At 45.9% G+C, this 144179-nt stretch overlaps 1 protein-coding gene across 1 annotated transcript; it reads right to left on the bottom strand.

Moving 5' to 3' along the window:
• Positions 1 to 48032: 48032 nt before the first annotated feature.
• On the bottom strand, positions 48033 to 127003 carry LOC149342243 (oxytocin receptor-like). The gene is made up of 2 exons (XM_089542128.1): positions 125774 to 127003; positions 48033 to 48453 (listed from the first exon to the last, which is right to left on the bottom strand). The coding sequence occupies exons 1-2, from the start codon at positions 126795 to 126797 to the stop codon at positions 48185 to 48187; spliced, it is 1293 nt and encodes a 430-aa protein (XP_089398254.1). The 5' UTR covers positions 126798 to 127003; the 3' UTR covers positions 48033 to 48184.
• Positions 127004 to 144179: the final 17176 nt, after the last annotated feature.

Below are 144179 nucleotides of genomic sequence, written 5' to 3'. Positions count from 1 at the left end.
ATCGTCATATTTTCATTTTTTTTTTTTGTTGCAGCGGGCGTTTTATATCCTTGTCACAACTGATTATTTTGAAGCAATCATTACTTTGGTTTCTTTTTCTGTATTCCGAATTCTGTATGGTTCCTAAAGTTCCAACGACGTCCTTCTTCTAATAGCAGCATTTGTTCCGTTTTTTATCAACCAAAATTAACTTGAAACATTAAAGGTTCCCTTTCTTTTTTTATTCATGCACTCGACAGGTTTAAGATAGTTCGGTTCCTTCTAGCCCTTCCGGTGAGTGTGAGTCCTCATCACCAGTGCGCATAAAATTAAAATTTAAGAAATGCTGCAGGCATGCCGCTACTTGCAAAAACTTGAGGTTTCGTTAAAAATCTTTCTTCCATAATGACCAAACATTTCCCGGTTTGAATGGTTCTTAAAAAATAACAGAGAAAAACAAAGAAATCTAGACGGGCCACGAAGCAAAATCTTGTTCCGGTATGTTACTCCTGCGTTACAGGAAAGAGATAAGGGGACAGAAAGGTTAACTGCACAGAAGTATTTAACTACTCAAACGAGCTACCTCCAGCGCCACAAAGCGTTCGCGATGTGAACACGTGCGAACGTATCGACAATTCAAACTCTTTGGTGCAGCTTTACTCTGCGCAGGAATGGCGCGTTGCACCATGGGAGTTTGTGGACTGCCGCTTAAAAAACAAGAAAAGAGAGAAAAAGAGAGAAAGAGAGGGTTTTCGGCACCTAAAACGATATCTTTTCTACGGCCTTCCTTCCCACTCTCTCGGGAGATAACGAATGTCACTCTTATAGAGATGGTCGCCCTGCAGGATATGTGCTGCTTTAAAATTGGCAGTAAGGGAAAGCAAAAATGGCAGAGCCGCAGCACGTGGCGAAAGAGTTGGCGCACTGAATAGTGAATGGCGGAAATAGAAGTAACGGTGCACGTCTTGGCGCTTTTTCCACGATGTTAGGCACAGCTCTACTTTGAATTGACGCCTTAGACAGTCTTGTCGACAGTAGTCAGGAAGAGGCATTCGTCTAAGGCTAACGCCATTGACTGAAGGAGCATGAGATGCAGCGGAAGCGACGACAGGAGCGAACCTGAAAGGTACTAGTGCATACTAAAGGGATTCTGCTTGAACTGAGGCTGAAGCCACGTGTAAGGCGGCGCTCGTTATATGACGGTTTAACACTGTTCATGCGTGGCAGAAGCGTTTCGCGCTCCAAGAATCTGAATGAACTCGGCATCTTGGGGTCTACGGACTTCTTCTATTGGCACGCTGGGTGGCCAAGGTTACCGGAGGTCGAGAAGGGAATTGATTTGAACTGAAAACCTTATTGAGTTGTCACCTTCAAGTACCTAGCAGAATCTTCAGATATGCAGGACCGGGTCAGTGTGGATTGTAAGTTACGGGTCGTGAATAGTACCAATCGGTACCAATGTGGCCGCAAGATGTGGACGCATGCACACGCACTCACGCACGCACGCGCGCATACATAGACACGCCACGCACACGCACGCACGCATGCACACACAGACACGCACACGCGCATGCACGCGTGCACACACACATCAAATAGAAAGTGATAAAGAGTTGGCTGTCTCTTGAGCAGCGACGAGTAAGAACGTTCGCGAAATCCTTTGCTTATTTGTCTTTCTTCGAAAAATGAGGGGGAAAGGATGGATCCCCGTCTATGGTTTTGTTTAAAGCCTTTGGCCAGCTGGAGTTCTCGTATGCCTCCAAGGTTTTGAGCAGACGATTTCACGGACGAAAACGCATCCACCTTTTGAGAGGAAGAATTGAAACAAAAGACAGTGAGCAGCCATACGCCGTTTTTGAAACCGGTTGCGACAGGCCTCGGTCGACGCCCTTAACCCGTGGTGTGGGCAGCCTTTGTTTCAACAGTTCTCGCTTCGACGACCATCCTGTTACATCCCCCGCGGATCGTCCTGGATTGGCGACAGAACCGACCCTGCAGTTTCTGTGGCGAAGATGCCTAGGCGCAAGCCTCAGACGGCAATGGGAGAGGGAACCCGCTAAGCGCGCCTGCTGCAGCTGTTGGAAGCTTTCAAGCGTGCACTGTGTGCGTGCCTGCGTACGTTCTTTCTTTCTGAGTTTCTTTTGCTGTTCTCACGGGACCTTTGTACAGCACCGGACGATATTGTGCAGCCATCCGAACGTAGCCTTGCTTTAGCTCTTTATCTTTGTTATTTTTACCTCCTCATGTTTTCGATGGTGCAGACACATACAGCCGTTTAAGGCAGAGTTCGCATGTTTTGATCCTTTCAGCGCACGTAATGGCGAACAGCGGAGAAAGGAAGAGGAGGATGGGGGGGGGGGGGGGGGGTGCTTGGTGGAATAACAACCAGCTGTTCTGTTCTGCGAGGCATATTTTGTCTTTTTTCGAACTCTTCCGTAGAAAATTGAGTCCTGAAATTCGAAATGCACTCGTATTTCGTTTCAGAGAAAAAAAAATGAAGCAGTAATAACGGCTTAAAGGAAGATAGTTGGGTTCAATTACGTTGGTTTGCGGCGAGTGATTGCCATTTGGTGGATGCTCTCTCGCCGTTCGGTAGCTGGCTGATGCAAAGTGGCGACTGAGAGAAAAAAGAAACCACAAAGCAAAGAGATATGATATAATGGACCGTGCGCGATGTTTTGCTCAGTTCCGCGCCTTATTTCCTTGCGAAAATCAATAAGGAGTATGTGCTTTGTATATTTTGTTTCTTATAAACTTTTACAGGAAAGTAAAAATGGGACGTTAGAATTCGAGACAAATTCACAAACATATTTTTCAAACTATAGATTACAAAGCTGTGTTGACATCTGAAATGCATGTGATGGGCTCTCTATAATGAATTCGCAATTCTAACTGTCACGAAGTTTTGTTTCTTTACTTCTTAAGTACTGTTCTAAGTTCATTGCTGCGGGGTGATTGCATTGTAGATTTTGTTTTCGCTGCGCACAGTCAGCTATCTTGCACATGTTCCCTAAACTCTTCTAGACTCTTTGTGAAGGTTCACGATTTAAGAAGATGCAAAGATAAAGGGTCGACTTCTGAACCGCTGCGACTGTTTTGATGAAATTATTATGGATGCTGTATGCTTAGAACATAACTTTCAATATTTTACCTTTAGTGTAAGAAAGTTGTTTGCATGAGAATGAGCTTATGAGAAAGTATAAGAAAACTACTGTTTTTAGAATTTATTTCATATATAAACACTGTAATTCTTCACGGGCTCATACAGAAGTGGGTCACAAAGCAAACATAGCAAGGGTCAAGAAAAAGCAAAGTGTATAATACTATTCTATATTTATCACGGAAGAATGTAGCAAAAAAGCAAGGAGAGCAAAGAAACAGGTACAAAGTTGATAATGTCAAGTGAACAAGGCAAAGGCGAAAAGGGGCTACGACAAGAAATGCAACAATGAACAGTGCAGACATGAACGATTCGATATTGAACAATAAAAAAACGAACGCGCAAACCCAAGTCGTAAAAAGAAATTGCTTGTAATTTCTTCACTTCACTTTTTCTACAGTCGATCACGGAAAATCCCCTCGTACAGGATAAAGGGAAGATATTTTTTATTATTTTTATTAATATCACATAGCTTAAATGCGATTTGTTTCCTATCAATGCTATATAAGAAGCAGATTTCTTTCTTTGCTAAAAATCATAACACCTACACATTATAAGCACCTTATCATTCTCTAGAATACTTCGATCCAAAAAGTACCTTCAGAGTAAACTTTGGCAGTGCGGTAAAATAAAAATGGGTTTCCTAAATGTCCAATTTGGATCAAAAATGCGAACTGAGCAAAATGACTATGAGTGGTAGCAATCTCACTGAGGGACTTTCTTTTTCTCAGTTAAAAGACCTTGCTGCACATTATATAAGACCTTCTATGCTATGCTGCTCAGCTCTGTCGCATGTTTTTTCTGTTTCCGTTGAGTTGAGCAACACTGTTCATGCTAGAAAACTTGAGGAAATAAACTCAACAGTGCAAATAAGAGGCGTAGGCAGAGATAAAACGAAGATCTAATGAATAATGAAGACTGAACTAGAAATCCATCTTCAAAGGTCACGTGACGTACTTGCGCTAATCACTGTCTTTGTTTCGTTTCGCCTACCAAGATTATGCCAAGATAATGTCGTTTTTATCGTGTTTTTAATCTGTTTCTGCTGCTGTCTTGACAGAATCTCTGAACAGACCAGACAAAAGAAAAATAAACTGCAATATGCCTGTTTGCTACGTGCTGCGGGTTGGAAACGACGTTTTTAGACACTGCCGGTGATATCTCGCGAGCCGTACTTCAGGGGGAAACACTTCAATTCCTGCATTTCTACGTCGCAGATCATAACCAAACTTGAAAGACATATTGCTGATTAGTTTATGGACCCTGCACAACGAAATCCACAGATTTATTTTTTATCGAGGTCACATTTTTTGACGCGTATCTCCTTTAAATGACTTTGCTTTGAAAGTTGCAAGCTACGTATAGATCAGAGCATGGCCGACAGACGCGGACATCCTCATTCCGTCGCCGATTGGCTTTTCTTTCGAAGGGGGCACAAGTTCGCCAGAGTAGACAGTACGTTTCATGTACTGCGTCATCTTTCTCCTTCGTCTTCGTCGCCCGGTTTCCCGCTAGCCAAAAAACATGATGTAGCAACCAAGAGGCCAGCTATGCAATTTATTTCATTCGTTTCCAAAATGTAAAACGCAGCAGAGCAGTTGGGATAAGCCTAAAATGATTACCTTTACATTGATCTTGAGTGTGAAGTGTTAACTGCACTTAGCGAGAGCACTTTTGAGCGAGGCTCTGCAGTTTGCGCAAGAGCCAACTGTGTGTGTGTGTGTGTGTGGGGGGGGGGGGGGGGGGGGGGCACTTCGGGTGGACAGCTTGACCGTGTACAGTGAAACAAGGCCCACAAACTTTAAGAGTGCGCCACGAGCTGCCGCTAGGCAAGCCTGGGAGCCTTACCCTCGATTGCTCTCGCTAAGTATTGTCCTCTCTGTTCACGTGTTTGAATACCTGAAAGTCTTGTTGTACGTAGTACACTCTGACACGTCTCGCTTACAGTGAAGTTGCATCCAGAAAGTGGCATGGCCCACTTGCCGCGGCGTCCAGCCGCAGCGATCATGCAAGTTTTAGGCCTACAAAAGCTGGACGTCAAAATAGAGGAAACTTCCGCGTAGTGCTTAGTTCTGCGTGCTTGTTATAAAGAGCCGCCAGATGGCATTGATTTTTAACCCGGTTGCCGGTACGTACTACACTGCCAGTCGAAAAATACAACAGAGCCGGTCCCAAAACGCAACAGAAATTTTTGTCGTCCGGTACTTGCGACAGATTTTTCTGTAGTATTGCGAAGATGTCTGTGGTTGCGATAGAACTGGTTCTGTAGTTATGAGAGGAGACTGTTCAATACTAGAGAAAATCCTGTTGTTACTGAAGGAGTTTCTGTTGTGAGGTCCCGAAATACTACAGGAAAATGTGCCGTGACAACAAAAAATTTTCTGCATTGTGTTTCGATAGGGTGTTTCGACTGATAGAACGTGAGCCGCTCTAGCTCGAACAGAAGAATCGTCGTTTCCGCATAGCAGCTCGCGGCCTTGAAGCAGAGTGCCGAGAGCATTTTCCCAGCTGCTGCGATCCAGTCTATAGCATGAACAGTAAAGGCGGTAGCGTGGCTGACCGGATCGAAACCGAATATCGCTACCGGAAGAATAATCGTCCCGCTCCAGAGCGGGCGGCCTTAATATCATTAGTTCTTCCTTGTTCCCTCCTCACATATTTTCGTGCTCTTTCTATCGTCTTTTTTCGTTTTATAGCCTCTTCACTAGCCTGCATCAGGTATCGACGTAGCCACTTTGTCGCTCAGTTTGTTCGCAGAGAGTCCTGGCATCAGTTCCGGGAAACTTTTCGTTTGTTTGCCTGACTAGACTTCGCGCGCCCAGGAAAGGCGCAAAAGGTAGAAACCCAACGGCGCGGGGAGAATTCCAGTATCTATCCAGCTCCCGTGCTTCGTGTTATTGCTCCAGCCCTAATGAAACTTTCATGAACCCGTTACAATATGCCCCGGTTGCTTCTCACGGCGAAATTTCGGCTGTACCTCTCTCTGGCAACACTGGCGCTGGCTGTTATGAGAAGAAATGACTTTGTGAGACGAAGCGATGCGCATTATTCTAATCTCGAGGGAGGTTGGAGTATAAACATGCGTAAGGAAAAAAGGAGAAGATATCGAGAAAGGAGTAGAGGTTGGCCAAAAGAGCGTACCAGTTCCCCGGCCTACACTAAGGGAAATAGGGGTATAAAGATGAATAAGAAAAAAGAGGTAGATTTAAATGAAGGGGATCAAGTAAGGAAATAAGGGTACGTAAGGACGAGTAGAAAAAAAGCTCTCAGGCCTTATGATTGGATGCAGAAATGATGTGTCAGGACAAAAGAAAGACGCGGAGAAGTAGTGAGGCTTAATGAATAATTGCGTTACCTCTGAACTTTGTTAACGAGATGAAAATCTAATATGAGGCAAGTACTTCAGCTCATTACGAGAAGCCAATTGCATTGCTAAAAAAATATCAGAATTACCATGCTAAGGTAATAAACGTAGTAAGTGCTTGGAAAATCAATGATGATTGAGTATGCAAATACGATTTCCAGACGCAGGAGCCATAAGGTAGTTAAAAAAAAAGCACGTCGAATAACGAAGACACGAACCCCTGACAACTTTTTTGCTCCCCGAGTTTCTGTGCGAATAATGAGGCTTGTTACGGGGGCAGCGGCCAGGCTGATTGGAATAACGGAGAGAAATTAATCAAGCGATAAAAGAGCTAGGCCTGAATCTTACTCACTTCCACCTTGCACACGATCACCGCGTCGCCAGCTGACGCGCCGTAACTCGCATCATCCCCAGCATATAGCGCAGCTGTTCAGGCGGAGTGTGAGAGGGCCGCCGTTTATAAAAGAAAGAAAAAAAATATTTCCGACGTCGCGTCAAAAAAATACGATAACCGCAATACAGTATGTAGAGAGATCGATCGTTACATCAATGAGAAAAAGGCTTCCTGATCAGAGAGTAAGAGGCACCGCTGTCAGGGGAGAAGCCCGCTGCGGTCAGGTGCCAGATTCTCGTTTGTTTCAGTGCTGGGTAGACCCACGGCAGGGGGTGCATGTTGGCTTCGACCACCCAGGACATCCATACCGGACACGCGTGGTAGTAAAATAGGGTTCGCAAGTAAGGCCTGTTCGGAGTGCCAGGCGTGGTGAGGGCAACCGTGACCCACATCATCCGAGGCGCATCCTCCTATACACGGATAGGACTCCGGGGAGGATTGCTGTACACGGAGGGACCAAAGCACGTTAGCGGCGCAGGAGCGCGCGCCTGCCTTGTCAAGAGAAAAGTTGCATCATTCAAGTTGAGGAGTTTAGGCGCTGACGACAAAGGCTGCCAGAATCTGTCCGGCTTAGCGAACTAAGGAGGTCACGTGGGACCCATTAATAGGGTGTGGGATGCAGCCACGAATGTCCTGACAAATCACCGGGCTGCCGACTTACCCGTCGGAGTACGCGTACCGCTGAAAGCGCGTCGGTGCAAATGACGATACGAGCCACATGGAGCAGGCTAATGGCGACCGCAAAAGTAAGCGTCTCCCGTACAGCGGTCAGCTGCGCACAAAGAAAGGAAGGTCGATCCGTGAGTCTAAACTTATAGACGTCCTCTTGAGTGCGAGCTGGTAATGACAATAATTTTCTTCTGCTGTTGTTTTACAACACTTAATGCTGGCATCTCTATATCTGAATAGGTTTCAAGCGCAAAAAACAGACGATGCGCCAACTTCCAACTTATTTTATTGCATGCATGAAACGTACTCATAAAGCCTGTGGTCACATGCGCAGGAGGGTCACCTAAAGTTCAAGAACAACATGATAAGGCGCGCTCCAGGAATTCCTTTTCACAGTTAAACAATACAACTGATGTGTCGCTTACGTACATGTCGCCTTTCTTTTTGATAAAAAACGCTTCTATCAATTCCCTAGCCGTAGTGTCATTGCTTTTGTCCAGAATGTGCACATCAGTGAAGCATGGCTCACAATTGCGGGAGGGGCACTTATTAATGTGCTTAGTTAGATGTGTGCCTTCCTTTTTGTAGAGCAGAAAAAGGAAGGCACACATCTAACTAAACACATTAGTAAGTGCCCGTCCCGCAATTGTGAGCCATGCTTCAATGATGTGCGCATTCTGGGCAAAAGCAATGACACTACGGCTAGGGAATTGATAGAAGCGTTTTGTATCAAAAAGAAAGGCGACATGTACGTAAGCGACACATCAGTTGTATTGTTTAACTGTGAAAAGAAATTCCTGGAGCGCGCCTTATCATGTCGTTCTTGAACTTTGGGTGACCCTCCTGCGCATGTGACGACAAGCTTTATAAGTACGTTTCATGCATGCAATAAAATGAGTTGGAAGTTGGCACTTCATCCTGTTACCTTCCTATGTGTCTCGTCTGTTTTTTGCGCCTAAAACCGATTAAAATATGAACCAAAACCAACTAGCCCAGCAGCAAGTGCTCTTGGGAATCTCTATAGATAGGTAATTGGTAATTGGTTTTTGAGGAAAGGAAATGGCGCAGTATCTGTCTCACATATATCGGCGGACATCTGAGCCGCGCCGTAGGGGAAGGGAGGAAGGTAGGAGTGAAAGAAGGAAGAGAGAAAGAGGTGCCATAAGCGAGGAGAGAGAGAGAGAAAAACTTTATTTAAAGAGGAATTCGGGGCACGCCCCAAGGTCCCCGCACGAACCCACTGCACTCAAGTGTTTATGTTCCTAAGGTCCATAACACTGGCAGCCCGGCCGGTGGCGATGGTCTGCACGGCCGGCTCCTCCGAGCGCAGCAGGGTCTCCCAGTTCTCCCAGGTCTTGAGGTTCTCTAGGTCCCGCGGGGGAGGGTCCGCCGGGCAGAGGGAAAGGATGTGGAGGGAAGAAGCGAAGGGTTCTGGGCATAGCGTGCATGCCGGAGTGGGGAAGGAGGGATGACAGTGGGCTAGGGTGATAGGTGAGGGGAGAGAGTGTGTCTGCAGTCTGCGCCAGTGTGTTGCTTGTTTATTATCTAGGGAGGAGTGGGGCGGGGGGTAGAGCTGGCGTGAGGCTCTGTAGGCTTGCGTCAGCTCGCTGAATGAGTGCATGCGCTCCTTCGTGAATCCCCGATCCGAGGCCACCTGAGCCCGGTTTAAAGAACCTCGGGCTAAAAGGTTGGCGGCCTCGTTTCCGGGATTCCCGGAGTGCGCAGGCACCCATATCAGCTCCGCATGGCGGGGAGGGGGTGCATCGGGCGAGTCCAGTATGCTAAAAGCAGGGAGATGGACTCGGCCTCGAGCAAAATTTAGAATCGCAGTTTTAGAATCACTTAAAATGTACCGGGCTTCCGTGCAGGTGACAGCAAGGGCAATGGCGGCTTCCTCTGCAGCCTCTGGGAGGTCGTCTCCGGAATAATTTCGACCACCTGGGGATCTTTAACGTGCACTGACATCGCACAGCACACGGGTGCCTCTTGCGTTTCGCCTCCATCGAAACGCGGCCGCCGCGGTCGGGTTCAAACCCGGGTCTCTATAGATACCGAAGAAGCTTTAGGACAGTTGGGCATCTAATTCAATAAAAAGGCAAGCTGCTAATGGCTTGCTTCTACTGTTGTTTAACAGCACTGAACGCTGACACCTGCATAGGTATACCGATGGAGCGTTTGGGATGGCGGGCATTTTATTCTGCAACGCGCCTATGAAGAGACGATGCAGCATGGTTTTATGTTGGGGAACGAGTATTAGTGGGTTTGCTGTCACCATCGTGTGCAAAATCCCAGGAAACAAAACCAGATGGTGGTCCAATAGGAAACGTGACGAAGTGTGCCACCTGTGGCTACGTCAAGTTCAAAGGTGTGCCTTGAGCTGATTGAAATACGTTCATTATTAAACACCCTGGTAATGCTCCAGGGAGCGAGTGAGCGAGCAAGAGTAAGGGAATTAATGAGAGTGAGGGTTAGTGATTGAGGGAAGGAAGAAGGAAGAGAGGGGAAAAGCGAGAGAGCAAGTGACTGATCCAGGGGATTCGCGGTTGAGTACCCGGGACAACAAAGCGGTCTAAGCGAGCTTCTTGTCCTTCACGAACCAGGCAACCAAAAAGATAACAGACGATAGCTTTGAAGACATTCAAAAACCAGACCAGCGGGAAAAAACTCTTCAAGATGACAAGGACTAAGCTCAGGGCCCTAATTTCTATATTCATGTCAAAGAAGACACTTGCAGGACGATTATGACCGGCTGCGTAAAAGTTTCACGACCATGGAGCATATCGCTAGAATTTGGCTGGACTGTCCTGCCACTCCAGACTTCCAGTTCCTTGCCTTTGCTATTTCAGATATTTACGAGGCCCGCAGGCAGGCTCTTGTTCACCTCTGGGAAAAGTACATGATCAGCGGTGATGGCTGTGTTGAAAAATGACTGCATGTAGTTAAAATCTTGCTTTATCTTACTGTGTTATCTTGTTTTGTGTATCTCTTGGTAATTTTTATGCAAGTAAATAGAAGGTCTTGCTTTCAGAATGGCATTCGTGTAACCAGCAGTAAATGCCGCATGGATAGTATAGTCAGTCAGTCATCAGCCCCATCCCCACCATCATCAGCATCAGCCTAATTGCGTTCACTGAAGGACGAAGGCCTCTCCCTTCTTCAGTATTCCATTCGGTGATGAACTGCGAAGTACGCTTGATGTCTACGCTGCGCACAACAGTGCAGTTAAGCGAATGTGGTGCATTTGCTCAGATAGGTCGGGCTGCACTCAGGCCTCGGCAGGAAAAGCTGCAATCAGAGGTGTGTATTGGTCTCCTCGTTGCGTCCTTAGCCAAACAGAAGTGTGCATCATTATGGCGCACAGCAAAGCTGCTTGGCTGTTGTAGCTAGTTTCGTGCATCACGAGCGGTCCGCGGGCGGAAGCGGCAGCGCAAAGCGGCAGAATATACAGTATTAGCGCAATCTCTTGACGAAGGAAGATACTTATTCAGCTCAAGCATAAGCATGCTGAGGCGCAGTAGCAACGACGTCTATCAGCTGCGTTTCAGTCGAGTTAGAGAGCCATGTACAACAGGACGACTAGTGAAACTGACGAAGAGGCCTAGCTTCGTCTGGATGGGAGCATGTACAGTCGGGGACGAAAGTCTCCGGACCTCGTGTTCCTCAAACGAAGCTTATAGCGCTACTATCAGACAGCGGATGGAGACCGCACTTGTGGAGATGAAAGAACAAAAATTTAACTTTTGCCTCCACAAGTGTGGTCTCCAGCCGCCAACTAATAGCAGAGCTATCGGCTTCGTTAGAGGAACACATGGTCCGGAGACTTTTGTCCCCGACTGTACATGTCGCAAGAGAAGGCGTGTAGAACGCGACGCTCCTCTTCCGCGTTGCCTTGCGGCCAATGAATGCAAATCGTGTACTGAGAAACTCGTGTCAACCCTTCGCGCAGGAAAGGCCCCAAAGCGTGTGTTTAATATCGCTTGCAGACCTCCGCCCTCGAATCTCAACTTTCACCCTCTTACAAGACTTGTGGTGAGCTCATGAAAGCAATAGAATTTCGCCGATAACAGCAGCGCAGATGTTCAAGCAGCCGTTTATCTCTGTACATCACACACAAACCGTCGCTCAGTGAGGCGGGTGACGTAAGAAAAAAAAAGTTAAGGTGTCCTACATCCACGCAATGAGCTTCGGAGCACACGAGTAATAATCGATTAACTTCGGTCAGTCGTCACCAAACGCATTTTCTAATAATATTGAATCTAGTCTTGAAAGTTTATTTACATCTGTTTCTAGTTTTGAAAGTTCATTTACATCTCTTTTTTTTTTATTCCATTGATGTATGAGCGACGAGCATTTATACCGACGCATGCAAGAGCATCACCGACTGCTGAGATTTGCGCTATATATCTGGTCCTGCTATTCGGACCAATCGGTACCAGATACGCGTAAGTGGATAATCTTCAGCGACTCAAAGTCCGCATTGAAATCCATCGACAGTGCTAGTACGACATCTTGTAGCGCTAGGCTTTTATGCTACACTCTAAACACGAATATGCCAATATGGAATGGAAAGTAAAAAGAGAGTAAGCTGCTCTCTAGCCCTCTAGCACACTTTTTTATAAAAGGGAGTACGATAGAGGACAGCTAGCTTCCTTTTTATTCCTTTCTTCTCAGAGTGCAGGCAATTGAAGAATTTCCCAGGGCTGTGAAAAAGCACCATACAGTAGTCTTCCAATGGATACATGGACGTTGCCTCATGCGTGGAAACACCGAATGCGAACGCGGCTCCTAAGCAAGGACACACCAACACACACTTCTGGCAATCCATTCTAGAGATACAAGCAGCGCTCACTTGTTCAGTCTGTGCTTATTAGTATGAGCGAAAAGGTATACAGTTCCTCTGTCAACAAACATTTCGAAACTCTCATTTACCTCTTGAGATCAAGAACAGCCTACATAAAACAGTGGAAACATAAACCTCCCCGTGCAGACAGCCCACAACGTGTGTGTGACCATGACAACGGGGATTTAGCTCTCGCTTTATTGGAATGTTCAGAACATGACAGTTGCAGGGCAGGATTGAAGGGAGCCTTGAAAGCCTTCGATAAAAGGCCCTTCAGTCTTCAAAAGCTATTAGGCCCATGGAGGACGCGTGCGCTGCAAAAGCGTGCAATAACGGCGCTGAAATCATACCTCGGCATACTCGGCATACTCGGCATACTCGGCATACTCGACATACTCGGCATGCCGACATACCGCGGCATACTAGAGAATTACTAGATTGTATAGTCACTACCTTTCTTCACTCGTGCCTCTACCTTTCTCCGCTGCCTTTACAGTGTTAGCTTTCCTGTGCTGACTCCAGGTCATAAGTGCGATGGCAGTCTGGAAACCAGCTTTGAGCTTCACCTTCGTACATAACACCCCATGTATCTATCCTTGCTTATTGCGAAACGCTTATCTGCCCGCTTATAACTTTACGCCTTTAATACGCCTCCGGTCATATTACGCGCGCCACCAACAGCGTCCTACGCATCTGATCGACTCTCGGAACTCCTTCCTCGCTTTCAGGACTCCTGGAAAGTCTTCGCTAGCGACAAGCGCACGGCAGATGTGACAGCGACACGTAGAAATGTCGCGAGAGCACTCGCCTTCAACGCGACTTGTCACGACCGCCACGTCACGGAACAAAGTATTCTGCTCATGATTCCAAGTATCGAGAATGATTTAGGGCTAATAGATGCCCTTGCACAGCAAACCCTAACACTGCCCCCGAGCCGCCTCCACTCCCGCCCGTGTTGCTAACCAAACACAGGGCTCGGACGGCTCACACAGGTTCCCTGCTTATAGGGACAGACCTTTATATCTTTATATTTGTGTACGCGAATAGAGAGAGCACATACCACGCGGCAGCTTACGGTGCGGCTCGGGCGAGTCCGCGGCGTTATGGCGTGACCTCGTGGACGGTCGCTGGAAAGTCACTGGCGAGAAAAGACGGTGAAACAACCAGGTACGAAAGCAAAGCTGCGCTTACCTGGATCATATAGACTCCGGCGGGGAGGCTTCACTTAGGACGGACATTAGGAGCCCTTCAAGAAAAGAGTTCTCGCACGCGAACCTGGACCGAGTCTATAGCTCCTCGTTTATGGGCTCTAGCCGCTGGCACCGTAAGGCAGCGCTTGATGTACTACTATGTACTTGTACTCGTGGACCGCGCCCGAAAAAGGAAAAAAAAATGCTAATGGTCCTTTTCAGCCGGAGGAGGAATAATATGCGTTCCACAAAAAGGACCTCTGGGCCGCGTATTCGAGTTAAGTGCTCCCTCTTAAGAGTCATCTAGAAAGAGGCCGATGAAATTTAAAAAAAAAATCTTCCTCCAGCTCATTTGAGTTCTAGTACCAGCCCGCCGTTTACACTGCCGGACCAACCAGCCATGCCTGCATTTGCGTGAGCAAATGGTTTGTTTCCAGGGGTCGTTCGTCTTGTCCTACGCAGACAGTACCCCCTCGGGACTCAGAGATCAGAGGCCCCAACGCATATAGCACGGGAATTGTCAGGGCAGCAGTGCACTGAAATGCGGAGGGCACGCCCTCTGATGTAGTTAGCCGTCACTAGGAAGCATGCCTCGCCGCTTATGATGGTGATGATGATGATGATGTCCTCGGGCTGAATGGCACATACCCACGGCGGGGGATTGGCCAGGGTGCATAGCGGATAAAAACGCACTCTTGTACAAGGAGTGGGGTATATTTAAATCTAAAATTTTGGTACGCAGAGCTAGAATTTGTACAAAACAAAAAATACGGAGAAAGAAAAGTTGTGAATTCACATTCTAGCAGAGGAATCTACCAGATGAAATTATATAATCGTGAATAGAATCGAACACTGGTTTCAGGGCATATCCCTCGGCGCTTGCCCCGAAGGATAAGAGAATCGGAATAGATAGAGGAAGCCCAAGCCGAGGGGGGGGGGGGGGATCTCCAAGTAAATTCTACGGAGAGCAGCGAGCCGCCGGCAGGAGAGGAAAAAATGTTCTATAGACTCAATTTCGCCACAAGACTCACAAAGGTTGGATATCGAAAGCCCCGATCGGCATAAATAAAGATTTAGCCGCGGTATCCTGCAGCGCAAAAGGGTCATGGAGACCTGAAAAAAACACCCTGTCTTCTTCGTTCTTTTTCACCGGTGTCTTTTGTAGGCGTCCGCTTTTTGACGTGGATCTGTATGACCCCTCCTTTCGCGACCCACTTAAGTGCTTCACTCGCTCCACGCGTTCCACGGGGACGGCAGTACTTGCTGCAGGGGCGACTTCGGACTCGGTCCCTGCGGACGGAGTTACATTCCGCCCTCAGCGACGGCGACGACCTCTCGAAGCAAAGAAGAAAACAAAGGTAGTGGCGGTTTATGCTCCCGTTTCAGTGAAACGCTCATTGGGAAAAACACCGAGGCCCTTGAGGCACCGGGTCATCGTGTTCCAACGGGACAGCTTAATTTTACTTTTCCTTTTGCATGCCACGAGGCATGCAACCTCCCCCTCTTCCAACCTCCCCCTCCCCACTTCCAAACTGAGCCTCCTTTTTTATTCTTTTTGATTTATTCCGATTTCTCTTTACGCCCATACGTCCTCAGTAATAAAGAATCATGATTCCTGATTTCCTTCGTTACCAAGTTCTGGGCAGAATTTTCCTCGCTCTCTAACTTTCTTAACTTTTTGTTATTTTTCTGCCGTGTCCTTCGAGGGCTTCTTTTTCTTGGAAGCGGTTGCTGTGGAGAAGAACATTAGCATTAGGGGTGCACCAGAGCGTCCTCATCCAATGCCGCGTGTATGTTTGGGAGAATGAGAGAGGGAAGAAAAAAAGAAAAAGCGATACAGTCGGCGCCTCGTGAGCGCAGCCTTCGGGCCGCTTTTCATCTCTTGCGACAAAAAACGCGGTACTTGGGGAATGCGCGGAATTCGCGCCTTCATTTCTCAGCCCGTCGCCCGGCTTCACTCGCTGGCTCGCGTGATATGCAGACGCACGCGCCTCGCGGCGCTTTCATGAATGGTTGTTGTCATGCAGAACCGCATGGAGCAACACGAGGCTTCATTCACTCTGTCCGCCTCATTTTTAATGCGAGAATTCTCATGTTTCTTCTTAAGCGGACAGGAAAAGGCGCACTAAGCATTACACTGTCATTGCGTACCTGAACTGCTCCATGAGAGAAGGAATGAATGATGGAGTGAAAGAAAGAAGAGAAGCGCAAGCGACACAGTGGAAGTCTCAGAATTAATTTTGATCACCTGGCGTCTTTAACGTTTATCGCACGGCAGTTTTTTCAATCCACCTCCATCGAAATTCAGCTGCCGCAGCTGGGTGAGGAGTATATCCATGTTCTGGAAAACGAAGTAACAGAGTCCTTCAATGCCTGGTAGTGCACTTCTGCACCCGGTCACGTAGAGCATGCACTGCACTGCTTGAGCGTGTAGGTAGGAAGATAAATTATCTCTGCCATCCAGGTGAGTTTTGAAGGGAGATGAAGAAGTGGGTGAATAAGATAAAGGCAGCCTCATTAGAATACACGGGCCTTTATGGGCGCTTTTGAAAGAGGATGAGCCGAGGAAAGGTGCGGTAATCCTTCACCAGTCGCTGGCGTAATCGGAGGGAAAGCAGGTGTGCATAATAAGGCGGATCAGTCGTGCCGCCTTCTTATTGGCTTTTTTTTCTTTTCGTTTTCGACGGTGTATAACAAAGTATGTTCTTAGAGAAAAGCCAGCGAAGCCCTCGTCATTCCAAAGTGTGCATTGATCAGGTACGCTTGAGCCCACCATTTTTCTTTCTCGCTGAGGTTGCGCGGCTTACCACGTATATTACAAAGTTCGCAACTTTCAGCAGCCGCCCTAGGGCGAACTCCCTGCCGATGCACTTTTGTTTTGAGCGCCAGCAAGTTGTCGCTGTGTCACTCCTTTTCTTCCCTGCATCTCCAATGGGCAATCGATGTTTCCGGATACCGCGACACCGTAGCCGTTGAACCCACCCCGCTCGCCATCTTTCTCTTTAACATTGCAGTGCAAGTGTTCTATAAAACGGCGTATTAAAACCGCATTTTGGCTTATGACGGCTACTCTGTATGAATTTTTCTGCCCAATTCTTGTGCACTCTATCATCGACATCGGTGTTCTCCCCCACGAACCTTACTGCCAGCTCCTTCCGAGGAGTGATGGAAGCAACTCCTCAGAAGGCCAGGCAATACCATCCAACTGACACTCGTTTCATGGGCTCAGGAAGTCGCCCTCGCCTGGGGTCACACCAAGCCCACCTGTCCTAAATCCCGACATTCTATAGCAATAAATTTGTTTCTCTCTCGCTCTCGCTCTCTGGAACTTGAATTTACTATTCAGCTAATTTTATTCAAAACCTTACTTGAAGAAAGAGAAAATGATGACAAAACAAAAAGGGGCTAATGAAGAACGAGCAGATTAACCAGAAATTAAGTCGCCTAGTTACGTTGTTCGTCGGGGTTGGTGGGGAGGGGGAGGGTATATAAATGGCAACAGGATCGATGAGAACAAGAGCCACAACTGGCGCAATGGCGTCCACACACGCGAGGAAATGAGCCGCGCTGACACAGCGGGTCGCGAAGGCCGCGAGCAAAACAGAGAGCGATGGTCCTCGGCCAAGGCAAGAGGGCGGCGCCTTCGCTCTTCTGAGCGCTTGTGATCGCACGCAAAAGCAGCGTCGAGATTATTTTCGTGAAACTCTCTTCATGTACGTGAAGCGGGCACGAGACAATGGGAGAGGAGGAGGTAGAAAGAGGGGGAGGGTAAATAAATAGCGGCGGCGCCGCAGTCCAGAAGGCATGCAGCTGCATCGAATGCGTCATATACGCCCTGAGCGATTGGAAGATTTCAGCGGTCGAGTTTCAGTTATGGAAAGTCGGGAAAATTTTCTTCTCCTGTCGCGACCAGACGCGACGGAAATGCTGGGTGCAACTTGAGCGTTCGTTTTCCCTTGTTTATATTTGATAGCGTCTGCGGCAGCTTGCATCGTGTGTACGTGATCGGGAGGTTGAGTGCGGGTTCTCGCCTGCCGGCTACTGCGTCCCCTAGAGGGGCTTGGTTGCATGCTTTAAAGTTTTTTCAGTCGTCTGTTGTACTGTTGACTAAAAAATTTGGTGGTTAAGAAGTGTTTAAGGAAAGTGGTTTAGAAAACCAACATGAACACGAAACTTAGAAAACGAACGTGGTCAAACGCTTCACGAAGTTTGTCGCGTTGCTAGGACACCAGCAGCCGTTGCATGATGGGAGAATAAAGAACCAGGCAGATAAATCCCATATCCGCTAGTATCATATGACTGCGTTTGCCAGAAGCTCACTTTCATGGGCCAGACCAAGGGATGGATAATATAAAAAACAATGAATGAATGAATGAATGAATGAATGAATGAATGAATGAATGAATGAATGAATGAATGAATGAATGAATGAATGAATGGTACATCGCAACTATAATAGCTTTTTGTTGATTCAGGCGAGGGCAGGGGGGGGGGGGGGACAGAAAGTTTAGTATTCGAATGTTTTGTACGCTGACTTGGGCGTTTGCAGAATAGATGCATAATTTTACGGTTGCACTTGTAGACGCTGAAGAATAAAAATAGCTAGAGGGCATCTTTGATGCAAAACGCGTTGCGAGAGATACTGAATGCATAATGGTCCAAGGCCCATTGGATTCATTCTTGGCAGTTTCCCTACTTGTTTTGCACGTTGGAGACAAATAACTGCACTACTTCATCATCATCATCATGCAGCAGTGCAGTGATTTCCCCAGCTAGAGGCAATGCACACAGGGTAGAATGTAAGAAGGGGGGGGGGGGGGGGGGTACTGGCTGTTACTATTTTTGACAAGTTTTTCTTAGGCTAGTATATTAACGTGATAAAGTTAGGGAGCACGTATGGCGGCAACCCCGAGGATGCAAGAACGAAATTCCTATTGGTCGATGATCTATGGGGTCGTGACGTCGCACGGAATCTAAATTGACTAAAACATCGAATAAATTGTGATTACAAGATCGCAACATGATTCAAACATCAATATGACATCTATACAGCAAATTAATTGCACTGATAAGAATACTAGGGTGAGATGAAAATAGAACCGGGAACACTTGAGTCTCTAGTCAGACACACTACCTACCACTAGGATGTCAAGGCATGTTCAGTGGTCTTTGTGAAAGTGTGAATAAAAAAAGTTTCAAATTACAAACCAAATGTAAAACAAACAAAATAAAAATAAGTGAGTAATGATTGAAATGAAATAAAATATGGAACCATTAACGCCGACGCAACAGACCCTTAAGACGGAGCTTAAGTACTGTCCCCCGAATTTTCTACGGTAAATGTGAGCAGTGTCGTAGCTGATAAAAGAACTTACACCATGGGGGTAAGCTCTGTTGGAACCATACTTTGTGTGGTGTCTGAATGGTGCAAGGAATTCATCCTGGCTTCTCGAATTAGTGAGCATTCTTGACTGGCGAGCGATGTGTGCGGGAAGACTAATGTGCATTTCGGGTATTGCAATGGTTCTGACGTTATTGCGCCATAGCCGAGTAGAAATGATACTAGAATGGGTGGAGGTAGTGGCAGACATATCTTGGGTTTTGTACTAACGGTGCACTTCTTTCTACGTACTATAAAACAAACTTTACTCTCTCTTTCTTTCTCCTAACCATGCCGAACACATGATATAGTTTCTCGAAGCTGAAAAGAACGCACAGAAGCCAGAACTGTAAATAGGGATCCAGTATCTGGAGTGAGTAATTGTTGGGTACGGTGCACTGGGAAAGGATAATGGAGCTTCACATGGCAATTCACAGTTTCCTTGACCCGTGCACACCAAAAATAAACCATAAATTTGGGACTTCATGCCAAGGAGCTCTTACCACTTCATCCATCCTGTTGTCAGTGAGACATGGTACTGCTGCATGATCTGTTTTCTTTGTGCGTGCGTGTGCGTGCATGTGTGTGTGTGTGTTGGGGGGGGGGGTTACAGTGTCAGTTCTTCTAATATGTAATGCGAGTTATAATTTCACGTCACACACGGTACGGGAATAATAAAGTGGTTTAGTCTGGTTTTATGGGGTCTAACGTCCCAGAGCGACTCAGGCTATGAGCGGCGGCGTAACGGAGGGTGGAGGGCTTTGATAACTCGGCCATCTTGGTTCTTTAATGTGCACTGACATCGCGCAGCTCACAGGCCTCTAGCATTTCGCCTCCATCGAAATGCAACCGCCCCGACCGGGATCAAACCCGCGTCTTTCGGGTCAGCAGCCGAGCACCATAGCCACTGAGCCACCGCGGCGGCCTGTAATAATATGTATTTGAGACAGCGCTCTGTAAAAACATGCGGATCTAACCATATTGCACTGAAGAAACTAGAGAGGCGCTTTCTTTATTTTTGATTTGTTGACTCATTTGCTTACAGTACGCCAGAAAAACCACGCAGCTTATGCGCATATTTTGTTTTTACTTTTTGAAACAGTGAAAAATAGATGGAAAGAATTATTCTGCAGCATCAGTAATAAAGGACGTCTCATTCAAAACCGAATTCCTTTTCACGCAGCATACGCGCAATAGCGTTGTTTTTGAGAGAGCCGCCATACAGCGAGAATTGCCTCAGAGATAGATTTTTTATAGAAAGGAGAGAAAGCTGTCATAATGGTGATTTCGGGAGCGCAAAGACGCTTCACTCCAACGCGATCGAGAATTACAAAGAATTTAATATTCCATTTCAAACTATCCTCTTGTCGAGTGGCCTTAAGCGGTAGCACTTAGTCTGAAGAGTACGGTAAACGTCCCTCCCATGGTGCTCAGTGCAAACCAAAGTATATGTGACGTAGCCTGAGTTATTTCTTGCTGAAAATGCAAGACCGCAGTTTTTTTTTTTTTTTTTTCCTTTTCAGTGAAACTTCCTTGCGGGGTTCTCTGAGGCGCAAGAAAAATAATCCTAGAAATATTGCGATTTATAGACACAAAACTGGCTTCGCCATCATTGCGCTGGCTTGACCAAGATGCGAAAAACCGCTTGAGGCGTATGGAGGCAAAAAGCTAGGATGTGGTGCGGAGGCGTCACGGACGAGACTGGAATGAATTGCATTGTATACGTTCTCTCCGCCCCAGTGCACCACGAGAGCCTGGGGCCGTTTCGAGTACGCTTCCGGGCTGCTGCTTCTAAATATTTCCGTTTGTTTCGAGGAGCTTTTCTGGTGGCTTTTTTTTTTTCCTTTAAGTGCTTATTGTCAGACGAGGCCCTCGCTCGACGTCTATTTTACACCCGAGCGCCGAGTTTCTTTCCTTTTTTTTTTATCAATCCACGGTGAGAAGGGAAAAGAATTTTCGGCCTGCTTTCATCGCTTGGTTGGCGTGTCGAAAAAAGAAACAGACATTGAAAAGGAAGTTTCCAACGAAAAGTTCTACTGCACGCCCATTCTTCGCTTCGATTGCGGGATAGAGAGTCGAAGGAGAGGGGGAAAGGATCAGAGCTGCTAATCTTCAGCACCAGCCTCGTGTCGTGGAAGCACGGCGCCGTTGCTAAACACGAAAGTGGCCGTAAGCCTTCCTTTGTATTCCCGTGGTGTACCACTTTTTCGCTCATTTTCCTAGTCGCTGCTGCCGTCGTACTCTTCGCCTTCTCTCCAACACCACTCCGCCTCCCCCTCTTCCGTTCGAGCTTCTCCTGGAATCTCCAGCCGTTCTAGCTAACACACAGGGACAAACTGAGCCTCGTAGACGGGGAATGTAAGGAAAACATATGCTGAGAGCTGAAGCGTCGGCACGCGTTGAGCCGCCTTCAGTACAAGGACTAGGAAGTGGCGCATGACGGCGACCCATAAAGTGCGCATGAGGCTGAGTTTTTTCCGGAGGAATTCGTTCCTGTGTCGCTGCAGAGTAAAAACAAATATGCCTGTATAGCTCACAAACTAGCAACATAACGTTTGGTTATAGATGTTAGAGAGTGTGCGAACGAGGTTCAGGCAATTTTGTTTGGCTCGGCTGAAAGCGGGTACATGGACGTGCAAGCGCAACGCTCGATAGAGAGTGCTCCGTTTCGAAGAAAGGGGAGGAAGATGTGTGTGTGGGGGGGGGGGGGGGGGGGCTGTTGGAGGGAGTTTCATATCTTGTGAGCTAACTTAGTCAGCACCGCCTAGAAACAAGACTGGAGACGACTACATGGCGGCACTGATCATCGGACTACAGAAATCGCGCTAAGACAACAAGCGCCCGAGGCGCCTCCCGCCGACGCGTGTGCACGCCTGGTCTGTATGTATTTAGTAACTGAACGCGCTTCTATACCCTCTGCCTTGTCTGCTGGTTCTGGTTAGAGGGAGCGCTGTGGGCATCGTTTGCGCGGCGTCTTTAAACCCGAACTACTACTACAATTGCTGGCTGAGAGGAAGTGCAGATGCTTTTCCTAACTATTTGTTCAGTCCCGGGCTTGGATTTCTCAGCTTTTATCATGCAGTCACTTAGTATTCAACGCTATTCGGTATGCATATGATCAAGAGAGGTGACCCTAAGATGTGGGGAATGTATACGAAGGGATGAAATAATGAACCAAGGAAGATGAAAAACACTGTCAAAAAGTCTTGCATATTGGTGTTTAACGTCCCAAAGCGACTCAGGCTATGAGAGACGCCGTAGTGAAGGGTTCCGCAAATTTCGACCACCTGGGGTTCTTCAACGTGCACTGACATCGAACAGTACACGGGCCTCTAGAATTTCGCCTCCATCGAAATTCGACCGCTGCGGCCGGGATCTAACCCGTGTCTTTCGGGTCAGCAGCCGAGTGCCATAACCACTGAGCCGCCCTGGTGGTCTAAAAAAAAAACAAAAAAAATCACATTCTAGCGAATGAAATTTACAGCATTTATTTTTGTCGCGCGAATTTTTCCGCATTTTTAGGTAGGGATAAATCTAAAAGCCTTAAAGATGGTAACACTCCGCAGGTGGGAACTGAACATGGGCGTCCGGAGGGGGGGGCAAGGGGGAGCGGATGCACCCCCCTGGAAAATCACTCACTCGAGCCGCAAGTGATGGCCGCACGCCAAGCGCGGTGGTGCGCTCAGCCAAAAGGGTAAAAGCAGCCCCGCTTCCACGCTTTGGGTCACATCTGCGAAATACCGCGTCCGGGCACGCGTCTTTACGCCGTTTTTAAACCACGCCATCGTTAGCTCTGTTGAAGGGCGACCTGTTGCAGACATACAGCGGCACTGGCGAGCATGTGTTTCGAGTCGTCTTGAGATGGGTGTCTGTTTCTTTGATCTCTAGACAGATAGCGACACGGAGGCAGACAGTGCACAGGACATCTTGTTTTCGCCTTCGTTACGCCGGCCAACGATGAATTCTTCAGGAGGGAAGGACAAATCAGCCGTGTCCACCCCCGCTTTGTCGGGCTGCTCAGGGGCAAGCGGGCGATGAGTTGGCGCCGCCGCTTGCTTTCTCCTCCGATCCACGGGAGAGCGCAGTTCTATAGAAGCGCCGCTTTCAGAACCTTCGGAAAAAGGAGATTAGCTGCTTTTGTTCACGGCGACGCAGTCTCTATAGAGGCGCCCCCACAAAAGCGTTCCTTGCGCCTTTTCCCAAAACCAGCGCCTTTGGTCAACGCAGCCCGATGGCGCCTGCCTGGCTCGCCTGTCACCTCTGGCTGGGCCTCAAATCACAACAGCGCCCATGTACTGTGCGATGTCAGTGCACGGTAAAGAGACCCAGGTGGTCGACATTATCCGGAACTCTGTACTACTCCGTCCCTTATGGCCCGAGTCGTTTTGGGGCACTGAACCCCATAAAAACACACAAAACAAATTTTCCGACCGGAGTGGCGAGTGTCCCTTCCCCTTGGAAGTCGCGCGGAAGTAAGCCCTTGCACGTGTGCGCGCCTCTGTGTTTGTGCTTCGGTGTTTTTAGTGGCCGGTTGTCAACGAAGCTGAGAACAACCAAGACAGCGGACGAGCGGCAGTGCGTGTGCGGTTGCTCGACTGTGCGGATGCGCGAGCAAGATGGAGCGAGGTGTATGAAGCTGCGAGCGTGCATTTGTCTTGCAAATAAGTTTTCGTTGTATATATAGTCATCTTTTGTTTTCAACGTACGCGTTCAACCGTTTTTCCAATCAATGTGTGTGATGAGTGTGCACCGAGAGCGTGTAATGAAGCACAGAAATGAATTTATCACCCGTGTAATCACGCAATTCGCCCAGAAAAATCCGAGGCGTCTACAGTTGCTGTTCAAGGAAGACTGACTGAGTGACTGTAGTTGCGTGTTTGTGACCATATTGTGCTGTGTGCTGGTCATCAATCCGGGTGAGTCGAGAACCCGTATGCAGCAAGACTGAGCACTCTTCTCCAAGAAGTGACAGTATCTTTTTGCATTTTTTATTAATTTTAATTGTTTCTTCGTTGATAAACTCCAATGTATCTCTCCTAGCCACGCTTTAATTTGCTGTTTGTAATTTTTATTTCATGTGTGTATTTCACTTATTTTTTATTTATAAATAAATAAATTTACTCCGCAAATAATGCCTTTTTGCTATGTACATACCCGCCTCCCCCCCCCCCCCCCCCCCCCCCCATTCTGGCGCCAACAACCAATGGGGCCCCCCCCTGCAAAAAATTCTGCGGACGCCCTTGGAACTGAACACATGACACAGAAAGGCAGCAGCAGCAGCCTATGACGACGCCAAGTTACAACTAGCGGGAACATGAACTGCGTTTAATTTCTGGTTAAATGCAAGTGGGCGACATTTCCTTGCGCGTTTCTAATAAGTCAAAACGGGAGGAATGATTCAAGCTATCTTTCAAGTCATTTACAGCGGCCTCCCTTAAGCTATCTCTAGTTAAGCTTGAAGCTGAGGAACCGCAACTTTATGCTACCTACGCTGCTACTAGCAGCTCTGTGAAAAGGTTAACCCGAGTTAGAACTGGAAGGCTTCGTTTAAAGGCTGTCGGAAGCCTTCTAACTATTATCAGATCGCGCTGCGAAGCGGAAATTCTTGAAGTACGCAGCGTTTTTTTTTGTTTTTGTTTTGAGCACAACTGCGCACTCATCGATGAATTCGGAAGGATAAGCCCTCTCCGCTACTCTTAAGACAATTAAACGTACTGTCCAAACGAAACCAATAAATGAAATGAAAACGAAATAAGTTTGCCATTATTCTATCCACAAATGCAGGAACAACCTAGAACTGCCTTATTCTTTCCAAATCAGCTTTCTTCTTGACTCCCCATTTTATGCATGATGCCGTGTTCTTTTTTTTAGGAATTTCCCCGCGAGCTGGAAATAGCTTTACAACTCGATACTGGCGACGGCGACGTTCGAAAGAGAGAAAGGAGGAGGAGCAGGGAGGGAGGGGCAGGAATCCGTGCAAGAGAAGCAGCGACGCCCATCCTCTTTCTGCAGATCAGAAACGACAATGGTTTAGGGCACGCGCGCTCATGCGTCTTTGTTGGCACGGGAAAAGCAAAACGCCACATAAAAGACCCGTGCCAGGAGCAGACGTTGTTGACATTCTCGGCGGGAGGGATGAGCTTACCGCCTCACCCCTCCTGAAGTCGCGCGTGCAGCACGGCTAAAACGCCGAGTAGAGCTTTGAAAAAGCGTCAACGGTGTCGGTGTAATGCTTTGAAAGCACGAGTAGCTGGGCTTGTAGGCTGCGCTGCCGAAATGGAAGACGGCAATGATATATCGAACAGCGTCATGCTCAAACTAGGGTGTAAGAGAGAAGCAACGAGGGAAAGGAGCTCTTATCGACTCTTTGGTGGAGTAGGCCGAAGAGGATAAACCGAAAGAGAGTTACGACCGCACGGTCGCGTCTTGAAGACGACTCAAGAACCTTTACTTTTGCTTCGTTTTCTTTTAAGCAGACATGTATTCCTCGCAAGGCGCACCGAGAAACACTCGTTGTTTCGTTATTGCTTTTATCGGATTCCCGTGGCGCCTGTTTTTCATCTGTTTTTTCTGCGCGTAGTCGCTGTTTGCGCTGCTTGAAACCAATACTCGCGTACTTGGCTTAAAATCACTTCCAGCGTCAAACAAAAAGCGTTTGGATCAGACTGAGCGGGAGCGGAAGCACTCTATTCAAGATCTTTTCCTCTACATTGACTTTCTGGAGCTTCTTCAGTTAATTGCCTTTCGAACATGTTTTTCCGTACGGAGCCTGGAAAGATTGGTTTGGTCTATAGGGGTTTAACGTCCCAAAGCGACTCAGGCTGTGAGGGACGCCGTAGTGATGGGCTCCGGAAATTTCGACCGCCTAGGGTTCTTTAACGTGCAATGACATCGCACAGCACATGGGCCTCTAGAATTTCGCCTCCATAGAAATGCGACCACCGCGGCCGGAATCGAACCCGCGTCTTTCGGGTCGGAGCCTGGAAAGAGGTAACTTTCTAATAGGAAGTAGTATTCCTCGTTGTTAATTCTGCTATCCTGCTATCTTAATCGTACTATTCCAGAAGCAAAATGAATTATTTTAGCAACATTCACTGCAATCTGGCATACTATGTGAAATGATGAGGTTCTAATAATCCATCGTACCTTAAAACAGTAATCATCGTCATAGAAAGTGCTTTGCGCGTTTCAGCAACTTTAGCATATAGAGATGATACTGCGCCAGTCCTCAAGAAACACGGAATTATGCCATTTAGTCTACACGCGAATATAGAAATTCATTCGACGTTTCTACAATTCATTTGAAAAATAATTAACTGCTTTCATAATATTTACTGCGGAAAGGGGTCGCATAATTATTAGTGAAACTCGAAGTCGCATGAACCTTAATTTCAACAATCCTTTACAGCCCGCGGTTCTTCCCATATATGGCCACAAAAACATGTAGTACTTTGACGGCAACAATACAAATAAGGTTTTGTTTTTCTCAAGAAAAACGAGTAGTTGAATGTTAGAGTTTAAGTCCAGACTAGAATATAGTGTAAGCTGTCAGTATTTGTGAGCTTAATATAAAACTTTAAATTGTGAGATTTAACGCCCCGAAGCGACATATGAACTACGAGAGACGCCGTAGTGGTGGACTCCGGATGAAGTTGTACCGCCTGGTGCTCTTTAAAGTGCACTGACATCGCACAGCACACCAGCGTTTTAGTATTGAGATCAACACCTTGTTACCTTGGGATCAGCGACGGAATGCCGAAACTAGAGAGCCAGCGAGAAGGTTTTTTGTAAGCTTGGTTAGAGCAATAAAAATTATTGCTTTTGTTCCACACGTCTTTAATCTAACTTTAAAACTCTGACTACGTGAGGAACACTCTTCGCGATTTTTTTTTTCTGACTGGTAACTCTTTTGGTCATAGTATGCCTTTGGTCATGTTAATTATGTTTATGTCTACTTTTTGATAAACCTCCCTTCATTACAAGTATATTTGTTGCAGATGGCTTGTTACTTTCCCATATCTAACATATCTCGTCCAAGGTAGCCTAGTTGCTTTGGAACGTTAAACCACATAAACCGTATCTAACCTGTTTGCTGACCGCATCGGCACAAAATATAAAAGGGCTCTACCCTCAGGTAAATTCGTCGCCCAGTTTTTCTGTCCACTTTTCAAAATACCTAAGAAATCTGTCCTGAGCTTTATAAAAAGATAATTTTGGTAAGACGGAGAAAGAAGTGCAGCGTTTTAACTTGCCCGAGGAAAACTGTATTTAGAATGGTAGCCTGTGCGAAAAGACAAAATTCGTAGCAGCTATAGCAGCTCTTCGAAAATGAGCCGAAAAAACGCATTGTTTAAATTCTCAAAACAAAGGAGAGATGAGGGACTTCTTCAGCGAATATTTTAAAGCAACTAGCCCGTTTTGTGAGGCAGAAAAAGGCCGAGGACTGCTGCCATCTTGGTCTAGAATCTGGAACAACTTTTTTAATCTTTGATATTGCAGCATAACTGAGGGAACGCAGACAATAGAGCTGCGCACATACAAGCAAACGCACAGAATATTTTTTGGCTCTGACTCCCAGTTTAGAAGCGGTTCTACGGCGTTTTTTCCGTGGTACATGAATTCAACAAAGCAGAGGACGACGCACCGGCAATAGAGTGTTGAATTTTTTTATTTAGTCGCATTTTTTTGTTTTTGCTTTATCTACAGCCTTGAACCGCACTACATTTCCACATGTTTTTGTGATCTTGAAAAGCGGTGGCTGTCTTGACGCGTGGGCATGGCGTTTGAAGTCTTTGTTAAAACAGAGTGTTATTAGGAACAATGAGGATATTTCTTAAGGAGCATTAAAAAATAAGCAGTGTTATTGGAACTACACTTTTATTAACCACACATTCCTGGGGAAAAAAGACAGCGTGCCGTGCTGATCTTCGAAGAGTATAATTAGGCGTCACCATTTTTCGCTGCGAAAGCACTGATTCATAGCAGCCATAAGAACCAGCGCTGCTGCCAAACCTTCTTCCAAAGTTTTATCAACTAGATATAGTCGCATTAAATATTTCATTTGTAGAAGCAATCTTAGTTTTTGGTACGGCTTACTTTGTGGGATTTAACTTTGGATGTAAGCTTTTGGACTGTGGGGATGTGGAAGCTTTAGTAAACGGTCAAACGCACTTCTGGTTCTATAATAGGACGCCTTCGCACGCATCTCATTTCATTGTCAGAGTGTTTTAATAAATACGTATGTAAGGTCTCCTATCTGACCTCAAGAGAAAGGTCTACAACAGCTGTATTTTACCGGTACTCACCTATGGGGCAGAAACGTGGAGGCTAGCAAAGAGGGTTCAGGTGAAGTTAAGGACAACGCAGCAGCTATATGGAAAGAAAAATGATAGGTGCAACGTTAAGCGATCGGAAGCGGGCAGAGTGGGTGAGGGAACAAACGCGGGTTAATGACATCCTAGCTCAAATCAAGAGGAAGAAATGGGCTTGGGCAGGGCATGTAATGCGCAGGCAAGATAACCGGTGGTCCATAAGGGTAACGGAGTGGATTCCAATAGAAGGCAAACGTAGCAGGGGGCGGCAGAAAGTTAGGTGGGCAGATGAGATTAAGAAATTTGCGGGGATACGGTGGCCGCAACTGGCAGAGGAATGGGTTAATTGGAGAGACATGGGAGAGGTCTTTGCCCTGCAGTAGACGCAGTCAGGCTGATGATGATGGTGATGATAATGTATGCTATGTGACATAGTAGAGTGCGCAAGAACTAACTGCACATTAAACTATTTTTCCTGATTTGGTTTTGCCAGTAATAAAAATATACCGAGGTCGTAGTAAAAACAACTTTTCTTTTATTGTTTTAAGCCTTGTTAACTTGATCAAGGTCAGATCACATTTGCTCTCGCAAAGTAACCTTTTAATTTATGACTCGCTGATTTTAACAAGAAACACATCTGAAATCGTCCACATGCATTAATATACAAGCATAATTTGCGCTACCTCGCCGCCATGCTGTAGCCGCTATGTAGTTGTGATCATTGCGGGAAGCTGGGGGTGACACTGAACTTTAGTGGATGCCTAAGCTAGAGCAGTAGTCAGCACACTACAAAAGAGCGCCCGGAGCAGCATCGATTCTGTATTGTGGCATGGGCATACTTTAAACAAGTACGAATGAATAGCGTTGAATCAAAGCTCTTCGCTGCACATTTTCTTGTATAGTAAATTTCACTCAGAGTCATTCTTATGCATCTCTAGACCACAAATACAAATTCGACTACTCCAAGCCTAGTTCGCAACACATGCAGAGTTTCTGTGTCCTGTATATTCCTCAAAAGTATATGCTTCTTGTTCCAGCGTTTCTTTCCCAGCTCAAAAACAAGTTCTTTTCTTGACAGCGCGTCCCTCCTTCATTGTATCAACCCCGTCGTATTGGGCGATGACTCTATCTCCTCTTCAAAGCTGAGCAAACGTTCGGTTTGTCAGCGTTAAAATACCTTTCCTCTGTCTGAGTGTTCCCACGGACGTACCAAATGAATATGAAACAGTAAGTTCACCTTTAAAAAGGTCATATGGTGTGTCTGTGTGGTTAGTATGCCGTGGACTATGCTCCGTGCTGCGGATCAGACACATGCCTTCATAAACATTCAACAATATCTTCTGACGCACATTTAGTTAAATACGTGCGCAGCACAATGCAGTGTAAAATCAAAATTGTATGTGATGGCATGCAGATGGAGGAAAATTTGAAAGTTATTTGGTCGCTGGGAGAAGGAAGCTGATTTAGACGAAGGAACCAACTTGGAAAGCTGCTCGAGGAGCACCAGTTCCACACCTGTGTCACATAGGCGGTAGAGTTTCTTCGCTTTCTTTCAATAACCCGGTAAAACATGGATGTGCAGTGAACTACACGGGGTGTGATGAGCATAGGTCGGCACACTATCAGCACCCGCCGGAGAGGTATGAAGGAGGATGACCTCTGTCGGCTCACGCAAGCTTTCCTCATTAGCAGGATAGTCTACTCCTACCCCTACTATCACCTCCGCCGGAAGGACGAGGAAGCTGTGAACAGCATTATACGTTCAGCGTACAAAGCGGCACTGGGGCTACCTCAGTACGCCAGCACACAGCACCTCCTCCAACTCGGCATCTACAACACGCTCACAGAACTCATAGAGGCACACAAGACCGCCCAAATCCACCGCCTCTCACGCACTAAACACGGGCGGCTCATACTTGACCGTCTCAACATCAACCCCATAGGCGACGTCCACCCCACGACGCCCATTCCGATAGGGGTTTATAGCCGCCTAGTTATAAAACCAATCCCCAAAAACATGCTACCTGGCCGCCATGATACGCGCCATCAGCTGAAAGCCCAAGCACTAGACGCCACATACCTTGCCGACGAACACGCAATATACGTAGATGCTGCACGGCAAAGTGCAAACACATACGTGGCTTGTGCAACCACGCCACAATCTACTATCGTCACCGCCGCCACAGTAGTAGCTCACTCTCCGACAGCGGCAGAAGAAACCGCCATCGCGCTGGCCATCGCTGACCCACGTACGCGCACAGTCCTCAGCGACTCCAAAAGAGCGATACAAAATTACTCGGCAGGTTTTATCTGCCACCCCGCGGCACGCATCCTTCGCGGCTGCACTCCCGACCATAAGATCAATCTGGTCTGGGTACCCGCCCACGCGGGAAACTCTGGAAACGAAGGGGTCGACCGACTAGCCCGAGGACTAACCAACCGGGCGGCCGGCCCCACGGACCCAGACGCTCTTGCCGAGGCTCCCCACACCTTTGCCGAAATTACCAACCTCTACAGAGAGATGAGACGCCAGTTCCCGCCTCCACACCCCGACTTGAATCGAGCGCAAGCCACCTTGCTCCGCAGGTTGCAGACACACTCCATCCTTAGCCATTCTAGACTTTCACTCATCACAGACGGGGAATACGACCCCGTCTGCCAAAATTGTTACCAGGGAGAAATCGCCACCCAGGCTCACATCCTCTGGGGTTGCGCGGGAAATCCGCCCCCTCGAACCTTACTGCCAGCTCCCTCCGAAGACGGATGGAACCAACTCCTCAGAAGGCCAGACAAGAGCATCCAACTGGCACTCATTTCGTGGGCCCAGGAAGTCGCCCCCACCTGGGGGCCACACCAAGCCCACCTGCCCTAAATCCCGCCAATCTATGGCAATAAAGTTGTTTCTCTCTCTCTCTCTCTCACTCATGAGTGCACTCATATCTCCTCACTCACACTCACACTCACGTCTGGGAGTGTGAGTGTGAGTGAGTGGTCGTGATTGTGAGTGGACGTGAGTGCGAGTAAGTGAATGTGAGTGAGGGTGGTCACGAGTTTGAGTGCGAGTGAGTGGTTGTGAGTTTGAGTAGACCCGAGTGTGAGTGCGACTGAGTGGATATTGCCACGTATCATTGTAGTGTTTGTTCACGCTCAAGGCTGCAGGAAAGGGCTGTTATCATTTTTGTTCGTGACGCGAGAAGCGACCAGTCTAATCTCGATTGATCGCAGCCATGAAAGGCTGCATCTAGGTTTTTCCAGATTACTGTAGATGATCTTGTTCTGCTATCTGTAAGTTTCCTTGCCGGCTTTAAATTGAGCGATGCCGCGAGCGGCGAACATTCGTAGTTCGACGATTGACGAGCACGCTTGTTGCTTACGCCGCCACCGAGTGATTCAGTTCAGTGCCGGTGGTCATAAGTGTGAGTGCGAGTGAGTGGATGTCAGCATGGGTGGCCATGAGTGTGAGTGTGAGTGAGTGGATGTGAGTGTAAGTGGAGATGTGTGTGAGTGCGAGTGAGTGGATGTGAGCGTGAGTAGAGGTGAGTGGACATGTTTGATGAGTAGATGTGAGTGGACATGAGTGGCAATGAGGGGTTGTGAGTGATTGTGAGTGGCAATGAGTGGTTGTGAGTGGTTGTGAGTGGCATTGAGTGGTTGTGAGTGGACGTGAGTGGCAATGAGTGGTTGTCAGTGGACGTGAGTGGACATGAGTGGCAATGAGTGGTTGTGAGTGGACGTGAGTGGCAATGAGTGGAGGTGAGTAGCAATGAGTGGATGTGAGTGGTGGGTGGACGCGACAGCGAAGTCTGTCGCGTATGTTTCGCGACTACGATACCCGCTTAGCTATTTTCATGTTGTTGACAGCTGAGGGAAGCAAATATTGACTACTGAGGGCGCTCGAGGCAGCATAAGGCATCATGCTCGTGTCTTTGGACAACCGAAGCAGAGGATTCCGCTGGCAGAGGAACGGCAATATTTCATTGCATTTGTAGTTCACCATTGGCACGGGCGCAGACCCTTCGCGGATGCAATGTGCCACTACAAGTTTTGTGAGATCCTTTATCGAATTTCGCATCGCCAGTCCTGAAAATATAGACAGGTGTATCTTGCCACGCTCCCCGCACGGCTCGACCTCATATACACAAGAGTTACGATGTTTACTGCTGAAACAACGACTGTCCGCTTCTTGGCAATAACTACCGTCAGATGGGATCTCGAGGGCTGCAGTGGACTCTTAGGTTTTTTTTTGTGTGCCCAGGTGTGTGCATTGTAGAGCTTGGCACTGGCTGTAATTTGTTGATTGGGCCGGACCCACGCGAAAACCTGACCTACTTGGCGCCTAAGCTTTGTCACTGGGGTAGTGAAATCGAAAGAAGCTTGTGAAATGCGATTTTGTTTATTTTTCGTGTTTTCAGTGAAGTGAGGCGCGCGCTACAAAATGGCTCACAAGTTACCTGCATACGCATTCTTCCGCGAACGACGTTGAAGAATAATCAGGTGAAATGTAAGCGCCCCCTATCACCACGCGGATGCGCACATGGTCTCCGCACGCACTAGCCTCAAAAACATCGCGCTGATTTGTAAAACCTCCTTCAGACAGGGATTATGTGCAATGCAGAAAACGTTCTGAACTGCAGACATGTCCACAGGTCGGTCACTCATAGTAGCTTAGGAGGTTTTGTAAATGGATGGCTAATGACAACTCCCCTTAGCATCGTTATTACGCGGGGAAATCCTCCACTTGCGGCCCATTCCAGCCATTTTCCTTTGCGTGAGGAAATCACTCGATCGTTTGAACAACACACTCCATTTTTCATGCCACGAAAAGTATTCATAGTTGCCATTTGACTCCTATGTGTTCGTGCAGAGTCACGGAACGTCACTGTCAAGCAAGACCAAATATTGGTAATTAGACACCATCCAATACTATTGCCAAGACAAATTCATTATTTTTACTTAGACACCGTCATAGGCGCACGTGCAAGGGAGGGAGGTGGTGGTGGTGAAAACTTTTAATTACTGAAATAGAGTTTGGCAGCCACAGAGTGGCCCCGCTACATGGTCGGCGTCCCTAGTCCGGGACACCGCATGACAATGCCCCGTCTCTAGCCCGTTTCACCAGAGCCCTTTGGGACTCAAGCGAGGAGCAGTTGAGAAGGGCAGTCTCCCATGCCTCTCTGGAAGGGGTAGGGGAAGGGGGGAGGTGGGGATTTTGAGTACATGCCCACACCATGTGGAAGATATCACAGGTCTCCCCACAGTGTGGGCATCGCCCATCCGTGTTAGGATCGTAATGCTTTAAGATTGCAGGACAGAGTAGAGTACCTGTCTGCAGGCGCCTTAAAGTTCGCTCCTCCGTCTTACTCAGCCCCTTTGCAGGGGCCGGGAAAAGGCGGTGGATGTCGCTATAATGCGTTATAATTTCCTTGAATCGCAGCAGCGGCTGGTTAGTCTCCGAGCCAGAAGAGCTGGGATGAGGCCCCCCTCCCCTCAATCGTCTAAGCCCCCTAATCGCCAAGTCTGCCTCATACAATTACTTGTCGGACCTGTTCCGTCACAGTTTACAGTGCAGTGCTATGTCCAATTAGGTTTTATAGTGGCCGAAGACCCATGATGTTGCATTCAAGAACTGTTTACTGTCGGGGTCATTTTGAGGCAATCTTTTAAGGCGAAAGCCTTTAATGTCTCATCGTTGTAAGCAGCAGTTGTCGAGAGAAATGTCACGCTTTTCAATGGGTCGAAACGATCGTGACGTCACAGTGCGCGAATTTCAAACGGGGCCAATTGTACTTTGGGTAGTAACCATGCAACCAATTGAAGGGATCGTATAGTGGCTCCAAGTAAGTGGGACTGAGCTTAGTTAATTTCTTAATGACCCAATTAGCCTAATGAACTTTTCTAGTCAGGTCATATAAATAAATAAAAACGAGTAGGAAATTGGTCGAGCTCGGGAATCGAACCCCGGTCTTCGGCGTGCGAGACGAGCATGCTGTCCACTCCGCCATGCCAGCTTTTTTTTTTTTCTTTATTGACTCCGCCATGCCAGCTGGATGGTTTGAGATGAACAAAGGCGCGTCTAGTGAATACGGTGTCTTCGCTCACTCCCATCCTCCTCCCTTTCCTCCTGGCGAGGTTTAGGTGTCCACCGAGGTATGAGAGACAGATACATTTCTTTTCCTCAAAAACCAATTTACCGACGAGCGAGGCGTAGAACCGAATGGGCGATGGCGTTCTATGGACTCCCTGGCAGCGTTGCAAGACGCTGTCGCGTTCCACTCTTAGAGGCGAAGCTTAACATCTTAACCACACATCAGTGACCAAGTGACCACACTATAGGTCAAAAAAGTGCCCCCTGAATTTTGACGGCTGTCCATCGAGATATGCGAGACAGTTACTGCGTAATTTCCTTTCCTCAAATACAATTTTAATTTTCTTCATTACGGGCCCTCTTTGTCTTCTTTCACTCCCACTTCCTCCCTTCCTGTACGGTGCGGTTCAGGTGTCCATCGAGATGACAGAGAATTACTGCGCCATTTCCTGTCCTCAAAAAGCGTTGCGTTCAAAGGGCAAGGCATCGCGCCGAACGGGTGGTGGCGTTCCGTGGACTCCCTGGCAGCGCTACAACACGCTGTTGCGTTCCACTCCTAAAGGCGAAACTTAAAGCGTCATTAATCAATAGTTAATTAGTATTCAGTCATTACTCAGTAATTAAGCATTGATTAGTGATTTGCCATCAGTTAGTAATTAGTACTCATTTATATGTGACGTCACCAATGCCACAGAGGCAGTAAAAGTTGTGCGGAAAACGCTTTCGCCTCTACGCACTTTAGACAGTCAAAGTGCCCCCTGAATTTTTCAGCTTCTTTTTTTCTGGGACAGTGAAAAAAAAACAAATCTGTCACATTTGCTGGGGTTTAGAGAGAATGGAAATTACTCTGGAAGCGGGATGTTACACTGATACTTCAGGGACGCAGTGACATGCCTTCCTCTGCCGGTACTCACGTGGTGAACAAGGGAGGAAAAGCCTCAGGGTGCTTGCGAACGTTTCAACAATAGGGCTGTCTTAGTCACGATGAAGACAAGACCTCTTGTGGAAACTCTGGCAAGCACCCTGAGCCTTTCCCCACATTTGTTCACATTTTGAGTGTGAAGGAATCAGCGGCTTATCCTATCTATACCATATATTCCTCTGCCGATGTTACAGATTAAAATAAAAACTACTGCTGAATAATATCCTGTATATTTTGAAATTACATCGCATGGAAAAATGTTCTATAATCATTCCTCACCTTTGCGCTCCGTTCTGGCTTTAAGGGCCTAGGAGAGAACGTTGGGGGTGGGGGTGGGGGCACTGCGGTGAAACATGGCTCATTTTCATGGAGAACCCTGCGCACGCCTATGAGCACCGTTCAAAAACTACTCAAAGGATCTTAGCTCACGTCGAACAGGCACTCATCGTCTCAGCAGCAAGCCCGGAAGCGCACGTGCGTACCATTCAGTGCATGGAATATGCGTGATCAGTGACCACTTTCATCTAGCAGTGAAGCTGTGAAAATTGTCCAAATGGCCCGACAAAGCCTGGGCCGCTCAGCACCCCATCTTTGCGACACAGTCTATGCTACGGGAGCCATGAGGGCAGTCGGCTGCGGCAGTAAATCTCTCAACCCCTCCGTTTTTAGCAAAGGAAAGAGTGAGTGAACGTGAATAAGAGTGAACGGACATGAGTGCGAGTGGTCGTGAGTGTGAGTGAGTGGTTGGGAGTGCAAGTGGTCATGAGTGTGAGTGAGTGGTTGTGAGTGCGAGTGGTCATGAGTGTGAGTGAGTGGTTGTGAGTGTGAGTGGACATGAGTTCAAGTGTGAGTGAGTGGTTGTGGGTGCGAGTGGCCATGAGTGTAAGTGAGTGGTTGTGAGTGCGAGTAGTCATGAGTGTGAATGCAAGTGAGTGGTTGTGAGTGCGAGTGGTCATGAGTGGGAATGTGAGTGAGTGGTTGGGAGTGCAAGTGGTCATGAGTGTGAGTGAGTGGTTGTGAGTGCGAGTGGTCATGAGTGTGAGTGAGTGGTTGTGAGTGTGAGTGGACATGATTTCAAGTGTGAGTGAGTGGTTGTGGGTGCGAGTGGCCATGAGTGTGAGTGAGTGGTTGTGAGTGCGAGTAGTCATGAGTGTGAATGCAAGTGAGTGGTTGTGAGTGCGAGTGGTCATGAGTGGGAATGTGAGTGAGTGGTTGCGAGTGTGAGTGGACATGACTGTGAGTGTGAATGATTGGATGTGAGTGCGAGTGGCCGTGAGTGTGAGTGTGATTGAGACACCTCTATTGGTGCCGAGGTATGGTGATGAGGGCATGGAAAAATCTCTTAGGAGAAAGGGTTGTCGCTGTGTGCAATAAGCAAAAACTCAGCATTTACCTTCTGGCGAATAAGACTATTCTTAAGAGCCACAAGAACCGCCGCCATCTATGGTCACGTGATCCGAATGGGCTTGGTAACGGGCGTAGCATTGCTCACAGTTATTACTGTCACATTTTTATCGAGAGGAACAAAAAACAAAATCCTGATTTTTTATTTGTTTCTTTTTCTCTTTAATATGGCTCTGTGGTTTGCATGCAGAAATTTTCGGCTGTACGCGTTGTATGCTAGTCGAGGCACTCACACGCATGCAAAAAGCCCGCCTCTTACGTCATGAGTAGCTTCTCCTTAATACGACCGTTTCTGCGGTGGTGCATTCTTTACAGGCAGAAACCGAACAAAAGTGGTGTTGGTCGTTAGCGGGAAATGAGAGTCAGCAGAATTATTTTCTTTAGTCAGGCTTAATAATATGTCCGCCGCTTGTGTCACTCAGCTTCACTGACTCTGAAGTAAGGTCTTATGACATTAATGGACAATTTTTTACGCCTTTTTTGACCGAATTCATGCCGCCCAGCCAGCCACCGAAGAAACAACGTGCGCCATAACGGAGAAAAGAGGGGAACTCCACAGGTTAGTCACGTTATCGCACTAAGAGATGTAATACAAAACAAACTGCACGCGCAACATGTGCGATCCGCAAGCAAAAAAAGCGAAAAATCTGGCTGCTTCTGCAGTATGACACAAAGGTGTCCTAAATGATAGCTTTCGTACGTTTTGATGAGCAGCACCTACGACGAAGGCTGTAACGTTAGCAGTAAGAGGCACTGCAAAGGTACTTAGCACCTTATTTTCACCACACACACGTCACAGGTCAGAGTAACCTCGCATTGCTATGAGTCCAAAAGAGTGCGAAAGACCACCACCGGCTCTTTGTGATCGTATTCTGTGGTACCATTTGTTTCTTTTTGCCTGTGTTCAACTAAGCATTCTTTATATATTGTCTTTACAGTCAGTCACGCAGCGAGCTATGTATAAGAGTCGTTAATGCTTGAGCCGTAGACGTGGCAGAAGCTTCGTTAACGTGCGAACATCAGAAAACGAATTCGCTATGTGTTGTGCTGAAAGCTCTGAACTTATGAGGAGGAGGGCATACACGAAAACAGCGTGATTCTCACGCTCAAAATAGGCATCTCTTTTTCCGCTACAGCAGATGGCGGATATCACCAATCACCAAAATATAACCGGTTGTTCCAGTAAATACTAAGCAGATGTAGAAACTAGACAGAGAACTATCGGCGTTCTTTTTGCGTCTAACGCTACTCTTCATTGTTGCGCCCCCACGCCTGAGATCCGCCTCTACGCCTTCAGCAACACAAGTAGGGGCTAGCTGTCTGCTTTTTACTAATTGTGGGTGATGGTGGTGAAGATATGAAAGAGGAATGTGATAATTAAGACGAATAAGAAAGCGATGTCTACGAAGAGAACATGCTCGCCTCAGGCCGGTGTAGCGAATTTGGCATGCTGGCACAATTTAGGTGAACAAATCAACCCATAAAAAATGTATAGGGCGAGAGACGAGTGTAAAAGGCATACACAAGGGCTGGATTTCCAATAGTTTTTATCGAGAGTCATTAACCAGCGCATGAGCGGTCAGATAACACCGGCCTATAAGTGAAAGGGCTAGCAACACTATTCAGCGGTTTGACAATAAAGCCACGCTTTCTGCATCCAAAAAAGCTGTAAAACAAAGGACGTAGTTTAAACCTGCACAGATAGCCCTCCACCAGCGCTTCTGTCCTCGTTCAATCCTTTCGCCGCTAGTGCCACAACCCTATGAATGGCGTGGCGATTTCAGCCTGCTGCTAGAGTCACTAATTAGACTGAAACTAGAATATGAATGAGTTCTTTTGGATTATTCTCTTAGTCATAATATTACTCCTCTCGAAAAGGTACAGAGGAAAGCTGTAAGGTTTATTTGTTCAAAATTTTCTTCACTCTCCGAAATAAAGCAAGCTAATGGCGTTCATTGTCTCGAACAACGGAGGAAAAATTTACATATGCAATTTCTTTTCTTGCTTTCGAATAAAAATCTATTAATTAACTCTTTCCTCATCAACGTCAAGAAATGCTCGCCGCCATCATCCTAATTCGCTGACACCGTATTTTGGCGAACACATTTATACGTTTGATTTTTTTCCTCACACTGTAACCGACTAGCATGAATCTGCCTTTCGTCACACTTCAGAGTGACGAAAGGCAGTGTGACGCAATACATACGCTGACTCAGCACTTATGCGTTGTCATTCTTTTTGTTGTCATTGTCCATTGTGCTGCTCTAACTCTTCTTAATTAAACATAAGTTGGGAGAGTATGAAGTATAGTCTGGGGCGGTACGGTTTCGTTGTTCCGCGTTGCTTGTGCTCTGGTTTTACTTCGAATTTTCATAACATAATCAGTCGTTTCGCGCAAGAAGTTGTAGAACCTGATGGAATCACCAGACTCGAACAATAACACATCAATACGGCCTCGACTGTGTCGTAGTCAAAAAAGAAAGCTCGCGTTTTTGCGCACGTGCCGGTGATATCTTTCCTGCTCAGACCTCCATATACATTTTTATCCTCTCAGTAAAACTGTTTGTCAGACCTCGCGTTCATTTCTTCTCTGCGTCCCTACCGTCTGCGCTTTTCTTTTTTTTTTTTACTCCACTGTTCCGGACAAGTCCTCGGAACAGCTCGCGTGCAGAAACTAGGACGCATTTCAGAAAGGATTGATCTTGGTTTTGATAGCTAAAATCTTCTAGATTGCTGAACTTAACTAGACAGTGCCATTGTGCTTGAAATCGACATCGGGACCGAACAATGCTGCTCCTGCCTCTTCTGTTTCTTCTTATGCAGCTTCGGCATGCTATGCAAATTGAACTGCCAGCTGCTGCATGAAGAGAAGCAGTCAGCAAGCCTCCATTTATTTATATCTTTTTCCTCTGCAGCCGTCATATAATTAATTATAGGTGCAGAAGCTTAAAAGCAAAGTTACTTTGTTTTCGCTTCCCTCGATTATAAAACCAAGGCCACGCAGTAGAGGAAGTTATTTAAAAGGCGTTTACTAGAAGTCGGTCAAATCTATGTCGGGGAGATTGCCGGTTAAAAGAAATAAGCTCTACAATTTGCCCGTTAGCATTGCATTTTAAGCGACAGAGGAGCTCAGGAGTCTGTTCGCAGCAAATGCGCCTTTCCGACAAGAAAAGCCAGAATTCAATTTTCTGCCTCGAGTCTCTCCGATAGGAAAACAAAATGTGACGTTCCTTCCCTGGAGCCAGGATACTAGGAATAAACGTTCCATTTCAAAAAATGCCCATTTCGTAAAGCGGTGTGCAGCAGAAAATTCCGAGCGACATTCCTCGCATTTCGTGCTAAGGTATCCACGAAAGATTAAGTAAACATAAACCATAAGCTCTAGGGAACTAAACTGCTTCGCAGAACTTGAAATATGCTGTACCTCCTTTCTGCGTATGAGCAGCTGAGTATATTTGGGTCAAAAAGATTTTGCTTCCTGCGCAAAAATGTGGCGTTGGGAAAAAAATATTGAAGTCGCTTCCGGATGCGTGACTAGCATGCTGTGGACCCGCGTGCACCCCTCTTCACCTCATAATCCAATCCTCCTCCTCCCTGAGTTGTAATCCGCCGCAGTGGCTTAGTGATTATGTCGCTTCGGTGTTCAACGCAAGTTTGCAGATGCTTTTCTCATAAAAGCACCCATAGGAGCGCATATATTTTTCCTCTATCAATGCTATCTTCTTTCTTCTTTCTTTCAAGTACGTACACCTGGAATGCACTGCCGTCTACCGCCTTCTTCACGACCGACCAAAATGGCATTGTTGTTCATATCCTCAAATGAGAAATGACACATCCACTGTAGTATCTATTTTATTGCTGTGTGTCCTGACAAAAAAAAAAGCCGACGTGATTAATTGCGGTTCTTCGGCACTTCTCCTCATAGCCGCTCCAATAAAAGTCCGTAGGTGTTCGCATGGTCTGCTGCGCCTCCCTTCTTTTTTGTCTACTGTTTCCACCTCTTTTTTTTTTTTGTCAGGAAGAGCTTGATAACATAAATGACCCGCCTAAGTTGTCCATCTCATAGCGCGTGTGTTAAGAAAATATCCCAAGACAGTGACCAAAAAAGAAGAACGAAAACCTACCTGCAGCGTCTCTGGCTCCGGGCAGGCCGCCATTGGACACTGAACATTGCAATGTTTAAAGCCAGAATTTTATCCAGTGACGCTAGTCTGACAGTGCCGTTCAAGTAAATAGCGGGCACTAAATGGGATGTTATGGGACTTAGCGAGGTTAGGAGGACAGATGAAGTATATACAGTGCTAAAAAGTAAACACGTATTATGCTATCATGGTTTAGTGGACAGACAAGACTAACGTGTGCGATTCCTGATCAAAAAATATACAGCTGGCAACATAGAGGGATTCTGTGCCATTAATGAGAGGGTGGCAGTTCGTAATTTAGCTTAATAGGAGTGCAAACTGAAGGTGGTACTGGCCGACGCGCCTATATCTAGCCTTGGTGACCAGATGGTCGAAAGCTACTGTACAGACGCAATTGAGCAGACAAAGGAAGAAAAAAGAGACGCTCGTAATGACATACATGACAAAAGCAAACATTCACAGAAACCAAAGAACATATGTGTTTTTGTTTTCTTAATTTTAGGTTATGATTCATTAGAAATTAATAGTGAAAATATTTTATGGCTTAAAGGCAATTGATAAAAAAGCAGGAGAAAAAATAACCATATGCCGCCGGTGGGATCCGAATCCACGACTGCCTAGGTGACTTCTTGGCGAACAGTAGCTCTAAAAAGTAATATGCAGAAAACTGCCGTTCAGCATTCTGGGAAGGAAACAGCAGTTTACGATTGGTAGCCCGCTAGAAATGGTACGGAAATGTGCGTGCTTAGGGCATATAGTGACCGCAGGTCTGGACCATGGGGCTGAAATCACTATAAGAATAAGAACGAGGCGGAGCACATTTGATAGGCACTCTCAGATCATGAATGTCAGTTTGCCACGAACCCGCAGGAATAAAGTATACATAACGGGCGCATCTGACCGTTGCTCACCTGTGAGGCAGAAACGTGGAAGCTAAAGAAACGAGTTCAGCTTAAATGGAGGACAACGCTGTGAGCTATGGAAAGGAAACTGATAGATGTAACGTTAAGAGACGGGAAAAGAGTCCAGTGGGTCAAGGAACGAACGCGAGTTAGGCATCCTCGTCGGAATCAAGGAGAAGAGATGGTCATGGGCAGACTATATACACTCCGAAGGCAAGACAACTGATGTTTGTTAAGGGTAACGTACTGGATTCCAAGAAAAGGCAAGCGTAGAAAGGTGTGGGAGAAAGTTAGGTTGGCGGATGAGATTATGAAGTTTTCGGGGATTAGGTGATCGCAGCTGGCGCACACAACCGGGTTAATTGGAGGGTTATGGGAGAGGTCTTTGTCCTGCCGCGGGCGCATTAAGGATGATGATACTAATGATCTACAGCATACAGGCCTGCCTTTGCCGGACGCCCGTTGAATACTTTCCCCGCAGGCAGAGACACACAACAGTCGTCACGCAAGGATTATTCCTACACTGCTTGGGATCAGCCCGATTAACTGCAGTGCTGTAGCTTATGGACTGTCTGTGAGCGAGGACTTTTTAATGCGCTGGCACTAATTGCCCACCTAGCGCAAAAGCCGTCTTGTCTAGGGATGAAGCCTCGGAGAACAAATAAAGGAATATAAAACACTTTGCTACCTACCGCGAGTGGATTTCGAACCCAGGGCAGCGCAAACAGATCCGTTGTTTTCGCCACTGCATTATCGCACAGCACCGTCGCCGCTTTTTTTTTTTATTTTAGGTCACAGCGCAGCCTCCACTGCGGTTGCCACTTCGAATGGTATTCAGCTCTTATAGTTATTTTGCTCTGCTACTGCTGTAACTTTTTGTTTACCGTGAACAGGAAATAAATAAAAAAACAGCACCATCGGTGCGATGCGAATCGGGCGGGCTACCTCCTGACTAGCACTGCAAACGAACATTCTGCATGCAAACAGACAGTCTCTCTCGCGCTGTGCTTCGCACGTCGCCGTCTTCGCCAACTTATATCCAAGTGCAATGGACCTAAATTCTGTAAACTGAACTGAAAAGCGAAGTGCTTGCGCACCTAATTCACATTTGGTGTAAGTGCTTCGCTAGCGAAGGAACCGTCTTGTCCAGGGGTTAATTAACGAAAGAGCCGCCTGTCGCAGTTGACAGGTGGCGAAATAGAGAGAGGAAAATATCTCATTTCCTCTTGTAGCGGAGAGATAGCAGCCAAAAAAGAGAGAGATATAAAGAAAAAGCGCGGATCTAGTTTTTTATGTGCTCTACGTTACTGCTTAAGCGGATCCGAAAAGAGGAAGGAAGGATCTGAAGGAAATATCTGCGAGTGACAAAAACCACATACGATACGACTTCCTGGCAGCGCTTGTGGCGCCACGATTTGTAGACTTCCTCTATTCTTAAAACACACCCAACAGCTGCACTCGTCGCATTGTTTCCTTCTTCAACCAGCATTAAATATTTCTTTACTTACTTACTTCTCCAAAGCCCATAGAGCACAACAAACAAGAAAGGAAGAGAGCTATGAGGATTCCTCCCTCAACTGAATGAGTGCACTCGCGGTAGTGGGTTCCAGCATGTTCTGACATTTCATTTCCCAAAGTGCACTTACCGTGTTCGTTTATTTCTAAATAACACTCAACGAGAGCTCAGTTCAAGAACAGTGCCACTGTTTTACTACCCTGTAGAACATGCGTGCCAAAGGGTGCGCTTATTCAACGATGCATAGCTATACCTAATAGTCGATGAAGTCCGAAGCAATGTCAACACAGCGGATGGAATTGTCCGTGTCCTGTCTGACGATTATGACTGTACACGGCCTTTTCCTCGTCGTTGCTCAAGTACAGCTGGAGATCAGAGCCAGCCCAACTTTGCGGTCACAGATTCGATGGACAGTGTGTACCTAAAAGCTTTATTACGACACTACATTAAGCGTTCAGAACATCCTGCGCAGGGGTCACCAAAACCACCTGGTCCGTCAGCCAGTCCGAAGCTAGCCAGGCCCAGCATGCTAGCTTTGAAGTTACCAGTGATGACAAACGTCTGTTTTTCGGACGATGCAAGCCCACTGTCCATCTAGATATCTTCTTCGTACGGCGACATATACGCTAGGACTTGGCACTTATTAGCTTAAACGGAAACTCCTCTTCCAGCGAGCGCGCAAGCTTTGCTAGATGGTACCTTTGTTCTGATTCCCCAGAAGCCAAGAAGCGTGTTTCAGTTTACTTTGCTTGGTGGTGTTCTTTATTATTTTATTGTTATTGCGGCGGGCTGGCCTGTGCATCGGGCCCGGTGCCCATGCCTTTGCTGGCTGCCGAAGACAACAACCAACATTTCCGTCCCAAATAAAGTCTGCATAACTGGGTGCCAGCAGCAAAAGAAAGCTGCACATGGAGCGCCAGAACTTTATGAGTAACAACCTGTCATTTATGAAACCGCCACTCAGACCCGTGGACGACATGACGGCAGATAGCCCATTGTCGAGAACATCCACTAGCAGGTGGAGCTCAGTCACGGGCGTGGCTGATCGGGTGAGGCACTCAGACTAGGGGGCAGGTTATTTGGGGAGGCTCCAGATAGGGGTGCACTCATATGCGGCTAATAGGGCCAGTTTTAGGCTCGAGTGAGGCTAATGAGGGAGGCTCAAGGAGGCTAAAAGCTTGCGTGGGGACTGGGAATTGGCTTCAGCTCCTCCTGAACTAAGCGTAGACAGCTCGGCTAGTTGAAGGCGCTGGAAAGATTAGTCATAATGCCCCTCCCGAAGAGCATTCCTCGTGAAGTGCACGCTGGCGTCGCACACTGAAGGCGCACACTGGAGATGCATTATGGAGCTTTCGGTTGCTACATTCTACGTTTACATCAGAAAAGTTCCTTCGTAAAGCTCTCACCGTAAATGCGCCGAGGTCATAAAGACAGACGCAACAAACGCAGCCAAATGCAGTTCTTTGAACTTCGGTGGCTTCACTTTGCGGAATGTGCGGAGCAACCTGGCAGCTCGTGTACAACACGGGGGCAAAATAACAGCGTCATCTCTGCTCCAGGTGCGCTTCTAATGTCCCACGCAGAGGCAGCGGACGCCAGAGTGCATGGCGGCGATCACTTTGAAGTCTCGCTTCCACTTTCAGCGCGCGTCACTGAAGGAAATTCTTGCGCGCCTCGCTTTCGGCGCTCTCGGGCAAGGGGCACGCTTTACTTCGCGAGAAAGCAATTTAGGTGCCTTCCAAACACCTTGTATCTTGGCCGGGCGGCACGCGTGGCCGCGTAACAAGAGGCGCAGGCCATAGCCATGCGTCTGATCCCATCTGCTGATGGACCCCGGTGGGCCGCGAGTCAAGCCAGCGACAAAGCTCTTCCGGGGTCGTGTGAAAACGTGCCTCATTTCATCCTGTCTGCGAAAAGCCTTTTTCCGAGAACTTTGATCGTGTGCCTGCGCCCGTTGTCTTCATCGCGAAACTCGTCCCTCTTGAAAAAAGAAAACGAAAAGCTTTCAGTGGGCATATGTATGATGCGCTGGTAACGTAAAGCAGGGTGGCTGAAACTTTTTTATGAACGGACGCTGTTCTGAAAGAGGCGGAGGAGAGGGGAGGTTGAATGTAGGGGGAAGGCGATTATGAATAAACGAAAGGCACGTTGTCTCTCTCTCTCTCTCTCTCTCTCTCTTTGTGGACAACTTTAACCGCGCCGCGAGGGAACGATGAAGGAAGAAGTGAAAGGAGGCAGTGAGAAAGAGGCGCCGTAGTCGACATCTCCAGATCTGTTTCGTCGATTTTGGTTTGTGCATGACTTTGACGCTAACTTTGACGAAAATAACTTACCGGTTGCGCAGTTTATTTTATTGATATTGCATTTCGGTCTTTTACTTTCTCAAAATTCATTGTGACGTTTTCTTTTGGTAGCATAAATGTGTAGGTGTTTTATTAATGTTCGTGGCTTTAGGAGGTGTGTCTTAATACGGGCTAGAACTGTGTTTGAAACCATGTCGAACCGTACTACTCTTGTGTATTTTCATTTGACAGTTTTCTAATATTTGCAAACTGATAATTGTTCTCTTTTTCATATTGGTAAATCACAATATAGTGAAGTGTGCGTGCTACTGTTGCCTCTAAAAGCCACTAACTGGCTTTTTGAGTGCGCCCTCAGGCATCTTTGATGCTGAATAAAGATTTGACTTAAATTTGATTTTATAACATGCACTTACGCCATACAGACTGCACGCGTTTTTGCTTTTTGCCTCAGATACATTACCACCTCATGCTCAACAGCTAAACGCCGTGACTGTTGAGCTATGTAAATCAAAAATGCTTGGTTAAGACTTTTGGTCGACGCGGATGGGGATAGCGAGTGGCTCTTAAGAAAAAAGCGCTCAAACTGTCTCACTTTGGCTGAACTCCTAAATAGCGCCTGAAGGGAAAGGATTAGGGATGTCGCAGAGGGAAGAAGAGGAAAGGAACACAGGCATACACACCACGCAGAGTCCAAAGGGAGCATGAAGGGGTTCATCCAGCGAGTGCTCGGAAGCGCAGTCGCTCCGTATTCACCTCTACACTGCCGAAGCGTTTGCGGCCTGGAAACAGACAGCCGTCAAAGTAAACAACAAAGTTTATTGCATTTTATATATAAGGATGCATCTTAGAATACACGACTGAAATCTTGACTAGGACATGTACGTCACCAAAGGATCCGTGTGCTGTCGCTGATGCCAGTAAAACAAGGACAATGTTATGGGTTTTTTTTTTTTCACGCGCTCTCATTTTTTTAAATATCTATCAGCACATTTCTAAGGTTCAGGACTTTCACGAGAATTATCGCCTCTAACTTTGCCTTTTATAATACGCATGTTCTTACGCACAAGTGTTCTTCCGTTTGGGTGTAACAAAAGCTCTGAAGTGTGTGATCGAAGCTCTAGTTTACCTGACTTCATGTTCCACTGAACTTTAATGGTACGTGGAGTTGATACGTTCTGTTCTAAACAGAACACTTGCGTCTTATTGAATGGGAAGGCTTGTAGGGCTACAGAAGTAGATTTATGTCGTTCAATAGGGAACCTGCTAGTTCCTCTATGTGCCACGAGCTCCCGTATTTGGCAATAATTAATTTATTATAATCTGTCCCATGCCAATCTATCCAACGGTCATTTCAAGCTATATTTACACGTAGTACACATACATGAAGACAAAAAGTAAGCACACCTCTCTGCTCGTGCTTAAAAAATCTTTGATCAGCGTCCGCGGTGGCTCAGTGGTTATTACGCTCGGCTGCTGACCTGAAAGATGTAGGTTCGATCCCGGCTGCGGCGGTCGAATTTAGAGGGAGGCGAAATTCTGAAGGCCCGTGTATTGTGCGATGTCAGTGAACGTTGAAGAACCCCAGGAGCTCGAAATTTCTCGAGCCCTTCACTAAGGTGCCCCTCATAACCTGAGTCGCTTTGGGACGTTAAACACCCATAAACCAAACCAAATTCTCTGATGTTCTGATGCCACGACTTTTTTTTTCTATCAGATACGGTAATTAGACAATGTTCTGCAAGTAGCAACAAAACGAAATTTTTGTTATTATCTGTATTCCCGAAACACGTGCATAACGCTCCTCACGCTCCTTCCCCAAGCGTGGGGAGCCCTGTGCTCAATTTCTGGCACGGAGTGAGAAAAAATGGTCATTATCGCTTAGCCTATGTGTATTTTTTCTTGCGATAACGCCTTGATTACATAGCACCGAGTAATTGAAAATATTATCTCGGTTCACTCATACAGCATACGTCCACATTTCGTACAACGTTGACAAAGCCAACTCAGAAACATCACATCTCTGCATTGCCGTTAAAAAGCTGTGAGCAAGCAGTTTTTCGCTGTTATAAGCCATTAGTGAAGAACTCACATAGAACGGCTTGTTCGTCGGAAGCTTTATTTCGCTGGAAAGGATGGATTTTTTTTGTTGTGGCTGCCGTTGTTCTTTTTATGAAAAAAAAAAATAGCTGGCGTTCCGTGGTGCCTAGCTAGTGATGGGCACGTATACGAACACAATGCTCAAGACGCGAAGCAACACACACGATATTTCCCTGCTTTTTTTCTCTCGTTAGCCTATTTAGTCTCTTCCAGGCCGTTGAACGACATGCACACAAGCCGTACATCGTCCGTTTCATAATGCAGCGTTTCACACACTTTGGTATAACCGCAGAACCTCCTTTCGTTGAATGGACGGGCGAGCATGCGGCGTGGGCATCCCCCCCCCCCCCAACCCCCCTTTTATGGTGGCCAAGTTTCGTTCCATCAATGGAGCACTTCTTGATTTTATCTATTTACAGCCAATACCTGCACAGCCATTTTTTTTCTATTTACACAGGAAATCCGTACACCGCGAGTGCTTCTTCTATTACTTGCACCCAAAACTCGTGCACCTAGAGCGTTTTTATTACACTCTTCGCCCGAGACCAGTGGCGGTGTTTGACCGGGAGAAGGCCACATGTCTGGCCGAGTTCCTCTTGGCGCCGGAGGCTCCACGCGAGCAGGGAGCGGAGACGAGGCTGGAAACGGCGCTTCCCGAGTCCGCCTTGTGCGAACAACGGTGGCACAGGCGGGCCCGTAACGCCTGCAGCAGGTTCCGGTTGAAGAAGAGATAGATCCACGGGTTCACGCAGCTGTTGAGGCTGTTGAGCAGCATCAGGATGGTCACCGTGGCGTCTGCAGCAGTAGATGAGGGAGGGGAGAAAGAGGACATAGGCAATGGTATAACGTTCAGTAAAAAAAAAATGACAGGCGATTTAGCGTGGTTAACACAAACGAGCATTAGGTGGGTTTGCACTTCGATTTTTCCCTTCGGCTTCGGTTCGTGCCCTCGAGTGGCTTGGCAGGCTCCTTCTTTTACAGATTCCTTCTCTGCCTGTTTTAAAAATGCGCTTGTTCTTTGCTTTTCTTCCTTATTTTGGTGCTCGACTTACCCGTTCTGTTCGGTTTTTCTTCGAGTGTGCCCGCTTCACTTATACACTAGTTGGAGCCCAGCCGCCGTTCCGTGCAATATGAGTTAATCTTACCGGCACAGTACGGTAACATGGCATCGCATAAAATCTTAGGGTGAGATATGGTATGGTATGGTATGGTATGGTATGGTATGGTATGGTATGGTATGGTATGGTATGGTATGGTATGGTATGGTATGGTATGGTATGGTATGGTATGGTATGGTATGGTATGGTATGGTATGGTGTGCTATGGAATGGTATGGCGTATGGTATGGTATAGAATGGAATGGTATGGTATGGTGTGTTATGGTGTGGGACGTAGGATTTAACACTCCAAATCTGCAAATAGGCTACAGATTTATCTTGTGTTCCTTTTGATGCAAAGACAACACATCAATATTCCTCCGTACATCTTTGAACTGCGACCAACTACGGCTTGCCCCCGGGCTGCCAATCTCATCCGTGGACACAGTGTGCCTAGAGGCGAGGTTCGTTCTGCTCATAGAACCTGAAGGCCAGCATAATGTACCCACGGAATACTCACGACGATTCAACGGCCGTTGCACAGTGTGTGCCTCTTTTAGTTCCGTCCGATATCACGTGACAGGCACAATAGGGACGATCCGCTTTCATCCCATAATCATCCCGTATTCTTCGAACGACAGATGCTGCGACTTCTGCCGAAGCCTACTCAGATTTGCGCTGCAATATGCATGGGCAGCGATGCGGCTATTGTGACAGCGGACGAAGGGTCCTCCGAACGGGGTCCACGGACGTGTGTTGCGGTAGTATGACGCCCGTGACGCAAAATGATTTACGGCTCTCTCGGAAAGAAGAGAGCCATCGAGGGCAGCCTACGTTCCGCTTGAGTTCTACCTCATAAGAAATCTAGTACGGGATTCTGACATGAGGAGCACTCGAACATAGCTGTGTATTGTATTTCTGTTGGGCTTAGTAACGGTGCATGTTATTGTACTCCACAAAATTGTATTCGATGAAACATAAATAAATACAATAGCTAAATACATTTTTTGTGTTTCTGCACGCAATGGTGTGCTGCAGTGCTCATTAGTTGCTCTGATAGGTGGCGCCACCTGCTCCAATTTCAAGAAAAACCAAGGTCGTGCTGGAGCTCGTAGGAGCAGCTACAATAACATGCAATGGAAGCAAGTCGCCCAATCGGCTGCATTTTAAATTTGCTCCTGTATTAGTATCAGGAGGAGAGAGGATGTTTATGTTTTCTTTTTCGACGAAGCTTTAAAGTTGCTTGACTTTATTGTTCCCCAAGTTTAGGTTCCCTAGACACTATTAATCAGCGTAAAATCCCCGGCCCGCCATTCTCCCTGTCTCCCCAGGTATATCCCTAATTGCCGGCGTTAGATTACCTGAGGACTCCCTCATTTCGGTTTTCGTTCGCAGACCTCGGGCCCCTCAGCATTCTCTTCATCCTATATTCCGTGAAGAAACTCGATCTGCTCACGTGAAGGACGCTGCGAGAATTAATGCGCTGGCACTTTGTTTCTGTATTTTGTTGTTCTTAGCTTACTGTATCCTAAAGAAGAGCCGGATTAGCTCGGATAATGGAGGTTGACGTCCCGAGACAGAAATAAGTCATCCAGCAAAATTAGGCCGCTCTTGTTATCGCGGTTTCTTACACGTGGCGGATCGGTCCCCATTTGTGTGTGTGTGTGTTAAGTTATGTTTTATTTTCTTTTCTTTTCTTTTATTTTCCCTCTCCGCTTTGCCCAGAGTGAAAATTAATGCGGCAAGTTTCGAGTCCCCTTTAGTGAAATGATTGTATTTTACACAGCTGACTCTCATTATAAACATCATCAGTCGTTAAGCACGCGCAAGATGGGAACTGCCTGTGGAACAGTGTCTAACACACCGTAAACGCAGTGTTAGTATACAACAACTGCTTCGCTGAGAGCATTTCGCGCGTCCTTGAATTCAGCAGATGGAGAGGCAGTTTGCGCAGCCACGGAGCAGTTCTGTGCCAAGTGACCGGTGTGACAACGACTTAATGCTGGAATTACACGAGAGAGATACCGGCGAAAGCTTTCAATGAATTTTTTTGCGTTTAGCCGGCTCAGAAAAGCGGCGCTGAAACGAAAAGCCACAGCCACACAAATAGCTAACTTCCTCTCTGCCACCAGCTCGAAATCTGAGGAAAGATCTTGCTGAGCAGTTTGGCAGAAGCATTTTAAGACAAACCCTTCGTTCACCTTTCTTACATCAAGCAAGACAGGTAATTTCGTAGATAAGGTTTTCTTCAAAACTTTCTCTGTAGAAGCGAATGTTTTCCTCAAAAATACGATAATGGCCCGGTTAAACAATGAAGTGAAACGAAGACTAAAAGAAAACTCTTGTCAGGTCTGTACGAATCAGTGACAGCATTTTGTACTGAGACAGAATTTTGACAGCGGCAAAAAGCAAGTCCAGCTTACTGCAATAAACCGACTTATGGTTGAACAGGAATTACTAGAGGTTAGATTCGCTACCTGAGAGTATTTCCACGAGTCTTTTTTTGTTTTGTACTACAGAATACACCGACCAGTGTCATCTACCGTCAGGAACGTCAGTAGCTCATCTGCCAAGTTTAGTGTCTGGAATATATATATATATATATATATATATATATATATATATATATATAGAAGAAGGGGTCACAACCTTGCAATTATCTTAATTTAATACAGATTCTTGTGTATACCCTGAGGAAGGACGGTCCTCCGTCCGAAACTGTCTGTATTAAATTAAGATAATTGCAAGGTTGTGACCCCTTCTTCTACAAGTCTTCCTGGCCCATTGAACGACAAGACCTCCTGCAACTATATATATATATATAGCACAATAAGATAAACGTACTTGGTTGCTAGTTTAAATAAGATGCGAAATTGAGAAACGCTTCTTTTAAGTAAACATTTATTGGGAGTCGACGTTTCGGACAGAGCCTGTCCTTTTTCAAGACTTTTCAAAGGACAGGCTCTGTCCGAAACGTCGACTCCCAATAAATGTTTACTTAAAAGAAGCGTTTCTCAATTTCGCATCATATATATATATATATATATATATATATATATATATATATATATATATATATATATATATATATATATATATATATATATATATATATATATATATATATATATATATATATATATATATATATATATATATATACACACACCTATATATATATTCAAATTAAGCGCCAGGCAAACGAAGCAAAATAACATGCCCTCATTCATTCGAGACGCATTCTAGACGTTACGTCAGTGCGAACACAGATGACGAATATAAAATGCACACTTTCTGAAAGTTGTAATCGAATTATATACCGCATTCCTTTAAACCTTGATGTTAAAGTTTTTATGTACCGAAGGGGCTGGTCGATGACATTTATTAATATTGAAGTTGCTATCCGCCCAGAATCAAGGTTTTTCTACAGGGCATAACGACAACGAGGCTGTTACAGGTTACGTTTCTATGCGTAAATTTTTCAGCGAGCAACGTCAGTTTGTTTCAAGGCTCTATTCTTCTCGATGTTGCCCGCAATTGAAAGCCATCATGAACGGGGACATGGAAAAAATAAAAGAAGAAACGCCTTGAAGTGAACAATTTCAGCGTTTTTCTGACACAAGACGTCCTCCATACAGAACACTACCTCCAATTCTAACGCCCTGAATCTTCTGCAGGCTTGCTTAGCCTATGTAAGTACACACACTCAATGAAGAAATGTGTTCAGAATGCTGAAGCATGTATTTGTTACTCAAGTTAGCCTTGCCTTGAAGCACAAATAGCACCAGCGTATTTCGCAAGTGTCGCCGGCTGGGTGTAAATAGGCAGAATACTTGCGTCGTCGACACTCGCTTCATACACCAGTGGTACAGAATCTAACCCAAAGTGCCTGCCACACAAAGACCAAGGACGCATGTGGTTGACAGACACGTCAAATTGTACCTCTAGGTCCCAAATTTATCAATATACTCCATTCCCTGTACATGAGTGCGTTTGTATCCGCTATGCACCCTGGCCAATACCCCGCCGTGGGTATGTGCCATTAAGCCTGAGGACATCATTATCAAACGCGCCTGAGGAAGCACGCCATTGTATAAGGATAACAACAACAACACTTCTCTGCGGTGGCTCTGGCAATGGCCGAAACGACCTACTTGTTTAATAATAATAATAATAATAATAATATTAATAATAATAATAATAATGATAATAATAATAATAATAATAATAATAATAATAATAATAATAATAATAATAATAATAATAATAATAATAATAATTTTATTTCCCGTCAGGCAATACCATACATTTCCGGGCATGCCAAAGCCATCAGTGGCTTGTTGGGCAAAACCCGGCAGCAGGCGGCAAATCTCTTTTTTACCTACTCAGGAAAAACATTTCAAATTGACAATGTAAAAGGAAAAAAAACACTTCAAGGAAACACAATAAAGTCTTTAACAGCAGGAAATGATCAAGTGGTTTGCTTTGGGTTACTCACTAAAACCGAGAAAAAAAGAAGGTGATGAGAGCGCTATACCCTAAGAACACAAGAAAACACATCTGGAGCGCTTCTTCCTTTATCCCCACCTTTTGTATGCATCACTATCCCGAGACATTGTAGGTATAATAATAATAATAATAATAATAATAATAATAATAATAATAATAATAATAATAATAATAATAATAATAATAATAATAATAATAATAATAATAATAATAATAATAATAATAATAATAATAATAATAATAATAATAATAATAATAATACTTTATTGTGCACATTTTTCTCTCGTTTACATGCACGGTCCGCCTTAGCAGGCAGGGCTTGTGGGTGGGCGGGCAGATTAGCGAAGCGAAGTACAGATTCAATGGAGCTTTAGAAATAAACGTAACGTACGCATGCAAAAGAAAAAAAAGAAAAATACGCATAACAGACTCATGCAAAAACTAAAAATACAGGCATAAATCTTGTTGAACAATACAGTGAATACGTGCTAAACTCGACGCAGCAAAAGGAAGTACACACCACAAGTATCGAAGTAATGCACGTTTGCATTAATAAACAAAAACGTCAGCAGCAGATGTACACGCGGAAATAGAGAAGAACAAAAGGCAAATGCGAAGGCAAATGAAAGGCAAAAGGCAGAAAAAAGGCAGAGAGAAAAGGCATTTATACATAGGTGTCTGCTTGTGAAACTCTTGGAACAGGGAAAAAGTGACAACTAAGAAAAAGCAGATGAAAAGCGCCAGCTCTTTAGTTCTTTCCTGGATGCCTTCAGGCTGGTCATATTGCTTAGTTTAGGTGGTATAGAACTAAATATAAATGGAGTTTAGGCGGTATAGAATTGAACATAAATGGTGCATAGCAGTGTCCTATCATTCAGCAATTAAATTTAAAAAGGGCTTCTTATAACGAGCATTCTCTTGCAAAACACATTGTCAGTCCAGTCTGGGCATTTTTAAAGCATTACAAGGACACCAATGCTAAAAAAAAAGTATAACGCCAACCATCAAATGAAGTTTTTTTTTCTTCTTATGATTAGAGCAACTGTGAACGTTTACGCGATTCACGGAAAGTACCCGGGGCAAGCGTAACTCGCAACTTAGTCATTAAGGTGCGATTACCGTTAAATATATAAAACAGCCGGGTGCATGTACAGGACATCAACAAAAATAAAATAAATAATTTTAATGCAATAGGAAGCGGAGAGGGGCAATTTTACTCTCATACAACGTTGCCATGGTCTCGCTAATGGAATCCAGGTCATTTTTCCTCATGATAAAGCTTCTATTATTTCGCAGGCTACGACACCGTTGCACTTCTCGGGAATCTTTTATCTCCTGCGGCCGTGAGCCGACCCGCCCAGGCACTACAATGCGGAGGCAAATGCGCTCTTTCGTCGTTTCTGATTTTTTATTTGTTTGAAAGTGAGCGAGGGGAGAGTTGCCTCATCTCGCGTCTTTTATCTGCGTTGTATCAAGTTCACGCAGTCCTCACAGTTCTTATAAATCTGCGCATGCTCCTCGAGAATTCTTCGAAATACTTTTTCCACTGACGTCGAAGCGGGATATCGGGCTTTAGAAAACAGCATTTTTTTTTTTCAAGAAAAAAACACACTAGGTACAATGCACAATTTTTATGTCCTTAATTTTTATTCAGCTTGTTATTACCAGCCGCACCACGGAGCCAATCCTTGCAACAGTACGATCGTCTCATTCCACAAGCATGCAATGAATTGGGGGAAACTCCATAATTAACTGGAATTTTTATAAACCTTTACATTATATACTGTATTTGGTTTCGAAATGCACACTTTTGATGCTAACGCGAAAAAGAAAAGAGAAACACTAAGTGTTGCACTAAATAAAAGGACTTATTCAGGTTAAGGAAACGTGCTTAAGGTTGCAAGCTTCAGGAACGTTGCGACGTCATCAAATGTGGGAAGGAGGTTCAGCTTACTCTGCGTTCGCACCCTCGTTGTAATGAGGGGAATGAAGCGTTGTATTCCACACTTGACCGCTCCTCAAAACCTCGCGCTGAAGGAGAGAAGGATCCTTAAACAATAGCCGCCGCTCTCCTCGGTCTGAGGGTTTCTCAAGCGCTGTTCCATTATTAGAAGTTGACTGGCTTCAAGGACAGTCTGTGGCCGTACAGAGCGCTTCTTCGCGCATGCCTCCTTTCTTTCTTCTTTCCTCATTACATTCCTCTTCGCCTTCCAACTCACGCACCTTCCCGGACAGGGAAGCCGACCGGAATATTTGCTGGTTAACCTTCGGTCATCACCTTTTGTTCTCATGCCTGTGAAGTTTCCTGGAAGGTATTGAGCCGACACCTGCCCCAAGTGCCACCATCAACGTAGAAGATCTCCTCGGCATTAACGATCCATACACGTACCGACGTTTCGCAACTTACAACGCTTTTTTTTTTTCCTTTCGAACCTATTAAAAAGAAACCCGATTCCCCCAGAACGTATACGGCAAGCTCGCGGGTGCCAGGAATCATGTTGCTAGGGCTCGGCTCCGGAAGATAAAAGGCTTCATAAACCGAAACGTCGAATTCCTGGCGTTCCCTCATTTTCGATCGGAAGGAGTCGCTCGGCATCGAACATTGATTGGAAGCGCGGAATTGCCGCAACCGCCGACCACGAAAAGAGGCGAACAGCGGCAAAGAGCGGTGGTGCCGGGGACGCCGAACAAGTGGGCAAGATGTGGCACGGATCTAATTCGCGGTGAGGTACGCGTGCACCAGTGGAGACGGAGAGGGGGAGATGCGAGAGCGCAGGAGCCCGGAAACGCCGGGAATGCGACGAAGCATCTCGTTGCCTTGTAGCTTGCGCTTACTGCTGGGCAAATACTTGCGCACCGAAGACACAGAGCATCCAGAACAAATAGAGAAAGAAGAACATGTGGAGAGGGAGAGAAGATGTCTTGACCGGAAAGGCACCAGAGGCTGAGGGCCAGATGTCTTCCTGGATTCGTTCGTCGTCCAACTGCGACTGCTGTTTAACCCTTCGAACTGAATTTCCTGCGTCGGACAAGACGTGCGCAAGAACGGATGTGAAGAATAAGTTGCATAAAGCGGTATTATTGATCAGACTTCGAGCAAATGTTATTAAAAAAAAAGGAAATGCGTGAAAAAAATAGCTTCAATTTTCCTTATTGTTGTCATCATGGTCGTCATTATCGCCTAATTTGCCTCACACGCTGTCAAAACTATTAAAGGTAAACAAGAGGATGGATACAAGAACTGAAAGAGGCACACTACACATCCTCCAGAAAGCAACGCGGGCGTCAAGAGTATCAGTGAGAGAGAAAAAACGGAGGGGAGGGGGGGGGGGGGACAAATCGTGCGTTCTCTTTCGGAGCTAAGAAGTGCCTATACGAGAGCTGCGCGATTCATGTGAGGAATGTGTGTGGAGGAGCATGGCCTCAATAATGGCACCGTGGAGCCCACTCCTCCCCGCATGTCAAATACAAGGCGGACCTCAAGTGCTGTCACTGAGGCAGCCGGTGTAGCCCACGATCCCACCGGCAGCAAAGCTAAGCTATACGAGAGAACGCTCGGCATCCTGTTTTTGACCCACATCTTGCTGCCACCCATCACCGACTCTGCCCAGAAGCTCAGTACGGTTGTCCTAGGACCTGGTCAGTGACGCTAGTTCACCTGTACATTATACGAGTTGAGCTGACAAACCACCAGTTATATGTGTTGGAGGTGTAGTCTATATTACTGAGTGCAAAAAATGTTCGCACCTCCTCTCTTTGCTCCAAGGCGAAGAAACAACATTAGTAGGTGGACTCCGTTTTGCCCGTGGTAACATCAGTGCACTCTCTTCCAAGCCCCAACGTGATTAGAGGTTGCACTCTGTATGCAGTGCCCACTTGTGGACCCATATATACCTTATGGCTCGGGTCGCTTATGAGTGGTCTTCGTCAGAGCAAAAAAAAAAAAAAAGACGCTGGTATGCTGCATACCAAGAAAGGCCTCCAAGCACGTAAAACAGAATATAGCATGGCAAACAAAAAGCACAGCATGGCGCGCACGTAGCACGCTAAACAGAGCATATACTAAAGGACAACATCAATATCACCGCGCAACTGCTCCTCAAGAGGAAGCTGTGCCGCCGGGTGAACCTTGGTGGCAATATCGTGTGTCCCGGGACAATATTGCCTCGCGCTTACTTTACCGTAGGCCCTCGGGGCGTGCAAGAAATTAAGTCGATAAGAAGAGAGTGGAGCAAGAATCCAAAGATATGATAAAAAGAAAGACGGAGTGGAAGAGAGGCGCGAATCTGGGTGGCTCCCAGACACGTAGGCACTCTGGACGTTTTCGGCACTAAAGCCGAGGGGCTGCTCTATCCGTTGCATATATGTGCGGTTCGCCAGGTGCGCGCAACCGAACAAACTGCGCGAAACGTGCGATTAGTTCGTGTTATGTCCCTTGTGTCACATAATGTGCATCACTGCTGCAGTGACGTAGAAAAGGAATTTCGAAGCAACCAGTTTTCTTAAAAGGTTTTCCGTCGCTCTTTAAAGAAAGAGGCCCAAGGGGAGAAATAATCGCAAAAAGGCTTAAGACTGAGCGCGCCAGTCTCATTACTTATAAAAGCTAGCTAGCGAAAAGACGGAATTAAAACACGCTCATAAGAACGACGAAAGAAAAAATGTGTTCTTCTCGACTGTTTTTTCTTGGTGTACAAAGCAGCCTCACTGGTACTTGTACTTGGTAGTGTTTCTACTAGGGAGCAACTGATTTTTTATATTCGATGCACTAGGCACAAATTGAAGCTAGTTGAGCGTATTGTTTTTTTTTTGTCTGTTCCTCTGTTCTTGCGCAACATGTTAGGCGCATTACTGACTGGATGTTACTTTAAGAAAAGACAATTAACCCATAAATTAGGCCTTTTAAGCGACCCATTCGGTTTAAAAAAACAATCTTTTGCTGATGAATTGCCACTTTATTCAACCTTCTTACAAAGGGGCGCTGAGATCTTTCAGTTTAGTTTGTTTTCTTAGTAAAAAAACGATTTTATTGATATTTCTACCTATGTTAGTGTTTTTCCCGCCGCAAAAGACGCAAGAAAAAATTGGATTTATACTCAATTTTCTTATTTCTCGCCACGCGATTCAAACTCATGAAGCCAATACTAAAAGGACTCCGTCATCATCGTTTGCAGGAGGATAGCGGTCTACTAGCCTAACCGACGCGCGCGAAAAAAAAAAAGGTCTTTACGCACCGCAGTCTGCTTGTTAAAATGGGAGATGGTGGCGATACGTGTATTAAATATTTTAGGCTTTTTGTAGCTCATAAAAATTTCATTGTCACTAGAAGTAGTTGTTTGTCATTGAACAATGCTAATTTGTCGATGCAGGCCGACTTCAATTTCAGTGTCTCTAACAATGCACTCCGCTGTAAATCATTTGGTGTAATGTTTTGTGCCTAAGCCGTCTTGTTATGAGTTTTTAAGTCGAAATCAACATTTAACAGAATCAACATTTGGCCATCCCATTGTTTCAAAACTCGGTACTTAGGTGCCTGTCATGCCCTTTACCGCAGCCAAATGAACGGCCCAGATCACCTGAAAACTCGGAAAAGCAAACATGATAAACACGCCAGATAACTCACTGCACAGCTCATAAGTCGCACTACAAACTGATAATTTCTAAAGGATGATCACGTTCTGATACGAAGTTCAGCAACGGCCAAGCGTAGTGCGTTAACAAGAAGAAGGGTTGTGCATGAAGCATACTGCTTAACACTAAGCCCCAAACTCTACGCTGAACATGTTGAAATCCCCAGGAGAACTCAGGAAAACATGCTACTAACCCAACGCAGGTTTCATCAGCTTTGCTTTGCCAGCACCCCTAATTGCACAAACTTTCCCTCATGTAACCCTTTAAGCCTCTTTGTAGAATCCGTTTTTAAACCATTAAGCCGCTTTGTAAACAATTCTGTACAATGAGAACTCCGAACTGTTTTCTGAGAGAGCGCTGAACGCAGCAGAATTTGTTTGTTTCAGGCGAATTAACCATCGTTCATATTGCTAATAGGGTGATTTTTGCTCCAGCTAGCGAACGCAGCAAAGAATATTTCTCGAAACTATGAGTACCACATTCCCCATCATTTTCTTGCAGCCAGATTTTCCACCAGAACTAATTTCAGTTGTGTGTGCGTGCGTGTGTGCGTGTGTATATGCGTGCGTGTGTGTGTGCGTTCAATTGTGTGTGCATGCATGTGTGTGCGTGCGTGGTGCGTGCGTGTGTGTGTGTGTGTTTGTGTGCGTGCGTGTCTGTGCGTGTGCGTTTGTGTGCGTGTGTGTGTGTGTGTGCGTGCGCGTGCGTGCGTGCGCGTGCGTGTGCGTGCGTGTGCGCGCGCGCGTGTGTGTTTGTGTGTGTGTGTCTGTGCGCGCGCGCGTGTGTGTGTGTGTGTGTGTGTGTGTGTGTGTGTGTGTGTGTGTGTGTGTGTGTGTGTGTGTGTGTGTGTGTGTGTGTGTGTGTGTGTGTGTGTGTGTGTGTGTGTGTGTGTGAGCTACAAAAGAACAGAAAATGAAATGCAGGTTTCATTACCTAAGTCCATATCTGCAAACAGACTACGCAGACTCCAAGATAGTTGTCAGTATCCCTGAGGCCTGGCTACACCGCTATTCACCTCAAATAGTTGATCACAGAGTTCCTTTCGGCACTGATTTTATGTGTTTGAATGGAGTCGAGGGAGAAATTAGATGAATTTTTATAGCAAATTTTCTCAGCAACAGATGTTTCTTTTCTTGCCGAACAAACATCATCATCCAGAAAGAGCCGCAAATTTGTTTTTTTTTGTTGTTGTTGTTATTGCTTAAAACAAGAAAAATAAAGAAAGATTGAGAATTTCTCCAAAACACCCTGGTTCAGACATAGTTTTATTGATTCGTGGTATGTAGGGTTTAACGTCCAGAAGCAACTCAGGCTATGAGCGCCTGAGGGCCGCCGTAGTGGAGGGCTTCTGATTAATATAGACCACATGGGGACATATACGTGGGGTGACAGCCCACAGCACCAGGGTGCTTTTTGCAAGTTCGCCTTTATCTAGACTGAAACAAACAAAATTATTATATTTATAACAGCAAACAGTGCGAAAGACGTAGACGGAAGCAGAAAAAAAAAAAAACAGGACAAGCGCTGACCGGCGTCAGCACTTGTCTTTTGTTTTCTCCGCATCCTTCAACATTTTTCGCGCTTTTTGCACTTAAAAAATTTGTTCTTGAGGCTTTACGCTTTATGCTTTATGAGGGTTAACGTCTCAAAGCAATTCAGGCTATGAGAGACCCCGTAGTGAAGGGTCCGGAAATTTCTACCGCCTGGGATTCTTTAACGTGCACTGACATCGCACAGTACACGGGCCTCTAGAATTTCACCTTCATCGAAATCTGACCGCCGCGGCCGAATCTGCGTCTCTCGGGTCGGCAGCCAAGCGCCATAACCACTGATCCACCATCTCGCCCGCCTGGCCGTAGTGTTGAAAATAATTACATGCTTTTGTGCGAAACCTATACAGCCGGATGAAAAAAAAAAAACGGGGGCGTTTTAGTTTCTACCTTTCGTTGCTCTTTCACAAGTCATTTGGTACCTTTTTTTACAACCATTAGTTTGTTTTTTAGTGTCCTCTGGCAGTCGAAAAGCCGAAACAGACCAAGTAGCCTTCCACGTGAAAATGACTCTTCCGGTGTATGGGGTGCTAAAATTCCTGCGTGCTCTTTAGATTTTCTCTTGCTTTCAATGCCCCATATTTCGACAAGAACTTTCGCCTTCACGCGAAGCAGTCGTTGGTAGCCGTTTCGCCATGTCTTTCAATCTGCTCTTCGTCGTTCGAATAATTAGGCCGCACTCGAACTCGGTCTCGACGTAATTTCCGCGCGCCTGCCTTTTATTGCCTGGTTGATTACACCTCTTCATTTCGAATCCATAAAATGCTACACTTAACCAGAAATGGCGCTGCCGGTAGAATTTTGGAGGGAGGTAGAATATCGAGAACAGGAAGCTTCCACTGCACATCAGTGCCAGCATGTCGTACTGCTGTTCAGCTAATGTTCACTGATTTTATTCCCAGCCGGTAGGGGGCTCATTTCGTTGGAGAGAAGTAACGAGAAAGTGTTCGATTATTGAACTTTTCGTACGGTCTAGAGATCCACGGGCAATCAAAGTGGATTGGCCCGGAGCCCTCTAGCACATTTTAGCCATAACCTGCTGTGCCACGAAACTCAATAATTCGATGAGAATAAAAGCTGGAGTTACAGGCGAAAAGCTCATACGCTACGCAGATGTTTTTCTGATCAGAAAACACTTCCATTTTCGCAGGAGAGTGCGAGGTGCGAAGGGAAAAAGAAAAAATGAAGGGCAAGGATGTTTTGGGTTACGAAGCAAACGTCTTACCGCAGTGATTCACCTCCCCATTTCGGTCTTATCGACGAGGATGACTGGACATATATGTGGTCGTATATCTTCATTCTGGAGAGATGCCTTACCCCCTGCTTGCTTGCCTTCTACAATACTTATAAGACGCATGCCCACCCGCGCATCCGCTTTCATTCACGCAAACCGATCAGAAGACGGGCAGTGAGTTTGAATGGTCCAAGCCTCCTTTGCAACGCTTTCTAAAGTTTAGAGACGGGCTCACTCATTCAAAACAGGTTTCTTACCTTTGCATTTCTTCTCTCTACTAATCGCACTCGACGTTACTCACTTTGTAACTTTGCAGTGTTACCCATATAGAGGAATCTAATAACAGGCCCAATTGCCTATTTGCTGATCGCCGATTACTAGACTGATAAATGCAACAAACAGAAAATTTCATAGGTTATTAGATTACCTGTCACTGTGATCTATCATTTGTATAGCCATCTTCTTTACACAAAACTCCGTTTTAAGCACTCGCGCTCTCACGCCCTTTGGAAACGCATCCACATCATAAGAACGAGTAGAGCCTAAAAACATCTGTACTTACCATATGTGAATAGAAAACCTTCAATCTGCTTCCTCTGAACAGTGTAGGTACGAACATGTTTTCCTGTGGCATTCTAACTGAACAGGGCATGTGTTATGGAGCTGTTCATGTTTCAAATTGTGCCTATTCCTCCTTATTAGATTTATTTAAACCCATTTCAGGTGTGTCTTTGCAGCCGGTGTCATCGCTTCGGCGGACGCGGTTGTTGCGATGCGCGCCTGTTCTTTCACTGTTTCCTCTCAGACCTTCTCTCTATCGCCATGTGGCAGCGGTTGTGGCACAGCTCGAGCCAGTAGGCATTCCCGTGTAATTTTTCTTTCATCCTTCTTTCACTCGCAACAACAACAACAACAAACACAACAACAACAACATAATTTGGTTTCGAGTTGCGGCGCTAGGGCATCCCGCTGCCGCCTGCTGTTATTCTATTTCATTATGTAACCACCTCGGTTACCATAGCAACCACTGGGTTACGATTCGCGTTATGACGCATAACGCTGAGACTCGAAACTCGAGAAGTAAGCTTAACGCCCCAATAACAGCCCTTAGCAAGAGTTTCTTTTTTTACCGTTCACATGAAACACGAGTCCCTTCGAATCACGTTGGCTAGTGGAATAAAATCAGGCTAGTCCGGTGCACAAATTGTCTGCGGATTTGGCTGCGGCTTTTCTTCGATTATGGCTGCCGCCGAACGGGGCTGTTCTTCAGCCGGCGGTTCTCGTCACGTTACATGGTCGACCGAAGTGCGCGTTTGACACGGGCGGGCACCGTCATCTTTTATCCCGCGCTCAATAAAGAAAGGGCGAAGTGGCGCGAGCAATTTTTAGCACGCTGGCCGCAAATGCGACCGATCTACCATGTCGGCGACGGCAGAATGACGGCGCCGCTCCTTTGTCAACTCCGCCCTCTCTCAATATAACGGTACGGTTCATATGACAAAAAAAAAAAAGTAGTACTCCTACGCCTTACCCTCTCCCCATTCATTCAATAGGCTCGTCTTTCGTTCGAAGACTGCCCTTCTAGGCCTCACCTAATTTCGTTCGGTTTTCTTTGACCGCTACACTTAAAATATGACCAAAGAAGCGCGCCATTTTTATTCATTCCGTTGTATTTTTGCTGTATTACCAAGCCGTACTCGTATAACGAAGTATAGCTCTCGATTTCAGCATCTCACTGAACTTATCTTCTGTAAAGGAAAAATTTGCTTGTTAAACAGCCTTAATGAACGTGTTCCTCGTAGCTTTCTCCTGAGACAGTGGATTTATTCACTGCTTAAACTTCATCTATTCCCGCATGACTGCTAGAGATGTTCGCCAGATTGCCTCTATTAGCGAGAAGCATGCGGAATTTAGATCAGCACCGACTCCCGTATCTATTTAAGCCGCTTAAACGTAATGCGGTATCGTCAGTACTTGACTAGACACTAGCGGGTGCAGTGGTGTTGGGTGCCCTTTTTAGCAAGAAATCACGCAAGAAAAAAAGAAACGAAGAGAAAGATAGAAAGAGACAAAAGGACGGAAAGGCAGGGAGGTTAAGCAGGCAATGCCCAGCAGGCTACCTTACACGTGGGGAGGGCAACAAAGGCTGGAAAAAAGGAAAAAGAGCGGCTACGAAATGAGATTTTTAAGCGTTCATCGACCACTATGACATGGGGACAGAGGGCGCACACTTAAAGCTTAAAGTCTATAGACGAAAACGAAAAAAAAAATCGAAAGAACGCAAAAAGGGAATAGATTGGATTGCATCATCGCTGTAACCGCATTGAAAATTACGGAACGATTAGCAATTTGATGCGACAATCCTGCGAAAACAGCCGGATTTATCCTCGATTATTACGTTGATTCTTTTACTCCCCTGAAAGCTTTTACTCTAAGCCGAGGCTTCCCACACGCGACGTAATTTTTATGGGAGGCTGAAGGCCGGCAATGGTATGTCGAGGTTGGCAATGGACGGGTTGAGAGCGGCGGGCGAAGTTGGCCGAAGGGTGGAGGTGGAAATAGGAAGCCCCTCGCTTGGGCGGGATGGTCCATTTCAACAGACACAGGATTTCCGGTGGGGGAGGGGAGGTGGGGGAGGAGGTTCAGTAGCATTGCTTTTGCAGTAAAGCAGGGAGAGAGAGAGGGGGGAAAGGAGAAGAATAAACTAAGGCCGCTGCAAAATCCAGGCTCGAGTTTACACCCTCCTCCCACGCTCGCGTAAAAGTGGGATGGCTAGGCACAGTGATAGAGCAGAGACAAGTTACAACACGACCAGTGTGCGACTCGAGGCTGTAAACCAGGGCTGTAAACTCGAAACGAAATCGAAAATGCTATAAAAACCGTCTGCATCGGACGAAGACGAAAAATCTCCCAGGAAGCAAGTGGCACTAACATGCGCACAGCGAATTTGTGTTAACATCGGATATTCATAGCATGCATAGAGTTATGATGAAAAGAAGCGGCTTAGAATAGAAGTTTGCATTGGAAGCCAAGAGCACATGCACCACGGCGTTTATTAGCAAAGACGCGGTGCTAGAAACTACAGGGCGTCTTCCTTACGTGCGTTTCTTTTCCTTTCTTTTTAACGCACTGATATTAACAACGGTGTTTTGAATGCTAGCGGCAAATTTGTCACGGAGAAGGAAAACCGCGTTGTACATTCAAGGGTCAGCATGTAATGTCCGATTTCGGGCTTGCTAGATAAGATCCACGGCTTTCAGAAAATCCGGATAACGGCTCCCGTGCTATCCATGTTGGAACACTGCTACATCGGTCTTTACATCGTCGCACTTCTTTCCGCTGATCTTTTACCTGTGACGTTTCTAGTGGCTTAGACTGTGCAGCCAGCTTAGACTGTGCGGCACCTCTGTGAACGGTGAGGACTTAGGGATACGGGTGACATGCTAATTATGTGTCCAGTAGCAGATGTGTAAGCCTCTGTGAGCTCTTAGTAAGAGACACTTGAAGTCTTGGTTATAGCGCTTGTCTAAGAGAGATTTTTCTCCTGTTTTTATCGATAGTATTGATAATCTTTCCTCTTTTTTACCGAAGAAGGTAATAGACAAACTGAATTCTCCCACCCTGCTTCAAACCTCGATCTCTGCGCAGCGTGCCGTTTCAAACAGAACAAGCCCTTCAGTAAAGCGTGCCTCATTCCAAGACACTGGTGCTTCAACGCCTGCAGTTTGTTTGCCAACCTATAATCTCTAGGCCTCGTGTTTCCTTTATGAAGTGTCATTTGTGAATTGCAGACAGCAATTGAGGCTACTTTGGCTCGGTGCACTTCAGATAGGAGTGTCTGACCAGCTGCGAGAGTCCCTGGAAATCTCCTCACGTTTCTCGAAAGTGCTCAGTCGTTGTCCCTCGCATTGTGCCGTGGTTACGCTACCCCCTTCCGTAGGAAGCAGTACACCGACTCCGCGGTCGCGCCTGTCGATTTCAGCGAGTTCTCTGAGCGGACGTGGTTGGTTAACCTTTCCCGAGTGGTCGGAGTCCTCTTCGATTGCGCGACGAAAGCGGCGACGAACAACGGAAGTAAATTACAGCTCGCGAACTCTTGTTACATGCCGGCGTGTGGTTCCACCCTAATTACATATTTAACGAGGTAAAACATCGTGGAAGGAGAGTCCAAACACCGGCGGGGGCGGAAGTAGGTTACACCCTCAAGCCCCGAGGGGGACGGCGCTTGTGACAGCTGGCGCGCGCGCTCTGCCGCTCTAACCTCATAATCAACGAGAAACGACGGCGTGGAAGCAGCGGCTGCCGGGCAGAGGGAATTGAAGGGAACGTAACACACTCTCCGCTCTACCTCGTGAGCGGCCAGGAGAAACTGCGAAGGTAAGGGCAGGAAGATTTTTTTTTTTTTTAGTCTGCGCTCCCTTAATACTGCGAAAACTGCTGCTCACGCCTTCGTACTCTTGCCTTACAGCCGTCGCTGAATCTTGCGTTACGCAGTGCTCACTGTTCAGTCATTTTTAATGCATTGTTGCTATCTTTTGCAGCGCAGCTTAGCGATGTCTAACTGCTGCGGTAAAAGCACGGCTACAGTCTCTTCACAGCATGTCATTTGTAGCAAAATAAAGAGCCTTCTACATGATGCGTTCGTGCATCTGAGGTTCTATTCACTTTCTCAGAAGTCTGTCGTTAGACCAAGGCTACTTGTGTTGAAGAAAAGGCACATATATTATCTGATTGCTTATAGCCCACACAGGGTTGCGTGCACATATTCTTATAGGTCTTGAAGATAAAAGCTGGGCTATTTGGTTTGTATTTGCCGTTCTGTAACAGCGCGAAAAACGACAGGCAGGTGTGTTAAAGTAATGCAGTGGTATTCTCTCCACGAAGCAGTAATTGTCAGGCTGCCTAGATCACGTCGTTTCTATAGCTTTCGGTGAAAGTTGATTACTTGTCACCAGTTCTGCTTGCGTATAATTAGCGTTAGGGATGTAAGCTAGTATAAACGGAGCACTTTAGCTTTTGAAGAAGGCAGGCCCAGGGAGAATGGTTTCGTCTATACTCTGAGGAATCCACCAGCAAATAAACAACAGAAAAGAAAAGACATCGAATTCATTTTTAGGTTGTTTAGGTTGTTTTGCCTTGTCACAGCTTACCAACTAGCTCTTTTATGTAACCCTTTTTGAGCACTAATGAGCATAAACTTCGAGTGAAATTTTCGGACTGCTGTCAGCAAAAACGTCTATCATTAAACTCAAGACCCTTGCCGTGCGGTAGCTGCAAGCCTAAGTATGCTAATGATTGCTGCAAACAGTGTGTGCGCCTGCCAAACATCTACTTTTGGCTTCCTAGAGTTAAGAAAAAGTCTTAAGTCTCGTAAAATTAGCGCTTCCAGAAATAAGATTAGCATTTATGAATGTACTCTACCGTGTAAGTCCAGCAAACTTTACCTACAGTAGACAAAAACGGTAAGTAAACGCGAGGCAGTGAAGGACTTAGGAATGTTGAGGACGACATGAATATTGCAGCGCACGGTTAGTATGGTTTAGGTGGCCTAATCAAGCTATGTTTACAGTGTTGTTTCCACGATACTGGAAACTAAATACAAAAAAAAGAGTTCTTTGAGAACAATTGAGCAAGAGGTTAATACCATCTTTTCACGCTGTTAAAGAAAACAACACTGGCTTAGCGAGTGTTTTCTCCCATAACTGAAGTAAATAACGGTGTTCTCATCAAACCCGAACAAAGTAAGGGTTTAGGGACCTAGTCAGGTATACAGTACCTTTTGTCCCTGTTCCTGTAGCTTTCTGTGCACAAAAAACTACGCAAAATAAAAAAAAAATAAAATGAAATGAAAAGTCAGACAAAGCTGGAGACTGTGATAGTCTAGACGCACGCGGAGTCGGGGCAGAGCTCTAAAAATACCTTGCAGAGTTGCTCAAGGGGAAAGCTCGGTACAAAAACTGTGACGCGGCGCTGTGATAACGCAGGATAACCGGAGCGATGATGAACGTGCTAGATATAAGCATAGGTCAGCGAACTCGCTCATGAGTCGACTCACACGGGCTCACTCAGGCTTATTTCAGATCATGATCTGAGTTGTGAGTGAGTCCGGACACGAATTCAGATCATGACATGAGTCGTGAGTGAGCCCGGAAACACATTAAGATCATGATCTGAGTTATGAGTGAGTTCAAACTAACAATCAGATCATGATCTGAGTCGTGAGCGACTCCGGACTCACATTCAGTTCACGATCTAATTCGTGAGTTCGGGCTCACATTCGGATCACGGTGTGAATAGTGAGTCCGGGCTCACATTCAGATCGTGATCTGAGCCTTGTTCAGATTGGCAGAGTGTGGCCTATCAAATCAAGTAAGACCATGTTGTGAGGGCGAACAATTTCACGATCCCAAGTGAATCCATGACGCTGATCCCGCGCCGCGATGGCTCAGTGGTTACGGAGCTCGACTGCTGACCCGAAAGACGCGGGTTCGATCCCGGCCGCGGCGGCCGAATTTCGATGGAGGCGAAATTCTAGAGGCCCGGGTACTGTGCGATGTCAGTGCACGTTAAAGAACCCCAGGTGGTGGAAATTTCCGGAGCCCTTCACTACGGCGTCCCTCATAGCCTTAGTCGCTTCGGGACGTTAGACCCCAATAAACTTAAACCAAACCATGACGCTGATCGGGCACGAGTTTGTAACTTTAATAAAGGAGAGTTTCCTGTGCACTCATGATACTCAGTACATTCTGGTCGAGATGAAGATGTAGAGGAATTTCATTGATTTATGGTAGCATATTATTTTTGTTCCTGCTGAACTCTAGAACATGACTTAAAGGCGAGAAAAGTTTATTAGTAGCCGCGCTTGGTCTTGTTAGATATTAGCTGTGGCTTGCTGTATAGCGGTTGCTCTAGATCTTGCTTTGCTGATCTTCAATTGGTTGCAGAACTTGCGCAGCGTGCTTAGATTTTTACGTCCCGCGAGCGGCAGCTGCTGGCCTCTGGGCCTCTGAGCCAGCCCTGGCGGCTAGCTGCAGTTAAGAGCTCATTGCAATACCGTATCTTTAACACTTTTTTTCGCATTTTAGGTGCGTAACTTTTGACGTTGGGCGTAAAAACGATTCGGCTGTCCGATGTGTGAGCTTACAGGAGGAGTCCTGAGTCAAGGTAAGCCTCTGTGAGTCATGGATTGGAATGAGCAAGTGAGCCCGAATGAGTGAGCGCAGATGAGTCGCTAGTCCAAAAGAGTGAGTCCAGGTGAGTCGTGAGCTGAAATGATTGAGTCCAAGTAAGCCGTAAGTTGAAATGAGTGATTGAGCCTAGATGAGTCGTGAGTCGCTATGTGTGGTTGACCCCGGTTGGCTGATGAGTCTGAGTGAGCCCGAGTGAGTTGTGGACCTAAATGTGGTTTAGTTCATGTGTTTGAGTGAGCCTGGGCCTCTGTGAGTGTGAGTTTGAGTGAGCTGGGCCCGAAGGATCTTCGGGCCCTGCTTCAAAACTCGTGCACGTTCAAAAACAATGCCGACTATGGCGCATCGACTGCATGAGCTGCCAAACCGAACGGGTTTGGGAAGTAAACAGGTTGTCTGGATGAACTGAAGGCGCATCGCACAGGGAAGATGAGCTATGCGACTTTAAATAGACGTTAAACTAGCGGAAAGCAGGCTGTGGTGATTCCGAAGTAATAGGACAAAGAAGGCCCGAAGATGTTTAGGGAGAGGGTAGATTTGTAGGGGGGAAGATGGAGAAACCTTTTCCCACACAGGAAGAGGAAGCTATAAGAGAATGAGGAAAATGGGGAATGGAGGGAGGGGCTACTGTCGTGAAGGAAAACAAGTAACAGTCCCGCCACCTATCGAAAGCAAATATAGCTAGAAAAGGGGAGACTTGGTCCCCACATTCATGTGTGGACTGCTTATTTGTCTAGACTGCGCGCTTGCACTTGTAAAACACAGACGACGCGAGCGTGCCCTGTATTTCGTGTCTTTCGCGTCGTCCGTCCAGTATGTTACACAAGCACGCAGTGAAACCAAATCTTGCAAACAAATGATAAACAGTGCGCTTGAGACGGACTGGCAATATGTGGAATAAAACAAAAAGAAAATACAAAGGAAGTGAAATATAGAAGGCGATTAACGTACAGCCAGAAAAACACAGACAACAGCTGCAGCCAGCGGAACGGAGAAAGGTTATAAATATAATCATCGGACTTCGTTTTGAGAAAAACATGACAGACAGCACACTGATGCAAAAACTTTCATCGGTAAAAAAGGTAGAAGAATCCCCTCCGTCAGCCAACCCTCCAGCCCTAGCTTCCTGGTGGCAATGACAAAGGCAAGGGCGCTACCTCTTCCATTCCATGTACTTCTGGCGTCTTCGTTCCACCCTCATATGCACCGTCCAAGCCCCTTTAAGTAGTTTAGTGCTGAACGCCGGATTGCTCGCCTTCCCTGTCACCTTCGCAGTGCGGTTTCAGTTTACAGATACCCTGGTTTTTATCGTTCAGAATCTGTTCGGTTTGTAAGCTTTCTTTGGCTGTTGGCGCAAGAGCAGTGCTGTCAGCGTTGGTAGTGAACAAAAGTTTCCTGTTTGGCATGGTGAGCACTTGTGTGCACACGTTCCATTTAACTCTGTGTCTTCTTCCCTTTCTGGGTTCTCTGTTTTCGTAATTTGACGTGGCCGAAATAAAAGTCAGTTGTCTGTCAGCACTCGTGCAGCATAAGCTTCTTCCTATGTCCTATTCCGGGCTGACTTTGTCATGAAAAACATTTTAGTATTCCTCTAAAACAGATCGATGGTCAAACGCAGAAACTGCAGTGCATCCCAAATGCCAATAAAAAGGTGTGGTTGAGAGTGAGTGAGGAAAACAACGAGAAAGGTACAGGAACGCTTTCTTTGGCACACTCAGTCCTGAGCTCTTAAGCGCTGCGGAAAAATGAACAGCGTCCAAATAGGCCAAAAAAGCTGGTAGAGTTATAGCATAGTTAAACCGAGCAGACGTGCGAATGTATCTGTTTAGCCTGGCTGGTTCATGGTTTTGCTTTGCTGGGTCGTCGGCACGTCCGGCAACGATATTAGTTCGACTGAAGGGTGGTTTCTTGGTACTTGGGAAGCGCCGGCGACGAAGACCCTTGCACAAGTAATCGATGAAGCAGCGGGGCGAGAGGCAGAGTCACAAGGAGTTCTCCAGCACGAGCGACAGCCGGCCACCTCAAGAGCTTCTTCATTCCAGTAGTATTCGTTGATGAAGACAAGGTTGTACAATGTACAGCGCCAGAGCGTGTATATTAGTTCCTTTGCGGTGTTAATTGATGAAGAAGATGAGCTATGCACAGCGCGAGAGTGTGTTGTAGTTTAACGCGGATCAGCTGCGGCGATCGCACAGTGACCCGTGAGCCCAAAGTAGACACTATGCTCATGATCCATGATGTTTTAAAGCGAGTGCGTAAAATACCAATTTCTCCTTGCACCAAAACAGTTTTCTACATTTTACACACCTAAACTCTATCTGTCAACACATGGCTCGATAGGAAAAAAAAATTGTGTCTTCTGTACACTGTCGCTTGTACCATGTGCCTGAAACAATTGAACATTGTTTTATAGACTGCAAAGACGCAATTTTGTTTTGGGATGTGCTGCAGAGGATGCTAGAGAAAGATTTTCTCCTAAATTCCTACAGTGAGCGCTACCTTGTTTCACAACCTGACTCGAAACTCTATGATATGATTCTTCTGATTAGACTTCATAGCCCTTGCAAAACGCGCATGCAATACCGTAACGCTGAACCTGTTGTTTCGCCCAGAATTCATTTTAGCCGAATGTTGCTGCAGGTAACGGACATTTACAAAGAATTGGACTTTTTACCTGGTCGGTTTCCTCTCCTGATGCGCTGTATGTACTTGCCGGCCTTTTAGTTCTGTTATGTTTTCTATCATGTTTGTGCCACGTAGCGCCTACCAAGGTGCTCTGTAAATAGTTTTCGTGTGTGTGTGTATATATATATATATATATATATATATATATATATATATATATATATACACATATATATATATATATATATGAGAGAGAAGCCAACAGCCAGAAATCAAGGTACATATGGGATTTGTAATTTTTAATTTATTTATTTTGTGCTGTGGTTCGATTTAGAATATTACTGAATATCTTATCACTCAAAGCTAATTGATTAGAAAAGCAGAAGAAAAAACAACCACATGCCTCCGGTGGGATCCGAACCCACGTCCTCCGAATGACGCGTCCGGTGCTCTACCGTTGAGCTACGGCGACGGCTGTCAAACCTTCTGCTTTCGAGGGTATTTATCTTTACAAATAACCTAACCTTGAGAGTGTTCATCAGCGCCACCCCACGTTCTTAAGCGGCGGACGTAGCACGTCCTGAGTTACCGCTGATGTGACGTAGAACGTCATCGAACGGCGAGGGTGGGAGCTGTGTGAGAACCCTTTTATGCTTCCTATGATCTTATGTGTCCTATGGTCTGGTTCACCCTCAAGGTCAAGGTGCTCAAACAAACTCGGTGACCCGGTTTGACCTCGTGAAGTAGTGCTTTCTCGCCAAAAGACAGTCCTGCAATGCTCCCTCACGTTCTGCATACAGGTCGCCATCCCAAGCTTATTCCCATTTCCACCGCTGATCGCAATGCACGTGGCAACAAAACACTTTTGACAAGAAAGAAAAAAATACGGCAGTCTCAACTTTCCCGCTTTCTGTGGAAACGCCTCGAAGGCGATGTGTTGCTCCATTCATGCCGAAGCCGTGTCCGACGAGATACGACAGCGGTGTGTCGTCAGCTATTGTCAGGAAGAAAGTTGCGACGAGCTGTGATGGGTCGCGCTGGTGGGGCAACCGCTGTCGTCCGCCAGTATTTCGTCGACATCCCTCCTTGGTTGCATATCTCACCCTTTTTCTTTTCTCCTTATTGTACACTGTTATTTCTCTTTATTGTATACTGATCAGGTGTAGATAGGTAGGACATGCAACACATTGTCAAATTAGGCTATGCAACTCCCTACACTCTAAACAGAAAGGAGTTAAAAGGGAGTAAAGGTGTCCTCCAGAGCACTCCTTTTATTAAAGGGAGTGCTAGGAGAGGTTACTCTGTTTTTACTCCCATATTGGGGTATTCGTGTTCACAGTGTACAGCTAATAAGCGTTGCGCACGTTTCTCCGCGGCCTCGGCATGAATGAATAAGAAAAAGCGATCATCCGCAATGAAAACATACAGAAGAGGCAAAAAAAAAAATTTTGGACGATATTTTTTAGCTTCTTCTCTTCCGCATTGAAGATGCCGTTCACGTGTGTCAGTATTGGCTGTGCAATTTAGTATGCGGGAAGTCTCACCCCTGCGAGGAATGACGTATTGACTGCTTTTGCACGCAGGAAATGTAAATAACGAAACTCGAACACAACTTCGCAATGACGCGTCACGATTCGGACCACTATACGACGACTTTCCGTGACGTGAACAGGAAGATGCTGTACAAGTGATTCTAATTCTGTCCACGAAACTTCTCCTATGGTTCTCTGACAAAAAAGAAAGGGGCAAGTCGATTGTTTGCTTATTAAAGGAAAGAGCGGCTAACATAAGCAGCGACTTTCACCGCGTTCTTCAGAACGTTTTTTTTTTTTTTCCTTCGAATTCTCTTGCTCGGCTAGAGAACTGAGCGAAGATCAGGATCATTACCGGGGAAGGCACAACAAAAATAAATTGCTTACTGCTTTGATCAGCAAATCGCCCACTTGCTCAATCCGCTTTTGTCACAGAAGCATCTGAGAAGTTTCGTGGACGAATGAAAATGAATTGTTGAGCGTCTTTCCGTTAACTTCACTGAAGGTCGTCGTGTAGTCATCCCAATTGCGACGCGTCATCGTGAAGTTGTGTTCCAGTTTTGTTATTTGCATTTGCTGCTCACAGAATCGCTCAAAACGTCGTCCATCGCAGGGGTGGGAGTTCAGGCATATTAAATTTCGCAGTCGATATTAACATGTAAACATCCTCTTAAATGCGGAAGGAAACAGCGCGCTAAAAAGAATATTGACCAGTGTCTTTTCTTCCCCATTCCGGATGTTTTCGTCGTACTTGGGGCAATCTCTACGAGTTATTCTTGGAAACCGTGAAGTGAGCCGTGCGTAATTAAAATGCTTCACTTTCACTCGCTTGTTCAGCTGTTTTTAACCCAAAGAGAGGAGTGCGTACTACACGCCTCATTTATGACAACGCATTTTCGACTATAAGCAATATTTTTTTTTATCTAGAACAGAAATTATGGCCTTCATGAGCACACCTGACTCTCTCAGGCATGTTTATTACAACCTCGAAAAAAATGGCTGTGACCTACTTCAAAAGAGGAATTCGTGCTGACGTTGGAATTCCCGGAAGCGCACTGTGCTTAACAGAAGGAAATCGCAGCAGCATACCAGCGGGACACTCAGTGCGAGAAGGGTTAGAAAGCGCCAAATTGAAAACCGACCACTCTGCGTTCGGTCAATATATGAACTCTATAGGCGAGCGTGGTGCTTACAGGGTCATTCTTCGGCCGCAGGAGTTCAGTGACGAACACTCCAGCTTTTAATTAAACGTCACCGAATGGAACTCGGTCCAGCAGCACTTGTAGTGAACCAGTGACTAGGAGGAAAGTGGATGGCCTGTTTGGCTGGTCGTCGTTGCTCAGCGGTAGAGTGCTTCCCGCACTTTTCAAACAGGGGCCCAAATATGAACTCGCAAGATAGCGAGTGACGACCGCCCGATGAAAAACTCTCTACTCGGCGAGGAGAAAGAAGAATTTCAAAACGATGCAAGCGGAAGTGTCTCGCAAACATTCGTTCTTATGCCAGGTTGCCAACGGCGCCTGGTGCCATAGCGCAGTAGCATGCACCACAAAGGAAGATAATGCCAGCTTTGTAAAAGTATGTTTTAACGTGAGTTTTTGTTTTCTCTCTCCTCGTCTTTTACCTGAAAAAGAAGCGCCTTAGGAAGGCCTCATTCAAATGCGATGCAAATATCTTCGACCACATTGCGGCGGCTGTCAGCAGCTTTGGCCCGCATTCGGTGCACGAGCGAAGACACATAGTCAAGCGGGGACCTTGAGCAGTTCGGAAAACAGTGCAGTTGTCGGTCCCATTTCCTCGGCTCGTTGTTGAGGGTGCGAAGATAGGAGCGGCGGGCGCGCTGACGCAAGCAGCATACACGGGCCCTTACAACATTCGCGTCGCGCACGCTCCTGTGAATATGTCATGCGGCCCACGTGCTTGCGCTCGCAAACATCGCCGTCGCCGCTGCATACAAAGAGACACAAGGGCCGGGCACGGAGACCTCGAGCGATCGCATCGTTCGCGATGCAATGAATGAAAGGGCTGTCATATTGGCGCAGCGAAGAAAAAAGCGGCTTTTTCGATTCTCGGGCTCTCTAGTTAGCGCAGATCAAACGGAAATTCTGATTTTCTCGATTGCAAGGTTCCCTAGACTAAGTGATTTTTCTTTTCTTTTTTTTTTCTCGCTTGGAATAACCTTGATGTGTACTATGAACTTTTCTTTTTCACTCTTCCTCGCTCTCTATATGGTAACTGCACAAAGGCCGCTGCGTCCCGTTTAATTTTAATTATTTGTGTGTCTGTGCAAGGGGGGGGGGGGGGGGGGAACATGGTGCGTACGTGCGTGTGTGCGCGCGTGCGCTTGTGTGTACACTAGATGCCATTTATGGATGCTGACAACATCCCCACCGTAACAGAGAATTTTCGGCCGCTGCCGGAAAGCATTGCTTCCGAAAATTCTGCTCCAATGCGCTTGCGAACAGATGGTACGGCCACATAGAATCAAGTGAAACTTTATGGAATATGTCCCCTTCAGCCACGAATTATTATCCAGTACTCGCAATCTCCGGAGCTACATTGGCAATGACGTAAAGTGCAGAGGCGTTTATCTTAACAGCACCCTTTGCATTCATTTCGCACGCCTAGCTTGATAAGGTTCAACGTGGCTGGTCGGAAAGAGTTCTAAGTAAAGCTGCAGTCTTTCGCGGAACGTTACCAATCAGAAGTAACCGATACGGACAGAGAACAAGTTAGTCACGCGTATAGTGAGTTCGTGTTTAGATCGCATATACAAGAAGACGCGATGATCCAGGCATGCTTACAAAAACGATGAAAACGGTTCCCATGCGCACTACTCTGGAGCCCTTCAAGGCACACATGTATGGAGATAAAAAAAGAAAAAGCGCAACGTGAAAGTTTTAATTAGTGCTATTGATACTATCCTGCCTGTTTCATTCAAGCAGAGTTGTTTATTTCGTAATGCAAAATGAACTCAGACGATGCAAAACTGGCACGAATCCTTCTGGGTGTGTAGGGTCAGACGCATGAACTTCATTTCCAGCGAGTTCACAATCAATAAGCGTGCAATGGAATGTTATCAGTATTTGTCGTAGACAAACATCCACTCTTTATAAAATTCAGTCCTTTCAAGTTTAGAGCTCGATTACAGCTTCTTTCACTACAGTACACACTCCTCCAAAAGAATCGATTTTCAACTTCCAATACGCTGCTATGCGTAATCAAGGGCGTCTCATTATTAAATATACCGCCGGTAATATTTAGACAGCACGGACCCTTTTAACGAACACCGATATCGCGGTGCAGAAGAGTTTCTACATTTCAGCCTCCCCTATCTGCCTCTGCAGTGACCCATTTATTTATTGACCCCGCTGCCCTGGCTCTGCATCAGGTCCCAAGGGGTCGGCTCATTTACTAACGGGCTGTCCCTCCTTCGTATTGACGCAACAAGCAAGACTCCACATCTGCAGAAGTATTTGCCTACTCTGAGAGCGTCCAAAAATTGATGGAAAAGCTACGGAGATTGCGAGACGCTGGCTCAAGATTCTAATTTTCTTGTTTGACGGGGCGGAGAGGTACAGAGACAGAACTATTTGCTTTGAGGCGGATTGGTAGTAAGTGGTAAAACGAGTACTGCTTCAATGTAAATGAATGCAAACACGCCCGAGTGCTGTGTGCTATCAGTGCACGTTAAACAACCCTTCGTTCCCGAATTAAAACGGACACTCTCCTACTGAGCCTCCCCTAGCCGACGGCAAAGCCCGCGTACTACACTAAATGCCTTTCTTTTCCTTTCGCAATATGCATACCAAGATGATATGGTTTCTATCATCTTGCGTGACTCAGTCTAATCGTATGCTTATGCATTTACTTCTTAGCTGCACAAACACGGGGTTTCCTTTTTTCTTTTTGCTTATTTAACGAAATAAATAAACGCATTAATGGAAGCCGGAGTCGGGGTCTCTCTGTGTAGCAATCGCTCTGAAAGTAGAAGCGGTCATGGTACAGAAGGTTCGCATTTGTTTGACGAGAACAAGAAAGGCGTCACGCCGTCTTCCAATGCCGGGCATGAAAAACGTGGGTGGCTAACATCGTATCCTTTAGAGCGGCGTGTTCAGTGAACTTGGAGGTCGTTAAGCAAAGAGCTCGGGAAACCGCGTACGCCGTACCATCTCGTGAAAACGTAGTCACCTAAGCACACCGCCGTTTTGCGTGGAGTTTGCGCAAGAATCGCAGCCCCGATACTTGATGACGCAATCCTGGGCCTTCTTTTTTTCTGTTTTCTTTGATGGTTTCCGGCGGCTCTTTTCAGCACCCCTTTTATGAGCTTCGAGGCTCTCAAGAGCCAGGCTATATCAGCGCACTGGCTTCGAAGACGATGGACGAAACCACCGAAGTGCGCGGTGACTTATAACACCGATTAAACGAATGGCGCCATCATCGAGTAGTCTGTGCGTAGGTGCCAGATGTGCTGAATTCAAAGAACGAGCTAGGCGTACACTTGCGAATTATTACCGACCCTACCACACGAAAGCCTGCATATGTAACATGTTCCCATCTTCATGGGGCAGGTTGGCTTTCCCGAAAAAAAAAACATAGTAAGGAACCCAAGAAAAGCGACAGGCGTTAAAATCTTCGTAGAACACACTGCACGCAGAACTGATCTCGGCACACTCGTCTCGCGAGCCGTGTGTATCGTAGGGGCTTTTCTCACTTCTTTTCTTTCCTTTTAGACTTCCGTCCGTACCCGAGTTCCCGAACTTCTTAGAGCTGAACGTAACTAAGGAATCAAACATGGAACCATAAAGAATTGTAGGTTTTTAACGTTACTAAACCGAGTAGACTTGCGAATGAATGTGTTTAGGCCGGTTGGCTTATGGTTTTGCTTTGCTGGGTCGCGGGAACATCTGACGACGATATTAGACCCAGGTTAAGCTCTGACCGAGGTTAAGCTGGTCTGACCTGTTCGCGCGGCAGATGGAAGTTGATGAAGACGACGATGTGCAATGTACAGCGCGAAAGCGTGTTTCAGTTTGGTTGGTTGGTTGGTTTACGGGGGTTTAACGTCCCAAAGCGACTCAGGCTATGAGAGACGCCGTAGGGGAGGGCTTCAGAAATTTCGACCACCTGGGGTTCTTTAACGTGCACTGACGTTTCAGTTTAACCCGAGGCATGATCGGCTACGGCGATAGCGTAATGCCCTAGCTCGTGCAGTGGCCAGCGAATCTGGTCTATTCGCGTCACCGCGATTTGAAACCAAGTCACGGCAATATTTATTTTATAGCTGAATGGGCTGCTGCTATGCTAGGTTTTGCCACGGTCACCTTCAAAGTCAATCTTCACACAAACGTGTTGAGCCGGATGAACTCGTGAAGTAATGTTTTCGCACTAAAAGAAACCGCCAGATGCATTAACGATAATCTGAATGTGAGTGGGAAGGGCATGTAATGCGATGGAAAGATAACCGCTGCTCATTAAGGGTAACGGAGTCGATTTCAAGAGAAGCAAGCTTGGCAGGGGGCGGCAAAACGTTAGGTGCGGCGGATGAGAATAAGCAGTATGCGGGGATACGGTGGCCGCAGCTGGCAAAGGACAGGGTTAATTAGAGAGACATTTGAGAGGCTTGTGCCCTGAAGTTGGCGTAGTCAGGATAATGATGATGATGAGTATGAAATGGGTGTTTCAGTTTTTTTTTATCTTGTTGTTTCATTTCTTAGAGATGCTAGCGCATACATTTTGGTGACGCAGCTGAAAAAATTCTTTTGCGCAAGCGCTGTCGAGGTTGGCCGGTACGCTTTTTCTCGGGCATTCTGGTCCGCAATATCGTCGTCTTGACTTTAATGACTGACCGACGCACCGTCCATTCGCGAAGGCTAAAAGTAAGTCCAAATATCAAGCTGACATTAGGGCTACTTGGTGACCAGCAATAATGTATACAAGGGCGATGGAAAGAAACGCGAACAGAGCGGAGCCTAGGACGCTCCGCTGTTCGCATTTCTTTTCATTACGCTTTTACTTCGGTGGTAACAAAAAGAGGCTAGAGTCGTTCGTAATGCATCGTAAGACGACTCTAACGAATTTTCTTACCACCCAGGTAAAAACACGATCAAAAGAAATTCGAACAGCGGAGCGCGTAGACGCCGCGTTGTTTCCGTTTCTTTCCATCGCGGTAGTACTTAAACCAACACCACAACAAAAGTGACAGGAAAAAGCACTGTCTTTTTTTCTGTTCTGTTGGGGGAGGGGGGGCGAAGGAGGGGGAGGGGGGGGGCGAAGGAGGGGGAGGGGGGGGCGAAGGAGGGGGGGGGGGGCAACAGCGTTTCTTTTGAATACGCCTTTCGCGCGTAGATATGGCACCGCCACGTGCGAGCAGCAATAAAACAAACTGTTGGTTGGTTGGTTTATGGGGTTTAACGTCCCAAAGCGACTAAGGCTATGAGAGACGCCGTAGTGGAGGGCTCCGGAAATTTCGACCACATCGCACAGTACACGGGCCTCGAATTTCTCCCTCCAAAGAAATTCAACCGCCGCGGCCGGGATCGAACCCGCGTCTTTCGGGTCAGCAGCCGAGCACCATAACCACTGTACGGTAAACGACACATAACTGGTAGAAGGAAGCGTGGCGCGAAGTGAAGTGCGACGACAGGAGAACAGATTAACGAGAGCACGTTCTATGCAAATACGCGATGAGAATAAGCCGAAAGACAAAAGATTGGTTTGGTTTATGGGGTTTAAAGGGAGACTGAGGCGGTTTTCGAATCAGCTAATTTTTTAGGGTTTTGAAGTAGTGTCATTGCTGATCACGTCTGTGAAATTATTTTTTCGATTTTGGCTAAAACAGTGGCGCAATCACCAATTAAAAACGCGATGCTCAAATCTCCCGCGCCCCGCGCGAGCGTAGGAGAGGAGAACAGCGGAGAGGGAAACCTCGTCCATGCCGGCCATCGTGACGTCACGTTGAGGAGCCGGGGATACTTACCCGAGCGAGCTTTCAGCGCGCGTTGTTTTTCGTGCTGCGTGCGTTGTGACGGACAAAGCGTGTCAGCCGACCTTGAGAATCAGATTCAACACGAGGTACTACTCTGCGTTCGTGTCCATGAACAAATACGGCCGAGGCTGTGTCGTCTTCCACTGTTTGTAGCAAGATCATAAGCTCGCAGCGCAAGCGCTTGCTGCTGTGACGAAGAATCCAAGTTGACCAAAGCAAGCATACTCTGCTCGAAGCACTTTCGTAAGAGCGGCTACATGCAGAGCTTGTCCCTAATGGGACCTCTGCAGATTTCTGCCGACAAAGCGTAGCTGAACCATGACACAGTTCCTTCGATTTTCTCGCGCATGAGACACGTGTCACCATTCCGAAGAAGCGCCTCTTTTAAAAGTAGAAACATGCTCACTTAGCCCCAGAGGAAACCTTATAGACGCTTAAGCATGTGTCGCTCTCCTCAGCTTATAAGTGGGGCCAGACCACCTGAGACGTGCTCAGCAAGGCTCGGTTAGTGATTTTATACTCGGTTCGACGTGCCCAAGCAAGCAAGCAAGCATCGAAGCTGTTCATATGCCGCATCTCGTTTAATCGTAGCTAAGCAATTAAAATGAAAGCGTTCGACGTTGATTTCGGGTGCAAATTTATGAGAGAAATGAATGCCAACCGAGTTTTTGCAAAAAAAAAACACCGCAACCTTACTCGGTTTCTTCATCAAGTTGTGGCAGCGGGCGAGTTGCAGCTAGCTTGACTTTTAAACACACATATAGTTGGCAACTACTTCACTGAACCTAAACTGCAAATCTAGGAAGGGCGAACATTTCCGAGGCAGCGATTAATATTTTCTGGCGTCTGCTGAACGCGCCACGAGTGAAGCAGCAGCCTTGTGCACGTATTGGTTTCCAGCGCACAATGATTGCGTCACTATCTTGTGGTCACATGCCTCGCAGTGCTTGCCCACTGCGCTTTGCTAATTTTGACACCAACTTTGTGCTCCTTCACCGTTTCTTTGAAATACTTTCTTGCCCCAACCTGCAACGTCATGTACTGACAACAGGATTTTTTGTACACAGTACTTTGGGCCTTTTCTTTAGGATGAAGCTCTTCCGGGCGAGCCAGGAGGCGTCCGGTGGTGGTAATTGACTTGAGTATTGTTCGCGCCCCTTCCTTTCCGACAATACGAGCCCAGGTTGTGCTGGCACCTTTTACGCATGGTCTGCATCGCGTCTTTGACGCTGGCGTATGCTTGTGCTAGGCGTAGAATTTTTTGCTTGTGTCTTTTTTGGTTTCAGGCGATACGTGGAATAAGGAAACTGTAGTATCCTTTTCTTCGGAGGTCAGTAAAAAAAATAGTCGCCGTATTCGCTCTTACAACGACACGGAAAGCTGCGATCTGCACTCAACGCAGCGCCGGATCCGCATCGGAGGCTTCTCCAGTCCTCAAAGTGACGTCACCACCTCTCTTGACCAATCACGGGCGGCGGCGCGCCGCGCGGAGTGCCCCGCGGCGCAGGCCGCATATTTCGGCTAAAAAAGGCAATTCGCGCTTGTTTTTGCCTTATTTGGATGCGATATTCCAGTATACAGCATGAAAAACTATAGGATGCCGCTGCCAGCCCGATTTTCAAAAAAAGTGCTTCAGTCTCCCTTTAACGTCCCAAAGCGACTCAGGCTATGAGAGACGCCGTAGTGAAGGGCTCCGGAAATTTCGACCACCTGGGGTTCTTTAACCTGCACTGACATCGCACAGTACACCGGCCTCTAGAATTTTGCCTCCATCCAAATTCGACCACCGCGGCCGGGATCGCACCCGCGTCCTTCGGGTCAGCAGTCAAGCACCATAACCACTGAGCCCCCGCGGCGGCAAAAGAAGAAAGAATAGAGAATCACAGGAAAGTACTGGTCGAGGTGATGGAGGGATCGAGTAGCATTTTAAACAATCGGCGCACCAAAAGTTGAGGGCGGGTGTACGCTTGAGCTGCGATGGCGTTGCAGAAAAACGAATTGAATCGTTGAGCTCTCTCTTTTGTGTGAGTGGAAACGCAATGGAAAACGCAAGGCAGGATCCAGATGCACTGCCGCGACACCTGCGTCGTCGATCGGCGGGCACGTTGACAGACTTCACAACGATGACACCACGACGGGCGACTGAATGTCATCATCGCACTGTGACAGGAGTTAAGACGACCGCTACCAAAAAAAGAAAACAATGCGGCGGAATGTCGCATGACTAGTAATTATGTTTAATGTTCGCACATTGATACTCGCCAGCGACAGACATTTCCCAAACCATTATGTTTTATTCGAAGGCAGCCCGGTTCTGTGGCGCCTGTCAGCCTAATGAATCTGCAGTGTTCTTGCGTTAGGCGGCCGTGGAGAGTGCATTCAGCCAATTTGCAAACCGGGAGCAGTGCACTGGTGTAGCTTTGTCAACAACCTAAAATTCGTGAACCTTTACGTCGCAGTGCACACACGCTATTAGCCGCCAACGCTGATGATATGTGAGGTCAACACAGGTACTATCAAGAGTCGCTTAAGGTCGCTACCAAGAGTCACTAAGAGCACTCATCGGCGTCGCTTATGAAAAGCAAGGTAGGGCGTTTTCTTTAATGCACGTTATCGTCGAATACCCTTCTGGCTAATGTGACTGAAAATCATACATTGTACCCGTCGCAGGATGAAAATACATTGAGGAACAACAGCCGGGCTGGTAACTGCACGGGCTGTCAAGCATTACCCAGGAAGGCAATCATAACATCGGCGCTTCATGAAGTGTCGTCGCAGAGAGAAAGTAAGCCTTCTGTTGCTGCAAATGCCAATATATTATTTACTTAAGAGCAGTGCCACTTGCATTTTGTATCGAGCAATGAACATGCACTGGCTTTACCAACGCCGCTGCGTAAACAAACAGTACCGTACTGTCGCCCTCACCGCCACGTTCTCGAGGACAGTTCGTGTGCTCTAGGCAGATATTACTGCGAAAGTACTATTGCCCGGCGAACCCCGGGCAAAGCAAGATCTTGGGATGTTTGCATGCTTGTGGTGTTTGTATGCTTGCAGTGTTGGTGGGTTTGTACGAAGTGAAAGTAATAAATGAAAAGAAACCAAAAAATATTCATCACTGGGATTAGAGCCCTTGGCGGCGCGAAGAGATCAGCCTCGCAGTCCGCTACGCGAGAGAACAAAACTATCGCGGCAGCCGAACACGCCTGGTGATTAACTAGAACACACTCTCGCGCTGGGCATTGCACGTCGTCTTCTTCATCAACTAATACTGCTGCCAAACTAACATTCGCGCTTTGAGCTATGTGGCAATAGCGACAGGGTGGTGTGCGCTGCATGCGTTGGCCTGGACAACGTTGTGGCAGAAATACGGCACTGGAGAGATACGCATTGGCGTTGACAACATTGCTGAGGAAACGCGGCGCTGGAGCATAGGCTGCCGGCGTGTATAAGACAAACTGACATTGACGATTTAAAAAATTGAAGACTCGCAAAATTGGCTCCCTTGGTCAGTGGACACCTCAATCGCGCTTATAGGTACTTGGCGGTCGTGAAAAAAAAAATGGCTGAGGCTTAGCTACGGTTAAGCCTAGTCAGATGCGAAGCATACTGATGGCTAGGCTTGGTAAAGTTCCTCGCTTTGTTCTTCAGTTGTTGTAGAACGTTGTCGCCGAGCCGCATATTGAGCACGCCGCTTAGCCAGACATTCATCCCGCTCTTCATCGCTCTCTGTGGCACGCTGAAGCTTTCGCCTCTCGTTCAAATCAGCCCTGCTTCTAGGCGGCATCCCAACACCTGGCCGCCTCGTAAGTGCCCGGAGAGCGAGGCAAGCTCAGCTTTATACCGCTGCTGTAGCGCCACGTGATCAGCTGCAGCGCCTCTGATGTGGAGCCTCCACCGCCGCGGCGGACCGCGCGAGCCGGCAGCCCATCTCTCCTCTGCTGTGACGTCATGTTGTCACGTGGTGTCACGTGGTCACGCTAAAGGTCAATGGTAGCTCCACCGCCGCGCTCGACGGGCTGTAGTGTAGCTCTAGTAATATGCTTCGCATGAAAGCTATATGAGATGCTAGCACCACCGCGTACAACATGTATGTAGGCCGAAGGAGTTGCGTCAGCGTGGCTCTGAATAGAGAGCCATGCAGCGGCAATGGCTATTGGTCGGTGCGACTGGTTAGGCGTAGCGTCCCGATGGCTCCGATTTCGTGTCGTCTCCTACTCTTGCGCCGCCGCCCATTTGGCATAGCTTTGCTCAGCAACGAACGAGCGTGAGAGGTTTTCTTGCCGTGGCGGATCTACGCGAATCGTTCTAAATCAGTAACATAGAAGTTCCTGGGATGTTCCTATGCTTTTGCTATGGCAGCGGCGCGTGGCAACGCCGTACAGATCATTTCACGACGGATTCTCGTTCACTGTCACTTTTTTCAGTCTTTTTGTTGTGCTGTTTATTCACATAAGGCGCAAAAAGAAACTGTAACCAATCTCAAGCCACGCTTACATGACATATCTTTCACAAATTTCACCTTTAGCCCCGCTTGTGTGACTAATCTTGGCCTAGGTTCTGGTCATATAGCGAGAGCACTGAAGTTTTATTTCGCCGGCGGCTTGGTACTCACCGGGAACTGAACGATGGTGGCACGAGAATCCGTAGTGAGTATGCACGAGCAGCAACTAACAACGAACCTGTCTAAAAAACTGAACATCTGTGGCGCCTTCATGCGAGTGCCTCTGGCAAAAACTAAATCTAGGCACGCTACGAAATGCGACAATGCCCCCCCCCCCCCCCTCCCTCCTTTACCACAGGAGAAATTCGTAAGTGAAATCTGTTTTCAGCTACTTTTCCTATTCTTTTAGGACAGCTTCATACTTTCAAAAGATCAATTTGCGGCATAAACTGCGAGGGATAAGAATCCTGTTCTGTTTTGTTTTTTTCAAAGCGTGATAATTTATTTCGTTCTTTGTGGCATAGAAATAAAAGAAGAGAAGAAGAAACACTCAGAAAGGAACAACAAGACAAACGACAAAAAGCGTACAGAAAACAGATGAAAGGAGCAAGTGGACAGCTGAAGTGAAGAAAAAAAAAACTACAATGAATGGCTCTGACCTACTGCAGCTGTCTTCAGGATAGTGTCGGCATTACATCCAATAAAGTAAAACAGCGAAGAACTTACTTGCGCAAAGCAATTATCTTCTCACTCACAAAGACAGCAGAAGATCTCCTTCTGCGCTTTTCCTGGTGATGCAACTCAAGCAGCAAGCGGCCGGTTCACGATTCCTTCCACCCACACGAGAAGACCGAACGGAAAAAGGGTTCGGATCATGCCCAATGGCCCTTACTGGTTTCATTGATTCCCATTATCGCCGGAAATCCGGCGCTTCTAAACTCGACACCCATCTGGCTCTCTGCTAATGCGCCGTGACAGGCTGACAAAGTAGCTGCAACGTCAGCTGCGTCCCCTATTTTCTCCGCACAGAGCAAGCGCACTTGAATCGGCAGAAGACGCTTCGTCGCACTCGCCTGCACTCTGTCAATAATTTTATTTCGGAATTTTTATCCATTAAATGGTTCAGTGGTTACACATTAAATTATATGTAAAGACGCATGGCATTCTTGCTGAGGAACGTCAGGAGAGAACTGTTGATCTATTCATTATTCGAGTAGTAGTAAAAGTGCTGACTCGACGACGGAAGGCTAGCGTTGATTCGTGGAAAGTGCGAGACGTCTGCAAGACCGTAAAAACGATGGGAATATCGGGAAGTATCCCCAAAAATATCCACAAGTTCTCGGCAGCCTGCAGATGATCTAAAGTATATAACTAACGTGTCTTGCGAGCACTCACTTGCTAGGCTACATTTTGAAGGCAAAAGAGACTGCTGGAAATGAGGAAAACGACAAGGAGATATGAAAAGGGAAATCACAGACGTAACGTCAAGGGATATGAGAAAACGGCGTAGATTAGGGAACGAGCGGAGGCTAGTGATGTCCCAGCAGAGGTAAACCAGATAAAGGGACTTATGCGAGAGATAGGCAGACAGGCGGCCCCCTAGCGAGTAGTGAGCAGACAACAATAGGCGGTGCTGCGACGCAAGCAAACATACCCAACAAATTTGGACAAAGGCTTTCTTAATCGGGAAACCGTTTATGAACGCAATTTGTTCATATAATGCAAGACTTCACTTGTACGATCAATATATCCGCAAATCACCCGACGGCAGTCTTGTATATTTTTTTTTTTCTATTAGCATTCTTACTATCATCGAAAGCGTTCACCATGGGTTTTTTTTAAATGGCAATCTTAACTGTTCCATACGATCGATGGAAATACTTTAAAAGAAATAGTTTGCTACATAGAATAATGGGCCAGTACCTTCAATACTTTCATAACAGTACCTCACACTTTTCCAATTTGCAAAGTATTTGTCCAAGAATGTTGCACCTGAGAAGTTAGCAGCCTTTACAACCGAGAAAAACTAAACCAAAATATTGCTCTTATTGCTTTTGTTTACCGAGAAAAGATTGAGACAGATGACTATATATAGGGGGGATTCAGACAAGGTGGAAGTAAAGGCAGCATGCGGCAACCACACCTGCGGCTGTCGCATGTTGCGTGAGGTGTTCTTCCAACTGAGGTGTGCTGGGAACTGCCTCATTTTCTTCTTTTGTAGGTATTTAAATGAAGTTCAGCCTAACCTAGAGAGTGTTCACCAGCGCCGAGCCCAACCACAGTGATGGACATAGCAGTGATGTTTCACGCCGCAGCCGAAAAATCTATTATACCCGAAAAAAACTCTATTTCAGGCCCCCTTTTCACTCCAGCAATTTGGAAAAAATTGAGACAATTTCGAGACTTAAACTTTCCTGAAACTCCGTAAAAACTCCCTGCGCGCCAAATTTTTATTCCTCAAAGTAACCGGTAAAGGACAGGCTCCCCGAGCTGAACATCACTGGGACAAGGAGAGCACTTAAAAAAAAAAAAATAAATAAACCTCGGTTAGAACCCTCCTTTCAAAGGTTAGCAGTGATTTCCTTGATGACATTTATGGCGAGCGTTGACAAGCGAAAAAGCGGCAGAGGTTTCGTACAAGAGCTCGCGTACATGAGCACTTAAGACAGGGTGGGGCGAGTCGTAATATTCTACACATATCCTATGAATATTAATAGCTGGTATGGCGACGAGATTAACAAGCACAATTCGCTCACTAACTACCGCGACTTACCGCTTGAGCAAACTTCAAAGGGCCTTGAGAAAATAATTTCCATAGCGAAAGTTCGCTAACTTAAAATCAGCAGGCAGCTACTTCCTTTGGTGTGCCGAACTTAATTTCAAACATTAAGTGATCCTAGAGTAAATTATTTAACAATATTAAAAACGATACTCATGTATTTTCCACTTGTGCATTTAACACTGCCAACCTTGTAAACCGATTTAGTTCGTCTATGCCCTCACGCACCTTTCCGCTACAGATGTTTACTGGGCGGCAAAAAACTCTCCACTTATACGCGACATTAGAACTCTCCCAGAAGCTACTGTGTTCTTTTTTTTTTTTTTGTGCAGGCTCTTTTGCGACTTCTGGACGATGAGGGCGAGGTAGGCACGTGACAGCATATTTTCGGCTGCTCCTCAGGCTACAAGCCAGTCGTCTAGCAGTACCAAACAAAAGCAGATCTTGCATCCGGTGGTTTTCAAAGAGAAAATGTGGGATTGCGAAGTTGCGCACAATGTGCAGCTTCAGAATTGCAGTTTTTGCAGTTTCACGAACGAAAACTGTTGCGTGTATCTGGAAATGACGCATCCTGACCCGAAAGCAGTACTCTAATGTCTCCCAGAATATTTCATGAACGCAAAATTGCATAAGAGAACTTCTTGCTGGGCTAGTTGGTAATTCATTGTAAAAGTAAAGGCGCCAAAAAACCACACACACACACAAGACAAGAGAACGGGACAGAGCGCCTGTCCCGTTCTCTTGTCTTGTGTGTGTGTGTGGTTTTTTGGCGCCTTTACTTTTACAGTAAAGTTGCAGTATGCTGAAATTTTGTTAAACTAAGAAACATTTGCATTGGGTACAATGGGGTTCTGGCGTGGAACTTAGGAAAAGTTCGCTGAAGTGAAAATTTTGCTTAAGTTACCTTCGTTTGTTTGGTATCTCTCAGTAATCTCTGAAACGACGGATGACCCTGCTACTCATAAACACTGCCGAGCCCACGCTAGCTGCGCATGCGCATATTGTCACCGGTAATGCACCCGACCTTTACAAGAAGAGGGTGCGGTAGGTATTGATGATCACGTGCTCCGCGAGTTCCTGTCGATATCCTGCAGCTGCGCACCGCAGAAACATTAGCATGGAGGGCATCTGTGATGAGCTAGAAAGCAGTAAAAGTGCTAAAGGTGGTTAGTCCTTCTGGCACGATTATCCGTAAAAAAAAAAAATATTGATACATATACTCTTGTATAGAGACAGTCGCAAAAGGTCATCAGCTACTGTCTCCATCCGCACGAATTAACAGTTAATCGCTATGACTAACTGCTGCATCATGGCCCAAATTACCCATTTCTGGCTTAGAGCTCGCTATTAGAGACATCAGAAAGCCTTAACGAAAGTACGGGAAATCGTTATACAACTATAGTTCATCACCTTAGCTCTAAGTACTTCAAAACTAGGGATCAGGAACAGGTCGAGTGGTCGACATTTGAGTTTCTGAAAGATACTGAGAGCACAGAATGAGACAGCAGAAAAGTCTATTTTCGGCGCACGTCTCCCCCTGGCTTTTTGTCTGCAGGCAGAAACCTATAAACCGGACGCGCCCAGCGTCGCAAGCTTTTGCTATAGTCGTTACCACAAATAACGCCCCATAGCCGCCCTCCTCTGTCCGCTTTGTGGCACACTCTCCACTCCATTGCTCAGCGTCCGGCAACACAAAGAAAACGCAAAGAAAAAAAAAAGACTGATGTTTAGTGCAGTCGCGAGCTATCAAAGGAGATAACCTGGTCACGTCTACCGCCGCTCCCGCTTGCGAGCCACTCGCCCATGTGACGCGGCATTTCCGTCGGCGACGGGCCACACCCAGAGCCCTGACCATATGGACCGCTGTGAAAGTAAACCCTATACTCGAACAAACTAAATAAGCACCTTTGTTTAATGGTGTCGCGTTATAACGGCGTTCCCGCGCGCCAGTATCATGCGACAGGCCGTCAGGCCTCCGGTAAAATAAGATAGAAGCGACATAGCTAGTTTAGGTTTCAGCAGGTCGAAGTAGCAAAACTGGTTAAATCGTCTTTGTAACCTGCTATACATACACCGAGTGATTTTTTTTTAATGTTTACACATTTCTTTCTTTTACAGACTGCGAGAGATAAGTCTTACGCTGCTACACCTACTCCTGTTATAACCTTGAAAGGGCTACTCTGTGTATGAGTGGATTGAAAAATAAACAAATAAACCAAAAAACATCGCTTAACGCAGTAGTGGCTCAACACCACGACATAGTCGCGTTTCTACTCTAACAACAGGCGACTAACTTGTACCAATCGCTCAGCCCGATGCTATTCCATTGGGTAAGCCAGGAGCGGCGAGCACGAAGCTACGCTACTAAAAATAACAAAAAAATCGCCTCCAACTAGCGTCGTCCGCAAACTTACACGACCGCCGGCGACCTAATTACGTCGCCAGAGCCATGAGGAAAGTCAGCCGCAATACCTCGGCGAACTTACTCGACAAAGCTCGCTGCCTTTCTTTGTGCCGCCGCACAAGCACAAGAAAAACTCAAGGGAACCGCATGACAAACGACCAGAAGCACTTAGAAGCTCGCACTCACACGCGCACCAACAAGCACACACATACACACACGCCATGGTTGTTCGTCGACCGAGAAGTTTTACTTGTCAAGGGAGGAGCTTCGATCCCAGAGACAGTATGCTCCGGCAAGTTATTAGCTTGTGCTGTCTTCTAGAAAGCGCCTCTCCCGTAGTCGTTCATTCCCAGACTGCAAGGCGAGAAGTTCGGAGCGCCGTGCGCTTTCAATGCGATGTTGCCGCAAGCGAGACCTCCGTTGCAACATTATGCTCTTGCGAAAGTTCCGCAGCATAGGCTAGTCCGTCATAGGAATTCGTTACTCTGATAGTAAGGCACCCGATTAATTTTGCTGAAACCCAACGGAGCTACAGTGGTAGAAGTGCAGCCTGGAAATGCTGCCATTGCAGCTGCGTTGTAGGCAAACGGCGTATTCAGAATGCAGAGCACACCAGACTTTGGGCAACTATTGCGACCTGGTTTCCAGCACCGTGGTGGATGGAATGACCACACGTCGCGATTACGGTAGAGATACCAAAGCACCCAACGTTCTCTGACGGTTTTTTCTTCCACCCTGGGTTTGAATTTTAGCTTGCATCGCTAAATATATCCAGGTTGCTTTTTTTTTTTCAAAGCCTAAAAAGGTAGGTTTCTCGTAAGCGGCGGCTATACAAAAGAGCGCACAGCGGCATAATATCATACAAGAATTAAATTAGATTTGTCTTATTCCCGGTGGCATTTTCGGATGAGATAACGGGAGATATGAGAGGAAGAAAGAAAGACCGGGAAAAAGATGATGCATTAAACGGATAAGATCCACCTGCGTCAGTAATCCGTCCAAAGTTATAAAATTTGAACACATGGGCTGTCATCAACGCAATACGGATATTAAAAATCATTCCAGTAAGTAACGCTGCTAACACTGTAATTAACAAACTACCAAGCGAGAGGCACCCGAAAAATCCAAACCTGCAAAGTAAATAAATCGCTATCTCATAAAAAATTATTACAATACAAATTTATATTTCACAAATGATGCCTCTGACCTTTAATAAATGTGAGGAAGGTGAAAAGAAACAGAATTAAAACTCAACTATTTTTTCTCGAAAATATTCGGTTTTTGAGGTTGCATCCAGACAGCAAGAGGTCATCGAACATATTCTACTCTTTTATCAAGCCGTTCGACTCCATCGATATAGAAACGACTCAGATTATATCCGAATAGTGTCCATAAGGAAAATAAAAGTAAGGGAATTTCACTAAGGAACACGTTGAGTTGAGTTGAGTTCTACGGGGTTTAACGTCCCAAAGCTACTCAGGTTATGAGGGACGCTGTAGTGGAGGGCTCCGGAAAATTCGGCCACCTGGGGTTCTTTTACGTGCACTGACATTGCAGAGTACACGGGCCTCTAGAATTTCGCCTCCATCGAAATTCAGCCGCCGAGGCTGGGATTGAACCAGCAGTAGAGCACCATAGCCACTGAGCCAACGCTGCAGCGAGATGAACACGTTGAGAACAAGGAGGTAATGACCGCATTAAATAGGTTTTTTTTTTTTACCAAATTGCGGGAACTGAAAAAACAAAACGCAATACAAAACGCAAAATAGGGGAAGACCCAAGAAGGTTGAAAAGGCCACATCAGAAAGTATCAACTTAAAAAAGTTTATACTTTCTGATGTGGCCTTTTCAACCTTCTTGGGTCTTCCCCTATTTTGAGTTTTGCATTGCGTTTTGTTTTTGAATAAGGCGGACTTTTTTAAGTCCGCCTTATCTTGATAATTTTATAGGAACATACATTTCTTCATGGATTATTTTTATTATTATTCAAACGACATGGTTCTCAATCCTGTTCATTGGCTATCTACGGCACTGCGATGGAGTGGAAAGGTCAGAGATTTTTTTCGTTATCATTTGGAATTATTGTTGGTCCTAGCATGATACTGAAGTAAGTAGAGCGGATCAACCGCCTACCCCACAGAAAAAAATGAGCTGCAGAGTACTGCCCAATAAGCAGCAATAGGCTTAATAAGCAGTAAAATCGTGCTTAATAAGCGAGTCTCCGACAAACAGGCACTGCATTTCAGTTGCGGAACGAAAGTTTCCTTAATAGGTACCGGAGATATTTGCATCTGCATATTTCCTTTTTCTGCACATCAATTTTTCAGTCTCTTTCGTCTGTTCTACAGCAGTTGTTCTTTTGGTGTGTTTTAGAATGTTCACAGGCGTAGAATCGAGTGGTTTGGTAGCATTACCTTGGTCAGGTAGCTTAGGTGAGTAGTTGAATTTACCTATATATTTTTAAGAATACAAATGTTCGGTTCCACTATTTGTATATATTAGTGTGTTCATCTTGATATGCAGTCGCCTTCGTGCCCTACTAGTTAATGCGCTGTTAGGACCTTAAGGTAAAAAAAAAGAAATGAATAAATGAAAGCCAGGGATCGATAGCAGGGTTCAGATGCGCAGGTTTGAATACGTAAACGTATCGCTTTACGCGTCTCCTCGAGATTAGTGTATTTTCTGTATGTATATTTATAGAAAGGTCATATATATTGCGTTATAACTGGGATGCTTGAAGAGATATTTTGTGCCGCACTAGCTGCCTAGATCATTCATTCAATAATCCATGCAGCAGTGGCTGTCAAATAAAAAGCATTTACAGATGCTGACATAGTGTAAATATATATGTGGGTTGAACTTTTCGGTTTTTGTTTTTTGAAAATTTGTCGGACCTTTTTCGGTGTTTTTTCGGAACATGCCTTTCGGTTGTTTTTTTTTTTTCCGCAGATATTATTTTTCGCTTAATAAGTTGATATTTGTTTTTTTGTTTTTTTTGGGGGGGAGGGGGTTTAGAACGAGAAACTCATGCAGCAGTAGATAACACACAAATAGTCGCATAAGATATATCCTTATAGAAGGAAGTCATGCAGTCGTCACAAAAAGTAAAGATGCCGAAGTTAAATGGCTGGACCGCGAGACAAAAACGCAAGTGGAAGTTTATTTCTGGTTTGGTTTATTGGTTTATTGGGGTTTAACGTCCCAAAGCAACTCAGGCTATAAGGGGCGCCGTTGTGAAGGGCTCCGGAAATTTCGACCACCAGAGGTTCTTTAACGTGCACTGACATCGCACAGTACACGGGCCTCTAGAATTTCGCCTTCATCGAAATTCCGCCGCCACGGCCGGGATCGAACCCACGTCTTTCGGGTCAGCAGCCGAGCGCCGTAACCACTGAGCCGCCGCGGTGGAGCGGAAGTTTATTCCTAAAATAAACTTCCGCCCCGCCGCGGTGACTCAGTGGTTACGGCCTAGTTTATTTCTAAAAACATGATTGTCATCATCTTGTTCCGCTCAGTGCTGAATGAGAAGACGGGCTGACGGTGGTGATGTAACTGCCGCTTAACGTTCGGGGAAGTCAGAGTATGATACGTTAATGCATTGTTGCTTGTTGGCGATTGCTTGTTACGGTTCCAAAAACTGTCAGTGTCCTTAAATGCAGTGAAAAAAGTTTACAAATTTTGTTACAAAGTCACTGATGCGGGCTACATTTGAAATCCCTGCTGGACAGAACTATACTGCCACCTTGTGCCTAGAAGAAAGGAGCCCTTTTTAAAACAATTAAGAAATAAAGATGGACGTGGCGAAGTTTTATGTTGGGCCTAGTAAATGCTGTTTCTTGTGCTGAAGTGCTGAGCATTTTTTCGTCTCTTACGTGGTGGATTATTTTATTAAATGTCACTGCAGTTGAGCTTTCGTTGCGGAAATAGCTTCGGATGATAAAGAAAATGATTAATTCAGCATAAGAATATTTTTAAAAAAGGAGCTGAAATTTCGTGAAGCCGGAAGTGTGTGGTGTGCGTGAATTCTTGAAGTTTTTGAGGCATTCATATTACTTTTTTTAAATATTTGGTTCGAAATACACACATGCAATTTTTCTGATTTTTCACCATACTGGAATGTAATGCGTGTCCTAAAGGTTTGACCAAGCGATGGCCTTAAGCGGGTGATCTCTTAGCACCGTCTGCAAGAGTGTGTTTAAGTTCTAGGATCGGTGCCTAGAAGCTCACAAGCACGGTATTAAATAAGAAGATACCGTTGTCTCACCTTGTTCCTTGTTTTAGTGCGTTCTTAATTTTCTTCTCTGACCTACTGATAACTGGCACGGAATAGCCAGCCAGTTGTGACATGCATGTCAGAAATAATGATATTTTTCAGTTAAAACCAAATTTCAAAAAATTTATTTGCCGCACGTTTATCGGTGTTTTTCGGTTCACACCAAAAACTCTAGCGCCTAAATATACCAGGTGTTTCAGAAAAGAATTTAAAGGCATGCTGAAAGGTTTCCCAGAAAAATTGAGTGGAGAGATGCACTTTACAGTTTTCCACCCTCGGAATTCGAATTTCTCGTCGAAATTAGGAAAAGGAAAGCGCAAACTTATTTTATTTTGGCGAGAAGTGCAGCAGCCAGGGTGTCGAACCGGAACCGAACCTGAACCCGAAACCGGAACCGAACCCGAATTTTTGCCCGGAACTGGAACCGAACCGAACCCAAATTTTTTTCGCCATCTTGGAACTGAACCCGAACCGGAACGATTCAAAGGAACCGTTCCGAACCGGTTCGGGACTCGGTTCAGCCGCACATTTTGTGCAACACGGTATACTTTTTTCATTTTTTTTTTTCAGACCAAATGGCATATGCCAGCGCGTAGATTTACTCAGCGAAAGCTGTCGGCGCAATGGAGTGCGGAAATGGCATCCAGTCGAAATGGCATCCAGGTCAACAACAAAACTGAAAGAGGTCTCGTGTCTAGGAAGAAAGCTAATTGGCGTGTCCGCAATGTGCTTTTGGTAATTCTAAAGTATTTTACGCCAGATTGACGTGAAATGTTGGATTTTATAGTATCCCCCTTTCACATGCTTACGTACAGCTTTACTCGAATTGTTAGCACTGCTTTAACTCGTAAAGCACTGACTGAGAATGGTTGCCTTTCTTTATGTGTCAAGTACAATAAATATGTGAAACATAGGCGCTATGACCCAATCACGTTGTGCAACCACGTCATGTACCAACTCGCCCGCCAATCGATTATTCTGGATTCCAATGCCCTTCTCAAGTGTACGTTCGCCGTAATTATGTCCCAGAAGGACGTAGCATCATTGCACAGAATAAAACAATGGTCAGTGGTCTTTGGCGCATTGCGCAGGCGTCAATTTACCGTCCATGACACAAACATCTCCTCAGCATGAAGTAATGCCTTGATAGGCAGCGTCGATGAGTGAAGTTTAGAGAAGAACGTTTTTGCAGCAGAAGAAATAAATGTACATTCGCTTAACACGTTTTAAAGCACTGTTGAGGAACTCCAGAAAAGGTTGCCGATACAACAGTACAGGAAAAAAATACCCTGTAAGTACATGAGTCGTCTGCCTTCTGGAGAGGCTACACAGGTAGCCTAAAGAAAAGCGCACAGTGAGGAAATTTAAGGTGTCCGCTACTTCCGCGCGGCGGCGACGACTGTCTAATTTTTCATGCTTTCGGGGGTGCAACCCGGGTGCAACCGGGGTGCGCCGGCAAACGTGCAGCATTCACAGCCCTGCACCTCAAGTAGATCGGCTGCAGGTAGATGGGGTATTCTAGACCGCAGCTATTATGCGCCCGTTCCCGCGTTCTGCGTCGAAGTCGGCGTAGCCGGCGTAACCGGTTGTTCAAGTAGCAGAGCGAATTGAACGCCACCTGGAAGGTGGCTGCCACGGGAAGACCCCAAGAGTGGCTAGCAGCATAATTCGCCACATGCCAGGTAGCGTATGATGAGTTGCGCTTAAACTTCGCATTACCGACAATTGCAACCGTCTGTCAATTTTTTGCTAGTGAGTGCCCGGATGGGTGCCTACCGAATTGTGCACGCGTGTGCATACACATGCTTAAGCGCACGCATGCATGGACACACGCACGCACGCACACGCGCGCGTACACACACACACGCACGCACACACGCACGCCCGCACGCGCGCGCGCGCGCGCGCGCGCACACACACACACACACACACACACACACACACACACACACACACACACACACACACACACACACACACACACACCACGGAAATTTTTGAGGAGACTAAACTGCTAACGCAGTAAAGAAACCAACTACAATATTCTAATCCTGAGTGGCAATCGAGCCAGTGGTGGCGGGCGCAACAAAGAAGCTTCGTTTACTGATGCCTTAGTTTACTCGACCATCTTCGAAGATTATTTTTATTGTTGCCTCATGGAATATCAGGAACCTACCTGACCTCGTCTTGCCTTACTGGACTGGGTCGAATTCCGCGACCTCGGCATACGGCCTCATGCCACTATCACTCCCTTACCCTGCCCGCACATAAAAATTCCTGAAGGCGCACACGTCAAGAAAGGGCGAACAGTCAGGAGGTTGAACTTTAGCAGCATATACGATCTGAGCTAAAATGAACTGTACTTTGAACAGTGACCTCGCTGAAAGCGGCGATTGTGCGTGTTTGTCAAGCATGCAGCTTCTTCACAGGCTAAGCAGTCTTATTAACAGGAAAAGTTCACACGGAATTCCGGTGTCCTTCATTACTGGCACAAATCATATAGTGTAAGGCATGACCTCAATGTCCTTTTTAAGAGACTGCTGAAGTGAGCTATGCCTCAAACGAACATAGCGTCACAAATAATTTCATTGTTCAATAGTTCCTCCTTGCTTGCAGATGTAGCAATTCACTGATCATGGCACAAACGTCCGCTTGGCTCGATGGCATGTCCTAACACGTAAGGTCGACGTTTTGAAGTCTAAGAAAGGTTTTTGGGGCCTATCGAATATACATCCTCTGAACTCGCCTTATTATAAGGCTGTCAAGAAAGGCTAGGTAAGGATGCACGCAGAGGAAGTAATGACCGATCAGAACCTTTGTCAGCTGCCTTCTGGAGTAGCCGCACAGGTATTCTAAGGTTTAGCGAATATTTAGGTAATGGAGTGTGTCAGCACAAAATTCCCTCACGACTATGTACATAAAAGATAGATGATCATTTAGACGCCTAAAAAGCACAGCTGCCAGGAAACGGTGGTTTTCGGTTTCGAAAAAAAAAAATCATGAAACAGGTTAGTGGACACAAACTGCCCGAAAGACGCACCATACTGTATCAAGGTAGCATGAAATTCTGTTCACGCTTGGGCTCCCTTTGAAAGCGCCCCAGAAAATTCACAAAAACTCTATTTAGCGAATTTATGGTCCTCCTCTTGAAATGCACCAATTGCTACATTGTCACAACGCAACGTCGCATCGAAGACGTCGCAAGTTTGTGTCCGTACAGACACGAAGTGCCCCCAACCAGTGCAAGCCTGCTTTTTTATCACATTCTTTTCATCAGAGCAAGAGACGGAGACGACATCAGCATAGGCCAAAATCTTAATTTTACACTGTAGAAGCTACAAGCCACGATTTGCTGTGTTTTTGAAGAAACTCAGCTTTAGGTGGTCGAGATATATAATGCGAGTTACAAAGGCGATGTAGAGCAGGTGATGAAAATAAAATATTCTGGTAAACTCTCTAGATGTATGCTGCAGGTGTGCCAGAGTGGGAGGGTGACTGGCAAGCCGCTTTTGTGGTGACAGAAAGATGTCTTGGCTGTATATACCTGCAAATACAAGGCAACCTCCGCTCGTAGTGGGCGCATGCAGCGGTCGTGACGGCCCCCGCTTAAGCATTTTGCGCCGGAGAAATTCCCGATTGACACGAGCTTCAAGAGAGACCTATCACTCGCCTGACGGGGACTCCGAAACTGCTGAAGCTGAAAGGTTTTGTAGATTAAAAATCCATCAGCGTTTGTTTTTATGTATCTCATCAGATAGAGTCTAGTATACATAGCCGGTGTACACTAATTCTGAGTTCATTTGATTTCGTGGCTCTTGCGCTAATTTAAATCTTTTTTCCGCGGACAGTAAAACATCTCGCAGTGAGCAAATTTTGCAGTTATATGCTGATATCACAAAGAAAAATAAACAGCAAAACAAGGTTGAATAGAAACCTACGTTCAGAATTTTTTATAGCCTGAACCCGTTTGAACCCGTTTGAACCGGTTCGGCGCTATCCAGAGCGGTTCGAACCGGAACGGAATGTCGCTCCGGAGCCGAACCCGGAACTGAACCCGAAAGGCGTGAACCCGAACCTGAACCGAACCCGAAAAAATTCCGGTTCGACACCCTGGCAGCAGCAGCCTCGGGCGAGCTCGCGCGCCTCGTTGCCGCCTGGGATTGGTTGGGCGCCTCGTGACGTCAACAATGGCGCTGGCCCGGTCGGCTCGGCCGCTGCACATGAACCGCGGCGCTCGGCGGTTCGAGGTTGTTATTTTGCTTATACGATGATGGAACACATCGAAGATTACCCGGAGTATCTTGACGTCATCCCCTACATGTTAGAACCGATTGCAAAGAGCAAACCTCTCCAAGAAAGAAACGATGCTGGCGCAAGATGTGATTTTGACTCGAACGAAAGCGAAGTGTCAGCATCTCCACGTGTTGGAAATGACTTTGGTAAGTATACTTTTCTTGCCAAACTACATTCAGAGATACAATGGATGAATTTTGAGGCGAGAAAATGCAGTATAGCACTGCCCGACGTAATTTTCCTAATACAATGTAAGCGGGATGCGATCGTCGGCATTTTTGTCTTGCCGCTTGTCAGTGCTGCCGCAAATCTGTTTGTAATTCACAAAGATCGTTGGAATGCGCAAGAAGTTATCAGGCTCATTTTGCACGCAAATTTTATGCTTGCACCACTTCATAGTAGCCGCATGCCGGCTCGATTCAAAACATACAAGTTCGCAGCGCTTTGCGACAAAACTCGTCTAGGTGACAAACGTGCGCCTTCCGTTTTGCGTGCCAAGATGGGAGCTAGCAGTAAGTTAAAATCCTTGTTTAGGCGAGATGGTTCATGTTACAAGTCCTTGTAAGAATACTTTCATCCGTTTGCGCCGCCTTTATCGTGCTTGTTCTCAGATCTAGCGGCCAGGGATTTTTTCACTAACTAGATGGACTCGTGCTGCAACCGAGCAGGACGAATCGCAAGGCTGTCTGTAGCACACTTGGCGCACAATTATATAATATTATTATTAATGTATGAAGCCATGCGGCAGTCGGCAATTCTTTACGACTAAATGCGTTATTAGAAATGTATTCCTGGCAGTTGAGTGATGTCATTGCAAACATTCTTCTTCCAAAACAGGTGTTCCTCCGTCCGCTGCATTCCTGAGGGGAATGAAGAAGACTGCGGATGCTGCCAAGAAATTAATGAAATTATCAGAAAACAGACGGTATTTCACCGGGTTTCAGTTGAGCTGACTGTTGACAGGCGCAGTGAATGCATTGTCGACAGGCTTTGGTGATAGTTCTAATCACGAAATTGGCCAGAGCATAGCACTGTTGCCTTTGACGGCTTGAAATCCCTTCGCTTCACAGCAGCGACTCACTTCGCGGAGAGCTTCTTTTTTTTTTTTTTTTGAGGGAAATAATGAAAGACCACATCGTCGCGGCCGCGGATGTTCGTGCAGCCGAGGGCTGCGCAGAACGCCGGCATGATGGGTCCAACTCTTCATTCGGTGCTTCACACCTTTCCACAAACATAAAAACGCACAAATAAATAAACACACGGCAGCTCGAGGCAGCTTATGATGGCACGCACGCAGAAACAAGCACGGCCGCGGAGGCTGTGGAGCGACGGACCACCGATGTTTACGTCACCACTCCGCGGTTTCCGGTTTTGGCTCGCATCGTCAGGGTCATCAGCAGCGCTCGGCGGACCCCAGGGGGCGGAGCTACCGCGTAATTTTAAACGGCGATTACGTCGCTCCTAAGTTATGAATCTGTAAAAAAATTTCACCCGCGTGATTTATGAAGTTCCCACATCCACACGTGAGCATTTTAATGAATTCGAAAAACTCTTCAGCTTCCCTTTAAGTAATTTTGAAAACAGGCTTTCTGGGGCAAAAATATGGCTTTTGCGGCTTAGTATTACCAGTGTTGCCAGACACCGGAAGGCTGGTGAATTGTCTTAAGTAGTAAGCTGGTTAACTAATTTCTGGCAGTAAACATTTTAACTATCGCAGCTAGGCAACTGGTTGCAACTAGAGGTTTGTAGCGGGTCTTTCGTAATAGCCATATCAGTTTTTAGAAATTCGAAAATGCAGTTACCCTCGGCGCTGCGCCTCAACAAAATCTGGCTACATTGTGCCAAAATGCATGCGCTTTCGAAAAGCATGCAGGCAAAGCAACCTTTCCAGTGCAGGTAACAAACCAGAAAAGTCAAAATTTGTTGAGCCATAGAGCCAAGGGTAATCGGGTTTTCTAAATTATAAAAACTGATATAGCTATTGCTCACAACTGGCTACAAATCTCTAATTGCAACTAGGCGCCTAACTCTAATAGTTAAAAAGTTAATTATTAAACTTTAGTTAACCAGTTTACCACTTAAAACGATTCACCGGTTTTCTGGCGTCCACCAACACTGTTAATACTATGCTGAAAAAGCCATACTTTTACTTAAATAAATCTATTTTTGAGAATTACTTTATCTCGCCTGGAACACCTGGTATACTACCACATAACTCAGAAAGCTGAGCAATTTTCCCAGTGTTACCGTGCAGCCCCCGGGCAGTTGAAAAGCCTTGAAAGGCGGCTGCGTGACCAAATAAAGTACAGCGGACAAGGCGCTTGTTTTTAAAACACGGGCTTCACGTATGCATGTATCTCCCCTCTCCCCCTTCTTTGGTTCCGGCATTCCAACGTTTCGTTGCATTTAGGATGACTCCAGAACTCGTAGCTAAATTCTGAATGTGGCTGCGAGAACACTTCAAACTGCCGCCGACAATGCGAATAATTTGCCTCGAAGGCGCTTTTGGTAAATCTTGTGAAGTAACGCCCTCCGGAAAAGCCTTCTTATCGACGCAGTTTGCGTTCGAATATGAAAGACATCATATATATCTCTTGCATTCCAGCATAGCCCGTTGTAAGTTGTATGTATGATCCGTCTATCGTTCATCATGCATACAACTTGCAACAAGTTATGGTGGAATGCAAGAGTTATATATTGTGCGTCTACCGCGATGGAGATATTTACTATAGATGCAAGTTGTGGTGAATAGCGAAGTCAATAAAATTGACTAAATATGCGCGCTGCCCCGGTAGGAGACACATTGTAAAATATTTCGACACCCCAAAAAAGACCGTAATGACTGACGCCTTCTGACTCATGAATTAGACCCCGAGTTAGAACATGAGCTTTGCGAAAATGTGCCTCACGATTTCTCGTTTTTTAGCGCAGGATGGCAGTAGGTCCTACGCAGCCGACAACACGGCGCAAAATCTGTACATCCAGGGACGAATTGCTGCTACGTTTATGCAGCTTGCGTGTCGTCAAAGGAAATGAACCGATTAACTTGCCGTAACTTGCTTCGCTTTGTTCCTCTTGCGCAGCTTTCCTCGCCAGGACAAATCGACGAAGTCGACGAAGCATGGCGTGAGTACATGCAGTTGGGGAACAACCGGGCCCTAGAACGCGAACCTGAATGCGCCGTCCGTAAAGCTTGATTCGTGCCAGCGCCCCGGCAAACGAACTGGATCTTCACGGCCATTTGCATTACGCTGCGCATATATAAACGTACAGCCGTGAGCAATATTGGAAGAAACGAATTTTTTGCACAAAATTGCTCATTTTCTCTTTATTTATCCCCTAACTTTCAGAACCACCTTTGGATATTATAGGTCAAGAGGAAAGCCGGTTAAAAATAAAAAAAAAAGCTGTATTTGTCACACAGAAATGAATGCCCAAACATTGTTCCTTCTCATAGTGCAGGCGACTGTACTTGATTCATGCAGGGCCCCGGGAAACGAAACAAAGCTTCATCACCGTTTGCACGGCGCTGCGCAAATGTATACCCGCACTCGGATGCGAATGCAACGTTGCGAATAGAGTGGTAGGACGAAGGCTGGACCACCGACGAGAACACTATAGCAGACCGCTGCCGAATAGCGTCATCAGGCGTGTCGCATATATCTCGCCGAGATTCAACGCGCGGTGCCCCGGAGCTGACAGTAAGCTTTTGTCATCTGAGAGCCTTCCCTTATCATCGATAGATGACGCCGTCGGCAGCGCTTTGTTGGCGGGGGTGTTGATCTAGTTATCCCTGACGGTACTTTCCACCGCGTTATTCATCCTGAAGAGGAAGAGAATCCCACGCAACTGCGCACTACAGCTCTTGTTTGGCGAGCAGACCCGTGCGCGATACGGATCGCCATGTGTGTCTATGTAGCCAGCAGCTATAAAAGGACTGAGCGAGTAAGGCTGAAAAGCTGAAAGGGTGCAGACTACCACATTTTGCGCCAGACCAGCCTGTACGCAACATTTATCTTACTAAATTAGGTTCCCCTCAAATATAATTAATTAAATTAATTCCCCTTTCTCGCCGTCTCAAGTAAAAAGGGGTACCCGTGGCTGGAAAGCTTCTCCGTTGCTACATAAAAAATTTCAAGGCGCCAGATGCCGTGATATAATTAAGGAATTACGAGTCCCCAGCAAAATTTGCCGAACGCAAGTAACATGCCTGTGAAACCACAAATTCTTTTTAAAAAGCAGCATTTTTTTCTCCTTTTTGTTTTGTGACCTTAAGTTTTTAGATTGCTTAGCTTTAATTTCTTTTGCTTTATTTTTACACCTTTTTTTCTCTTTCGCTCTTTCTCTTACTTTTTGTTGTTTTTATACTATGTAAGTACCGTGTTGAACGTTCATCCCAGTTTAGTCGATGACCCAGAACTGCCCATGTTTTAACGCCTCTTTCCCCGGCGCAAAATTTGCTCTCACGCTACCAATTTGTGAAGTGGCCTGGAAAGTAGCACAGAGCTGCGAAAGCGCTCCCAATGACCTCAATTAGTCAGCGCACTACGGTGGCAAGCAGCAGCAGGTTCGAGCAAAGCCCCATCTGATTCAACGACCCGAGAGTGTACGCGCCAGTGGTGCCGACGCTGTTTCTTGCCGTGTGAACAACGCAACCCTTCTTGTTGCACTCGTCGTAGCTCTGCGTTGCATCAATGGCTCGGTTTCGTGCACTCGCGTCGTATTGTGCAAGCAGCGTGTCTTCGTTCCAACTAGTCCGACGTGAGGAGCGATTGCCACAGTATACACGGGAACTTGCTTCAAATGCCGGAGCTTTCTAGCACGGGTTACAATTGAAAGACGAAATTCCGAAAGTTCAACTGGAAACTTCATATTCAAACGTTGGAACGTGACGTTTCAAATTTTTGCACATTTAAATGGAAGTTTAAGATGCGCTCTATCGGAAAACATCGCTTCTCGACATAGCCACTACCACAGGCGATGCGTGCACTAGTCTAGATGCATACTAGTTCTAATATAATACCTGCTCTAGCACATACGTCTCCAGGCCGTTCATGTAGGCTGGTGCATACTGGTGCATACTGGTGCACTCTGGTGGATACTGGTGGACGCTAGTGCAAGGAAGGTGCGGCAAAACTGTCAACCTTATTCGCCAATGATGATGTGTGTAGACTATCCTTACAAAAAATTTTGAGACAGTCGATAGACTGTCATTGACTTCTGTCAATAAAGTCTATAGACTCTCTATAGACAAATCTTACAGAACAGTCTATAGGCAATAAAAATGCTATAAGCAGTCTATTGACAATCTATAGATTTATGGCCATGCACTATTAGTATACTTTTGTCTATAGACAGTTTATAAACTATGAATAGAACGAGAAATATCTATAGGAACGCAATAGAATTCATAAGAAGTCTATGGACTGTCTATAGATAATTTTTACAAGAGTAGAGTGCACCGTTATCGCAAATGCATCGTTGGCGGTGGCGACTGCCCTGCTTTTCACTCGTTTTAGCCCAATACGTATTGTTAAATAACAACACTTATTGTTATTTTCCTCATCTTCCTCCCTTCGTGCTTTCATAAAATATCTCTACGGTTGAGGTTGTTGTTGGCAGCAGGCTTCTTTAAGTCCGGAGCAAAAGCCCGGCTCCGGTTTTTATATACATCTTTTTTTTCCAGAATGTACTGTTAGAACATTTGGCTCCATTTTTTTTATTTACAAGGACATGATTACCGAACGGTTGGAGCCTAACAAATATTCCAGCTACTCCTTTTCAAGTAAGGAAGCAAGACACTACAACTGACTACATACCTCTCAACAAAACACAATACAACTGCGACACATAATGCAAAACATAGAGAAGCTGAAACTCAGAATTGGTTGTCAGACTTCAGTCGCACTCATGAACTCATAATGTCAGCTCACGAAAGCAAACACTTTAAATTGTGTGGAGACAGTCATGAAAAACCGATGAAGAAAGGTAGTGACTCTAGCATATAGTAATTCCCGAGGATGCCACTGTTCTCGAGGAATAATTCGAACGGTTTTATGGCTCGCTTTTCAGTGCGTGAGTCGGTCACAAGCTTAATATCTTTTGAAGACTGAAAGGCCTTCTGTCAAGGGCTGTCAAGTCCCTCTTCAATCGTTTCTTGGGATTGCCGTGTGTTATGCATTCTAATCTAAGATTAGATACACCCTTATCATCATGACCACACACACACACACCACATCGTGGTCTGTCTGCGCGGCCAGTTACATGTAGAAAAGATTTTTGTAGGCAGTTGTCCATCGCAAACGTAGATTGAGAGCTTCCAACCGAATCTCTTTCCTTTTGTGATTGGTTTAAGTCTGGCAGAACTTATTTGTTTCGAATTCTTTTCTCACTTTCATATTATTTTTGTTCCTCTCTTGAAATGACAATTACTCGGGCAACTATTTCGAGAAGTGAAGCGCTCTCGTGAAAGAAAGCACTCCTAAGTTTCTCTTCAGTGCAGTACCTCTCAGTGCCATAAATCTCTGGAAAGTTATGGGGAGTTTAACATCTCGAAAGGGCACATGGTGCTTTGGGAGACGTTACTTCCACCGCTTACTAAAAACAGCACTGCCCAGGAAGAAAAACGTTAACAATTTCGTATATAAATTGCCTCGGTTTCATTTTTGACATCACGTGGATTGCAACATCGGTTTTAAGCGCCTTGCGCGCTCGGTTAGTTCTGTATACAACGGCACGCGAGGTATATAGTTTAGCTTGCTATCCGGCAGATAACGAGGTACACAACACACGCACAGCACTGCCGAGTGGAGAAGATTTCGCGCTCCCACCTCCCACCCTGCTCGCAGGCCATGATAAAAGGGCCCCAGCTACGAAACAAAGTAGAACAACCACTTCTCGAGAAACGGAGGTTGTTCCAACTCTTGTCATTCTTTCATAAGCCTTATCATAGTCATTCAGCCTTTTGTGCGCTGCACATAACCCCAGCAAATCGAGTATTTCCGAGACTTCACCGCCAGCACAAAGTACAGCCCAATTTTTCCCCGCACAAACCTTGTTTTTGTTTTTTTCAGTCACCGCTGCTTCTCGCCATTCGTTACTGGAACCAGTACCCGGAAAGCGTGGCGTTTATAACTGACCATGAAACATTTGTTAATAGCCTGAAGTGCTTCCTGAGGCTGTGAATGATCTTGGAGCTGTAAGTGGTGAGCAGCCTTGTCTAGAGCGCTTGAGCAGTGCGCACTTGGTAACAAAAACCGAAATTAGAGAGCAGCCCCTCATCACAGGGCAAAGTTTTCGTGCCTGCTTTGTTTACGAGGCTATCTGGCGCTACTTCCGTGCAAGCGTTGCAGCTGGACCCTAGAGGCTGCCACAAAATCTGGATTTGTTTGCAAGGAAGTGCACCGCCCGAGCGCTCTAGACAAGGCTGCTCACCACACGTTTATTACTTGCAATGACGTTTTTATTTTATGTACGAACTGTCTGAATGTTTTCTTGTTGTTGTGTATGTTCTGCGTGTTAAACTTTTATGGTACACACCCCCTATGTAATGCCCGCTCGGCCGGGTCTTTAGGGTAATGGAATAAAAAAAAAAAGTAACGGGAGATGTAAAACCCTGTCGAAAGAAAACCCCAACGCCTCTAAGGAGAAGGCTGAACAATCACGTCGAGTGTCGAAGTCGTACTGAAGTGGATGTTTCATGAAGACTCACCTGATGGAGCAGAAAATAAACAAAAACAAAAGGAGCCCAGTAACGGTCTTCAAAATAAAAAAAACGCAAGTAGATAATAGACGGCGCAAGTTCTACCGGTCGCATTCCCTACTTGGCGACCCCCTGCGATGGCTTCGTGGTCATGGCATTCGGCCGCTTCTGCCCAAGGTTACGGGATCGAATCATAAGTTAAAGAACCCTAGGTGGCCGAGATTAATCCGCAACCCTCCGCTATGGCGTCTCATACAATAACGAGCAGTTTCGTGAAGTTGACGCCGAACTTATACCTATCAACATAGTGAGGAGAAAAGTGCCGTCACGGATGATTCGGAGAGCAATAAGACTTTGACTATAAGCAATGCAACTAATCCATGGTGATGATGATGATCACAACAATGACGACAAGGATTCAAGTAGTATATTTGATGACGACATGGAAGACCTGCCGCAGGGTTCTTTTTATGTACTGTTTTCAGCGCTTCGGAAATTGGTCTTCTTAGTGGTCTCAACGCTTGGCATAATCACTCCGCTTCTTCAAACGTAGCTCCAGTCTCTGCGATTTATAATCGGGTAAACTTTCTTTTATTGTGGTTATTCGGCAATTCCATTAGGCGGTTGTTAAGAAAACTACCGGCCTGCCTAACGAAGCGCCTGCCACAGCACAGACGGCAATCCTTATACTACTGCCTTTCCTCAAGCGACGAAGGTACATAGGCGCTAGACCGAGCACACTTAATTCCTTTTATGGAACAATCTTGCTCCTTTACACGCACCAAACTGGCGCATGCTGCAACAACCAGCTAAGAAAACCCCACAATAAAGCAGAGAGCCACTCGGCTACGCATTTCCGCGACTGGGACGTCGCACCTTACTTTTAAAGAAGCGAACTGATGAGCAAGCTTTGAGTTTCTTCGATAGAACTGATTTTTAATGTCACGCAAATCGAACGCATAAAAGGTTGTTGCGGTAGCCCCCGCCTTCACTTTCATTCTTCAGTCAGAGCAGCTCATATTTTTGCCGTCGCTAATCCGGAATGCGACCGCATATGATCACTTTCGTTCCGTGTCACTTTTTTTTAGTAATGTTTACTATTGTGAGGTGAGTCCTTTCTTCCTATTTTCGTCTCGACTCTACCAAATCAGGCGAACACAGAAGTTTTGTTTTTATTGATAAAACTTCAATTCACAGTGAGCGCTGCAGGCATAATTCTGTTTGTCTTCGTCCTTCAATGAGCTGTCTCTCGTTCGGGTTTAATGAGCACAGCCTGTGGAGTATGTGCATGTCTGCGCACCACCGGTCGACGCAAGCTGTACAGACAGTGTGCCGCATACCCTTTCTCACTTTATCTCTCTCTCTCTCTCTTCCCTACTATAAGAAGCACAAATAACCGCGTTCAATAAAAAAAAAAACACCTTCCACTGCTCTTTCACGCCATCTGCGCCTCACTCCAACCATCCAGGAGCCTAGTCCCGATAAACAATTAACTACCTCAAACCACGTACCGCTACGGCTGTCTGCAACAAACTTTCGTATCCTCCCACTCCCCATCGTCCTCCTTTCGCGCTGCATCCTGCGACAGCTTCGACTTGTTTCCGTTTTGTTATTGATTAATTAAAAGGCGCTAACGTGACCCAAATTCAGGGAAACAGAGCCGCAGCTGCTTCTATTGAAATTTATTTTCTAACCGTTGTTTGCATACACAGGGCTGCGGAGCCGCTAACGTTCTGGAGCGTACACAGGACGCTGGGGTAGCGCTTTGCGTGTTTGCTTGTGACTCCGGGACAGGCAGGGGGCGACACATTCGCCCTGATTACGGTCACGCTCGACGACCCACGCCCACTGCCGAGATCGTCGCCAGGAAAAAAAACACGAGAAGAAAACGGAAGCACACAAGAAAGAATTAGGTCAATTATTTAAGGTGCCGGAGCGGGAAAGAGGGGAGGTGATGCGAATATGATGGTTGCGCAATCATTCCGATTATCTCCGTGTGACGCTAGGTGATTGATTGTCGGGTGGCATGAAATTTAAAGCAAGCCTGGATACCGTCAGGTCACGGTGTGACCGGGCGTGACGGTTCCGCGGTATAGAAAGACGGTCGAGAGGAGCCCCCAAAAGAGGGTCACGTTCCCTGGGGCACAACTGTGCACTTTGGATATGGGACACAGGAAGAAGAAAGAAGAGAAAAGACGAGATAAGGGACAGACGGGAGAAATAGAAAGAAAGAAAATGAGCAGGCAGCCTTGTCGAGTGAGGCAACGAGCACCGCGACAGGCAGGTGACCTGCTATTGCTGCTATTGTCCAGCCTTAGCGACATGGCGTCCTTTAATTGATTTGTCCTCGCGCGGGAACGGGTGGACAGAGGTTTGTGCAGCTTCGCAAAAGCCGGGGCGGATAGGCCCTGTATCACAAGAACAAGCGCTCTCGGCGACGGTAACACCATCTTTCTTCCGTAATGCGCAATAATAAATATGGGATAAAGTGTTTTGTCCAGGGTATCTTTCTAACGCAAAAGCGTCAAGGGTGCTGTTCAGTAGGGAACGGGGCGTCGTCTTCGTCAGCCATGAGTGTAGAATCCCCGAAGAAGCACAGCAGATGGCCCACCAGCCAATTAGGCCACGTGAAATTGTGACGTCATCACAACCTGCCCATTGTGGCAAGTGGTAACCTGCCCATTGGATTGAGAACAAACTGGCCACCTAGGCATCTGGCAGTTAAGTTAATTATTGGTTGCGAGAAGTTGCTCGAGAAGAGCAACCTGAAGTTTGAAGTTTTTTTGAAGTTAATTTTTACCACAAAGCAAAAAATTGTTACATGAGATGTGGTAGGGAAGGTGGGAAAAAAGCTACACATTAGTAGCTTGACTAGCCCCACCTCCCAATAACTGACAGCGGACGCTTTGACAAAGGCGCAACAAATATCACGACTGCGAAGCTAGTTTGCAAACAATAGACATCAAATTCACACAACTCTATTACATAGGGAATTGGAATAAACAGAGAAGAATTAGCAAGCATTATACCAAAAGTGAATACAAGTCAAGTTTAGAAAGTGCGGGCAATTTCTCTATTGTGAGCTTGTATTTATTTCAAATATGTTGAATGCTAGACTGAACCATCAGAAATCCATAATTTGTGCGAGATCTTGGAACATGCCACAGTTCTGTGTGCCTCATTAATCGTAAAGATGTGTTACTTTTCAAATTTCCCAATGTTTTGAGAGTATGTGTGCTCTTACGTATTTCAGATTTAAGTGTTGACAGTAGCTTAAAGTCATACAGGTTTTGTAATTTCACAATTTTGAGTTTAGTGAAGAATGGAGATGTGTGGGCATCATAAGGCTGCTTTGAAATCACTCGTAGAGCTTTTTTTTAAATTATTATTAGGTTATGCATTGCCTTCATGGTGCCGTTTTCCCAGACTAAATGGCAGTAGCGCGAATGTGATTCAAACAGGGCTACATATATTAGACGGTTTTGGTAGATCTGGAGAAAAAATATACACTTCCTTAGCATACCTAAAGCCTTCAAGAGAGTATGTGTGCCCTTACGTATTTCAGATTTAAGTGTTGACAGTAGCTTAAAGTCATACAGGTTTTGTAATTTCACAATTTTGAGTTTAGTGAATAATGGAGATGTGTGGACATCACAAGGCTGCTTTGAAATCACTCGCAGGTAGTCAGTGTGATGGTCCCAACGCATAAATTCATTAAATATTACTCCCAGGGATTTAGCATCAGGAGAGATTTCAATAACAGAGTCATTTAAGTATAGCACCTCATCAAAGGTACGTGGGACAGATTTTGGACGGAGGAAGACAGCTTTTGTTTGAGAACAATTTATGAGTAATGAATTAGCGAGAGACCATGCTCTAAGTTTACTCAGAATAAGATTTCCACGCTTTGTTAGGTCATTAGCATCTGTTCTTGTTAAAAAGATACTTGTGTCATCTGCATACATAATATAATTAGCGGAGTTTTCAGTGTTTACGAGATCGTTTATATATATAATGAACAAGAGAGGCCCCAGGATAGTGCCTTGGGGAACGCCACATTTAATATCGCGGGCAGTTGATAACAACTTCGGTCTCACAAGCCTCACCACCGGTGGCTGTGTTTGCAGCACCCACTTGCCGGGGAAGCGTCGCATCGTTTAACCGCTGCATCATTCCAGCAGGAGTGGTATGAAGACATCCCGTGACCTATGATTGTAATGTAGAGAATGACCAGTTCCGCATATACTGGCATGTAGGCAGATGACACCAACGTCTTTTTCTGCAGCAATTCACTCCCAGAAATCGAACAATCTGTCAATAACTACTTGCTCTACGAGTCTTCTTGTCTTGATTGACCATAAACAAATCGCAGGGGAGCACTGGGAAAACAAACTACATTTTGTTGTCGCCCGTACATAAACCTGGGAATCTATCGTAGAAATTGTGCTTGGTGGCAAAGAGGCCCAAAAATTTTTAGGTGTATGGTTTGAGAAAAACTTATCTTGGAATTCTCATGTGAACAGCCTCGTAGCGATATCACGGCCCACCAGAAGGATGGCGAGCAAGGCCGTTATTCCTAAAACGCGAAATGTTAAAAGTAATCAAGTTCATAATTTCAAATTGCTCCAGTAAATAAAAATGGTGAAGCTTTACAATGCACAAAAATTCAAAGCAACTACTCCGTACACACTTCGTGGAGAAACTTCAGAGGACCCAAAATAAGGAAGAATCACGGACAACGACATATCGAATATCAGACACACAGCATTCAAATCTGAACTCACAAATTAACCAACATCAGTGCTAATATCTCTAAGATTACGCTTAGAGTTCTGCTGAATGCGAACAACATTGAAGTTACTTAATTTTGTTCTTTTATGGCGGTGTCCTTAATTTGTATTTTCCGGGAGTACACTATCGTTCTGGGTATTTCTATTGTATTGTATATTATTATACTTCAGCAGCGTTTGTTCGAGGGCTAGTCGGTTCATGTTTTCAAGACGTAATCCTTTTTTGCGCAACACCTACTAAGGTGGACAGGACAGGCGCGCTGCCTGTGATGTATTTTATAGTATTGCATTGAACTGTTGTGTTTTATTCTATTGTATTGTTATATTGCATTGTATTGTATTGAAATTTGTTACGCAAGCATATGCAAAATTACTGTGTGCCAACTGTGTATGGGGCAAGAGCCATCGTCAGTCATTTCGCCTTTTACTCTTGCTGCCATTTCTATACCGGAAACAAAAAGCAAATAAATCAAATCAAAACCAAACCTAGGTAACAGGGGAGGAGTACTTGCGCAGGAGGGATCTCTAATGCTATCACATTTTATTCTTAAGGGCAGGTTAAGCGTTTTGTGATGCCCTTAAGGCGGAGCCTAAGCGCCCCCAACTTTTTTGTTTCGTTTTCAGAAATATTTATTTACTTCTGTATGCATTTATTTGATGAAGATGACAATTTATGGCGCGAGCGCATATGTGGCCATAAAACCATGGCACAAGATGTTTTCATCTACTAAAGATGGGGTCAAAGACCCACTTCCCAAGCATTTCACCCTAAAGAAGCCGAGCACCAGACAAGGGAAAGATTCACCCATTGTATCACCCGTGGGTACCCGGTGGTACTGGGGATCAAACCCCGCACCCCCCGAATGCGAGGCGGAGGGTCGAAACACTAGGCCACCGCTGCGGTAGTATTTATTTATTTCAAATGCCCTCAGGACACTGCGGCCATTATTGAGCAGACTGGAAAAATAAGTAAAATAAACGGGACAGATGAAGTGGGAATACGGCCACGCATTGCAACGGGACGTATGGCTCACTGTTCTCCGCCAGTGGTGCCCCCCCACTCTACAATACAAACCAGGGTGCCCGCACTGTGGAGAAATAGCTACGGCTTTTCACGTGGTGTTGGCACGCCAATTCAATCCTGCCATATACAGACTTCCGAATCCCAATTTGGAGCAGCGTGAGGCCATCCTACCCAGCGAGGACCTCGACCAGCAACGAGGACTGATTCGCAGGGCCCACGCTGCGGCGCAGGCCAGTGGGCTGCCGGAATAGGCGGACCACCCAAGGCTCCAGTAATTGCCATTGTTTAAAGAAAGTTTTCAATCAATCAGTGCTGAAGGACAGACCAATTACAGCAATTGTGCATGAGCGTGCTTAGAACGCGTTACTTGAAATGTTTCCTCAAGCTTTTTGACTTCAAATTTTTTTTTACTTTTCTAGAACCAGACACAACCATAATATTGTGCGAGGAAACGAATTAGCGGTTATTATTATGCAATTTGGCGCTACATAGTCCTAAGAGAATTTCATAACTGGTAATGGCAGCCCTTTCATTTTTTTGAGTGCTGTACTAATAGCCCATCTTACGTCCATGCTATTCAGACCTCAAGCATAACGCAGAAAAAAATAAGGCTGTATTTTTTTGCCCAGCATCGTTGCATGTAGTGTCTCAGTACTACTTGCTCATTTATAACCACCACCCAAGGAGAAAAAAAAAAGAAAATCCTCATCAATATTTCGTGCACGCGCCGATGGGACTGAGCTGTTATATGGCATTCGGCTGCCGAGATGTTAACGACTCCTGCCTGCGGCTTCCGCATCTCGGTGGAGGCGAAATGAAATTAACTTTCCGTGTGTCCAGCTTCCAGCGGTGCTGAAAAATTAAAAGCCGATCGAAGTAAACCCCCAGCCTTCCAGTGCGTTGTGTCTCCCCGTGTAGCTTGAGAGCACCAAAATTAATCATTTATCGTTTGTAACTGCGCCTACCTACTGCTGCGCTGTCCTCTACCTTCTTCAATATTTAGGGAGTTGGTGTGTCCTTCTCTGGTCTCCTTCTATTTCTGCCAGCCTAAACAAGCCGCGCATCTATTCCTCGAGAAGATACTAAGACGGAGAAAGAGACGAGGCTGGTATCCCTATGTCGTGAATATCATGTGGCACCTTTGCGTGTTATGTCGATGTCACCAGCACATTCCTTTCGTTGCCTTTAAATCTGTAGCGTTCTCGGGACAGTGCTTGGCAAGCTAAAGCCCCATGAAAAGGCTTCGCGTCATTAGAAAAATCTGAAGCCTTCTGAAGATAAAGAATGAAAAGGTATGTTACGAACTCATTCGTCGGCAAGCTCCATGAGAACGGTTAAGCTTCTTTAAAGTGATCGCATTGCTGTTGCTGTGGTTGTTGTTGTTGTTGTTGTTGTTGTTGCTGTCGTTGTTGTTGCTGTCGCCATCATCGTCATCGTCGCCGTCGTCGCCGTCGTCGTTGTCGTTGTTGTTGTTGTTGTTGTTGTTGTTGTTGTTGTCGTTGTTGTTGCTATTGTTGTTGTTGTTGTTGTTGTTGTTGTTGTTGTTGTTGTTGTTGTTGTTGTTGTTGTTGTTGTTGTTGTTGTTGTTGTTGTTGTTGTTGTTGTTGTTGTTGTTGTTGTTGTTGTTGTTGTTGTTGTTGTTGTTGTTGTTGTTGTTGTTGTTGTTAGCCTGAGGTGGAGCAGCACATATCCACAGTGGGCGATTGGTCAGGGATCTGCAGAAAATCCGACGTCTTCGTCGGCGTGCCACCTAGTTCCCGTGACTATGCCGCATGATAACAACCCACCCATCGGATTGTGAGCAGGCCTACCACCGTGGCACTCGGCAGTTAAATTAAGTATTAGTCGCGAGAGGTTTCTCGGGAGCAGCAACCTAAGTCGCAGAAGCCCCACCGGTGGCAGCACCTGCCATTGCAGTGCAGCGGCGCATCCCTTAACCGATATGAGGAGTTCCAGGGATCTATGAATGCTAAGGAGATGATGACCTTCTGCCTATATGAGAATTAATCCATTGCGCTTTTAGCGTCATGCCCTCCGGACTCAGGTCCCCTCGAATTTTTCTTCCTCTCGATCATGACTCATGAATCAATTACGGAATCGAAAACAAGCTTCGCATGGAGGAAACTTTCGTAAAGTACATTACCCGCCGGAATTTACGACCCTCTCGCAGTACGGAAGACAAAAGGTGACAAATGGCAAACAGAGAACATCGACACCTGTCAGCCAGTGGAAATGGTGCACTTGCTATGAAATTTATATTTCGCTTCGTGTTCTTTGTTGTGCGTCCTAGCAACTTCCGATCGCTCACATGAGGCGCGTACTCGGGAGCAGCGACAGAATCGTCCGGTTCCACTAAGTAAACAACACCGGCTTATCACGTTAATTATGCCACGTGCTGCGTAATGCCCAGATATTTTCTCCTTTTTTTTTTTTTGCTGACAATGGCGCATCGCACGCTACAGCCGCCCATTGCTGTCGCGTGAACGTCACGTGGAATTAAGCCGTCGTTTCCCACGCTACCAAAGGCATCACTGGAAATCACTGAAACAAGTCCGTCATTCCGGTAAAACCGTGCTGAGTAGTGGGATCATTTCGCATCTTGCGTCTCCCTAATAGTGATGTAATCAACGAACACCTACTTTAAAATCCTAATAAAATTCCCTCCCACTTTACCGCTGCATGTATGAAAACAAGCGGGGATAAAAACTAAGTTCTCATTTTAGTCTCAAGCATGAAAATGGTGCCCTGCGGGGGCAGCTGGCAGTGACGCGGAAGCTCTGTTCACTGCCATGCGAGTAACGCTGTGATACCAGCCTTGCCTGCTCAATTAGTGGCCCGCTGAAAACAGGCATCTATGGCATCAAGCAGTTAGTTGCCTTTTCATATAATAAGTGGAGGGGATGGTCACACGGGTGGGGAGCCTTCATCGGGACTGGCGTTAAGAAAAATCTTATTGACTATAAAGGTAGGGCTGGTAGCCGCATGTACGCCGGTTCCGTACGTGTCAGCGTCAGCGTCAGCGTCATCAACATCATCATCATCATTAGCCGAATAAAGCCCACAGCAGTACAAAGCCAGCCAACCTCACTGATCTCCTATCAGCTTCTACCTCGTGCCAACCGCGACCAGCCTTCGCACGGTGGCGTTCAATTCAATTCGGACCCTATTTGGCTGACGGCAGATATCGCTCCATCGGGGACTCCTGGCTTTTAATGAGGCGTTGGAATAGACAGCGATTGAGCGTGAACGATGGTCTTTTGTTCGACCCGCTACTCAGGTCGCTGAATTCTAAGCATGCAAGCCATCACCGTAGCCCCACAAGAAATACGCTTATCGGAGTAAAAAGTTCACTCTTCTCGAGATTTTGTCCCTTTTTGTTTTTATTCACCTCTCTCTGTCTTTCTCGAGCGCAAATGCCGATAGCGACGTCGACCAGGTTTCAGATGAGCTCTTCCACAATCTATGAAAGGAGTTCTCGTGAAGTTTCCCGCCAAAATTCCGAGAATTCTCGATGCTCATTTGCTGCTGTCATTAAAGTAAACAGAGATAGGAGGCGTGTAACCAGTTCTTTTGTGTCCTGTGTCTTGTCCGTTTCAAGAAGCCAACGAAAGCAAACCTTTTGTGCGCGGGGATTACGCTTTCGAAGGAACACCGCGAGCGCGCGAAAGTTATATTTCTTTCAGGGTCGTGTTCGCGCCATTTCCGTGTCACATATCTTTTCCTTTCCGCGTACCAGCGTCATAAAATATAACGAGAACGGGACTAGCCGGCTTCGCAGCAGGATGCCCGTACCTCGTTAGCAAACCTTCCAGTAAAAACAAAACATGCAGTTCGATTCGCTTCCCCTGAGCCTGTCCGCCGCAGCATGCGTTTCCTTCATAGGAATCATAGGCAAATTCGCAGATAAGGCACCTAAAGCGCGGTTTTGGATGCCCGTAGCGCCCCATGAGCGGTGGCTCTGCGGGGAAACGAATGAGGAGAGACGGAGAGCTAGAGAGGAGGAGAGAACAACGCTGCTGGAAGCAGTGTGTTGTTCGTGGCGGACTGCCGGTATGGATGATGGGGATGACGAAGATGATGGTGATTGCCATGACGATGCTGCTGTTAGTGATGACGATCCTGCACGGTGATAGATGAGTCATTGTCTGAAGGAGGTCGAGACCGGCACTTTATTTCTGATGTTTCTTCAATGTCCATTGCTCTCGGGGAGCACCCGTCAGTCGGGATGATGAACGGACCAATGTCTAAAGGGTCTCGGGACGCGCATTTTTGCTTTTAGCTCCCTTATCTTAATTAACTGGTCAAAGTCACCTGACTGTAATTAGTGACTTTCAAATCACACCTTGACGAAGATGATCAGATTAAGCCTTAAGATGATACATGTGGCGATCCCCCACAAGTTCATTTGGCCGCACTCTGCAATTTCTGAAGTTATCGGGGCCAGGAAACTTTGGCGAGCGGCCCTTAAATGCGTCCCGCATTAGGATGTAATTTACCGCCAACTCGCCGAGACAGCTGTTCCGGCTGCCCGCAAGCTGGAGGAACTCGCCTTGCCCTGACCTAAACCGAGTGCCGGCTCCCGTCGCGTCCTAAGCCCCGGGAGCCTCGCAGTGTGTGTCCCCCGAGCCTAAATGACCCACTAAGCCCGCTCTGCAAACACGTCGCAGGCCGGTCTGGCGTTCCTCGAAGATTATTTGGACTCACCTAACCCCCACTGCCATTTGCGGCGTCGTATATAGATGGTTGGGCACTTCCACCTTCCCTTCACCTGTAGCACTGAGCAGCTAAGCCCAGTTTCTTAATTGCGTCTTGATGGACCCCGAACTGTAAGAACGTTCGCGTATGACCTATAGATATCATCAGCGTTTCTTTAGCACAGCCCATACAATTCAAAGTAATTTAAGTTAGTCTAAGAGAAGTACTGAATGTTTCAGAGGTGAAACATTATTCTCCGCCGCTATTTGTGCGTACGATTGGTTGCAAACTTCTCTACTGGTGCTTCACGCTTCCTTCACCTCGTGAGAAAAATGACCTCAGTGATCCCCTGCTTATAAGTATTGCCCCATGTGAACCTACCTTCGGCTACTTACAGCATTCTAATTGATCAAGAGCTTCCAAGCTTGATATATTGAGTTTAACGAAGCAACCAGATTGTAACAAAGTAAAAAAAAAAATTGAGGGGACACTTTGGCTTTCTAAAGTGCTGCAAAGCGAAAGCGTTTCCTGACTGGTTTTTTTTTGTATTTTATTTTTTATTTTATTTTCTGTTTGTTTCTTTTGTTATTTTTATCTTTTCTTATTTTTTACTTTTTTTTATTTTACTTACGAAACCCATTCATTCACTCGTTGCGCCTTTATTCATGCCCAAACCCTGAGCCTTCGTGGCGGAGTGGTAGCGTCTCCAGTTCAAATGCCAAAGGCCCTGGTTCAATTCACAGCCTCGACACAGTCTTTTTCAAGTAGTGACGCCGAAACGCGAACCCACTTCCTAACATTCTTTCGTCGCGACAGTTGCGGCATTAAGGCTTTCGCCTTAAAATGAAATACTGGCGCTGAAACGCGGACACACTTCCTAACATTCCTTGGTCACGACAGTATGAGGCATTAAAGGCTTTCGCCTTAATATACATCCCGATTTGCGCCAGTAGGTCCTGGCAATGCCTATTCGCTTTCATACCCGCCACAAAGATGTGTTCTTTCTTGCTTACGGCAACTTATATACCCTTTCCCCCAAAATGGAGTAAGGAAGCATCACAAGGCTGTTCTCATTTTGCGCGATGACAGATTTTCAGTAATAGCATATCACTAAGCTGCAGTGCAGTAATCTTCGATGGAATTAACTTTGCACTGAAGGCGGTAGATTGAGTTAAAAACCGCTTCACTTCGTTACTCGCCTCCCCGAGCACACTCGCCGAAGCGAGCTTCCCCTACTGAAGAAGCGGCCACTCTGTATCTGAAGAAAACAAGACCGCTTGGGACATCTACAGCACCTGAGCAGAAAATCTAGAGCTTAGCAGGCCTAAATAATGAGTGTATTCGCTAGTCGCGATACCATTGGTATAGCTTAAAATGTTGCCTCATCTTCGATATTTACCACACACGCAAAGCTTGCGTACTCGTAGCATGTCGACCTCGACAGCCATCGAGGAAGGAAGGTATTCAAGAGAGACTGTTACGTCAGATCTTTTGAAGCCGGACGTGAGGGCTCCCTCTCGATATTTTGCCGCCGACTACGTGCGTCTGCTCATGCGCAGCAGACGTTGCCGCTGCGAACAACGCTACTATTGGCTGCCCCGTCGACCAAAGACTCCCACTTATGGAGGAAGGAAAGAACTCAGCAGAGGCGATTACGTCACATTTTTTGAAGCCGGCTCCCCCCTGCCCCCCGTCTACTTGGTCGCCATCTCAGCGCTCTTGTGCATGCGCAGCAGGCATTGCAGCAGATTATGCCGCGTCGCCCATCGTTAGTATTGGCAACGCCGTCAGCCAAAGACTCCCAGTAGTCCTTGCGTAAGAGTGTGCATTCCGGCACACTTTTTGGCGTGCAGCTCGGATAGCGAAGGCCTCTCCAGAGTTTTCCTTCCTCCTTGCTCCCACTAGTCCTTGTGAAAGCATCTGACTTCCGGAACATTTTTTTGACATGCATCTCGAATAGTGAGGGCCTCTCCTAAGTTTTTCTTCAAGTCGACAGCTGACGACGACTGGCGGCAGCCATCAAAACAACTGCGACGGTTTCGCGAGGGCAGCTAGGCAGCAGGTCCGCGGCTGCCACTGACTCACCATGAGTGCGCAGGCCCCGTGATCGATGGCCCAGTAGGACGACCACGGGCGTCAATTAGTCGGCGACATGCCGCTGTCACGATACGCGCGCTCTGCGTTTTGTGTTTACGTGGGTCGCTGTTTCTTCCCGCGCTCGCCAGCAGAGAGGCATCTGCGTGTGAATGTTGCGAACGTGGAGAAGTTACGAAGCCCATCCCGAGCCTCTTCAAAGCTCGGCTTCTCAGCGTTCCCCATATAGCGTTAATGTCTCCCGGCGTGGTAATTGATTGCTGTCGGAAAGAAGAGATCCCCGAAGCGGATGTCCAGACTTATTTATCGCAGCAAGATATAAGAACACCTCTGCGATTATCACGATGATTTCCGGGACGAAATAGCCTGAGGAGTCGCTTCCTGTAGGAAGTATGTTGTGTTTGCTAGCCCTTCATCCCTAAACATCGTTCCTCGTTCTTTCCTCACATCGTTCCTCTATTAATTAGCTGTGTGGCGGTGGTGTGGACGCTGTAACGTTTCCGAGGGTATTGCTTTCATGGTCTCTCTGTGTTTCTATATATAACCTTTCTTCATTCGCCTCTTACCTCATGCTTCCCTTTCCTGATTCCCTTTTACATCTTTTTTTCTTTTTCCCCCGTTGCAGGGTACACCCAACCGCAACGCCATTGCGTTTAGCCCAACTGTCTTTCCTCTCTGTCTCTCCCTCTCTGCAGAAATAACGGGTCACATTTGGAGCAAGACAGGAATATTACAGATCATAGATGGAGCCTTCGCACTGCAGTGAGCTCTGGGTTTAAAGCGATATGCATTGTAATTCGCGTAATTTGAACCAAGGCTTTTAAAAACCGATACACTGCAGCTGGGTGATATAGAAGCCACATTGTTTGTCGTCGTGTGGAACTCCTCAGAATATTTTCTTTAATTCTGCTCAATTAATTAAGACTAAATGTTAAAAATTTGTAATATCCACTTGAGAGGCAAGTGCATATCTCTAAGCTGTGGAGGGAGTTCAGAAACAGCCGATCCAGTCTTTATTAGCAACATACATCCTGCGTGGCGTCTTTTTTGCGGTATTTAAAGAAAGCCAGCGAAAATTAAAAACAACAAAAAATGCGTGACTGCGCTCATGCGCTATCGTATTGCAGCGCTCTCAACCGTGTTTTGAACGAACGAAATCAGCGTGCCGACCGTGTCCAGGAGAGAGCACATAGTTTCTCGATATTGCCGAGAGGGAAAGCTGGCGCCACCGTCTATGCGAGATTCTTAAAGAGCACTCCATCCACCGGGAGAATGCTGGGAAGACGATGTTTCTTGTCTGGCTTGGCTAATGTTGGGCTCAAAACGTGTATTCTGCCTCAGAATCGGCAGCTGCGCCGCGAGGCTCTCGTCTGCGCGCAGATGAAATCATTTTAATAGTGCACTTTATATTTTAATAAATTTAACGCTAATGTTAGGCAGGTATGGAAACTTTCAACCTTTTCCTTAGAGGTTTTGCGCGAGAAGAATAGTAATGTTATAGCTGAATTCACTTTTCATGCATAAAACCAGCCAAGCCAAGTACGACACTAATCTTCCCGGCATTACTGCACCTCTCCATGGCAGATGAAGTGCAGCGCCTCCAGCTTTCCATCTAATTAATATTAAGAAACTCTATGCACAAGAACGGCCACCGCTCACTTCGACAATTGGGAGAAAGGAAATCTACCCTCTCATGCGTAGCCGCAGGGGTCTTCAAAGCAGCGTTCTGGGACCCTCTGTTATTTCTTAATTTATTAATGATCTCACTGAAAACACTGATGTACCTACCATTCAGACTTTTAGCAGACGACTGAATAATTTATAACATCAAAATGCAAAATGGCCTGGTAAAAGTAAACTCGAACTTACAAAAAGTAACAAAAATGGCGCGATGAATAGCAAATATTCCTAATCCCAAAGAAGGCAGTCCTTATGTCAGTAGCTATAAAATATGTACCTGGTATTTTTCCTGTAACATTGGCAATCAAGTAATCCAAAAGACAATGCAACATAAGTACTTGGGCCTCATACGTAACCTCGATTTGAGCTGAAACACCCATATAGACTTGGGTGCTCAGAAGCTCGAAAGGCACTGTGGAGCCTTAGGCGGATCATATATCATGCAACCCGTCAAACAAAATGTCTACCTTGTAAAACATTGATTAGGCAGATCATAGAATACGCAAAGGTTGTCTGGTACCGATACACGAAAATCAATTGTTCGAAGATCGAAAATGTGCAGCTACTTGCTGACAGGTTTATATTTAATAAATGCCGACATTATCTCTCACCTTCCGGTTTCTGTTCACAAACCTGTCTTCCGAGATTAAGTCGCGAACAGAGCACGAAAAGCTAAGTATTTGTACCTAATTCTGCATAATCAGGTTAATATCGACAAGTCACATTTTTTTTTATATATATTTGGTCTGACGAGACATCACCGCATCCTCATTCTTTGTTTATTCCAGTTCCTTCTCCTCGCGCTTGTTGTTCTAAGTATATTTTTTTTCCCAAGAGCAAATTAATGAGTGGAATTCCCTACCTAACGCTGCTGTACAGTGCACGTCCGTCGAAGCCTTCATGAAGAGCATGACCGACGTCCTGTTTTTCCTCAGCTAATGTATTTGTTTTATTTTTGAGTGCATCCAGCGTTTCATACATGCTAATTATTCTTGTAGGTCATTGCGGGCTGACAACAAATATCTTTGTATTTGACTCGAAGCGTTGTTAGCAGATGTATTGTTTTTGTTTTTTTAAATGCCTGCATTCGGATGTATTGCATGTTCTCACACTTTTCTTCTTTTTTACACTCCTGCAAAAGCCCCACAAAGGGCTGACAGCATAAATAAAAAATGATAACAAATAATGATACAGTGAACAACGACATTGTTATAACTGTGCGTCGCTGCCGCTATTCGATGGCCTAATCATAAATGATAAGACTTGATCCAGTCTATTAAGACTTGACTCACTGAATTTATCCACAGATTAAGTACAAAAGATCAATAGCCAAATAGCCAACAACTGCACATCTCTCGGAACACTCGAGCAGACAGCGGAGCTAGCTTCTCGTCGTTCGACATCCGGAGTACAACTAAATTCTCCCAAATTCCCTCTAAATTCTTCCCACGGTACCTTAGGGAGGCGTCGGCGCCCGCGCTCATACAAAGAACTTCCGTTGCTCTGTCTTGTGCTTTGTGTGAGCCGGCAAGGCATTTAACTGATTTCTTCGCAAGGACAGAGCACGAGCATCCAAACGCCCCCCGGCGCACTCCGTGGGAGGCACGGCCAGAAGGTCATCTGAAGCGGCGGAAGGCGACAAATGTGAGACATGTTGACAGATGGAAAAAAAAATACTAGTGGGCGGTAGGGGGAGCTCATCCTTGCCCGTTCGAAACAAACATGATTGAAGTTGCCTCCATCAATTGTTCCTCGCTATTTTTTATCTCTGGTTAACGTCAGCTACGTGCAGAAATTTTTCACTGTCATTTTCTCCTGAGCAGTAAGTTTAGCAGCCAGCGCCTCCGTAAATGGCGAGTGCAACTTGAAACTGCTAGCTGCTCTCGACTCTTCAGTATCCGCTCCAAGAGAACCCTTTCTTGCCCCTCTTTTCATCATCTTTCTCTCGCATTAACTTTTTCGTAAAAACGAACCCAAACTGCTTTCCATCTCGACGCTTTCCTGGCGTGCTTCTTTCGACTCTTGGCTATGCTAGGCTCCACGTGTAGCAAGCGCCTTTCGACAATAGGCACATCGCAGTCAATCCGCGCGTCCCCGTACCCCACGCCGCCCTGAGACCGGAGGCAATCTCGGCGCATGAAAGTGGAAACCGTTCGCTGCTCTCGACATCTGTGTTCCCACTTCTCGCTTTCGAAAGGCCCTCCTCTTTCGTTTCCTGGAACGCATATTTTCTTCACTTCCGCATTAACCGTGAGAAAACATTATCGGAAAAGTGTAGTGTGACCTCTCTATCTGCAGATGATCGGTTTAGGTATAGTCACTACAAGGATGATGTGATTTCGTCATTACTGCCTTCCCGGTCTCAGTATATGCCGTTGTCGACGAATAAAGATGATCTCTTTGTCGTACACGAAGTGAGCACAATTCAGGTGTTCGTCTTGAGACACCGGCAAAAATTAGACGGCGCGAGGTTCGGGGTGGTAATGTGGGTGGAGAGAAATGGACGCCCTCGTAATTCTGCGACGATATGCACAGACCAGCGGGCCGACTGGTGCCGCTTGTGAAAGTAATACCGCAGGTGAGGAGCTGTTTGCAAAGAAGCCATTCCATGAGTCATAAGAGGGCAGCGCAAAAAACGACACGGAACACAGAAATAAAACTGAAGCAGGACGAGCATTCACTATCAGTTTATTAAGAAGCGAGCTGGGTCTGTTCAGATTAAACGGTTCGTAGTCAGTGCCCGTCCTGTCGACAGTGTTACTTGTTTGTTCTGTCATCATCATCATCAGCCAGACTACGCCCACTGTAGGGCAAAGTCCTCTCCCATGTCTCTCCAATTAACCCTGTCCTTCGCCAGTTGCGGCCACCGGAATTCCCGCAGATTTCTTAATCTCATCCGCCCACCTAACTTTCTGCCGCCCCCTGCTACGCTTGCCTTCTCTTGGAATCCACTCCGTTACCCTCAAGGACCAGGGGTTATCTTGCCTTCGCATTACATGCCCTGTCCAAAACATTCTCGGACAAGACTTTTGAATATTAGAAAATTGAAAGGCACTGTTATAGAGATATTCAAGGTAATGATTTAGTCTTCCGATGTGCAGCAAAATCTTTCTTTTACATTGTTTCCATCGCTCGCGTCAAGCAGCTAAGTCGGCCATAGAAAACCAATGGGGAATGCTTTTGGCAATAGTAAAAGCGTTAATAGCAATAAAATGTAAGCCTGCCATAAGGAGATCTGTGGCTATGTTGATTGTTATAGTAAAATCTTTGAACTTTGAAATTTTTTGCATGAAAAAATTGCGCTCATAAACTCTTCGCGTTAAAAAATGTTTTTGTCCGTAATTGTTTGGTATGCGTGTTTTGCATTGTGCTCTTATGAATCAAGTAAAAATCAACTCGCTCAAACACCAATTTTAAGGCATTTCAAACCTGATTTCAATCTGTAGATTGAAATTCATTTCATAGCTGCGTCGCGCAATATAAAATGTACAACACCCAAAACTTATGGAACACTTGTCGTAAGTGCGTACGTACGTACGCGCACGCACATCTATACGCACGAATGCCAAAGAAATTGAGCTGGTACAGTGTACTTCTCGCTCTGCGGTGCTTCGTGATTCCTTCCAGTTTACTGTTCCTTTTTGCTTGCGTTAATTTCGCTTTCTTTTTGTTCTTCAACTAGCAACTATGCGCGAGGCGTTATTTACATCTTCCTGCCCGTGAAAATGCTAATTTCGATCCCTTCTTTTTCAGCTTATCACAAAATATTACAAAAAAAAACGGAACTGTTCAGAAAATGTTAGCTCGTAAATCTGTCGCCGTGCATTTCTTCTCGGCATGGGAAATAAATATATTGACGCGCGTTAACGGCCTATATTTCCTAAAAAAAGCGGTGACGCCTCGTCTTCCTAGGTGGAAACTGCATGCTGCATCCTGCCTCCCAACTCCCCCACCTCCTTTCATATGCAAACTTTTCCTAGAAAATTTTATTTCTTCGCATACTGTGATAAAGTTTCAAGAAAGACCAACGGCCGCTGTATTCCGTCGAGACCCAAACCAGCACTGTCCCATCGGAACCAACGTTTGAAATTGCAGAATATTTCCGCATGTCTTGTCAAGCAAAAAAAAAAAAAAATCAGGCTTCTGCTGTGACGTCTCGACTTGCTTTTTTATTTCTTCCTTTTCGTACTTTTAACTTCTTTTCTTGCTTTCTTCCTTCCTCTTTCTTTCTTCCTTCCTTTCCTTGTTGTTTTTTTTTCGTAGAATAAGGGAGCGTGGCTCTGGCGCCAGGCTCTTAAGCTACTTACGTCACTTACTCGCTGCATTTTGATGACAAAGCCTCACAAACATGAACTTACGGCTTAGAAAGGCGACACTTTCAAGGAACAACCCAGCGGCTTCTATGAGACAAACGCAGCACTAGCCAGCTGAACTTCTACCCCGCTAATTAAAGCAGCACCGACCTCTGAAATTCGCGAACTAAAGCGCGTACAATAATTCACTGCGCTGCCACTATTAAGGAACTAACGCCATCGACAGTTTCCAGGAGCAAGCGGCGAGAACGGCGCCCGTCAGGACAGCGCTTGCGAAACGTCAGCGCACTGGTTTCTATGTCCACGGACGAGGTGATCAACGAAGACAGAATGTCTCGTTTCGTTAGGATGTACAAAGATCGGGTTTCTTTTGTCGTCTTTCGAATACCGTTCTCTTCACCGCTCCTGCTTTCACCAGGCGATAAATCTGCCGCAGAATGTGCTGTAATTTGAAAAAAGAGTGGAATTTCCACAATAGCCGTTTAAGAGTATCAATCCTGCTAAAACGGCCGTTGGGCAAATTCTACTCGTTTTTCCAAATTACAGCACATTCAGGAGTCAAACTTTCCGGAGTCCTTCACTACGGGTCCCTCATACCCTGAGTTGCTTTGGGACGTTAAACCCCAATAAACCAATAAACCAAACCAATCCTGCTAACTTCGCAGTGAAGTAAAACTCATTGGGATAGATGAATATATTTTTTTTTTGTAAACCTTGCTCAGCCATGACACACGGGTACAAAGCTACATCTACTAAACTGAATAGATTCAGTGCGTGACTGCTCCATATCACGCATACACTTTCATATCTTGGTGTCTCTCTGCGCCTAATTATAGACAATCTAAATGGCAGCACAGTTTCTTGCTGTACGATTATTTGTGTTCCGAAGCCACGCTAAAGACACCCACCCATTGGCTGTAAGCTCGTACACGTGTTTGGTTAAGTACTGTCTTTCTCAAAACAAACCAGGCTGCTTAGTTTGCTTCCCAGCCGTATAGTGGAGCCTTTTAGGCACCTCAAAACGCAAAAGAGTTCTTTCAGCTAAGTAAAACGGTTCTCCTTACCGTAGCAGTGATTTAGAGCTTAAGGTAAGCCATCAAAATTGTGCCACACGACTGAGAAGCAAACCGCGTAGCGGTGTAACTTTTGGCAAAGCCGGTACCTTCACTGACAACTGATTCCAAACAAGTGGTCCCCTCGCGAAACTACCCCTCATAATAAATTAATTAAAAGATTCTGCATAAAGTTCCACTACAAAAATAAAATCGTTCACTTACTCGTCCAAGGATCGGCTATGTTGGCGTACGGGCTCCAGTACATCCACATCTGGACGCAGATGAACGGCGACGAGCAGGCAATGTACAGGACGATGACCACGATGGTGATCTTGATCGTCTTTATCTTGGCACGTGATAGCCCGCGCACAGAATGGCTGCGAGGCGCCATGAACGCCGCTACGGCTTTGCCCCTGTGAGCCGCAGCGCCTTTGAGGCGGAAGGCGCGACGGACAGCCCGGCAGGAACCATCCACCGCCATCGGCGCCGCCATACCATTCGCGGCAGCACGCGAGCTCTCCCTCTTCTGGCGCAAATTGCGCCAGATGGAGCGGCAAATGCAGATGTAGGTGAAGCACAGCACCAGCAAGGGCACGAAGAAGACCGACACACTGTACCACGTGACGTAGGCCCGCAGGCCCCACGGCTCCACGAAGGTACCCCAACAGTCGTACACACCAGGCGACACCTCCTGGTAGCTGAAGATGAACAGCTGGGGCACGCAGCACAGCAGCGACACGGCCCACGCGACCGAGACGAGGAACTTGGACTTGGCCGGCGTCCAAGAGCAGCTGGACAGCGGGAAGCAGATGGCCTGGTACCGGTCCAAGGCCGTCACCACCAGGACGTACGATGAAAGGTAAGGACCCAGTAGCTGGCCGTACTTGACCGACCGGCAGGCGATGTCCCCGCCACGGAAGCGGTACGTGGCGTCCCAGCCCAGCTGAGGAAGCACCGTCAAGAAGGCCGTAGTCAGGTCGGAGATGCACAGGTGCAGCAGAAAATAGTACATGCGTGTAAGCTTGGACCGACGCGCCGCCAGAGCTGCAAGGACGCAGCCGTTGCCCAGAACGGTGAAGGCGAAGATGAGCGTAAGCACGGCGATCTCGATCTGGGCCAGTGCCTCGTCGCGAGAACCGGCCCATGTCGTAGTGTTCACGGCGACGCCTTCTTCCAGAGACAAGGGCGTCGAGGAGACGTCCGCAGAGTAGGCGTCTCTGTCCTGCTCTATCGTGTAATGCTCCATGAGCCGTCACTGTCTTCTCTTTTGAGTGAGAGTTAGCTATGTAGCTCGGGCTACTGGTATGCGTATGCTCCGTAGCTCCGACATCTTGGCTGTTCGGATTGCTCGTACCGGCTGATTACGCCGAAGCACGCGAAACGTCACCCGTCAACAATCGCGGAAGGCTTGGAAGCTCTTGCATTTGAGAGCCGGAAACCACGAAACCTGAGCAACGGTGCGTTGAAGCACCATCCTACGGCGTAAAATTACTAGAAAATTGCAAGAAAGGGGGCAGAAAGCGCTCACCCTAGCCTTCACCTATAGGCTTTTTTTTTTTTTCACAGAAAATGACACCCGCTTCGGGAACCACAGCACCAAAAACTTTCAAGCTTTTGAAGTAAGAGGAAAAATGATTTTTTTTTAAGTTTGCGATAAAGGAAATGGAGCACGGACCAGCCACTAGAAGCTGACTATGTTCTCGTAAAGCGAGAAATCAGTTACAAATAGAACTTGATGAGCGTCACTCTACAACACGTAAATTGTCAAGCTTTTACGTTGATCTTGACATCTTCGGCGAGGACATTGAACAAAACCTGCATTCAGCCCCAGATTTCGCTGACGCGCAAAAGTCCGGCATCACAAACACACAGAATCACGCGCAAGCATTTTCCCAATGTCACCGTATTTCCGACCTTCTCCTGCGAGAACACTGCACCGTCTACAAAGAAATCCGATGCCCCTCCGAGGAACGAACGGAGCAATCGTCAGGTGTCACAAGGCTCTTCACGCACGGTGGTCAGCGAGCCGCTCTCTCTTGGACCGCAACTCCTCCAACGACTGCCAAGCTCCGGCGCCTCGGTGGAATCAACTCGCGCGTACTACTCTCCCGCAAAAGTTCATTCCGTGGCGCTGCCTGGGGGGGCCTTCATCGAGCGTCGTCTTGAGGCGCCATCCCTCGGGCTGGCGGCGAACCACGGCGCGCTAGACGAGGGAGGGGATCTATGCAAATAGGGGCGCCGGTGGTGATTGAGCACAGCAATGCGCCTTTATAAATTTAGCCTTTGGAAGTGCAGTGAGCTAGATCTGCGGGCCGCTGGAGCAGCCCAGAAGTAATTTGGAAAAGTAGCGCGATCATCGACAACCAAGAGCTGAATATAAAGTCGTGGTACTACACCTACCTAGGCACCGTCGAAACACTGACCAAGGTGAAATAAATGTAACGAATGTGGTCAGCAACGCAATGTTTATGATTTTCTTTACCCTGTTAATACGCATGATGAAGCTCCCATCCAGCAGATACCCTATTCATTTGTGTTAAATCGATTGCTGGGTACAAAACTTCCAATCCCACCATGCGTGCGTGCGTGTGCGTGCGTGCGTGCGTGCGTGCGTGAATGTGCGTGACTACAAAAGAAAAATCAGTGGTACGATCCCACTACCTTTCGCTACACTTTTGTAAGAAAATGAGGTTGCATAAAAGGCGTGAAATAAAATATCTGCGCAAGCACTACGTAGAACTTCACTTATATAGAAAAAAAAAATAAATATATGCTTAGAACCCTTGCACTGGATCAGCGCTATAATCTGGACCAATATTAAAGTCTTTGTTCACCTACTCTCGCAAAAGTGTCATGGCACAGCGATAACTTGTAGCGACAAGGAAGCAAGCAACGGGAAGAAACGTGTCATTAGTCATGACTACTCTCCTTTGTCGTACCCGTGCAATGAAACAAATAATTAAGTCACTCTGAAAGAACAACTGTCAGAGTTCTACAGGGTCCACGATGTCATAATCCACGTGGAATCCTTAGCAAATTCTTCTGAGAAGAATAAATTGTGTGTTTTATGTACCAAAACTAGAATTCAACCCGGGTACTTCAAAAGATATTTCAAAACCACGCCATACATCAATACCATCAGAAGTTGACGTGGTACACGATCAGTAGTAGCAATAGTCACAGTATTTCAATAATCAGCTGGTGATTTTTTTTTTTTTTTTTTTGCGTGAGCACCATTGCGGACGTTCTTGGTTTGTATCTGCGCGCTAGAAACGACTACATCACTGTCTGCGGACGCCATTTTTGAGAGGTCGTTTGACTTTATCTAGTGTGCCTACAACCTGTGCAACCTGAGGCGTTCAGTCGGTACAAGAGCGATGTTTACCTGTTATCAGCAACGCCTGTATCACGACGCGTTGAGTGACTCAGCTAGGTTTTCTTACACGGTGGTTGATTTTTGCTTCGTGAATTCAAGTATAATAGGCCTACCACATCTGTGCTATTAGAACGACAATGTCCAAGCTGTACACCATCAATTGTTTGGTTTAGTTTTATAGGGTTTAACGTCCCAAAGCGACTCAAAAACCATCAATTGCATTCACTTCAATTGCATAGGGTGAAGGTGCGCAAGTTGAACTGAATTTCTGCAGGTCCAACGTGATTATCGGTGCAAATAGCCATCTATAAAATTATGTCCTCGAAACACTTCTCTTTCGGTGTCCTAGTGCTGTCGAGCTGCGGAATAATTGACGATACCGGAAAGCTTACGATTGCATTACCTGTGTCCTTCTCACGTCCTATCTTGCAAGTTAAACATTGTAAATATTCCAGAAAAAAACACACATGGGCAGAGTAGGGACGATCGTACTGAATTCCTCAAGGCTGTGAAGCCCGTTAGGTATTTCTTTGGTTTGGTTTGGTTTATGGGGTTTAACGTCCCAAAGCAACTAAGGCTATGAGAGACGCCGTAGTGGAGGGCTCCGGAAATTTCGACCACCTGGGGTTCTTTAACGTGCACTGACAACGCACAGTACACGGGCCTCTAGAATTTCTCCTCCAAAGAAATTCTAGCCGCCGCGGCCGGGATCGAACCCGCGTCTTTCGGGTTAGCAGCCGAGCACCATAACCGCTTAGCCACCGCGGCGGCTTTAGGTATTTCTTTTAAACCCTCAGGAGTAGACGTGAATAGTACGTTAACTTGAAAAGGGCAGAAAAGTTCCTCACTTTCATCAGATGTGTTGTGGGAGATGTTGGCGCACATTGGAATTGCACTCAATTCCTCTTCGCTTTGCGCTTCTTTGAAACGGTGTCGTGAAAAGCAAATATCCAATCAGACATTTTCATATAGGGCGCTAAAATTCTGTTCATATTTTTTTTTCGAAACAAGGTAATATTATTCTTGCGACATCGTCGCCGAAAATTGAGTCTTTTGGCAGCCATCAAAGCACCATGATTGACTCTGGTAATAGAGCAACGATGTTATAATGACTTTGTTCACACGAGCGGCAAGCCTCTGTTGACTTAATCACCATGTAACAAGTCAACGAAAGGAAGAATGTGGTGAAAAGGAACGACGCAGAAAAGTAAGCAAAGCTTCGCAGCGTCTTTGCGACGTGGGATCCTGCGCCCACCGCCGGCAACGCCAGACGAATGGGGCTTTTGAAATGGCTTCTCAGGGTATCCGTACCTTGTTCCTGTTATCCCACACAGCAAGGGTCATAATCTTATTTTGCTGCACCGTTCCCAGCTACATCGCACTACTTATATTTTTCTTTTTCACTGGGAGATGAAATGTTTTTTTCTGCCTTTATTAGTTTTTCAGTGAGTCAGCAAATTGAAAACTGCTCTCTAAGCTTAGCAGCATGTGTTGTTTAACTTTCAGGAACAGTTTTGAGTCGGTTAGGTCAGTCGCTGAAGAGCAAACCTATCACAAAACCAAAACTGCACTTCAAGGCGGTAAGCAGTCATTTATCACGAGTTGCCCTTCACTAGCAACGATGTCTTTCAGCACGAATTTAATATTGTTCACATATCATTGTTTTTTGGTATTAGTTGCGAAGGGCTTTTGTTTGTTTCCCCAGGGGCCCTATATATGAGATATTGCTTGACGAATGTGCATGTTAACTGGAAAGTGATTACTGCGATGAGATTCTTGAAATGAATGAAATTTGTGTGGCAAACGACATCCGGTGGTACATATTCTCGTCCTGGGGTGTCCCGACGAAAACGGCCAGATGTGAGTGATTGTCAGTACCGCTGAAGCGAAGGCAGCTTTGTGATGTCTTGTTCGATTAAGGAAGCGTTCGAATCGTGATATCACTGATACTCGTGAAGGCGAACGACAAAACTTGCCAAAGAACCAAAGCCCGGGATTTTACCATCGCATTTCTAGATTAGAAAGGTTGGCTTTGTATTTAAAACTACACTTTTTAGTGTGAGGTAAGAATTAATATGTTATCTGGACAGCGAAATTTTGCCTCAGTTCTAGCACTAGGAGGAGGAGGAGGAGGTAGAAGAGGAAAAGCAGGGAGGTTAACCGGAAGAATAGTCAGTTTGCTACCCTACACGGGGGGAAAGGAGTGAGGGGATATAAAAAAGAAAGAGAAAGCAGAGTTGCAGAAAATTGAAGTCACTCTAAAAAGTGAGCGTTCGTTGAAGTCGCAGCCTATCGTGCAGGCCAGAAGTTTTCAAGAAGCGGAGCATTGCCTTGGAGGCCTTCTCCGCCGATGGCCGCCGACGGCCGCCGCGGCCAGTGGCCGGGAATCATCATTTCCGTCAGTGGGCGTGGTCATAGGCGCTCCAGCGCACGGCTGAGAGACTGCCTTTCGGCGCTGTAGGCAGGGCAGTCACAAAGAATGTGGGTTATAGTCTCGTCATGCCGGCAGATGGCACATGCAGGGCTATCAATCAGCCATACCGATTAAGAATGAGTAATGGTTGGTGAAAGCTAAAGCCAGAGGCGACACAGCAAAGTTTCTTCTCGTCGTGGTAGGCCTGATGGTAGCCGGAGCTTCAGACCTGGCTCCAAGGATTTTAAACGGGAATTGCAAAATTGGCCGGAATTCCACGCGGCAAGCGTGATGTCCCGCGCAAGTGCGCGAAGCCTGCTCGCTGCGTCTGATCTCGAAATGGGGATCGACACAAAATCGCCGTCGTTGTGACCTCATCCGCGCGGTGATTGCCTGCTATGCCGCTGTGCCCCGGTAGCCGTTGGTAGATAATATCATGTCCTTTATTGATGGCAGAATGATGTAGTTGTCGAATTTCTGCGACCAGTTGTTCATGGGCTCCACGGCGAAGAACAGCTTGTAAGCCTTGGAGAGTAGCTTTGGAATCGGTGAAAATAGACCACCGCTGAGGGCGCTGCTGACTGATGAATTCAATGGCGACACGAAGAGCGGTGAGTTCTGCACCCGTCGAAGAAGTGGGGTGACCTGTCCTAACTCTAATTTCTGTAGTGCTTGCGGGTATGACCACGGAGCCCGAAGAAGTGATAGGGTTCACTAAGCCGTCGGTGTAAACGTGCACCCGGTTTGCATGGTGCTCATGAAAATATTCAAGAGTGACTTGTTTTAGTTCTGTCGGCAATAAGTCGATCTTTTTCCTGATGCCAGGTATCGAAAGAAGCACGCGGAGATTGTGCAGGCTCCAAAGTGGTGAGGACGGTCTAGAGGTGGGTGTAAACTGGGAGGGCAGAATGGCGCGATGTGCGTCAATGATATCTGTAAACGATGTGCCGGTGGGATCCCATTGGCGGCATGTGGTTGTTTTTTCTTCTGCTTTTCTAATCAATTAGCTTTAAGCGATAACATATTCAGTAATATTATAAATTGATCAACACCACAAAATAAATTAATTAATTAAAAAAATCCCCTGTGCCCCTTGGTTTCTGTGGCTGTTAGCTTCTCTCATATGTTATGTTATGTTTGTTATGTTATGTTATGTCATGTCATGACATGTTATGTTATGTCATGACATGACATGTTATGTTATGTTATGTTATGTTATGTTATGTTATGTTATGTTATGTTATGTTATGTTATGCTATGCTATGCTATGCTATGTTATGTTATGTTATGTTATGTTATGTTATGTTATGTTATGTTATGTTATGTTATGTTATGTTATGTGCTTGACTCTGGTAGACCTTCAGTCGCTCAGCACTTGTTGTCTTTCTCTACCCTGTCGTCCTTGTTTTTTAGCGCTACTAATATGTCCTCTCAATCAGCACTAGTGCATCGCACAATATTTCATGAACACAACGTGCATGTATTCCGACACGCATTCCGCTTACTGTATCAAAAACGTTTTGGAATGCTCTCTGCCCACAAGACTTTTTAATGGGAGAAACATTTACCCTGCAGTGGGCGTAGTCAGGCTGGTGATAATATTGATAATTTAATAGAAAAGAAGAAGTATAGAACTATATCAAAATTGGAAAAGGCAGATCAGGAAGGAATCGTTCTATGATAACTCAAGAGGCAGTGCCCTACTCTTTGAAGCTAGATCAGGGTGCCTTGGAGCGTGCAGCTACAAAAAGAAATTGAACCAGGAACATTACGCATGCACTGTTGACCAAATGTTTTAGGGGAATCCCCCAAGGTGGAGTAGATTTGTAATAAGGGAGTAATTACTCATTGACGTCCACCCGAGCACAGCCATACGGCTACAAAGGAAAGCTTTACAGCTTTCTCAGAAACTTCGTAGTTAAAAACATTAAGTCCTGGTCCGGGATTCGAGCCCGGGACCCCCACTTCACCGGAGCAGTCGCTCTACCAATTGAGCTAACCTGAACAGCAAGCTTATGGTAGGGCGAGAGCAAATTGATCAATAACTCGAAGTGGGAACAGTGTTCACCAAATGTTTTAGGGGAATCCCCCAAGGTGGAGTAGATTTGTAATAAGGGAGTAATTACTCATTGACGTCCACCTGAGCGCAGCCATACGGCTAGCGGGGAAGCGGAGGTCCCGGGTTTGAACCCCGGACCAGGACGAATTTTTCTTTAACTACGAAGTTTCTGAGAAAGCCGTTTAGCTTTCCTTTGTAGCCGTATGGCTGGGCTCGGGTGGACGTCAATGAGTAATTACTCCCTTATTACGCATGCACTGTGTGTGGTAAATCTGTAGAAACAATTGAACACCTCATACTCGCTCGCATGTGATGGTATCCATCCGGATGTCGATGCAGGCAAGATCACTCTTCCTGAGGCCCTATAATTTAAAAATAACAGGCGTCATGTGAATGAATCTGCGGTGGAAGTTAGCAAAAAGCGATTTGAAGTGTGGTGGCTCAAAAGCAGAGAGGTGACATAAGGTTAGAAGTGTAGGACTGAAAACATATTTACAGCAAATGGAAATTCTTATAGCAATTGATGATACCGTTAAATGAATATAAAAGTAAAAAAGCCGAGCATGGTGGCAGCTGCCACCACCATGTTTCAAAGGGGACGCTGCTATCTTCCATCCATCCATTCATCTCCCCCATATCCGTGGAGCAGGAGCGTAGGGTAGCCGACGGGAACGAGTAGGAAAGGAGGATAGGAGAGGCCCTTGATCACTCGGGTCAGCCGTATTCTGTTGGCAGTGAAAAGAAATATAGAGTATGCGCTGGTGCAGAGAATGCGACAATTTGGATACGCAGACACTCATAGTTTTCTATTAGCGTTCCACTATTCCGGCACCACCTTCATCATCCCGCTGTTCGACTCCTAACGTATACCTCTCTTCCCTCCCTCTTTCCCTCAGAATGCACTTCGATCACCACCCCCTCTGCATCGTCTGCCACTGCCCGGCTACTGGCTGCATTTCTCCTATCCTTAATCTTATCCTTATCGGCCTTATCTGTTCAGAGCAGCAGCAAGCTGACCCCGTTGCATCAAGTCCCCAGTGAAGGGAGGAAGAAGCCAACGAAGGGGCTGTCACATAAAAGCCTCGGACTAAAGGCTCCACCTGAGCCCTGGCCGCTACACCCACCTTCTACTCGAAATAAAGATGCTTATCAATTCGTCGAACGCAAACATTCCATGCTATACAGTCATCAAAAGCAAGCTACATACAAAAAAAAGTTTTTACCCAGAGTTCAGCTTTATTTTGTCCTGTAGTGCCTGCTAAATACAGGTCACATTAGAAATATAATCTTTTTGAGCCGAAATCACATATACATTTATTTTTTAATTTCACTCTTATTCAGTATTTCCTTCAAAGCCCTAGTTCAGGGTATTACTTAGGTGACAGCATAAGTACACAGGCTAAAACTACTCAACAAAGGAATCCGCGTTCGAGCCGAGACACTCCATATCTTCCCACCTTGATGCGCCGTGTGAATAAAGGGCGCGCGTCAATCCTGGAACTGCATGCGTACAAAAATCAGTTTTGTCAGGAATAATCATGGCGTAAAAGTATCAACCACTGACCAACCGCTACAGCAAAAAGAGACATTTCGGCCATCATAGCGTAGCCGGAACGTCTCTTCTTTTGCTAACGATTGGTCGGTGGGTCATAAAGCATGTTTATAGTGTTCTCCTTTCGGCAGCCATTAGCATTTGAGGTCTTTCTGGCGGTGATCTTATCTAAACTCCTGGAACACAGCTAACGCGACTCACATGCCGTTACTGCTTAACTGAACGCGCTAACCCTTTTCTCACCACGCCTATTGGCCATGCAACATAAACGTCGCATGAGTTCGAACACTGCAAAATTAAAAAAAAAAATCACCTTAAGATAAAAATCGAGGCATCTTCTGATCGAAGGCTACAATGCTAGCTTGCTGGGTGTGGTTAAGTGAGACGAGTTCATTAGCTAGTACATCATCTTGATTAAGTGCGTGCGATGGTGGAAAACTACATCTCCACTCATTATTTCACTTCCACTAGTTCCCTTTCCTCACGGCGCGGTTGAGGTGTCCACTGAGAACTAAAGCACTTACTGCGACTTTCATTTTCTCAAAACCAATTTTTTTTTTTCAATTCTTTTCAGTAGATTTTCGACTTTGACCCTGTCGAACGAAGACACACCTCTCATGCAACTGCCACAAGCTTGTGTCTCAAGCCAAGAAAAATAGGGAAGCGAAGAAATTGCAGGCTATGCTAAGATAAGCACAAGAATGAGCACAAAAAAAAACGAAGTTATGCCGATAGCCCAATTATTAGCCACCGGATCGAGACGACAGTTGTGGTGGTTAAAGCCAAACTCATCTTCTTTAATATGTTTTGATCGTTAAAAACGTGATTCCAATGGGCATATATCACTTTTCAAGCATCCTAGAGACATTTTCCCCTGATAGCACTTGTTCTAGACACCAAAAAGAAATCGCTTTCTTGAGCAGCTAACAACTGACAACCGTTGTCAAAGACTGACGCAACAACCAAAAAAGTTACAGCCTAAAGTATATTACTTCTGAATGCGATAATGGGCGGTTCGCACTGCATCTTGCATATTTCAAAAGTTTTTTATTTCCGATTCATCGTGATATAACTTAGAGTGTCTTCATTTTCTTTAGCAAATTTTTATTTTAAAACGATGTTTAAGAATTTCGCCTTAAACATTGTTGAACTTGTGAGCAAAATTTTTATATGCATGAAAGAGCAGTTATCAAGCTACGTTTTTACATATCCTGAGGGAGGTACATCCGTTATTTCTGTGCAAAAAAAAATATTTTCTTAATACCACTGAGAATTTTTTCTCCATAGTAAGGAAAGAGCTGATCTGATAAGCGCCTATTTCGCGTGTATTCTAGATGTGATACTTGACCATGCCTCTATGTATAAAGAAGAATCTTAAAAGCTACCTTGGCTGCCGAGGTTAATATGAGCGCCAGCGAATAAAACTCAGCCAGACTTCGCTACATCTTCCAAAAGGTGGCTGAAAAACGGACTACACGCTTTGTTACAGGATGTCTCCACGTGCGCTTAAAACTTTAAAGGGAACAACCTCGTTGAAAAAGTCAGAGTACTTAAAGGAAGCCTCTTCAATTTTTTTTTTTTTCGTACAATTTCTTCATGCAAATCACGCCGCCTCTCGCAATGACCGTGATACATCGCAAAAGCTTCATATCCTAAGGGAAACACGGGCCGTGGTAATAGGAGCAGCATGAAATACAAGCTTACTTTGAGGCGTACGACTGGTCTACGTTCCTGTTAGACGTCTAAATCTCATCCTCTAGCAGCAAACGGGGAAGGCAATGGAATTTTGCATAATACACGATACCGAAACTAACTGCTCACTGATATGCTCTTTTTAACCAGTTTAATTCTGTTTGCGTCGCAAGCGGTGCCTTTTCTGATGGGTTCTTTTAATGTGTTTTTCTCAGCTTAGTTGGTCAATATATACTCATCTTACATATTTCATTCCACACCGCAAGACTTATTCGCATCCACAGCAACGTTATGCTTAGTCAAGAATTACACATTCGGGCTATGAACTGCAGTGGACACGATTGTTACAAGCTACACAAGAAACGTCATTCCTTGTTTGCCTTCTTATAAACACCAAGTTCTTTTCTGCGATGTGTTCCAAGTGTGGTTCACTGTAGCAAACAGTTTTGCACAAAACGCGAAAAAAACTAAATTTCTTCATGAGATACTTCCGACCATATTATCTTACCATAGCCTACCGCTAGGACTCTTCGTATTTCTCCCACTCTATTCCAATTGTGAAAAACACTTCTTTAATAAAGCTATAACTATCATAATTTGGCTATGTGTTTTTCTTTAATAAACACTCTCTCTAGTATGTTTATTCATCGTTTATTAATCAAACACTTAGTTGAGCTTCTTAAATATAGCGCTCTCATCGACCCCGCCCGTTTTGAAACTACATTTTGTAATTCGCAGGCTTATTCGTACTAGCCGTAATTAAAAATTATCCTCTTTCCTCCAAGCTAACTAAATCAACAATAATGGAGTTTTCATTTCCACCCTTGCCTACTGGAACGTTGCAGCCAAGTGAAAAATGCTGCCCATGGGGCAGCTTGTAGGAGGCGCGATCACCACCTTATTATTCGTAGCTTCTTAGTGCCTCTCGTTGTGGTAGGTTTTGTTTATATACATGAAACTTGCGAATAATTATCGCTGCGGTCGTATATAACTTTTGACATGTGACGATTAATTCGGTCCTTTCGAAGCAGTAAAAACAAAGCATTATTGTAAACCTTACTTCGCTGCAGCACTACTGTTATTGAAAACAAACCAACTTTACGTAGAATCTAGTCATCGCATTTGGGGTGAAAAGGAGAACAATAATGGCAGGTCTCAGCGAGGAAAGGCTAACTCCGGGCGCACCGTTACCACTGAAAAATTCTCTTCTTTTGAAGCTGCAATCAGTTTACTACACTTTTCATAGCAGGATTTTATTATAGTTATCGTTTCTCTTGTAACAAAAACACCTCTACGGCCAATTGAGTTTTCAAAGCTCGAGTTAACAGCCCAGTCAGTCATGAAAGCATTCAAGAATTCATTTGTTTTCTAAATTTTATGGTTACAGAGTGACAGACAAGACAAGGAAGAAATGAGACAACACAAAAATCTTTTTTGGCTGACCAGCCGGTACAAATACACAATGGCTGCCAGAATTGAAAAATCGATGCACATATGTCATGCGTCCAATTCTAGCTGCCAGTGGGTACATATACCGCTTGCCTGGCAACGAAGATTTGAGTCGCGATTCAGCGCTGTGTTGTGTCCTTCCTTTTTTTGTTCCTCCTTTCGCACTAATAGAATACAGAAGCCAACTCGCCCAACAAGTTGTCTCGTTTTCGAAAGACGTGCTTAGTATAGCAGGGCAATCACCTTTTGCTTCATTTCTTCAACGAAAAAGTAACTGCAAAGAAACAAAGGGAAAAGAGCTTAAGGTTTCAGGATTACTAACCCATGGGAATTTCTTGACATTCTGGAGTCACCTCTCGAACGGAATCATTCTATAGGGTCAGAAAGAATTCACTTTTTGGTACACTAAGTTCATACAGTGCGTATTTTTCATCTCCTTTTGTTCATTTCTCTCCGGGAACAATTTCTTTTCCTTATTTGACGAGATTACTATCTCGAGAAGCTCACTCGGCCATGCTTTTCGTAATTACAGATTTTACTTTCAGTTTGCGCAATGGTCGATCTGCCTCGCCTGGAGGCTAGAAGTATCAGGGTGCAGCAGAACGGTTATTTCGTCGCACGACTGACGTTGCGTAAGATGGATTTCCGAAGATGTCGCTGAGCACTGGACCAAAAGGGACTTCGAGACGTATCCCACAGTTCAGAACAACACCTGTCGCCAGAGTTTAGACAGTGATTCCGCGAAATAGAAACTGATTCAGCTCACTCCAAGTTGCGACACGAGGCTACGAAGATTTATGAGAAAAGAGACAATGTTAAAGATGCTTGTTCTTTTCGCACTAACGTAAGGCATTGCACCAACGCACTTTTCTTGGTTTGATGTCTCCTTCTTTTTCGAATGCCAGCTTCGTTTACGCAATGACGCACGACGCCCACTACAACGTCTTCGTTAAGCTTTTCGTGTCAATGTCACGAGCTGCCCACAACGCCAGCGGTGGTGGCGATGTTTTTAATGTTAGGTACATTATCCAAGGCTGCTGGCATCAAGTTGATCCGGATAGACAGAAAACTGGGACAAAGTCCTAGGAATGTGATCACATTTTAATTGATGGTTTTTATTGGGGTTTAACGTCCCAAAGCGACTGAGGCCATGAGAGACGCCGTAGTGAAGGGCTCCGGAAATTTCGACCACCTGGGGTTCTTTAATTGAAATAATGCTTTTCGGACTACTAAGCACGAAACTCAGATCATCTCTTCGGTTGCGCTGAAACGTTACGGCGTGTAAAGAACCGTATCAAACAAAAAAAAACGTGGTTTCAGTTACGTTTAGAAGTTATCCTAGTATAATTCATGAAAGCTAGAAATGCTGGCGTACAATATCGAAACATGGGATGCCTGTGCCTGTACGAAGAGAAATCATAGGGCCACTAAAAGCGAGACTTGGCGTCGTGTTTTACGTTGCCTCGTCTACAATGGTTTGTAGTGCCTGTATCGTCAGAGTTAACAGCTGTGGCAAGCAAATTTTTTTTTAACAAGGGCTCTGCGGGGCAAACTTCGTCGTCTGCCATGATAGCCTTGAAAGGCTTAAAGGGGTTTTTTTTAACAAGCAACCTATTAAGGTTCCCAGATGAAGTGGTTCCCCATACAAGAATACAATATGATATTGTAGAATACAAAACAGCTTAACACATTGAAATTTAAGGCGAAATGGGTATTAATCTAGTGGTTTATAAAGACACCCTACAGTTTCACTCAAATTTTTTACCAAATTTAAAACATGCACATTCTATGAAAGACTTTATTAAATAAAATATCCAAAAACTTGTGTTTGACGACTTGTTTTATAACAATGCTTTTATATTTAATAACTGCACTCTATTGTTTAGAAGTGGTTATGGAGATTCTAGCTACGTTTATTTTCCATTAACCAATACTCTAACCTTTTTAAATAATAAGTGACCCTTATTTCTTGTTTGGGCAAGGAACAATCAGTGAAAAAGGTATTGGTGCCATCGGCATACACAATCAGATCAGGTGAGTCAGGGATATTAGTGATATTATTAATACAGACTATAAATAACAATGGACCCAAACTTGACCCTTGGGGAACACCTAGTTTTATAACCATGTTAATAGAAAAGCAATGATTAACTCACGCTTACTGAAACCTGTCGCACAGATAACCTCTCAATGTCCCCAGGTATACCACGAACTCCACAGTTAGCTAACGTATGTCATAAAATATGTTGGACACTGTTGAAGCCTTCCGAAAATATAGGAATGAACCGAGGGTATATCTGCGACATTCCGTATTATCAATGTTTTCTCTCTAAAAGTTATCAATGCTTGCTCCGTATACTTTCGTTTCACAAATTCACAATGAGAGCTGCATATAATACTATATTTACGAAAGAAGTTTTCGAGCCTTATGTTTTTTACACCCACAAGCACCTTAAATAACAATGGCAATATAGCGATCGGTCGATAATTTGAGATTTCATTTTTATTTCCGCCCTTGTAGCCTGGATACACTCGAACTAATTTTAATTTGGGAACGCGCCATTTGTAAGCATGAAGTGAACGATGAATGTAAGGACGTCACACATGGACGTCGACATATGTTTGAGGCGAGCTGCTTTTATTGCATCAGGCCTTGCTGATGCATTATCTTTTACCTTTTACCAGAGCCAGCCATTGTTCTATTAGCTGTAGTTATTTGTAATGGGTCACGCTGCGTTCTTCTCTTAAATAATTTTTTTACCTGCCAACAAACATTCTTGGAGTCATTACGTATCTGGGAGAAGCGCACAACATCATAATTTGTTTTGGCTGTTTTCAGTCCTTTATTTCGTTTGTTTCTGTATTTTTCGTAATTAGCAAATGATCATCATTTTTAATTTCAATATACTACGTTTTATTTCTTGTTTTAATTTTCTCAAGGTGCGTTTTATTTATCCATGTTGTTTTTTAAGCTTTTTACTTTTCATGCTTCTCCCTTTGAATGAGAAAACCACATCATAATATGTAAGGTATTTTTGAATGAGGGCTTCGCATGCCTCATTCACATCGGTCATCTCACATACAGAGAGTTTGATCTAAGTCTTTTCACAATTTTTAAAAATAGGCTTTCTGAATTAGAAGAAAGATTTTTTCGCCATAGCATTGTCAGCAGTGTAGTACATCATAATACAGCTATGACGTGCGGTCTAGGAGGCTGCTTAACTCCTGTTGAATAGTTAACTTTTTCGCTATTACCGTTGGGCTCTTTAATTATTGAGGCGTGTAGTGCACCGTAAGCAATATCCGCATCAGATTTTAGAATATCGAAAACGCGGTTACCCTCGGCGCTTTGGCCCAACAAATTTATGCTATTTCGACGAACTACGTGTATTAGAAAGTTTGCTTTGCCTGCAAGCTTCCAGAGGGCGCATGTATTTTGGCACGATGTAGTAAAAATTTGTTGGGCCACAGCGCCGAGGGTAACCGCGTTTTCTAAATTCTGAAATCTGATAGGGATATTACTTACATTGGGCTACGCGCCTCTGAATAATTAAGGAGCGTAACAGTAATAGCTAAATGTTAACTATTCAATATTTGATGACCAACCTGCTAATTACCATATCTTAGCTGTATTCGGGTGTACTAAACCACTGACAATGCTATGCCGAAAAAAGCGCGCTTCTAACTCAAAAAGCCTATTTTTATAATTTGTGGAAATTATTAAGTAAAACACTCTGTATAGTACCCCAGGAAGCATCTTCTATCAGTGATTTGAATTTATCCAACTACTCTTCATTTCCGTATTTTGCCTTAAATGCTAGCACGATCAATTTAGGCTTGTATACTTTAACAGGAAAAAGCAAGAACAGGCAAATGGTCACTAATGTCGTTTGTCAGCACTCCTGACATGGTTCATTTACTCCCCTTAAATGTGGAGGGGAAAGGAAGAAGGAGGAAAGGAGGAAACACCCTTTTTTTTGTGGGCACTCTCGTTGGCAGTCCGAACTTCTCCAACTTTGTTTCTTACGACAAGACAGGGATGTGCTGCCTCGCCGAACATGGTTGATCCATTTCCGAGTCGTTTGTCATGATGTCCGCTGGCGGAGCTTCAGTGCCACTTAGCATCGCTTGAGAATTGCTTTTATTCGCGGTAAGAGTAATGGCTAACCGCAACCTGATTCTGACCGGTTCACAATGTTTCTGCCCTGTGCAGTCCGACACGCAACCCCCCCCCCCCCCCCCCTTCTACTGCGAGTCTTTACGACTCGCTACTAATTTCGCCATCCATGTCCTATTCGTACTTTTGCTCGCACGTACTTGGTGCTCAACAGCAGTACAAGCAAAAATTTATTGCTCAACGACAAAGAAGAGCCATTCCTGAAGCTTAAATACACCACAGCAGTTACCGAGACGAAGGCAGGCGTTAAATGAACAAATGACGCAGGCGGAGTGAGCAGTAAAAAAAAAAAGGCTGGTAATTAGGAAAAGTAACGTCTGCTCTTAATTACATGGGTGATCATTTCAGAATAAACGTGGTCGCCTGAGTTAACGTTCTTCAATGAAAGATTCGACGCTGCAAACCACACTGTATCTCAGTGTACTGTAGTGTACTGTAGTGTACCAGAGTACCGAGAGGCTCTCGAAGCACTGTGGTTCTGGCTTTTTCGCAAGGAATCGCTGGCGAAGCAGATTTCTCAATGCGTATGCATGTGAATGACCGTCTACTTTGGGGGGAAAAAAAGAGCTTCTTCTAGCTCTTAAAAGCGCGAGGAACTGAGGTAGATTTAAAAAAAAGTCTTGGGGTTTTAACGTCGTCAAACCGAGTAGACGTGCGGAAACAAGCGCTGCTTTCGACAAGCGGGACCAAGAGTGTGCTAAGGTCCCCCTCAAGGTCACCCTCTCATTGGCTACAGCTGGCGCGACGCTTCTCCGAACTTACCCGAGCCTTCTCCCATTGGCTGGATCTTGCGCGACGTTCCACCGAAATAACCCGAACTTACCCGAGTCGCTCCTTGGCTACACTCGCTATTGTTAGTTGGAACCGTGTCAGCACTAAAAACGAAATGATTTGTCAAAAAACTGAACTAAACGCCATCCTGAGTTTGTCAGTGAGGGCCAAGGAGAGGCTAGCAGGGATGCTAAATTTAAAGGATTAATAATGAACGATTTGCTTCTCTCAAGGGAGTGCAAGATTTTCAGGAGAAAGCACTTCCAGGAGACCGAAACGTTCGAAGCGAACGTGCCCGATGCACATGGGAATTTTGTTATCTAACTTCAGCAGGAGCACGAAAATGAAATCGATGCAACAACAAAATTATCAACAGTTCCGCGCGTACTCCCTCTGCCCTTACGATAGGGGTTTTTCATAGAGCGCAGTGGCGAAGGCCGATAATATAAGAGCGTTTACCTCAGCCGCTGATCTTAGAATCGCGGCCAGTATAACACTTCATTTCAGAATCTGAATACGAACGTTTATTCACGCAGAAATAGTTACAGAAATTGCTGCGTAGTCATCTGGATCCTTAGCCGGGCTGGTGATGGATCCATTACAAACATTATCAGAGTTAAACAATCACTATATGGAGCATTGCTATGAAGAACAACGTGTGTTTAGCTTGATGCATCAAATTCCGTGTTGAGATAATGCTATTTTAATTTAGACACAAAGTTCGACGTGTATTTCATATAATACGAAACGGTACTCCATATTTTAGCCCTGATAAAAGATATTGAGTGCCACCCGTATATGTTGTGAGCTATGGGTAAATTAAAACTATTATGTTGTGCCTGCCTAGTGCCACGTTTGGGAGAGATGAATGTGGAAGAAGGATGTAGAGAGTTCGTGCTAATTATCTGGTGGGCTAAAATGGCCGTTTTGTACTCACGTACATTGGTGAGTACGCTGGGTACATTGAGTACGTTGAGTGAGTACATTGGTGTACTCGCGTACGCTGGTACTCACGTACAATGGCCACTAATACATATTCTCTCCTTCTATCCTGCTTCTTTTATTACGCAAAATATAAATTGAGCTGCGAAAATTCGGCAGCTATCTGCACAGGCACTATGCGAATGATACAATACAAT

The sequence above is a fragment of the Amblyomma mixtum genome, chromosome 5 (assembly GCF_055824585.1).
Source record: "Amblyomma mixtum isolate Tamu chromosome 5, ASM5582458v1, whole genome shotgun sequence".
NCBI classification, from domain to species: Eukaryota; Metazoa; Arthropoda; class Arachnida; order Ixodida; family Ixodidae; genus Amblyomma; species Amblyomma mixtum.
This window is presented reverse-complemented; position numbering and strand designations above follow the sequence as displayed.

Excerpts from the sequence above, each read along its gene's own strand:
- LOC149342243 (XM_089542128.1), bottom strand. The coding sequence starts at position 126,797 with ATGGAGCATTACACGATAGAGCAGGACAGAGACGCCTACTCTGCGGAC. Across the intron at positions 48,454-125,773 it reads CATAGCCGATCCTTGGACGA|ACGCCACGGTGACCATCCTG; the intron begins GTAAGTGAACGA and ends CTACTGCTGCAG.